The sequence below is a fragment of the Glycine soja genome, chromosome 15, assembly GCF_004193775.1.
Source record: "Glycine soja cultivar W05 chromosome 15, ASM419377v2, whole genome shotgun sequence".
Classification (NCBI taxonomy): Eukaryota; Viridiplantae; Streptophyta; class Magnoliopsida; order Fabales; family Fabaceae; genus Glycine; species Glycine soja.
The window spans coordinates 8,636,114-8,777,168 of NC_041016.1; the positions used below are offsets into that span (position 1 = coordinate 8,636,114).

Below are 141,055 nucleotides of genomic sequence, written 5' to 3' on the forward strand. Positions count from 1 at the left end.
CTCTCTTGTATAAATTGTATGTATTATTTATTTAAAATAATTATGCTGGAGCAAAATAAGATCATCATGAATCACAAAAATTGACGACAAAATATAGATAATTAATGTAATTATATATTGAGAACTTAGATTTAAAATCACTAAACAAGTTAAAATAATTTCACACCTCCTTTTTGACAAGATGTTTGACTGAACCTCCTAGAAAGAAAATGTAGTGAGTGGGGAAGAAAGACAAATGCCGCACTTATACAAATTACTAAACGAGTTGAAATAATTTCACTAACAATATTTTTTTACATATAAATTTTAAATGTAACTTTAGATATAGATTTAATAAAAATTTATATATGTAAAAAAATATTATTACATCAAAATTAATTATTATAAAATTTATTATGTAAACTTATATGTATATATTAAATATATATTAGAAATATTAGTGTTATATATATTAATATTAATTAATTTTTAACATAATTAATCTATTAATAGAATGTCGTGTTAATAATCTAAAAGTTTATAAATTTGAGAGTTACTGAATCATTAATTTTAAATTATTTTATAAAATATATTTTTAATAATAGCATATGAATTATGGATTCATCTTACGAAAGAAGAAATAAAAAAAATATTTTTTAAAATATGTTGGAGGTAGGAAGAATAGTCCCAAAGATTTTTAAGTTGAAGCCCATTGATGCATGTCCAAGACCAAAGAACGGGGTGTGCCATATATATATATATATATATATATATATATATATATATATATATATATATATATATATATATATATATATATATATATATATATATATATATATATATATATATATATATACTATTTTACAAATCCCTTGATTTCTTCCATGTATGGCTGAATCTGATAAATTAATAGGTGTGTGTTTGGTTGAATTTGAATATATTTTAAAAGTTTTATTAACTTTTTAAAATAAAAAATTAATTACTTTTAGAAATTAATCAATTACCAAATAAACGCAATGTCTTTTACCATTTGGTTAAATGATACTCCAACAAGAGTGTAACTTCATTTTCTTTTAAATTATAACCACATTTAATTTAAGGGTTCAACTTAAACCTATTACAATTATTATTGACTGGACTGCGTGTGCATGTTTACCTCCAACAAGATTTAGTTATAGTTAATTTTAAATAATACAGGGAACTTGTCTGTTTCAATTAAGTCATCTTCATCATTTTTTGTTAGATTAAATTTTAAATTACTAGAATCGGTTTATGAAATAAGGTTATGCCGTTTATAAAGAGAAGTCATTATATAAAAGAATTCTAGATTAAATATTATTAATCTTTGATTGTAAAATACCATTGATCTTAAGACTTGGAAGTTAAAGAATACTATATTATAATATGGATTAATTCTGAACATATGAAAGACCTTCACCTTTTTGTGGATGGTCAGATAAGAATCAAATGTTTTCTGCTTTGTCTAGTCAGATTTTCATTAATGGATTAATTGGTTTTTTAGCGTTTAGTCTCATGTTTCGACAAGATATTTTAGTATTAATAACAATTTTATTTTTATGTAGAAATAAAAAAATAAATATGGAGATATAATAACTCACACTTCTATTTCATTACTCAATTGAACTAAATTCTCTCAATCATTAAAAAGCATCTTTGCAGACAAATCAAGACATTATAATTCATACCAATATTATGATTTATGAATTCACGACAAGATATCAGACTTTACTTTCTGCTTTCAAACCCATTCCTGATCTGGCTTGCGTGGTATTGGTCACCGGAAGAAGCTTATTCAAAACTTTCTTGTTTTAATATTTGCATGAAATTGTCCACATGCTTGCTCGTTTTAAGTGCATTTTATTTGAGAAATTTATTTATTTATTTTATTAAAGAAAGTCTGAAGACTGAAAGTGAACAGAGAAATATATATCATGGCAGAACGAGAAGTTTTTGAGGGACGCATCCGGTTAAATTTATTTCATATATATAATTGAAACTCTTTTTACAAGTTTAGAAAGTTTGGAGTCCAGCACGATAAAGCAGTGTTTAATTTGGATTTTGTTTAGTTAAAAAAATGGTTTTTTTTTTTAATTTAAAATTTATTTTAAAGTTGAAGTTAAAAAAAATTATTTAAAATTTGAAACTATTATTTAACTTATTAAATTTATAAATTTTAAATTTTAAAAGTGTTTTTTAAATTAATTTTTCTTAAGTAGTTTATTTTTAGATTTTAAGGTTTGAAATAAATAAATAAATAAGAAGTAAAAATTAAGATTCTTAAGATTATATTTTTAAAAAAAAAATTTTAAAATTGCCTTTTAAAAGTTTTTTTAAAAATTTTTATTTACCTCAGCTTCTTTAAAAAGAAGGAAACTTACCAAGAATTGACTTGAATATAATTGGGTTTGTTACTCTTAATTAAAATCTCATGCTCAAAGTATTATTTATAAAAAAAGATGTTATTTAAAAAAGAAACATCACTAAAAATAATAATCAATCAAATTCTTTTACAATAATAAATATTTCACACTAATAACATAGTTATAAACAAAACTTAAAATAAAGTAAGAGTAAATACTACTAAAATTGTCATATAAAATAGATGTTTAACTTAGGTAGTAATTACTTTAAAAAATCATATTTAATATAATTTTTATTAATTAATAATTTAATTTTTTTCACCAATAGTTCATCAAATTTAAACTCATAAGTTAATTATAATACCGTCTAGTTATCCTCCACTAGTATGTTTCTAAAAAGTTATTATTACTCCCTACAAAATTGTTCTTAATTAGTTCTTATCAATTAAGAGTAAAGACCAAAATATCTTTTAAGCATTTTCACACGATCCATTCCCACCCTTCTACTCTTTCTTCCTTCTCTTTCTATATTCCTTTTATCATTTTCTCTTGTCTTTTCTTCATTTATTTCCTCTTTCCTTCTCTTCACACATGCATGTCTTTGTTATTGAGTTTTGTTTTTTTTTTTGCGCTTTTGTAAACTTAACAAAATCATGATGAGTTTTTTTTCCCATGTTTTTGGTAACACAACAAAATTAAGATTATGTTGTGTTGCAAATTCAAACCTCATGCAATGTAACAAAATTATGATTATGTTGTGTTGCACAAATTTTAACTCAATGAAATTACGATACCATTGAATAACAAAAGTTATTATATATCATGATTTCATTGGTTATAAATTACAAGTTATGCAACAAACAATTATTTATAAAATAATCAATTTTTTTTTGTTGGTTGTGCAACAAGTCAATGGATTGAAACACACACACACACATGAAGAGGTTCCAATGCTACATAGGTGGGGAAATATGGATGATAGAAGTCAAATTTTTTTTTTTACCAAACATCCTTTTTACATGTGGAGTTTGCCCTAATGACATTGGTATAAAGAATGATAATGATGAAAATGTGGGTGGTGATGACATTGATATGTATTCGCAACTTAGCTATCCCAACATTTCTAGATATTTCATAATTGACGCGGTATATTTCATATTTTTATAGGTCTATGTTTTGTTATTGAATACTTTTTTGGCTTGTTTTAGGTTTTTAAAGAGCGCAATGATTCATTTGCTATCCCCGTCTTATGACAATGTAGCTATTTTTAAGGGATAATTATTCATTGTCTCTTGTTGTGCCACAATGGAGAAGATACTACACATTCAAAGTCTCTTCATGGCAAAATCCTTACATGAAACACATTTAAGCTTTCAACTCAATATTATTTCAATCAACTAAAGTATCTCAATATGTAGTAGACTTCTCTAAGGATTAAAATAATTTTAAACATTCAATGTGTATTCAATTAATTTTATGGGTGTATCTCAATATGTGGTAGACATTTCGATGAAATTTCATTTATTACATAAGTTAATTTTATCTGTCAAATTATTAAATAAACAAAAAATAACACAATGAAAGTACGATTCTCTTACTTCCATGTACATTTTGCTTAGTGAAAAATTTACATAATGGAAGTATGATTCCATTGTGCACTATGCAACAAAATCATACTTATGTTATACATGTTGTATTTAGCCTCCCTTGTTGTGATTTTGTTGTGCATTTTTTTCATAAACCACAATGCACAATGAAAATAGAATCATGATTCCGTTGTTGTGCAACGGGGTGTGAAAAAATACAAGAAAATCATGATTTCGTTGTATATTATACAATGAAATCAAGATTCCATTGAACAACATTTTTTGCGCTCCTAATACAGCGAAATCATGATTTTATTGTATATTATGGGTGATGATAAATTTAAATTTTTAAAATAATGATAGAGGCTAATAACAATCGAGATTCCATTGAACAACATTTTTTTCACCCCTAATGCAACAAAATCAAGATTTCATTGTATATTATGGGTGGGGATAAATTTAAAATTTTTAAATAATGATAGAGGCCAATGGCAATCTAGTTGGGACCAATAGCATCCCTTTTTCGGGAATTGTTTGGGGCACCCAGCAGTTTTTTAAAATACCAAAAATGTCCTTATTGGTATTTTTGGTTACAAATAACATATTAGTTTTTTCATTTTTATAGTGCCTTTTTTTCGTAAAATCGCACTTCCTTAGTGCAACTTGCTTCCATTAGCATCATTTTGTAAGTGTTTGTTGTCGTAGGTGGTGCACATGCATTGTTTACATATGTATGGTGAAGTTTAGTGGATTTTCGTTGCCGGAGAAGAATAAATGCGTATTAAAAAAAAATTCAAAACATATGAATTGTCAATCTGTATGTTTTGATTTTTTTTAAAATTATAATTTTTTAATAATTTTTTATACGTTGTTTTATTTAAATTTTTTGATAATTAAACAAATTTGATATTTAATTGGATGTTGTATTTAGATGTTTATTATAGTAATTAATAGTTAAATAAATTTGATATTTAATTGAATAATGTATTTGGATGTTTATTACAGTGATTGAAAATTAAAAAATATGATATTTAATTGAATGATGTATATAGATGTTTATTACAACAATTCATAATTAAATAAATTTGGTATTTTTTTTACATATGTAAATTTTTATTAAACCTATGATTTTTATTTACAAGTTATATATGTAAACAAATTAATCATTAAATAAAAAATTAATTATCACAAAATTTATTATGTAAATATACATTAGAAAATTTAGTATTATATATAGCAACATTAATTATTTTATAACATAATTGGTCTATTAGCTCAGTTAGTTAGAGTGTTGTGCTAGTAACGCGAAGGTTACATGTTTGATTTCTGCTTGAACCATAAATTTTAAATTATATTTTTGAAAAAAAATAAAAAAAATCTTATGGGCCTCTTACGGATTGTATGCCCGAATTGCTAATTCGTAAGCCTCATACGGATTGGCAATTTGTATTGGGTCTAGAGATTGCCAATCCGTATTGAGCTTACGAAAGGATAAAACTGATATTTCCGATGTCATGCTAGGTGTACCAGCAAAACCACTGGGTGCCCTTAGCAGTTCCTCCCTTTTGCTCAGTTGTAGACAAGTTATATTTCCAACTCTGGGCCATTTCTTGGGCCTTTTCCATTTGGTGTTCGGCTTTTGGACCATTATTGTTTGGACCCAAAAATAATTTTGTAACTCAACTTTATAATAATTAGCAGAAAGACAGATTGGGTGCCTATAAGATGTAAGAATTGCACATTAATTCTTCGAATAAAAGTATATGATAATATAATAGGGCGTTTAAAAAATGGTGTCATTTCAGTTTAATTAGTAAACCTTCTGGTCTGAACCATAAGGAAAAAAAAAATCCCGTGTATTGATATTAAATATAAATAAACCTCACCATTTTATCTTCTTGGATAAGATCATTCCTGAAACACTTTTCACTTACTATGTTCTTATTTTTAATATCTTATTTTTATTGTTGATATCAAATTATAATAAAGAGTAGTTTAGAAAAATAATTTATTTTTAATTGGAATTTGTACAATTAAATAATGCTAATTATATTTTTAGTCATTAGTTGTTTTTGCATATATTCAAGACTGAAATAAGTATTTTTAATTGAATTTTTGGTATATAAGTACATTAAATATTGAAAAGAAATTTTTTACCTCAAATAATAATTATATCTAACACAAACATAATTGCTTCCTACATAAGATACCTTATAATCTAAACAAAAGAAGAATCTTTTAAAAAGAAATTCATTTTACGTAGAAAAAAGATAAAAAAATAATAATTTATCTATTTTAATAAATACCCAATAAAAAAGATAAACAATCTATTTTTTCTTATGAATTAAAATTGTTTTATATATTTTAATTTATTAAAAAATTAGAAGTTATTTTAAACTTATAAAAGTTTTAATACATTTTATCTGGATTTATTTTCCTCACTAAGTGCACACTTCATCTCTACTCTTCATTAATTCTTCAGAAAAACCCTGGAGATTTAGAAAAACCAGATCACCAGAGAGAGTGAGAGAGACATTAATCATTACTTCCTCCACTAATCCTCTCCTCTGTCCATATATAGCTTAACAATGCAGAAAGGAAAAGCAACAAGCCAACAACTAAGGAGAACAAACAAAGCCAGTGATCAAAGAAACCAAAAGGGAATATATAAAAGCAAAAGGAGACTATAAATTATAAAAGCAACACTTCAGCTATATTCCTTTTTTCTTCAACACTCTGCTATAGTTACTTCCCTTGTGATCATTCATAAACCATGCTACTGTCTCTGATGTGTTCACTTCTCACCCACACCATGTCCTTACTACTCATTCAACTAATTCTCTCATCATTTCTCACTCTCACAACATCACAATCCAGCCTCTGCAGAACATCATGCGGCGACATTCCCATCAAATATCCATTTGGCATCGACGATGGATGCGGAAGTCCATACTACAGACACATTTTACAATGTTCAAACTCAGGAAAACTCGAGCTCAGAACCCCATCAGGGCGATACCCAGTTCGCAACCTGAGCTACTCCGATCCACATGTCGTGGTCACTGATCCATTCATGTGGAGCTGCGAGGACGGCGAGAAGTTTCGCCCCACGAGGCCATTCAGCTTGGACACCGCCACACACTTCAAGCTCTCGCCGCAGAACGAGTACATGTTCTTCAACTGCAGCCAAGACAGCGTCATCATTCAACCAAAGCCTATGTTCTGCGAGCATTTCCCCGAACACTGTGATTCCTCGTGTGACAGTGCTAGCTATCTCTGCAGGCACTTGCCGGGTTGCTCCTTTGCACTCCCTCGGAGTACTTGTTGCTCTTACTATCCCAAAGCCACTGAGTCTCTGAGGTTGATGCTTAAGTATTGTGCTAGTTATGCTAGCGTTTATTGGAAGAACGTTGGTGCTCCTATGCCTTATGATCAAGTTCCCGAATATGGGATCAGAGTTGATTTTGATATCCCGGTTACCACGCGCTGCCTTCAGTGTCAGGATCCATTGAAAGGAGGTGGGACTTGTGGATTTGACACACAGAATCAGAGTTTCATTTGTCTCTGTAAGGATGGAAACTCCACTACTCATTGCAAAGGTACGTCCAAGTTCAATAAACTAATCATTGGTCTCTTGTGGAAGAGAAATTATTACATAGTGTTCAGGACTATCACTTCGATCCGAACTAATTTATACGTAATAGGTAGCTAAGTTTTTCATTTTATAGGAAAAAATTCATTAAATTTTGTTGTGTCACATGCCACATAAAGATTGTTCTGAAGTATGGTAGTCAAAGATATAAGTATATAACAATTTCTCCTTCAAGTGACACTTGTTTAAGAATCAGTCTCTAGTCTCTGTATGAAAAAAATATTAAGTTTTAGTCTTTATATACCCCCGTTAATATACATCAGGTTCTTGGTGTTAAATTGTTATTATGTTTTTTAGGTGTCTAAAAAATTTAGGTTTGAATCCTTATATGCTCTTATATGAACTAAAGTTTTGTTTTTTTGGTACAGAAACTAATTCCTAAATGAGTGTTACTTGTATGGATCAAATAATTAGTTTAACCTTTACATAGATGACTAATAAAAACGATGGCTTTGTCCTAGCCCCCAATAGTTTCAATTGGGTAGGTATGTAATGAGGCTAATATTTGTTTGACAGATTATGATATTGCAAGGCACAATAGGAGGGTCCATGTAATCGCAGGTGAGAGAATTAAAATAGCTTTTATATGGATGTTAAGTTTTTGAAGGGGATCATTAGGCTCATGTTTGGGGTTGTGTGTGTTGGAAATGTGGCTGCAGGGACAGTTACGGGCGTTTCGGTTGCGGGTGCATTTGGAATTGGAGCTGCTGTTTGGTACTTGAAGAAAGTGAGAGCTAAAGCACCAGTCACGTGTGGAGTTCAAAGCAACGAAAATAGGCTATTCTGAAGACGACCAAATGATGTGAACCATGCATACACATATTCCTTCTGTTACGTTTTTCTTTTATTGAGTTTATTTATTTGTACCACAATTATACCTAGTCATAGAGTTGTGTCCCAATTTTTCCGAGTTTGATATGGTCTTCTTTATTAATATCGGGTTGTATCTTATGTATAGTTTATAGTTTATTAAAAGGAATTAAAGTACTCTGCTGGAGAATCATATCTTTCACACTTTTTTTTTTTTACAACAATCCTTAAGAAACGAATCTGGCAACTGTAACATTTCTGCAAAGCAGTTATTGGTCTACTCTCTGATACATGCCTCCAAAGCGTGGCTTCGGGAATCAACCAAAACAAGAAAAATGAGAGAGAGAGAGAAAGATACAAACGCAAGACAAAACTAACATTAACATGCTTTACCAACAACACAAGTCAAGGGACCTGCATTAAGAGTTATTGCGGGCACCAAGGAAGCAGGTACAGCAGTAAAATATTGAGTAGGAGAATAATTTGGGTCACAACTACCATACCCAGATGGAACAAAATAAGCACCGTTTAAGAATGCATCCTTAGAAGACCTCCATTTCCAATTTTTCAATTTTCCCTTCATTTCCCTCTTGGTAACCTGTCACCCAAGAAACCAACTTAATATGCATTAATTCATGGGGTGGGGTGTTTCATGTGACTCTGATTATATTCATTTCCTTACCTGTTTTGTGGCAGGGTTATTCGGAGCGACATAGTAGTTTCCTTCACTTAAAATGGTTGGGTTAGAACTGCCACCTATGGCATACATCTTCCACCCATCATATTTGTTGTTCACCACATGTGCATAACCAAATCTTACCCTGCATGCTTACAAACAAGTTAACCTATACTCATTTTTTTCACGTATTATATGAAAATTCAATCTATAAAATAGACTCTCACCTTGGCATCCTTTCAATCAGACCACTAGCAAATCGGTTGAAGGCTATTGTTACTTTCATTTTTTTATCTGCTGTGTATTCGTCGCTGTGTCCTAGTAGCATAACCTGCAGCCAAGGGACAGTACCATTCACAAAAAAATGAGGCCATAGGATCATAGTGGTTGTTTAGTCAATAATACATAAAGAAAAATACTATTCCATATAATAATATTAATGAAAGGGATGATGGTACTACAAGGTAGTTAGTTAGGAGGAATTAAGAACTTATTTTGCTTACTTTGTCATGTTGGGTAAAGTAATTGTTAGAAATGGTAATGGAAGTTGAGGCATGAATAACATCAATCAAGCCATCAGCACAACGAGCCAAAAAGCAATGATCAATCCAAATATTTGAGGAGGCAAATATGCTAATGCCATCCCCATCAGAGCCTCGACGATGGCCAAGATGAGATGGGGTACTCCTTACAAGGCCAGCCTTGCTTGGTTTGCAATCATGAATGCTAATGCCATGTATGATAACATGGCTAACACCTTGTATTGTAATGCAAGGCCCATTTGCAATCTCCACTTTAGCACCTCTTCCATCAATGGTCTTGTAGCTATTCATGATAAGCTCATTATCGAGCCTAATAACCATATCTTTGGCAAAAATGATCCAAAGGGGCTGTGTTTGGATAACACCATAACGAAGTGTGCCTGGTTTTGGGCTTATGGGGTCATCAGAGGGATCTGTGACTTTATATATTGATCCATACTTGCCACCAATTGAATCTTTGCCAAAGCCAATTCCACAATTAGCCAAGGCTTGGCGATTTGATGCCCAATTTGATTTGGCACGCCAGCAAGAGTCTATCTTGTTTAGAACTGCACTTTCTGTTGAATATGCAAGGTGTAGTATGAAGCATGAAAGCAAGAGTAGTGTGGGAGAGGTGGCCATGCTTGTGAGGTTGAGGCTACATATGGAGTGAGTTCATTTAATAGTAGATGTTAGACTTAGATGAGGTTGTGCACACGATTTAGGGGCTTGACTTTTAATTTCTTTGGTTTTGTTAAATGAGCTAACAAAAACGTGGATGCACGAGCCTTACTAGTTTGACTTTGCTAATTACCATCTAAAACTTCACTCAAGCATACGAAAAATATATATACATAGCCAATGTCGTATATTTTTTAAATTTGAGTATACTAAATCAATTTATATATTATAGCACCATTTTTTAACTCTATAGTACCAAATTATATAGTCTTTGACTTTCACAAATATTATTCAATTTAGTATTTTAATAAGATTGGTAGTTTAATTCGATGATCACTAACATCATAAATCTATTTTTTGTAAAAATAAGTGTAAAACTAATTAGTTTAGTCTCTATATCTAATAATAATAATAATAATAAAATTTGGTTTTTCAATCGGGGACCAAACTGAGTGATGCACAAGCACAACAAAATAAGGGACTAAATTCAGTGATATGCACCAAAGGGAAATACCAAAAGGACTGACAGTGTGTAAAAGCACTTCAGCCTAGATATAATATTTTCTGAAACAATTCTATATTAAGAGACATGCCACTTCTTAATTTGCCAATAACAGAGATATGGGAATACTGCAGAAACAAAATTGTTAATAACAAAAATATATAAGCATTCCTAAATTACAAAAGCTAATAATCTTTAATTTTTTTAGAAACAAATCAAAGAAAATATGCAAAAAAGGAGAAGATTTTGCTAGTAATGACAGAGGATGTGGTTTTTCTGCCTTGATTTGATTCTCTAATTCTAATTTTGTATGATAGGGATCAGATCGCATAATCTTTGAGATAATTATCAAAGTTAGAAACTATATTAGGATTTAGGACCAAAAGGATCTAAAGCAAAGAATCGCGTTCAAATTAATAATTAAAAAAATATAATATCAAAAATTTATATAAAAATATATATAACTCAATTTTATAGGTTTTTACCATTCATAATACACTCAAAAGTTCAAATCAAATACAGTATAGTATATGATAATATTTAGGTCTAAGTTTCAACAATATATAATAATATCTGTTAACAATAACAAATACTTTAAAATAAATTGGCCAAGACAAATTCTTCTTTTGATAATTAAAATAACATTGCATTAAACATTTGTCATTAAACATTTGTCATTAAAGATAAGAAAATAATGGGATAGTATAAAATCTTAAAAATCCCAAATTTCATGTTTTGGTCTCCATATTTCTATCATGTTAATGCATTTTTATTATGAAAAAAAAAATTGAGGATGGGAGAGAATGTAAGACAATTTACTTTAAAAAAAAAACCTCATTTAGGTATTTGAAAATAAAGATGAACATGTGTTCTTATAGATACATTATGTAAAGGGATACATTCATCTTTATAACCATCTAAAAGTTAGATTCAACCATATTAAAATATTTGAAAAAAATAATTAGTGAAATTACTCCTTCATTTTTTACGATAGCATTCATCGGCAATGTTGTCATTTCATGCGCTGACATTGATATCAATTAGCCCCATTTTCTTATTATACTGGTATATTACCAAAATAGTTGAGTGCATTGAAAAAGTTTTAATTTATAGAAGTTATCCATGCATATTTGATATTGATTTTGTTTATCTGATGACAACTTATTGGTTGTGCATCTTAAATGCGTCAATTTAAGAAATGCATTAAGAAATACTTGCTTGAGGTAAAATTTGAAAAATAACATATAATCTATGGATTGTTTTTCTTTCATATATCCAATATGATGTACTCCTTTTTTTAGATGTTGATCAATATAATAATTTTGTTACAACACCTTTATTATATTCTATCAAATAGAATTTTTATAGGATTTTTCACACCCACACATACATAAATCACCTACAGTGCACATAGAAGCACAATGCATGTACAAATATAATTAATTAAGATAAATACCGCGAGTTTGCAGCGATTTGTAGGCTGTTTGATTGTCACAGAAAACCTTGTTGCCATAATTAGGGTGTGGTACATATATCTCAACCAAGAAAGCTCACAAGTATTTGTAGCCAGACATATATATATTGAATTAGTGGCTAGATATTAAATATAGAGAAAATAGGGCTATGAAACGATAATGTAAAACGGATCCAGGATTCAATGACTGGGGAGGGCCAAAATCAAATAAGTATATAAACATTAAAATTTCTACAAATAATTATATATTTTTTAAAATGATTTAATTAAAAACATATAATAGAGAATACATTTACATAGAAGATATTAAACATATTTTTTTTAAGGATCTTAAATTACAAATTAATAAAATCAATTTCATATGTAACCGATAACTTTAATAAATTTATAATAAATATTGGTATTTATGTTAACTATATCTTTCTTACGAAAATTGTTATCAAACATATTTAAAAAATACACTAAATTTCAATAAATTATGTTAGTCACTAAATTATATTTTTGATTTTTAAAAAGTTGGAACATTGAAGAAGAAAAATATATTTGTTGTTACAAAGGCTACAACTTTAATTTGGAAAGCTAATTATGATAAACCTTTAGTGCTACTTGATATATATATCTAATTTATTTTCTTAAGATTTACACAACACATGACTCTGGATCTGTGCACTAAGATCGAAAATACAGTGGAACTTCATAATAGTACGAATTAAGAACAATGATGAGACAAGAAAAATAAAATAAACTAAAAATTATAGGAAAATAATGATAAAAAGAGAGAATGTTTATGGATGTGTTTCAAAATTTAAACGGTCAATCTTATATATGGTGTTGTAAAGTTTGACTCATTGTCTGAGGTTAATAAAATATTTTTGATTACAAACTACAATTATCTATAAATTTTAAAATAATTGTAATAATAAAATATTATAAAAGAAAACCTATTTGAAAGAAAAATAAATAATATTCAAATATTTTATTCATAAAAAATTACAATTATTTCTATAATAAATATTACACAAATAATAGAATATTTTTTAAAAATAAAAATGATAGGTAATGCTTAAATAATATTATTTACATACTTAAATTCCCAAAAGTAAAATAGTTATCTAATATTTTTTTTAAGATTAATTAACATATATAAAAAAACTTAATTAAAAAAGTTAGGGGGGCAAAACCCCGAGTAGCAGCCGTAGCTCTAGTCATTCAATTACAAATTGTTTTCTTTCTACTCACATATAAAGTAAAAAAGTTGTTTGTATCTTAAAGTAAATTTAACTAATTTCATTCTTATTCTTAAAACATCTTTTATTTAATTATAATTTTATTTTTAAGAATTTTATTTTATATATGATATCAAGTTCTAATGAAAGATATTTTAGAAATAATTTTATTTTTTACTTAAAATTATTAAAATTAGATGATTTTAACTAATTTTATTAATTAGTATAAAAATAATTATTTTTTTCTTGACTCTATTTTAATTCAAAACTTTTATTTCAATTCATTTTGATTTCATTTCACTCCACTTAACATTCATATATTAATCAGATTTCTCCTAGCTTGATGCTAAGAAGAAACTTAATCGCCTATATATAAAGGAAACATTATTATTTATTTCATACAAACAACCAATTACAAGCTGTTCTTAAATAACAATCCGGTAGCAAAGGAAATATAGTACAGAACTACAAACTACAAACCAAGTCATCAATCAATGCAAAGAATAAATATAGTACCATCAAGTGTCAATGGCTGCTACTCCAGCCCTGAAATAAATTGATCCATAGAATAATGCTCGACCGTTTGCAAATTCTATGCATAGCTGCACATCCCAAAAACACAAGAACCTTTGGCGTTGCACTTGTTGCCACATTTGCCGCAATGCTTCTCGTTGGTCTTAGGGTTCACGCACTTGCCTTCGCAACATATCTTTCCGAAGCTGCATTTCTTTCCACACCTCCCACAGTTAAGTCTGTCTGTGGAAAAGTTTACACATTTGTTGCTGCAGCAATTAGGGCCTGCGCTGCCTTTAACAAGGCAAATTTTTGGGTTTTTGTCACATGTCAACGCTACCCTTTTCTGGGAAAGGAACCGGCTTGTTCCTCTTAGAGACTTTGGTTCTTCAGTTTGGGAAGATGTTGCTGACAGAGTAATGGCCAAAGCCATAATTAACAAGGCCACAAGGAAGAGGGTCTTCAAGGACTTCATTATATTTTAATTTTGTGTTTTTGAATCTCTGTTATAGCAGGAGATAGAAGAAGTTGAAGGAAGTAATTAATTAAAGGGGTGTGGATGTTTTGATTCAGAAGAATGCTCCAAGTATTTATAGAAGAGGAGGAGGTTCATGATATAGATTACGTGCATGAGCTAATAACGTAGGTGTTTTTTTGTTAGTTTTAATTAGTGGAGTGGTCTAAATCAACGGCCGGATTAAACTTGTCAAGAATTTCTTCAGTTGAAAATGGAGGAAGTGTCAAAGAACAATTGTGCTAATTAAACGATAGCTAAAACTAGTTTAGTTGTATTAAGTTGATGGTCTACTGAAGCCAGGTCGTATGTAAAGTCTTAAGAAAATGCAGTCTATGCAAACCAGAAAACCGTTACAGAACCACTATAGCTGTGCAGACATTTCAATCGCCTAGTTTGACCTTTGTTTTACATATGTATAAGTCCATGGATAGGATTTTACTTCATATTTATTCAAGCCACGTAAGTAAAAAATTAATTTGGATAACATAGTATTCTTATTTATACAAATTTAAGAAGTTAATTAGTTTACATACTACATTTGAACTTTTTTTATAGTGCATAGCTCACGTTATTTTCAAGGGAGGCTGGTAGCGTTTGTATAATATAACGTTCACTTGTTCAGAAAGGGTATAGCACGTCACGTGCAACTAATATTTAATGATTCCACTTAACATGTTGTTTATCAGTTAATTTTTTCTTCTGTTTCCCGAGGAAAGCCAAGTTTGCTATCGTTGTTTACTTTTCCATATTGTTATACTTTCCAAAATAAATGTTGGAAATTGGAAGGCGCTGTGAAAATTGATGATGTTCTTTTTTATTTTTGTTGCTAGGTAGGGTCTGAAAGATAAAAAGTTCTCATAGTAATTATGGAATTCTTAAAGGATATTCTTTAAATTATTACCACTTGTAATCATGTTTATGTGTGTCTACTTACACTCTTAAAAATGTTTTAAGGTAACGTATCTTACATGTATCTCACACGTGTTGAATATGGCTCTTATAGACTTTTTTCTTTACATGAGGCTCTGATACAATTAAAGAATAAGGTTCTGATACTGCGATCAAAATTTAGGCTTTTACTCTGACACGGGTAGAATATGGCTCTCATAAATGTAAAATACATTACCTTAAAACATTTCTCTATTGCCTATATTTCAAAACTTATGTTTCTCTGAAGTTTTCTAAGATTAGAAGTTTTTCATTCTGACACCTCGTAGCTCCTATATATAAAAGTTCGAGATTTTTTTTTTAAATAAGCCAAATTTTTTTTTATTTAAAACTAAGTAATAGCACAGGAAATGCTGACATAAATAACAATACAATGTGAATCTAACCAATGCTAAGAGATAGAGACCGAATCCCAACCCACTTCAGATAACAACGTGTTGGTAAATATTTGTGTTTTAATTTAAAATTTATAAATATATATTAATTATATTAATTCTATTTTATAAAGTAAAATATTTATTTTATATTTTTTTAAGATTCTGTTTTAATGAGTCAACTGTGGGTTGATTTTCAACGGTTATATTTTCAACGGTTATATTTTGTTGTTGCATAAGGGTCTATGTCTATATATATCTCTTTTCTCTTTTTAAAAAAAAGATCAGAACAATGTCTCGTTTCTTTCTCCCATAAAATTGTCTCCTTCTTTTCTTATAAAAAACTTATTGTTGTGAGAGCAAGAACATTGATGTTTAGAAGGTTCGGGGATTCTTTCGCTGCACACGATCGGAATCAACATGTTGTCGTATCTTGGAAGAGAAGCGCAATCAAATTTTTCTATAAGTGCAGTGGGGCGTTTTCTCTCTAAAGATAGCGTCTACGCGCTTCAACCCAAGCTATATCTTTCTTCTCCTAATTTATTTTTTCCTTATTCTTATTCTTATTGTATGATATAGTACATTATTAATTTATGTGGTGTCAATTAAAATCATCATCTTCTTATTTATTTTATTTCATTTTTATTTTATTTTCTAACACAAGGTTGTTATGATCACAAAAGTACAAAAGCCAATCCCATAGCCCAAGTTGCCTAACAGGCTAACTATATGAAATTGCCGCGAAAGCCGAAACACCATAGCACAACTGTGACAATATGCTATTTTGAAAGTGTGAAAACCCCAATCCCATCCCAAAATGGTAAAGCTGTTGTGACATAACTTGGATGATGTGATGACCACTATCCAACAATGTTGAGATGCACCTCTTGGTTTAAAAGAACAGAAACAGGGGAAAGCAGAGGTTTGTTTTGTCTCACTCAGCTTAAATGTGATCACATGTCTGGCAGCTACTAATAACATGCCTTAGGCTACAAATCCCATCTCTGATGCAATTTATCATCTACATTGAATAATAAATGTCAATGTGAGGGATCATTCATATATTATATATCATAGATATCACCCAAGGATTATAATATACTTCCCAATTAACGTATTATACTAGGTATCATGCATTAATATCCCAATGTGAGGGATCATGCATGTATTATATCCCATTATGTATACAATATATTAAAGAATATTTGTGTTGATAATTAATGAGATTTTTTGAATTTAGTAAGTGATTTTAAGTTCGAGTCTAATTTATTATATAATTAGACTAGATTGATTTAATTTATTATAAGTATATTTTAATTACAAATAAATACTATATATTAATAGAGTAAATTTTATAAACTATTATTTAATCATAAATGTTACAATAAATTTATTAAATTTAATAATAATTAACTTAAAAATTGTAAGAAAAAAGAAATTTTGTTTTTTCGAGTCTGTAATACTTTTATTTTAAGACCGTTAGTGTTAGTCTAAAGTTTTTTTTTTATCAATAAATATTTGTTAGTTTTTGTTAATAAGATGAATTAAATTTGGGATCTTATATTTCCATGTTAGTCTAAAGTTTAATAATTGTGTATTAGACTCTGTATGGTTATACCTATGGAAATAAGGTACAACAAACAAAAGCATAGTAGGTGATCTGATTAGGATGATATTGAGGAGAATAAAGTTACATGTTGTGGATCCCTAGCTTAAAATTTTCATCTTTCCCGTTGCACTAAGACCAACAAATCCATTTTCTTTGGTTTTTAGGCATAAAAATAATTTTTAGACAAAAAATCAATTTTCTTTGACACACAAAAAAGTTTCCTACCTATTTTTGTTAAACCAAACAACACAACATATTATTTTAATTATACTCTATTTCTCTCCTTTTAAATTATTTCTCTTTTGAGCATGGACGAATTCAAAGAATTTGTTTAGTGAAGACAAGAAAATAATATTTTTTTTAATCAAAGGCAATAAAATAAATATATTATATTTTTATAGAAGAAAAATATTATATATTCTTACAAAATATATAATTTTATGATAAAAATCCAAATTACTTAGATAAGCTTTTACAAATTATAATCAAGTCAAGATGTGTATTTTTCACCAACTTTATGTACTTGTTTAGTATTATAGGAGCAAAACATTAAAAATTAAAAACATAAAACACTAAAATTAACATCAATTCATTATTTCTTTTATCTTTTAGTTATAACTTTCTACATTCATTTAAATTTTTTTCTATAGGAATAAGGATAACATCTATTTTTTTAGGAAAATGTTTAGTAAACACACATTGTGCTATGATACACCTGGGGAGAAAAAAGAAAAAGAGAAAAAAAATATAAATTTAATAAATTTTATGATGTGATGTGAAAAAATAATAAAATATATTAATAAGATGTTTAAAATAAAAAATATTTATGTATCATTATTTTTTTTTATCCGAAAAAATATGGTGGGCCAATTGGCCCATAGTTTCTACTCTCTAACCTACATCGTCCCTGCTTCTAAGAGTCAGAAGCGAGTATTGGGGCCCATGGCAACGATTCCCAATATGGTTAATATACGCGGAAGATCGGTGGTGAGTGAGGCAAATGGCAGCATCGTCACCATCGCCGCCGCTGAAGGCGGTGCAGGACCGCGTCCAAGCAGCCGCCGAACGCTCTGGCCGTAATGTGCAAGAGATTCGTGTAGTGGCTGCGAGCAAGACGAAGTCAGTTTCTGCTCTCCGTGAGGTATACGACGCCGGCCTTAGATGCTTCGGCGAGAACTACGTTCAAGAACTCCTTCAAAAGGCACCACAGGTTAGTTAGTTCAAACTTCAAACTCGTTATTCATCTCTTGCTTTTTGGATCCATTCATCAATGCTTACATTTCCTTTCCCAATTGCAGCTTCCCGACGATATCCAGTGGCATCTCATCGGAAATTTGCAGAGCAACAAAGTCAAGCCTCTTATCGGTATCTATTGTTTACTTATTCTCTCAATTTCGTTCAATTAAAGAGTTTAAAAATACTTCTTTCATTTAGAAACACGAGCACACTTTTTCTAATTGGTGATTTTTGAGAATTTTGTTTTGTGAAGATGTGTTCTTATTTACAACATTATTAATTTGGGTTCACTGTTCAGGCGAGGTGAGAATTCTTATACGTTTTGTTTGATGATTCACAGCTGCTGTGCCCAACCTTGCTTGTGTGGAAACTGTGGATGATAAGAAGGTAATTTTATTTTTTTGTTTCTTCGTAATTTGTTTTGATTGAGAAGGTATATATATTTTTCATGTGTATGAGTACATATAAGGATGTAAACTATACGTAAGTTTTAAATCTTTTATGAGGGGAGAGGGAATGGAAAATCATAGAACTTCGAAATAGTTGTAATATGATGATGAGTTTCAGTTCAGACAAGATTTTCGGATTTCACTTGCAAGGTAAATTGTTTAACGTGTGTGATGTTGAAAGCAGTCTTTAGAATAGGATGCTCTAAATGGTAACTTTGCAAATGAGACTTACATTCTAGAAGTAATTTCAGGCGCTGCCATTTGGTCAATGAGTTTTTTGGGTTTGTGCAAGTAAAAATTATATTACATGTATTCTTAACCCTTAAGTTCAATTTTTTTCACATCAGCATTTCATGTTTGATATCAATTTCTGTAAAATTCTGTTCTATGAAGTAAAATTTGATGTTTTTTTACTTTTTTTCTGTTTTTGGCTGGCAGATAGCGAATTTTCTTGATCGTGCTGTAGCAAATGTTGGCAGGAAACCGTTAAAGGTTTTTGTTCAAGTGAATACAAGCGGAGAAACATGTAAGTTGCACTTGACTGATTTGCCAACCAAGCACTAATCACTATCTGCAGTATCTTTTAATAAAGTTGACTCGGTTGTGTTTGATTATCAATCCAATTTTTTAAACTAGGGTTCTATATAATAGATTAATGTGAAAATAGCTTCAAAATCACAAGAAAATATAGTTCCCAATTCTTTTATTGCAAATAGAAAATCATTGATTACAAGTCTTACAACATCTTAGATTTATACCTAAATATGTAACCTATATATATTAGAATGATTGCTTGACTTCTGGTTTACAATCTGATCCTTAGATCATTGCCTTTTGTTTCTGTTCCATTATAAAACACAGTTGTTGTTAATGTTTTCAGTTTATTATCAATCTCAAGAGTGGCATTTGACTGCTATTTTCTTGCAGCCAAATTTGGTGTTGAACCAGCTCTGTGTGTGGATCTTGTAAAACATATTACAAACTGCCCAAACCTTGAGTTCTCTGGCCTAATGACAATTGGCATGCTTGATTATTCATCCACCCCAGAAAATTTTGAGGTATATATGGACTAAACATTTTAGACATGATTTATTGATCTTTTCAGGACTTACCATTTAGTCTTCTAGATAATTCTCCAAACTAAACATTCTTTTGTACTCTCCAGACACTATCCAATTGCAGAAGTGAAGTTTGTAAAGCTCTTGGAATATCAGAAACGCAGTGTGAGCTGTCCATGGGCATGACTGGAGACTTTGAACAAGCTGTAAGGAATCATTTTTCCCCCTTGGAAAATACATGGCTTACAATGAAGGGATAAGTATTGTGATTTGTCATAATATTTTTTAACCAGCTAACTCTTATTTTGCAGATTGAGATGGGAAGTACAAATGTTAGGATTGGAACTGCCATATTTGGAGCCAGAGAATATCCACCGAAAGAAGAGTAGCTATCCTCATTTTGCAGTCTTGTTTGCGTCGGTATATTGGTGCTTGGATTCACATATCAAAGTCAGAGCAGCACGATCAAATTATTTAAGCTGGAAATAAGTATATTCATGAGCATGAATGATGGCAGTAGTCAATAAGCTCTGGGAAAGCTGTGTATTTGGAATAATCTGAGACTCAGTGTTGTAGACATTTTCTGTCAAACATAAAAACCAACCTATTTTACTGAAGCTGAACCAAGATATTTTGAAAGAGTGATATACAGCACAAAAAACAAAAAATTCTATGAAAGATAATGAATCTGACTCACATGTTTTCTATTGTTGAATTTGAATTCGTGCTCATCACGTTTGTACTAATATCGCTGTGGGTATTTTCGTAGGATTTGAGAAATGTTAAGAAAATATTTTCTAACCACTCTTTTGAATATGTTTTAGGTTAAAATTTATTAAAAATTGCAAAATATGGTTGGTCACACGTCTTAACAAACTTTTCTCTTGATTTTGTAGTTAGGAAATAATGTGTAGGAAAGTATATTCTTAACACTCTTATCATTTTATGTTTCACATAGGATGTGCTTATTTATCACTTTCGTTCTAAAACAATAATCATTGTCGTCATTTTATGTTGCACACATGGTGTCGTATGTACATTGTCTCAGGGAAATAAGTTATTTTCAATCTAACTCTTACAGTGTAAAGAAAAGCATTAGAGTCCTTTGGGCTTGGATTCACAATCTTTTGGGGCTACAGAAATCACAAATTTTAATAGTTTCATTTTACAAGAGTTATAAGATCAGAATTGATTTAATTTTGAAATAATAACTTTCCCAAGCAGCAGCACTATTAGGGGTTAGAGCAATGGGAATGAGTAGAGTGTATAAAGTATAAACCCTTTTTAGTTATCTACACAAAAGGTTTTTTTCCAATTGATAAGGTATAAATTCATAATTTACAGAAATATATTTAATTTTCACTGTCGATGTAAAAATATTATTGATAGATAATTTGTAAATACATCTGTAAAGTACTCAAGTGAATCTTAGGTGAGCTTAGCACTTAGCAGCATAAGGAATGGATCATGTTTTCATACAAACCAAAGCCGAATTTGCTGCTGAGTCGAAGTGGCCTAAAACGTTACGTGGTCTCACTACCACACCCATCTTCAGCTTCAGCAACCATCAATTCATTCAATGCCATTATCAACCACCATTCATCACAAGGTGCCCACCGTCAAGTTCTTGCCACCTATGCCTCCATGCTCAAAACCCATGTCCCTTCTGACGCCTACACTTTCCCCAGTCTTCTCAAAGCGTGCTCTTCTCTCAACCTCTTTTCCCTCGGTCTTTCCCTCCATCAACGCATCCTCGTTAGTGGGTTGTCCCTTGATGCCTACATTGCCTCTTCTTTGATCAATTTCTATGCCAAATTTGGGTTCGCCGATGTTGCTCGCAAAGTGTTTGACTTTATGCCTGAGAGGAATGTTGTACCTTGGACTTCCATTATTGGGTGCTACTCGCGGACTGGTCGTGTTCCCGAAGCCTTTTCTTTGTTTGATGAAATGCGTCGGCAGGGAATTCAACCCAGTAGCGTTACCATGTTGAGTTTGCTGTTTGGAGTTTCTGAGCTTGCTCACGTGCAGTGTTTGCATGGTAGTGCAATTTTGTATGGTTTTATGTCTGACATAAACTTGTCAAATTCCATGCTGAGTATGTATGGGAAGTGTCGGAACATTGAGTATTCTAGGAAATTGTTTGATTACATGGATCAAAGGGATCTGGTTTCATGGAATTCGTTGGTTTCAGCCTATGCCCAGATTGGGTATATATGTGAAGTTTTGTTGCTTCTCAAGACAATGAGGATACAAGGTTTTGAGCCTGACCCACAGACTTTTGGGTCTGTCTTGTCAGTGGCTGCATCAAGGGGTGAGTTGAAATTGGGAAGGTGCTTGCATGGGCAGATTTTAAGAACATGTTTTGACTTGGATGCACATGTTGAAACATCATTGATCGTGATGTACTTAAAAGGTGGGAACATTGACATTGCATTTAGAATGTTTGAAAGGAGTTTAGACAAGGATGTCGTTTTGTGGACAGCAATGATCTCAGGGCTTGTGCAGAATGGTTCTGCAGACAAAGCACTAGCTGTTTTCCGTCAGATGTTAAAATTTGGAGTGAAGTCATCTACTGCTACCATGGCCAGTGTGATCACAGCTTGTGCACAACTTGGGTCTTATAATTTGGGGACTTCGGTTCATGGTTATATGTTTAGGCATGAATTACCTATGGATATTGCTACTCAGAACTCTCTTGTTACCATGCATGCAAAGTGTGGTCACTTGGATCAGAGTTCCATTGTATTTGATAAGATGAACAAAAGGAATTTGGTTTCATGGAATGCTATGATTACTGGATATGCTCAAAATGGTTATGTTTGTAAGGCCTTGTTCCTTTTTAATGAAATGAGGTCTGATCATCAAACACCTGATTCAATAACCATTGTCTCCCTCCTCCAAGGGTGTGCATCTACTGGACAACTACACTTGGGAAAATGGATCCACAGCTTTGTGATAAGAAATGGCCTTAGACCTTGCATCTTGGTTGACACTTCTTTGGTAGACATGTACTGCAAATGTGGTGATTTGGATATTGCCCAAAGGTGTTTCAACCAGATGCCAAGTCATGATTTGGTCTCATGGAGTGCCATAATTGTGGGATATGGTTATCATGGCAAAGGGGAGACTGCATTGAGGTTTTATTCAAAGTTCCTGGAAAGTGGGATGAAACCGAACCATGTGATTTTCCTCTCAGTTCTATCTTCTTGTAGTCATAATGGACTTGTAGAGCAGGGCTTGAACATATACGAATCAATGACCAGAGATTTTGGGATTGCACCAAATCTTGAACACCATGCTTGTGTAGTGGATCTCCTCAGTCGTGCTGGGAGGGTAGAGGAGGCATATAACTTGTACAAGAAAAAGTTCTCAGATCCTGTACTTGATGTTTTAGGCATAATCCTTGATGCTTGTCGAGCAAATGGTAACAATGAACTTGGTGATACAATTGCCAATGATATCCTCATGCTGAAGCCTATGGATGCTGGAAATTTTGTACAACTAGCACACTGCTATGCTTCAATAAACAAGTGGGAAGAAGTGGGGGAGGCATGGACCCATATGAGATCTCTTGGTTTGAAAAAAATTCCTGGCTGGAGCTTTATTGACATACATGGGACCATCACTACATTTTTCACAGATCATAACTCACACCCCCAGTTTCAAGAAATAGTTTGTACACTAAAATTTTTGAGAAAGGAAATGATCAAAATGGAGGAATTAGACATTAACCTTGAAAACAGCCACATCATATCACAATAAAATATGCTGACATGCTAAATAGGAGTGTTTCCAAGCATGGCTGGCCCTCATGAAGTGTCCTGAGTTGTCGCAATGGTTTGGATTTCCGCCAGAGATTTTGACCCATCACTTTATTTTCTTTTGCTTGACATGGGATCAGATTTTATTCAAGTCTTATATACATTGGGCAGATGACTTGACATAAAGAAATACATTCATACAAGCATGCAAGGGGGGTTTTAGTGACATTTTTAACATGGAATAGTGGTTGAAATAGGCGACGATAAATATATGCAGCCTTACACCTCAGAAAGAGGCAGTTTTTTTATTTTTTATTTTATTGTTATTGAACCTATAGCCTCCAAATTCCAAACCAATAACCTTATTGTTGTATCAAGGTTCACTTTAGTATGGATTAATTCTTTACAAATTATTCTTTTCAATGAATCATTAGATAATATTATTATATTGATATTTATTTTAAAGTGTTTTTAACTTTCGAAAAAGTATTGAAACGGGTTTATTCAACTTTTTTTAAATACATAACTATAGTAACTTTTATTTAAAATGTATTGTTCAATAATAAAAAATTAAAAGTAGCGAAAAGCGACCTTATAAATTGTATTTAATATGAAAGTGATATTTTTTTTTGTGATCATAAGTGAAATAACCACCCTTTAATTAAATGACTTTGTTATAAAATCTGGTTATGCATTTTATTTTTCAAGTAGTACATGAAAAAAAATAAAAATTCTTTTATTCAAAATCTCCAAATAGTTCACCTCTTCTACCCATATTATTTTAATTATTAAAACAAAAAATGAAACAAGATTAATAAAGTGTATGATTGTGTCAAATAAGTTGGAAAATCTTTTTTTTTACAACTAAAGTAGACGAACTTTTGCCATCTACTTTAATTTTAAAAATATATTTTCGAGATATATGTATATAAAAATTAAAAATAAGAAATAAAAAGAATTATATATAGTTTCAAATATCACGTTCAAATTAAACTGCAAAAAAGTTAGTCGTATATATATATAAAGCTTGCTATGAAACAGAACTGCCATGAGCTCACACGCTCTTCAATCTTCATGGTATCAGTAAATAAGAAATTAGTATTATTATAGCTTTTAAGATAATTATTGTAAAATTCACCGATGATATTTGTGACTGTGCATCACCTGTTTTTTCATTGATTAATTAACAATAAAATGACTGAAAATAAGGGAAGAGGGTATATATGGAAGTATGTACTATAATATGGGACGTAAGAGAACACACGTAAATTAACAAAATGAGGGTGCAGTTCTTCCCCTAGGCTAGAGTGAGACAGATAAGCGAATCTTGAAGCAAAACCTTAACCAATTAATTAATTGTTGTTATTCTCATTGCAAGATCCTGTTCCGCATCCAGAAAACAATGAATAGGAGGCAGCAAAAGGTGTTCAAATTGCTCATATGGATTGTGGGAGTCTTTATTGTCGCTTACATTGCAGGACGACCCTTGTATTGGCATCTCAATGAGACCCTCAATGCCACCTCTTATCCTTGTCCTCCTTGTCACTGTGATTGCTCTCTTCAACCCCTTCTTACTCTCCCCGAAGGTATCTATCTCTTTCTAATTCACTTTTTTACCATTAAATTGCCTTATTCTTTTTAATCAGTTTGTGTTTAAGAATTGACATATAGAGAATTAAAAGTGATGATGTCTGATTCAGAATTATATATACACAAAATTTCCTCCAACAACTGTTGGCCATGTTGTGTTTTTAGAAAACATAAGATGTGTTTGATTACCCATTAGAGACGATCAATGTGAAGGAAAAAAAGAGAAGAAATTTGAGATAGTCTTTTAAACACACTTTTTTTATTGATTAAAACTTATTGAACATAACAAAATTTTGTGAGTCTCACTTTTTTATGGTCTCATTTATGATTTTTTAGTTTTCCATAAATTTTAACAAATAGTAATAAATATGTTGCTAGCACTCCTCAATTTAACATTAATATTAAAGAAAAACCGAACAGACGTCTAACCATGTGTTATTACACTCTTGTAAATTTCATCTAGGAAGATTCTTTTTTGGTTACCTTTACAATGTGAAAATTGAAACACCATGTGATCAAATTGTTATGCAAGTGTTGTTTCCTTCATCATTTAAATGCATTCTGAGTCTGGTAGATGGGTTATTTACTGTATATTCCGATAAACATTACTTGCAAGGCCTAGTAGTTTGATTAATAGATTGGCCAATCAAATAGTGTGATGAATTATTGAACTTTATTAAAACAGAATCTGTGGTCATGCAATGGAAAAAAAGGACAGTTGACAAGGTCTTTGTAGATGTTGTTTCTTGTGCTCTGACATCGATTTCTGATTGCTAACGTGGTCTGCTTGTTTATGCAGGATTGACCAACAATTCCATTATAGGTTAGTTCTTCTCCCCTTTAGTACACTAGAGAAATGTACAAGTTCATGATTATATATACTCTTTGGTTTAAGTATGCATATATCTAATCCTCTCCCACTTTTTGAATGATAGTTTTTAACATTAAAAGGGAAAATAACACATTGGAGGAAGTAGAAGTGAAAAAATAACACTTTCTTTCTTACCTGTCAGTTATTTTTGCTGATGTTGTTTTTTAATAACTAGGGGGAAAAAAGGAGAACAAGATATTGGTTCCTCACACCCAAGACTTAATAGCTAGTTTAGATCTAGTTTTAGATAAAATGATGAGAAATATTAGTCACTCTTTCTCCAGTGCTCTCTTTCTTATACTCTTTTTGTCATCAGTTGAAATTTATTAGAGATCACTAATTTCAATGAATTTTACTTCTAAACCAACAGAGAGAATCATTAAATGAAAAATGAAACTCTTTTGATGATTTCTAATAAATTTTAATCAATCGTACAAAGTGTTAAAGAATGTTGAGAGAGTGTGCTAGCATTTCTCTAAAATGATTTGAACCCAAGATATAAATCCACACATTTGTCATACCAAATCAAAACACTTGTTTAATGGCAAAAGGGCAAACAATAGTTCAAAACACAAATACCAACTAAGAGCCTAATGTTTACATATTAGTCTGACATAGGGGGAACTTATACATTTTTTGGAGGAATTAATGAATCCAAATTATGGTACCCTTGATCCTGGACAATTTGAGATTTTATTTAGCATTTGTATGTTGTAGATTGCATGAGACAGGACCCAGAGGTGAGTGAAGAGGTGGGGAAGAGTTTTACAGATCTTTTAGCCGAAGAAGTAAAGCAAAAGGAAGCTGAAGCTGAGGAAAAACAAAGAAGTGTGGACACAAAACTTTTAGAGGCTAAGAAATTAGCATCACAGTATCAAAAGGAGGCTGACAAGTGCAATTCAGGGATGGAGACATGTGAGCAGGCCAGGGAAAGAGCTGAGGCAGCACTTGAAAATCAGATGAAAGAAACTGCTTTGTGGGAGCTTAGGGCTCGCCAAAGAGGATGGAACAAAGATGCTTCAAAGAAAGCTCGAGCACGTTTTTCAGTAGGATAGAAGAGCCCCAGTAGTAGTTCCTTCATTCTTCTATTTTTTTATTATTTATTATTGTGTTTACTTGATATATTGTTTATTGAAAAATAAATACACAAGATTACTTTTGGTTTTACGTTAGACAATTAAGCCATCTAATTCTTAAGTTAGCACTCACAGACATTGATTAGCAGTGGTTAACACTTGACAATATATAATATAACAAACAATTTGCTTGTTGTCTTGTGTTTGAAGAAAGTTGCCCGGCATGTGTGTTCCGTTACGCGTTTTGTATGCATGCTTACTCACAATTCCTCTATAAAGACAAAGCAGCTTGAAAAAGTCATATTCCTCTTTAAAGACAAGCCATCAAGGCTTATGAAATGTTGCTCATTTTAAATTGGGCTCGTAAACATTTTAGTGTTAAGAAAGGAATATTTTTATCCAGAGTGACTAGGCACTGCACATGATTCCCCTATTTATGCTTAAAATGCATTTTTAGTTGGATGCAGGACGATTGAGACTTGATATCATAAGATTCTTCAGCAGTGTTTTTGGAAAAAAAAATGATAAAAGAGAAAGGAAGAGTGATTAATTAAAGATTTATGCGGAAAGAAAGTGGATTACTTTAGTCAGTAAATAAATCTCCATTTCTGGAAGGGCGTTAATGAATTATGATTCAAATTCATCATATTTAATTTAATCAAGTTATTTTTGTTTAGAAAAAACAAATTCAAACCAAACTAATTCAATTTAAAATTAAATTTATTTATTTTTATTCATGAGAAGAGGACAATGTTAGAAGATTTACACTGATATATCTTATTCAGCCAACTTAACAAAATTGAATTTATTTGATTCAGATCATTAGTTTTTATACTTTTAATACTTTTTTCACGTTAGATCCTCTAAAAGATGCAGAAAAAGCGCAAACAAATATGCATGAAACCAATTTAATTGATGTGATTTGAGTATCACATTTGAGTCAATCCGAACGGCCCCTACCCTGAACAGTTCGGAAGAAAAAAATACCCATACTAACGTGACATGGCACATAGGGTGAATTCCATGGCCCTAACATTAGGGATGAGGGTTCAGAAGACACCACACGACCCCAGTGTCATGGTTTGGCAAGCATGTCCCTAGCAAGACCTTCCCCTCTTGGACATTGATGGCCAAGGAGAGGGAAGGAAGAGAGCCTTATTTTCAATCTGCCATGAGAATTCCAACTATCCAAAATAAAATTTCCAGATTTCCCCTCTTTCTATATTATAAGTTGCTATTTCGTGTGATTATTGTTTTAAAATTGTGGTATACTGTATAAGCCCTCTCACTAAGCCAGATAAAATGGTCCTATCAGCTCATAACATCCAATCGGCAGCTACTTGCCCAATTTTTGTCTTGAAAATCTGTTTGTGTGGAGTATGCTGTATAGTAATCCCATCAAAATCTTTGTGTGGAGTATGCCGATCGAAGCTTTGTAGTAATCCCATTTGACGTCTGAAGTATATGTCTACGTAGGTTAGTGAGTAATCAGTATAGGCTAAAGAGAGGAGCTTCAAAGTCATGTGGGAGTGGCTAACAGTGCAGAAACTTCAAAGTGGTTAACAACTTCCTGGCTCAGCAAGCGCATAGCAGCTCCCTGAGAGAATTTCCTAGCAAACAAAAAGCACGGAACGGATGTGGAATTGGTATGACACCATTCTATCCGGTACTCAGTCTCATAATAAACATGGTTGATGCCCTGTTTAAAAAGAAAAAAAAAAAGTAATGAGACAGAACTAGTTGCATTAAAGCATGTAATAATCACTTCAACAAAACTTCACAAAAAAAAAATCACTAGCAAAAATATAAGCGACAAAATCTACCTTCAACCACAAAAGATAAAAGAGGACTCGGGAATTATTTCCCAAAAAGCAGTAAAATAGAGAGCAATCATTTTTCATTATTTTCATTTATGAGCCATTATTCAAGTCTTTAAACAAAACCATTATAGGTTTTCAACCCAGAAATCAGGGCACTTCAATCTTGTCATGAAAGGTGAGAGTTTGATTACAATATAAATTGTACCATGATATAGGATCAACCATGCCATCCAAAGCAAGCATTTCCAAGACTAATTTCAAGAAAGTTCTATTTACTTCAATAACAGTTTTCAACCATCCCAATTCCAATCCACAGTTTGTGGCAGAACAATGAAAGACGTTAGGATTTCATTAACTGAATCCTCCTTTTTGTCTTCCCCCCTCTCCAAAAGGGGGAAAAAATCTTGACCCTTCTCATTTATCCAACCCACAAATGGTTAAATCTATGCTCAAGTCAAGTATGAGGCATCAGAAGAAAACCTTTATTTCCTTTATCCTTTGAGGGCTAGCATTTGAATAGCCGAAAGTAATAGGATGCCAGCCTTTATTCTCCATTTTTGTTGTAGACTGGTTCCATAGGGTATAGGTCAGTGTTCTACGTTCAAGTTCACCTTCAAGGTCATGCATCTATAAAGAGAAGAGAAATGCATATTAAGATTACAAACAATATCCATGCAAATTAACCCTTAAAAAGTTACTGCTCATCAATGACAACATTTTATTGTCAATAAAGCAAAAGCACGAATAAATAGGATTGAAGAATCCCCCCAAAAAACATAGATTAATGATGGAATAAATGTCTCAGTATCTTACTGCAAGCAATGTCTGCACATAGTGTTCATCTGGAATACAATTGTGCTGCTTCTGAAGTTTCTGCACTTGCACCAAAACCATAGCAAGAAATTATCAGTATTGAAAAAGAAAAGAAAAGAAAGCTATATTATAAAATGAGTACTGAGTAGCATCACAATATTATCAGTTATCACTGTAAACAACATTAGGTTCTCATCATACTTCATAAATTATATTGTTGAAGATAAGAAAAAAGACACATTCAACAGTTGTTCGATGGGATTGAAGAGTAACCACCAGAACATACTTTGCAAATCAGATGTAAATAAAAGGAAAAATAATAGAGGGGAGCAAACAGGGATAATTTAAATAGCAATTTCCGATAATGCTTAAATAATCACTCGTCAAATTTCGAATCTCACATCTAGATCTTTAACAACTATTACTTAAAAAAATCAGTTGCTATTAGAAAAAGAGTAAACGGGAACCTACGAACTCCTAGTACTAATAATCAAATTTCCCAATGTGTTTTGAAATATATTTTTTCAGAAGAATTTCACTAACTAGTAAATTACAGACACGTCCTCACTCCATACCAAGGTTTTGAAGACCATACCAGTCATTGAACCAATAAAGGGAAGTCTCCCCAGTTTACTACTTTCAAAGCCAGTTTTCAGTATTGTGGTTCTTAGTTAATCTGGAAGCATGACCTGACTGCCAGTGATCCACTTTTCTGGTTCAACCCTTCAGACCAACTTGTCCAGTTTTCAGAATCAGAACTATGCTACTAGTATAAGACATACTCTACACGGCTATACACAGCAACTAATGATTGAGATAGAAAATTGACAAAGCTTGGACTAAATGTTTATTATGCATTACTCAGTCAGAACACATGCCCCAAGAACGCTGTTTTCCCAAATATATATGATTTTGAGTTCTCAATTCAAAGCCTTTTTCTAATGTTACATCAGTATTAAACCCATTATTGCTTGACCATGATTACCAAGATTCCATTAGACAGTTACAATTATTTGGAACTATAAACACAATCAACATAACTTAAACTACCTAGCCTGCCTTGAATTAAAATTTTCCACTCAAAAGCAAAGAACGTGCACCACTATTATGTATAACAGATTAGGATAACATCAGTAACAACATAAAAATAGAAAACTAAAATTAGAAGACTTACCAGATTCAGCTTTCCCTTGCTTGTATCAATTGGTGGACGTCTCTGTCAAGTGAGAAGAATATTAGACATGTTTTTATTAATTATTAACACATTACAGACTTACAGTTAGTATTTAGCACAGTCTTGTATAGTATTGTATGCTAAAGCATTCAATTTTGAATTCTATGACTACTTTCATATAAATACCAACCAACTTTAGTAAATCAAATCAATACAGGAGTATCAGAATCTGAAATTGTAGCTAAACTAACTTGTGATCGATTACATACCTTACAATATTTCTTAAAGACAGAAAAGATAACATCATCATCTACAATCACTTCTGCATGCTTACGAACAACAGTGATCCACTGGGAATTCAAAATAAATTCAAATTAAGACATAATTTCTAGAAACAAATGTTAAAATTTTTAAGAACTGGTAAGTTTCTGGTACTTTCTAACAATTAACAATTCAAAAATGGTTCCACTGTATCTAGTTATCTAGCTTTTACAGTGTGGCTAGCCAAATTGATGCTTCTCCTTCAAGCTAAAATTATGTGTTTACAAGAAAAAGGCTACATCTAACCAGTAGGTTCTAAGAGATTGCATAAGAAAACATTCTATTAAGCACCATTTGATCAACAGATTAAAATCAATGTATGATTGGAAAGAACAATATTGAGGTATGGCAAAAAAAAAAGAAAAATGACCTGTGACCCTTTACGCCATTTTTCCCTTGGTATTTTAGTTGACATTTTTGGGTTGTAGCGGCCCTCCTTTGCATCAAGAAAACTGCAATATAAGCAAACTAGTTTATTCCACCTTTAAAGCATATCCTTTTCACAAAACTGAAAAAGACAATGCAAGTCTAAACTGATTACAATTGAACATTCAACAAAGAATTAGTGCTAAGCACCTCAAGAACCAAAGCCTTCTTCTACCTGTCCACGAAACTCCTTGGAGAAACCATGAGATAATTGTACACGTAGGAAAAGTTGTACAGAGGAACACAGCTGCACATGGAAAACAGAAACTCAGATTCTTGCCATCGGCAAGTAATTTTGCACAAGCAAATACCAAGCCCCACCCCTCCCTTTCTTAAAAAAGGAATGACAAAAGACAACAATGGAACAGAAACAGAGAAAGAACAACTCCTAACAGAAACTTGAGCTAATACAACAAGACTTGAAAACACCAACCTATCCGAGAGAAGAACAAATCTTTGATTTGCATGGTCCTCTAAAGCTGCTGCTAGTAACAATCTTTCAGCCTGAATCATACTTGATTCTCCCCATAAAACCTGAAAAATGCAACACTGAATTCATATAAGCAAGAAATAAAACATGTTCAAATACAGAACAAACTGCAAAGCATAACAGTATTACAATTTTATGCTCAACCACATTTGCATGCACATATCATGCTAAAGGCTTAAATCCTAGCCAAAAAAGAAAGTATCTAAAAATAAAATTACCAGATTATTACAGAATAATACCATCACCCCAATGGCATTTATTATTACAAGTTACGTTTTGGGCGATTTGGCCTATATATATATAAAGGTTCATGGTGTCAATTTCAGCACCAAAAAAATTCGCCCTTGATGGAGAAGACGATATAAAAGCACATCCCCTTTCACCTATCTTGACGGGACACGAAGCAAAACCTTATTATAGAAGTAACATTTTTACTCTTTTCAACAATTTGAAAAAGGAAAGTAAGTTGATGAACAAGTTGGCATCGTTTTCTCAACAACAAAATCTCACCTGAATGCTGTTACTGATTTGTCGACCGTAGAAGAGTTGTGACCTGGTGGTTGACTCATCCAACACAAACCCCGGCGCCGAATGAACGTAAATAGAGAATCTCGAAACGTCACCGTTCTGCCAAAAATAGAAACCTTTGAGCTTAGATATTCATTATTATTCCCAAAACTTCCGATTAGCAGGATATCAGAGAAGGAGGATGCGAAACCTGGAAGAAAGCGTCCCAGAGGAAATCGAGAGGGAGGTTGCGGCGAACGAGGAACAAGAAAGCGATCTTGGGAGGGCCATCGAAGACGACGCGAGAAATTGAAATTGAAATTGGGGGTTTGGGAGAGTGGAATCTGAAGAGAGAAAAAATAACCAAAACGACGACGCATGAGAGGGAAGCGGAGAAGAGGATGAGCATTTTTTTACTTATTACAGCGTGGCGTCTCTTGGCGCCTCTCGCCATAGAAGCCATTGCTCCCTCCTAAGCTAACTGTTGTGGTAGTAGAAATTGTTATTATGCATAAGACGTTTAAGAAGAGCTTGAGCTTGAAACAGAAGAGTGTGCACATGCAGCTGCAGACAAGTAGTAACTCACTTGAATAATTAATTTGCCTCTCTCCATTTTCACGGAGACTAGCCTCGTCATTCTGGGTCCCACCGCACCACCCCGAATCAATATTTTGCACGTCAGCACGTGAACGCGCCACCGCCCCGCCGGCCTTCTTTTTGTGTAAACATTACCTAACGAATACTCAACGCCGTTTTCTTTTTCTTCACAATAAGAAAATCATTTTTTCTTCTTCTGCAAGCACTGTAAGTAAACCGTGCTGTATTTCCAATTTCGCCAAAGAAAAAAAAAGTTAAAATACATTTTTCTTCCTCTCCTAAATATAAAAATGTTATAATGATTTTTTATACCAATCATATGCACATATGATATTTTTTTAAATCGGTTACAAAATTATTCATGACATGTTACAAAAAGTTTAATATTTTTTTAATTATGATATTGGTAAGAAGAAGTTTCATCGTGATTAATTTTTATCGAGATAGTGAGAGCAGTAAAATATTTCTCACCTAATACGATTTATTTCAAGAATTAATTAGGATTTGAATCCTAGATGAATTGTTTAAGAGATAAAAGTTGTTGTAATAATTTGTTTAAAATTTAAGACAATTTTTTTCTCTAAAAATACTTGTTTTTGTATGTTTGATAAAACGATTACCGTAGTAGAAAAAGTATATTGAAAGGGTTTTATTGTAATTACCCCTTCCGTTATAAAACTATAGATGTTTTAATATTTTAGTTTTGTGAAAAAAATTCTTGATTTTATGAATTTAAGACTAAATTCATAATTTTTTTTAACTATACCTTGTTTATAATTATTAATGCATTGAAATTATTTTTTATGCCAAGGAGAAAGATTGAGAAGGACATGGAGAAAGAGAAAAACGATAACAAGGAAACCAGTGGGTGGTGATGGTGCATGGTGGAGAAAAACAGACACTAGAAGGAGAAAGGAGAAGAAGATATGGACCAAGGACCATCGAAAACTAATTTTCATAGATTTTACATAATGAAAACTAGTTTTGTAGAATTTATTTTTTATACATTACGGAAACTAATTTCTGTAAAGTAGTTTTTTTTTATTCGTTAAATTTTTCATAATGTAATCTTTTAATTCAAATATCACCTGATATCCCTTTTTTTCACACCTATAAAAACTTCCATAATTGTTTAAGACATGTTTTACTTTTTTTGAAGAGAAGACATGTTTTACTATGTTCCCATTTGACCCAAACGTCGTCTATATACTTAACCGAAACACTCCATGTGATGTGTGTGAGTTTTTATCAAAATTTGTTCTAAAAATGCCGCCTTCTTTTTTTCCTTTGTCTACAAAGTACAAACTAACGTTAAATTAACACAAAAATTCAAAATAATTTGCAATCTATTAACACAAGAAGCCCCTGAATGACTATGATTAGAGGGAATAGTCCACTTAAGAGTTACAGTTATCTAACGCCATTTAAATAAGGACAATTTCTTTTTAAGGGTACAAAATGAGGGGTAACAAACAAAATTTAAAGAAAATTGGGGAAGTATGAGTGTAATTTACTATAGAACAAAACTATATTATAGAAATTAATTTTGATCCATGAAGGTGAACGTGAAAGAGAAGATGTATTTTGAAAAATATTAAAAAGCTAAAAAGATCTAATTTAATTGATTAAGTATGGTGTATGAGTTGTTGTAAACCATAAATACATATGTCTTCGATATTAAAAAATAGGAGTGTGAAAGGAAAAAACAGAAATGGGTGCAAATAGCATGGGCTCCATTCAACATTCTACCGATCATAATAGTACAGCAACTAATGAGCCCAGCAAACATCAGACCAGACCCACCAACATGTTGCTTCAAGTAGAAAATTAAAAACTAAAAGCCAAGCAATGATTTCTTGAGCATTTATATAAACTGTTTTTAAACATAAATTTAATTTAGATAAATTAAATAATTAAATTAAATTTAGTGCAGATAAGTCTTCAAGTATAAACACGTGGAAAATAATAGGCCGGTAAAGAAAAACGTGGAAAATTATAGACTTTGAGTTAATTGACATTTTCAAACATATAAAATCCATTTTGAACCTTGACCCCAAAGCATAGAAAATCCCATTTGTACCTAAACAATTAAAATAAAAAATTGTTGATAAATTCTTATTCTTGTTGCCAGTTTTTTAGAGTATATGTAACACTCTACTCGTTGTAGTAGGTTGTTGAGTTTTGATCTGCTCGTTAAAATTACTACTTTCAGTTAGTCATATTCTAATCTAAACCAACTTGACACTTCCGTTCTGACTGAAACTAAAAGAAGAATGAGTAAAGAACAGAAGGTATATTGCCACTTTCCTAATGTTGATCACGTCGCATATATAGTTTGTTTTTGCAAGTAACCAAGTAAGCAACCATTACTAATAACTAATGTGTGTGGTATTTTGACACCCCAAAGGGAACTAACCAATGGAAAGAGATTACTGAAGTGGGAAAGCTATAAAACAGGGAAAGGGTCAGAAAAATGGCCAAGTCCTCGATATTTCACGACCCCTTCCCTTGCCTTCAGTTTTGGTTTAGAACCTTAACATGTATAAAAAATCAAGCCACCACCCAGTTCTTAATTTCATATCCAACCCAAAAACCTTCATTCCATTGTTAGTCTAATACCATGGCCTCCTTACAAATCTCATCTATATGTCTATCTTCTTTTTCCTTAAAGAGAAAACATTTTCCTATCAATGCCTCAAAATCCAGACGAATGCCTTTATTAGTTCCAAAAATATCAACCAAAAATTCGTTTCATGAAACCAACAATTCCATAGACACAAACCCGCTTGAAGTGAATGTCACACCAAAAATATTGCATGATGAAGATATACATAATCTCAATATTCTCCACACCAAGACAAAAATCTATACAATTTTAGAGTTGGTAACGGACAGGGTCGAAATGCACCACAACGTTGGGGAACAACGTGACAATTGGAACACCCTTCTGTTGAACTCCATCAACATGATCACTCTCACTGCCGCAACAATGTCTGGTCTTGCTGCCACGTGTCCAGGTTCAGGTGCACCACTGTTGGCTCTTAAACTATCATCCACGCTCTTGTTTTGTGCTGCCACAGGGTTACTAGTAGTGATGAACAAGATCCAACCATCACAACTAGCTGAGGAACAACGAAACGCAACGAGATTGTTTAAGTGCCTGAAGACCAAAATAGAAACTACCATTGCTCTTCGGAATCCTACAGAGGAAGATGTGAATGATGTGATAGAGAAGGTTTTGGCTGTTGATAGAGCTTACCCACTTCCCCTCTTGGGAGGAGCCATGCTTGAGAAATTCCCTGAAAAATTTGAGCCTGTTGTTTGGTGGCCTAATAAGACTTCACAACCCCATGAAGGAAAACCAAAGAGTGAGAAAATCGAAGAAGAGTTAGTGAATGGATGGAGTGAAGAGCTAGAAATGGAACTGAGGGAGGTTGTTGAAGTGACAAAAAGAGAAGATTTTGAGGACTATGAGAGGTTAGGAAACATGGTGTTGAGGATCAACAAGAGTTTGGCCATTCTAGGATCTTTGCTTATGGGCATTGCAACAATTGGTTCTGTGTTTGTGGACAATATTAGGTCGTGCTCATGGGCATATTTGGTGACCCTTTTGGCTGGGTCACTGGCTGCTGTGGTGAATTCCTTTGAGCATGGTGGGCAAGTGGGTATGGTGTTTGAAATGTATAGATACTGTGGAGGATTCTTGCGTCTATTGGAAGAGACGGTTGAGGCAACACTCGAAGAGAAGGATGTGGAGAAAAGAGAAAATGGAGAGGTGTTTGAGAACAAGGTGGCAATGCAATTGGGAAGAAGTGGTTTGCAGCTGAGAAAGCTTGCCTCTAAGTCTGCTTCCTGCCGTAGGGAAGGCATTGACATGGATGAATTTGCAAGCAAGCTCTTCTAGTCAAATTACGTGTTGGAATGGGGAACAGCAAGGGTATTTAGAATTCATAGTTTTCTTATAAGTAGAAACTAGACATGGCATTCTCACGGGGCGGGGGCGGGGAGTACTCCCCCACTTCCTGTCCCGAACCTTACCCTCCTTCGAGTCTCTGATTTTTTAATGGAGCTATTTTTTACCCTGTTCCAATTCTGCAAGACCCAGTTTTACATTAAAAAATGTCAAAAATTATTAAAGAAATACAATTATTTTATTTTATCTCAATTTTTCAACAATAATAAATTTAAGGTTTAATTCTAAGTTTAAAACATGACTAAAAATACAAAAATAAATCAATAATAATAGTAATAAAATCACATAAGCATAAAAACATTCAAAAAATATCTAAGTACACATTAATGTTATACTATTACACAATAAAACTAGCACAACATTACAAGTGTTCATACAATAAATTAACATCATTATACTAAATCAAGTTTTCATACTTCCATCCAAATGCAATGAAACATTTTCAACATCAAATCTAAACAATGAAACATGTAAATATGTGTTTAGAAAATATAAAAAGTCATGAATTGATATAATAAAATTTTCATATCGTTGGCGTTGTTGTGTCTGCATCGTCAATTATTGAGCAAAATTCCATCTTTGATTTTAAGGAACCTAATGACACAATTATACAATCATTAAAATAAATTAATTGCTTAGAAGAAAAATTTACAAGTAAAATTAAATTTATTACTTTCAATCTCATTATGCAATCAATCTTGAGAGCACATAAATGCCTAACAATGTCTTCATTTAATTTGCTACGATGTGGAGTCAAAAACTGTCCACCAAGGTTAAATGCAGGCTCTGAAGCAACCGTCGAGATAAGAATAGCTAGAAAGTCTTTAGCAATCCTTTGCAAAGTAAGATACTTGACTCCAATATTTTTCCAATATCCCAACATGTTAAAGTTACTAATATTTGATTGATTAAACAATACAAGCTCCTTCAAGTATAAATCCAATTCAGATTTAACACAATCATCAGAAGAAGTTTCTTGAACATATTTTAAAAAGTCAGAACTCCAATCAACCTTTCCACCATTACTATCCAAACTAGACACTATTAAAGATGAAGTGAAAATAGAAGTAGTCCTCTTTTTCCTAGATTGATATTTAGAAACCAAATCTTCTAATAATTTTGTCACCTTATTCAATTAATTTTTGCTTTCACTTCCATACATGAGAGGGAAAAAATAATTTAGCAACTTCATTTTCAACCTAGGGTCCAAAATAACCCCTATTGTCATCACCCCATTGATCATGCCCCAATGCTTCTTAAACTTGGGAATCATACTGTCAGCCATACCTTGAATGGTGCTATTAGAAGAAAAAATCCATTCATTCAAAGTCAATCGAATTTCACACATTTTTGAAAAATAAACATTTGAAGTTGGATATTGTGTACCCGAAGATAACTCAGTAACTTTATAAAAGATTTCCAACTTCTCACAAATTTCAGTTGCCATTTTCCAATCATCATCACTTGGCAATGACTTATATTGAGGCTCTCCTTGAGTCAAACGCTTGAAAACTTCAAGATATGTCAATGCAGAAACAAGCATTAAATAAGTTGAATTTCATCTAGTTCTGCAATCCATCCTAAGTTTCTTTGAATAAGGAATTTCCAATTGTTCACAAGCCTCAATAAATTTTTCTTCCCTCTTAGGATGGATTGTAGAACTAGATGAAATTCAACTTATTTAATGCTTGTTTCTGCATTGACACTATCCCTAATCTTCTCAATGGAATCATGGATAATTGACATTCCATCCTTCACAATCAAGTTTAAAATATGGGCACAACACTGCATATGGAAGTAAGTCCCTTCCAAAATAAATGAACTACATCCAAACTTGCTAAGAATTTTAGGAATCATTGCATCATTAGTACTACAATTATCAACAGTTATTGTAGATACCTTTCTATCTAGATTCCATTCAAAAAAATGTTCAATTATAATCTCTGCAAGAACTTCAACACTATGCGGTGCAGGAACATAAATAAACCTAAAATAAAATAATTATTCATCTTAAAACCAAGTTCTATGAATACATGTTACTATAACTATACATATTACCAATTATATAAAATTAAAATCATAAAACTTTCAAGTGAATGCTTATTTACCTCATAAGCCGACTTTGCAAATTCCAATTGTTATCAATGAAATGGGTTGTAATAGTCATATAGCCTTTGTTTTGATTCGATGCAGTCCACATGTCCGTTGATATAGCTATGCGACTTGAATTTTTTTGAATTAACTTCATAGTTTTGGCCCTTTCACTCTCATAGAACTTTAGTATATCCAGCTTCAATGTATTACGGGATATTACTTTGAACAAAGGTTGGACAACATTAGAAAACCTTCGAAACCCAATGTGATTAATCATAGCAAGAGGGTATTCATGCAATGCAATCATCTTTGTCAATTCCATCCTAGCAGCATCTTGATTAAAGGTATAGTTTTCACTTAAAATAGATTTGACTCTATCTCTTACTGAAGATGATGATTGTTGAAGAGTTTTTAGTATTGATTGCTTTGGACCCCTCACTGTTCAAAGCTTACAGGTTCTAATGTGGTCGTGCAAATGCTTCATACCTGATCTTGTATCACCACCAAGTTTCTTTTCACAATATTTACATATAACTTTCCATTTTCCCTCTATTTTCTTTCTTTTGAAGTGGGTCCAAGCAGCTGAAGTTAATCCTCTTTTATTTGGACTTCTTTCAACTTCTTCTATATTTGGAGAATTTTCTGCTTCTTCCATCGGATTGCTTTGTGCATCATTAGCAATTTGTTGTGTTTCTAATGGAGCAATACTATTAACGGATGGATCAATAGGCATATCCATTTTCTGTACAACAAACAAGTAACAAAATTTACAAATATGAGTCATGTAAAATTGTAAATGCACAAATCTGACTCTTATTGCTAGATTACAAATTTTAAACTTAATGAATCAACCAAACCAAAACATCACAATAAGCTAGTAGCTGAACAAAGAATTGAAAATACAACAAAAATAAATAAATAAATAAAACAGAGGAAGAACATACAATAGAGAAAGAACAATTCGAAGTTGCGAAATCCAAAAATGCACGGTGCGACTCGAAGAAGAAAAATGTGCAACGAAAGCTTCCACGAGTTCACGGCTGAAACGAACAGGGAAGAAGGAACAATGAAACGAATGGCGAAGAAGGAACGGTGAAACGAACGGTAAAGAAACAAAGAAGTGAAGAGGATGAAGACAGTGCGAAACGGTCAAACGAACGGTGAAGAAGTGAAGAAGGAACGAAGGTGAAACAGTAAAGAAGGAACAAAGGTGAAGAAGGAAATTAAGGAACGAAATCTGAATGTTTTATGCGGCGTTTTAAGGTTTAGGTAATGCTTATGTCTTTGTGACTTGTGAGATATTATTTATATATATGATAATTTTATTTTGTATTTTTTTTACTAGTAAAATACTATATTAACCTTTATATTTATGTTATAAATATTATAATTTTTGAGGATATATAAGTAAAATTCTATATATGTGGGGATATGAGGACCCTGCGGGGTAAAAAACATAGTCCTCGTCTCGCTGCGGGAGGGTTTTTCATCCTCATCCCCGCGAGAAATTTTTCTTCAATCGTAGGGCTCCAAATGGGAGAGTCCCCGCGGGGATTCTCGAGTTGCGGGAAGAATTGGCATACCTAATAGAAACATAGTTTAGCTTGAAACACTAACTTTGTTCGATAGACTTGACCATTATTTGTCTACAGTACATTTCATTTAATTTTTATATATTGTCTCATAGTATGATATTGTGATGTTCTTTATTTAAGATCAGGGGATCTTGGCCCATGTGTGCATTTATCTTATTACAAAAATGTGAAAATTTATACTAAAACTTATGCAGAAGTTACGTGCACTGACCAGTTTGGACACAGCACGAGAACGCAAGTCAGAACCATGGCAGTGTACAGAAAAAGATAAAAGCATAAATGATGAAAATTTTATTTATGCGAGGCATGTGAAAAAAGTCATTAGACTATACACAAATATGTATTGGCTGAATAGCAAAAAAAAGTTACAACTTCACAAAAATTTCTCTCAAAACAAAATTTAAACTATCACGCAAAAGAATCGTAGCAGTTATCATGGTAAAATGAGTCAGCTTGATTGAAGCCGCATGGGATCCCCTCAAGAACATCTAACTAAAGCTTCTAATTCTTTGACAGCGTGGTCAACAGCATAGACGATCATCTTCTTTATCTGTTTCATCAAAAGATAAACCCTCCATAAATAAACATATTATAAGGTTGGCCAACATTAAATTCTCATTTTCAATTTGATTAGTTTGAAGCTAACATCTAAAGGAAGAGAAGAAAACAAAAAAAAAAGGAAACATGTTGGAAGAAAATTAATCACCTCGAGTTTGTCTTCTCTAGCCTTGTGATTCTTGGGAAGACGACGGAATTCTTCAGTTAAATGCAGGCACATATGAACATTTTCTGGGGACACGAAGTCTGCAGCTACTTTTGTGCATGACTGCAAGGTTTACAATGTGGAGCTTTAAGAGTTGCAGAAACAATTATAGAAGTTGACAATATGAGGCAATCCAGTGTGTCAAGAGATGTTTTACCTTAAGATTCCTGACTTGGTGTGGACATCCAGCAGGAATAAATACTGCCTCCCCAAGTTTCTGCTCAAAAGTCCAAGGTTCTACACCTGAAAAGTTAAGATTCATGTAAATAACTAAATGCATGCATTGATCAAACACTTTACAAGTCTTTGTACTAACCAAACTCCTCCTTCAACTTCTTCTTGTGTTCCAAAGTCAAGTAAAAACTTTGGTCATGAATTGGATGGACAACCTAACCAACATAGGAATCAATGAGCCTCAAGCATAAATGATAAGGATAAGAAGAAATGTAGACTAATTAAATATAACAGTACCTGTTCAACTGGAGAACAATAAGTATGCCTAAATTCTTTAGAGTGTTTCCTTAGATATGCTTCTAACATATCAGTATCCTCTCTCCGAAAGATATCCCAAAGAGCACCACCTGTTTCTGTTGTTTCTCTGGAGATTGTGGGCATATCATTTGGAAAGATTTTTCCATTGATGTCAACGGGACACTTGTTATCCTCCTGTTCTCTGTGGTCTTTCCAGGGTCCTTCATTCAGGCATTCATCAACCCTTTCTCGGGCACAGTGCTCTTTCTCATCTTGGGCAATGTGTGCTTTTTTCAGTTTTGAAATAACACAGTTCTGTTCATCAGTTAACGTTACCTCAGCCGTGTGAGTCAAAATATTCACCTGTGAAAATTATTGAACAAGAATTAGAAGAAATTTCCATTTGATACTTGACATACAGAGGAAATTTCTAAACAAGAAAGTATATTGTGTTGTAGAGGAGCATAATATTTGCATTTTGCATAATCCAAATTTCCACCAAAAGTTCAAATTAAATTAATAAGAAATTCATCCTTTCTCTACAAACTGAATATGATCACTGTTTCATCTTACAGAATGGTTACACATTAAGAAACTGAAACTTTTAAGTTCTATCCATATGAAAACAACCTTTTAAACTAGGTAAAGCATTATGAAAAGTAAAGCTATGAACCATAGGAATGCTTATTTTCTACATAATACAAGAAGCACAATTAGAAAGATTTTTGAAGAAGCACATGTGCAACATGAAGAAAACTAGGATACTGATTTCAATGTACAAATGGAATGTAAGTTATGAGTTTGAAGAACTAGGCTTGGATAGAAAATAAGGTTATAATGTTGCATACAGCATCAGACATATCACAGTGAAGTTTTGTTACTGAATCTCCCCTGCCAAGCTCTTCTTTAATGCCATATGCAATATATGTTTTTGGACCCAAGTCTGGCTTTAGGACATGGGGTGGCAACTTTACAGCAAGGTTGAGGATTCCAGCTCGAGGGTCACTATACTCTTGAAATGGCAAGCAACGGATAAATTCATCATAATGGCGAGGCAAAAGATCTTCAAACTTATGAGAGGGGGGCCAATCTTTTAGCTTCAGCATCTCTGGCCAGAGATTTCTATATGTTCTTCCTTGTGTGTAACCCTTAAAGAACGTACGAGTGTTGATTTCTACCTGTAAAGGTTTAGAAGGGTGAATGTTAGTCCACATTCTTGTATTATACATGCATTGAAAACATTGTAAAATGTTGCACTTTAATATTAAGAAGGAATTGACAAATGAAGCTTATGATATGTGGATTCCAAAGAATAAAAAAAGAACATGATTAATGGAAATCAATAGCTATTGTCCATTTGGATATAAGAGAAATATCACATCAGTACATCACCTCATATGCCTTGTACCTGCACAATTTAAGTTATTAGGAAATGATATTGTGGGGAAATGATGGTATTAAAGAACTAAAAAGGGACAATAGTAGCAAACCTCGCAACTAGCCAAGCAATCAATGGCCGTCACTTCTAACATATTTGAGCTGATCCCTGGAACCACATTTTCACATAGTGCTCGCCATGTGACCATTGGCTCCCAACTCAGACCTGTCCCCTGGTTAAGAACATCACGAACTATAATTGGTTCACCTTTAGTCCAATGTTTTTGGAAGAGAAACAGTCCTTCATTTATGAGGTCACTTGACAATGGACAGTATAAGTTATTATCATTTGTGCCATCTCTAAAAGCTGCTCTTATCATAGAATTGCAACTTGATGTTGCTTCTTTCTGAAGAGTTGCTTGTTCAGTTTTGCAATAAGTTTTTAGCATGTTACGAGCTTTGGCTTCTAAGTCTGATATCCATCCATTTGGAAACAAGCGCTTCAGCTCCAACACAGAGCCACCACAGCCCCCCATTTCTTTTGGAGCACATCTAATACTTCCATCACTGTTAGCACTCCATTTGGTAAATATCTCTCTATGACCTTTTGAAGTCCTTAAATCACAAGACACTGGTAAAGGATCACCACCATGCATATAATCATAGCCTCTATTCACATATTGAAACTTCAGTTCAGACCGGGGTGATATACTTCCATTGCGTATTTCTTTGCAACAGTTAAGGCAGATTTCAATGGAACACTTGGGGCAGCTTCGATAAAGGTCAGTAAATGAAGTAGCACAATGGTCACTGCTCCAAAAACAAAAACAAAAATTATAAAAAAAACTTACAAAATATGGAAGGAATCAAGCTAGCTAGTATAATAGGCAAAGGAATGATGTGATACCAATAGATACGTTCATTTTCACAAGGAATTTGTGATATCTCAATTTCAGATCTTGATTTTCCTGGCAAGAGGGATTATTGTTATTAATGCCTTCAAAGTTAAATAAAAACTTCAAAGCTGAAGCTTAATACCTTGTATTTTAGCTTCAATCTCTAGCTCTTGACTTTGTTCTTCACAAACTCGTTGTATAAACGGAAGGAGCAGGTTAATAGTGTATTGAAGATACTGAACCTTTTCATCATCTCTGATGCACTTGTTTGACGTCTGAACATAAATATAAAGTTAGATGGCAAAATAAAGAATTAAGAAGTATACTTATAACTCTACTGTGTAACATTTTCATTTTATAGAAGGAATTTATTTAAGGGTATTTGCCGGACAGCACACAACTAAACCTTAATCATTCCTCTTGAACTCAAGCAAACATTGCAATTGCAATTCTTTTGGCAAAAGGGACACTCTTGTGCAATATCTTCTATTGACAAATTGGAATACCTATGTGCAAAACAAGAAATAGTTATATTTTTGCAAGGGTATCTCATAAATTTCATGAAGAAATACACACTCTTCCAATGATTATTTAGATGTAAACTAGTTTACCATTTCCTGATGCACCACATACAATACATTTTCCGACATTTAGTACAAGGTACATATGCTGCTCTTTCCTTTTTCATGCACTGATGACATCTTCTGGAAGCCGTATCCTGTTAACACAAGTAAACATTAATTAAACTTTGATACAAGGCCCAACCTACCAAAAATATTATGATGAAGTGCGGAACTTTTTCATTATAAGGAGTAAGCATTAAGAAAAACAATCACCTTTACATCATCCATTTTTCTAGCTTTGCTTCTGGAGTATGTCTTCGAGGGAACATAAACTTTATCATCTTCCAAATTGTTAATTAAGATAGCGTCTTCAAGTATTCTTTTCTTCTTCAATGCAGTAAGACACTTATTTGCCTCTAGTCCTTTCCTAAATGGAAGTTCAGTAGTCCTCTTTGAACAAACCAAAATATCTTCTTCCCCCATTGACTTAGATTTTATAATGTCAAGTTTGTGAGTATCTTGAACCTTTCTCTTCTTTGAAGATTCAAAATCTCTTGGGCGTCTTGGGATTTTGTATTTAAGGTTATCAGTACATTGGTTTGACCGTTCTCCTAGCACAACAGAAAGTTATATTCCTAGTGCAGTACTGTTCTTTACACAGGTCATAGTGTCTTTTTCTCTTGATTTTGGACTCGTATAAGCATATAGATAATTTTGTTTCTTTCGAATTCCAAAGGAATTTGAGTGCCTTAAGAACTCCAACTTATGGTCAGTCTGATGATTTGACTTTCCTTGTCATGGAAATGCAATTTTGATTCTTACTGCAGAATGTGCACAAAGTAAAATCAGGTAATTGCAAACACCCCATTGTAACATAGATTAATTGATAAATATATCACTCATTCAACCATCAACATGCCAATTTTTTCGATTCTATAGTTTCTAGAGTCCGAGTAACATATACTGCCAGTATAAAATATCAATTCAAAACCTGTACACACTGATACTACAATCATAAACCGCATTCATAGGAATTTGAGCATCAAAAGTAACCTACCCTTAATATAAAGCAAATTTCTGAAAAATTAAAATATTATTGAGTATCGATGTTGATAATGTTTTATTGGTAAATCATTGAGATGATGTGGTACGTGCTAATATTTTAATCAGTTGAAGAAAGAGAATCAGCATGGTTGGTAATATGAATATTCATCGTATTTTATATACAGTTGCTAGAAGTTACAACCTTTCAAATCAAGCCCGTAATATAAAATAAAAAATAAAGAAAAAGAAAACTTTCAAATCAAGCCAAAACAAAACAGTTACAATGAGTTGACTCGAGTCAACTCAACACGTAACCAAAAATAGTTAAAAATAAACAAACGAACAAAGTGAGATTTCAACTGCATTCACGAAAAGATGGCAGAACGAAGTGCAGATAAACAAGGTTAACTTCTTCTTCACGTGTCTTCATTCTTGAATGTCACGGGACAAATAAAAAGTAATTAACAATGATGAAAAACAAAAGATTTCAGAATTAAGCATACAAACAAAGAAATCAGAAACAAAGAAAGCCAACCTGATTGATTGTCATGAACGAAAATCCAATCCCAGAGAATGTTGCACCTTGAAAATAAAATCCAATATTTTGCATTAAAGATTTTTGGGTGATGAGAACTGTGCTAACAAACAGCAATGGAGAATCTAGAGATGATATATAGATAGAGAAAGTGGCAGAAAGAAGGAGAGAATTTGATAGCAGATAAAAAAAAAAAAAGTAGTAGCAGGTAACTCATCCAAACAGAACATGAAGAAGAAGAAGAAAAAAACAAAATTCATTCTTCACCGATTGCGTTTGTTTACCTATTTAAGAAGAAAGAGGCAATCTAATTGTAATTTAATGATAACTATATCAAAAAGAGAAAAATCTTCTCTAATCAGATTCAATTTATAATGTATAACGTAATCGTCGCAATTTTAAAATTCTAAAAGATTCTGATATACTCCAATATTGTTTTAATATTTTATATCTTCTGATTTGTAAGTTTCTCCATTATTCTTTTATGGATATGAAACGTCCACTATTAAACTTGCATGTTTTAAAATTATGTTAAAGATTTTATATTTATCTCTCTCATAATATGATTTTTTTACCAATCTCATAATAAGATATTAAATCAAGAAAAAACTATTTATTACTATATATATATATATATATATATATATATATATATATATATATATGAGATGTAAAAAACAATATATACAAGCAATAATTAGTTAATTATCATGAAATAATAACATTTATGTAAAACTTTATTATTTTCTCGAGTACTGTATATTCAAAATTTAAGACCTCTAATTAAATTAAGAAAATCCCATATGCTAATGATAATCATTTGTTGTTGTATGTGGATACATGCAGGTGCAACAAAGATTAAATCCAAGAATTAAAGGCAGCATTTGGATAGGAGATTTGATCCAAATACTTAGGACTAACAAATAATATTTTAGAGATGTATATTTACCAACACCTAAGAAGATTTTCCTTTCTCAAAAGAATTACCTACAAAAGGTCTTATCACACTTAAATTGAAAGATATAAGAAGATTTAGTTTGAAAGTGATTTTTTTAGTTCTTATAATTTATATTTAAATTCTCTTTTAGTTCATGTAATGTGATCTTTTTAGTTCCTCTGGTTTTATGATTCTTACTTTTTTAGCTCTTATAATTTTCAAATTACAGGTACTAGAATTAAAATGTAAATTATAGGGACTAACAAAGTAAAAATAATGAAATTATATGAACTAAAAAGATCACCTTCAAGACTAAGGGACTAAAATAGAATTTAAATGTAAACTATATGGACTAAACATATAAGAACTATAAAACTATAGGAATCAAATGAGTAATTTAACCAAGATTATAAGTCAATTTTTACCCCACTTCCTATAATTTATAAATTATCATTGAGTATGAATCATAACAGCTGTTGTACAAAAATTGTGTAATTTTATTCATAAATTACTAAAATGGGTAAATTTTTAAAAAATTAAAGAAATGAATAGATCGTATTTTAAAAGATGATTTCACTTTTCTACTTATTTTTCTTTTTTAAAAACATTGTGGCCGTAAAAAAATCATCACAAATTACTTGGGTACAAGTTGCTTCACAATAGGAAATAGACACATGTTCAAAATGTGACAGCTAAAGAAGTAATTTGTGATAATTTTTAGCCGTCATATTTTTTATTTTTCTTTAAAAACTAAAATTATCTTTTGAAATACGATTTCTTCATGTTGAAATTGTCTTTCAAAGCACGATTTATCCATTTTGGTAATTCATGGGAAAAAAATTGTACGGATACAAAAATCGAATCATAACAATGAAGTGAAGAAAATGAAAATGTCTTGAATACCGATTGACATGAAATAACAAGGAAGAAGACGAAAATGTCTAATAAAATTCTCTTCTCCTTTATTATTTTTGTAAATACCTATTTTCTCATTTCTTTTTTTAACTACTAGTTATTATTTTTGTGCTGACAGGAAAGAGAGGGAATTGCCAATACACTCACATTTACTCAGTATCAGAAACCAAAATTTCATATTATGCATACAAATGAAGAAAAGGATAGGAAAAGAAAGAAAGCCAACCTGATGATGATGAACAAAATCCCTAAGATTGTTTTAGCTTGAAAATGAAATTCAATATTTTATATTCATTGTTGATATTAAAGATTCGGTGATGAGAAGGAATGACACTGTAAATGTTCTAGCATACAGCAATGGAGAGTCAAGAAATTTGAGAGTTTTATGTGACTACATTTAAATAGAAGGTGGTGCAAAAATAAGAGATTTGATGGCAGAAAACAATAGTAGTCGTATATAAGAAAAGCAATTATCTCATATAAAGAGAGCATGAAAAGAAAACAACTCATTCAACAGATTAAATTCTAATATAATATTGGTTGATATCTTATTTTATGTTTTCTGATTTGAAATTTTCTTAATTATTATGAATTCATAACTGGATTTTCTATAAACATGTTAATAAGGATTGAATTCTCTAACCGTACATATAGAAAATATTTTGTTAGAAGAGATAACTCAATCTGATAATCTTTACTCTTGATGATTAGTCTTATAATTTTCTATTGTTAAGATTTAAAAAGAAAAAATATGATTATTTATGAAATCTCTCCAAGATCTTATATTTATCTCTCTATTAATAAGATATGAGATGCGAATATGATACACATAAAAATTTTACATGATTTTTTATCTATCTTTTTCTGCACACAATTTAGTCTTTATATTTAGATCTTCTCATTTTAATCTTCATAGGCACATTATTTTACCCATTTTACATCTTAATCATATACTTTTTATTATGTTTTAGTCTCTATAATTTGAGAGACAGTAGGACCTAAATAAAAGAATAAAAGGACAGTTTTGATTTAAATCAACCTCTATTTTAATTTATCAAACACTGGCAAAACGTATTTCTTTTTCAAAAAAAATAAATTGGTAGATATATAATTTCTATTTACAAATTCACGGTTGAAATATTCATGCATGCTGGTGTTCAGAAATCGGGATTCCATATGTCCTCACAAAGGAACTTGCTAGGAATCAGCAGGCCACGGTCTACCTTCCAGACATTAGGTGCACCAAAGCTTGGTTTTCATAGAAGGAGCCAACATCCCAATCCTCAGTTGCAGATGAAAGTGTCATTAAGGCAACTACAATTGATCTCATGCTTGGCCTAAGTTGAGGGTTCTCATGTGTACATGCTTTGGCAAGCTGAGACACCTGCAAGTGGAAAAAAATAAAAAGTACAAAAACCATTAGTTATCAACTTCCCATTTGATTCACTAGTCCTCTTTACCTTTGCATTTAATAAGACAAGGAATTAGCTTACACTATACAACAAACAACAAAACAACAACAAAGTCTTATTTTACTATGTGAGATAAGTTACATGGATCACAGGACATCATTCCACTCAATTAAAAACCAAAATTTTGGGATTAGCTTACACTATCATTGTAAAAATTTACACTCATTTTCAAAGAAAGATTTACAAAAATCAACTATTTTATCATATATAATAATCTATAATTAAATGATAATGTAAAATATCAATGTACTGTCAATGCATTTTAATTAAATTGGTTACCTTAAATACCGAGTCAAGAGGGTAGTTGTCACCAAGTGTAGGGTCAATAAGTTGACGAAGATCTACTTTTGGATCTGACAGACCAAGAACTTCTTCAAACTGCATTTCATAAGGCAAGCTAAACTTGAGTAAAGAACTAATAATTGATGATTTACAACTATTGTTGAGCTAAGAGGGGCCAAGAAAAACAACCAAGGCAACTAGTCCTTTTGATTCATTCTCAGGTTCGTTTGTCCTGACAATAGCTTCCTTGCCTGATATGAGTTCATAAAGAACAACTCCAAAAGCATATACATCTATTTTGGAGGACACATCACCATATTGTGCATATCTACACAAAAATGATTCACTTGGTCAAAATGGTCTCGCTGTTCTTGAACCTCAAGTGAATAAAACTAAACATTTACTAACACAACCAAAGGATAACGCGATCATACATTTAGTATATATTTATTATATGCATAATATGTTAGAAATCAGTCCAAAAATTGGAGATCCAAAGTAATACAGAGAAGTTTCGTAATGGTTAAAATTTTTGTGCTTTAAAATATGTAGATCAACCTAGAAAATAAGTAACAATAATAGCATGTAAAGTTAGTGAAGTTAAAATGCTCTACAAATTGAAGTTTCCTTTCCTATAGTATATTTTCAAATTCAGATGCACATGAAAAATATGAAATGAAAGAAGCAGAACATAACTGTAGATGCTACTGATACAAAGCTTGAAACTTAGTAGAAAAGGAAAGGATAAGTAGTTCCTTACTCTGGAGGCATATAACCAAATGTACCCACAAGACGCGTATGTAATGAAGAACTACCATATTCGGTCAATTTTGTGAGACCAAAATCTGCAACCTGTGGCAAAAAGTTGGACTCAGCATGACAGCATTCAACTTTTATGGATGAAAAATATGGAAATGCATTTACAAACCTTTGCACGAAAGTTTTTGTCTATCAAAATGTTTGCTGATTTAATATCTCTATGGATGTAGACAGGAACAGTGTGCTCATGGATGTATTCCAATCCTCTTGCTGCATCAAGGGCAATTTGAACTCGAGCTGCCCATGTTAACGGATCCCTCCCTAGAAAGCAACTATATTTAGAGCCTTGAAATCAAAATGGTGCCATCATTCTAAGATCAAGTATCTGTAAATAAATTTAGTAAAAAGAACCTGAGCCTCGCAAATGTTGACTTAAATTGCCGTTCTCAATGTACTCATAAACCAAAAATAAGGAGCCCTCAACACAATATCCTATTAACCTCACCTGCATAGAATATGTTTGCAAGGAATCATGTATTGTGGAAATAAGTAATGAAATCTATTGAAAAATAAGCACTTAATAGGTAAGTTGTTAGTTACATAACTAGCATAGGATCCTAGGCACAGGATGATTAGTTGAGAATCCTTAACAATAGTTTATAAACACTAGACCACCCTTTATGAAAATTTTACTGGCTATTACCAAAGTCCTATGGAATCTACAATATTGAATAGTTGAAGTTTACCAAAAGGGGAAAAGAAATAGAACAGCATTCAAATGAACACTAGACCACCCTTTATATTTAACCAAATTTCCTACCACATGTTTCTGCATAGTATAACTGCTCTTTTTGTAAGCTTCAAAATTTGAATAATATCAGCGTAGGAAAAATGTCATACCAAGTTCAAGTGATGGACGTGTGTAAGAACATTTAATTCTGCAAGGAATTCATTTGATGCTTGCATATCCATCTTTTTAATTGCAGCTTTCTGCAAAAAGCAAAAAGTCAAGTGGAGGTAATAACTTGAACTTTCCATTTATTGCAACAGATCAGTTTTAGACCTGTGTGATCAGACTTTGATGAAATAGGATCCAATACAAGCTATAAGTATGTTTTAAGCTTAAAGCAAATATTATGTAGTGTGCATACGCATAATGTTTCCACAAGTTTCTTCTTGGCTTCAAATAAGATCAATTAACTTGGGACGAGGTTGGTGTGTGCATATGCATAATGTCTAAAGTGTACACTAATAATTGGGAATAAATTACTCGTGTTTGATGATAATGATACTACACATTTATTTCTTATCCTCATTTTGAAAGTGAGTATAAACATCATGACAAACCTCATTCCGGAGCTCAGCATAGTAAACAGATCCAAAGCCACCTCGACCAATTATATTAGCCGCACTAAAGCCATCAGTAGCCTTGTCTAGCTCCTCATATGGGAACTCCACTGACTTGTCCACTGTAATCCCTGTCAACCTTGGAGAGGCTACAACAGAAGATTCAGATGCCTTGTCCAAGCTGCTTCCACAACCTAAATCCATGTAACAGATGAGACTCATAGTTTCACATCTTATTTTTAAAAAGAAAATCTGAATTAAATCTAGACTTAACATTACAAGTAGTAAATAAGTAAGTTCAATTTTAATTAACCGGCTTTATAAAAGATTTTGATATTATAAACTAATTAGAAATCACCCTACATACAATTTTAGAGAAATTATTACCAAAGTCACCAATCTAACTATACATGGTAATCAATGATTGGATGATAGTGTATCAATAAGTAGTCAAACCGAATGCCACTCAACATTCAAACACCAAAATATGGAAACAAGGTAAGGCAAAGAGAGCTGCTACTAAACCATGTATCCCTGGCAGAACAGTTTGCAGCTAATCATGCATGATAGTTTATATTTGATAATCATATGAAAGGAATGTTTTAGAATCATTTATATCCACACTTCAAAAAAAAATAAAAGAAATAGCATTAAAACAGAAAGACATACCAATACCATGATGGAGTTGGAGTGGACTACACTGATCTTCAGATGCTCCTGGGACTGGGAGAAGGGATACCTCAGCCACTTTCCTTCTTCTGCGTAGTCCAACATATAGAAGAAGTGCCAAAATTAAGACCCCAACAGCTCCTCCAACAGCTATGCCAGCAATGGCTCCACTAGATATTCCTATTTAAATTTATACAACAATGTCAGCATCTCATAGCAATATAACTCACCATGATTTATGAAGCAGAAGTTTGCACAATGTCCACATCACCTGATCTGCAAAAGGGTGAAGGAAACAGGTACAGGTTCTGGAGTTAGACAGTTCAAGAGAAATTATTTTAAAGAGTAAATATCAAAGCTCAAATCAAATTGGCCAACATAGGATGTAAACTTAATATAAAATTGAGCTTACCTCAACTGCATTGGTGGAAAGTTTCCATTTTCATCTGCAAAATAGGATTTAAAATATAAAACATCAGAAAGAAAAATTGTAACAGATAGCAACTCTAATCAAATATGAGAATGGCTGAATTCATTAATTTAGTGTCTTCTTCTTGCAAATGCATTTGTCTCAAATTTGTAATGTCAAGTGATCAGTGGCCACGCATGTAATTTGTAATATTTCCTAAAAAGATTATATGATACATCACTTTTCTACGGGAACTATTATTCTTTACACAGGAGTCTTACATGTTGAGTCTTTGTGCTTGGACCATTTGTGTATAGTAAATGAAAATGGAAATACATAATTCTAACACAACAATTTTTTTGTCAAATATTACTATTTACTCCCATTCTTTTTTATATTTTTTTTTCAAGCATCATTGTTCCTAACAGCACCACTAGGAGGGAATGGCTCCCTTATCCAAATACTAATCTCTCTAGTTTTTTTGTTTAATGATTACCTACTTTTATCATTTCAGGCCGTTTAGATACTCTATTACACTTATTTGGGGATAACCCAATTTGATACAAATTATGGCATCCTCTTACTTTGATGTTTTTTGGAGCTTAACTTACCGTTCATTTTTTTTTCGTTACTTATATCTAAATAAAATGATAAGTATACAGATTCTTGTAAATCTTATTTAAATTTTATAACATATACTATTTTACATTAAATGTTATTTATGAAAAACTTTTTAACTTGCAAGTTAAGAGAAATAATATTATTTTGAAGTCATAAAAAATTATCCCAAACATGACTTATGTAACCTGAGAATAAAGTAGGTGTAGCGGAGATGAGGATGTTGCGGTGGATGTGTGGTAAGACTCGACATGATAAAATTAGAAACGAAGCTATTAGAGAGAGGGTTGGAGTAGCGCCTATTGTAGAGAAGATGGTGGAAAATAGACTTAGGTGGTTTGGGCATGTAGAGAGAAGACCGGTAGACTCTGTAGTGAGGAGAGGAGAGTAGACCAGATGGAGAGAAGACAAACAATTCGAGGCAGAGGAAGACCCAAAAAGACTATAAGAGAGGTTATCAAAAAAGATCTCGAACTTTAGGTTATTGGTCATAATTAATAACGAAGTTGGCCCACAAAAGATATAGGCGTTCTTCTAATTTAGAATTTTATCTCGGACAATTGATCGTGGATTGTTCTAAAGAAACGGTAATACTAGAATTATACACAGTCACAAAACCAACTAATAAATAATTATAAGAAAGTGACAAATTTTATTGCAAGGCTAACCTGTAAATTATCTTCAAAATAAATAATTCTCAGAGTTTTACCGTATCTGTCTAATAATGGTTATTGGTTATGTATTGATCAACAAAATAGTCATAAGAAAGTGATAATATACGAACAAAGTGTGATCTGTATTATTTTGTTTTATAGCCGGATGACTAATCGTCTTTAATAAAATAAAATTTCCGCATTTTTTTATTTCTCTGGTTAAAAGCTGTCAAGAATGATGTTTCCAAATATAGATGGAATATACCGAATCTATTCTTATAACCTGTTATTTTTCTTTGCAAACACTTCACTATTCCTTTCCTCCTCAAGAAAATAAAAAAAATAAAAAAATCATTATTCAACAAGTGTATGAGATGGAACCATGAACAAGTGTTGAGTGTTTGACCGGGTTCTTGTTCTTGATTAATGAGCAAAATGTGATTACTGATTAGAATGATTTGTACATTTGTTTAAGAGTTCATACGGTGCCCTCTCTCGCTAACGGGCATAATGAGAGAACGAATCATGGGTCAAATTAGAGTCACACAGTAACTAACTGAAAATGACCTTTACGGTTTTACCATATGCACACCTGAATTGATTTACGTCGATTATGATGTGCAAGTTTTAGAATTTAGATAATTGAAAAATAATTAACACCTAACATTTTTTTTATCAGCAAAATGAAGTTTCATTAAATAGGATAAGGGTGCAAGGAGTGCCCCCAACCCTTACAAATCATCCCACCAGATTTCCTACAAATTTTAGCATAAAATTTTACAAACGAGCATTGTAAACAAACCAGAAGACAACCAGGGCTGGCCCTAGGGTCATCCAGAGGTGCAATGTGCACTGGTCTTCAACTAAAAGGATAAAAAAAATTTAAATAAAAATTATAGTTTTATAATATTTTTTTCTATATTATTATATACTATTTTTATAAATAAATTACAGTTATTATTTATTTTATGTGTCTTTTTTTATTCAAATTAAGATGTGACATGTTATTAAAAAATGTCATTTTTTAATTAATTTTTCTAACATTTTATAATCATAAATTCATATTGATTGAATTTTTAACTCTTTAATATATACAAACAAAAATTAAAATTATAAAGAAAATAAAACTAAAATTAGTATTTTCATAAATAACAAAATATACTTAGACTCTAATATGAAATGATATCTTACTTGATATTTATAGAATCAGGTAACGATTCAATAATTGGTAGACTGATAAATTTAAAAATAATTATTAGAATAAACTTTAATATCATCTTAGAATTTATTTTTGAATTTAAATGAACTCTAAAAACTAACTTATATGATGAGTTTTATTTTTCATTTATATACATTATTTTAACTACATCTCTACTTCAATCATTAACATATTAAAACATTTATTGTTTTACTGATGAGAAATGTTAAAAAATATATTCTCATGCACATTTTTTAAATACACATTTTGTATTATTGATTAAAATTTATTAAATATTACAAATTTTTGTGAGTATTACTTCATATTTAATGTTTCCTCTTAATTTTTTAATTTTTTGTTAAATTTTAAACAAGAATGAAGTGTGCATTGAACTCAATAAATAAATGTACCCGAGATGACCGCATAAGATGAACTTGTGAAAAAAAAAATAATTCCATCATTGTATAATATATTATTAAAAAGGATAAGAGTTTAAGTATAATTAAACTTTAGATTGATCTCGTAACTGTACCTAAACTTATAAGATATCTCCATAAAAACCTTATGATTAAAAAAATGTGTATATAAAAAAAGTGTTGTTAATTAATACACTCTATTTCATTAGTTGCATAATAATGCATATAGCTGTTACTAACCTTTAGCCGGCACAAACACGAGTCCATTCCCAGCACCGAAATCCGCCGTGGGGTTGTACCTCAGCAGCAGCTCCGCCGGCACGCCGGCTTCGGCCGCAACCCGCTGTAAGCTGTCACCGACCCGAAGCGGGTACGTCATGAACAGCCCATAATCCTTGGACACGTGTCGGTTTCCGCAGGAACAGTTAACGGTGACGTTGATGTTCACGTTGTCGGGTATCTGATTCGGCGGGTAACTGTTGACCCTGCCAACCCAATCCTCCGTCGTGAGGTTCGAGAAATCAACCTCGGCAACTATCTTGTACGTGTTTCCGTGTTGGATCGCGTACGAGAAAGTGTGCCCCAAAAACGCACCGTTCAAGCAGTCACACGAAAAGGGCACGTTGATCCGTGTTTGGCTAAGAATCACGTTTGGGTTCTTAACACTTGGGTTGTATTTTAGAATCTCCGATGTTGGCCTTCCGAAGAGGTTGCTAATGTAAGTGAGGTTTGTGCCGTTCCCTAAGTAATAGGAAGCTAAAGCAAGGTTGCAGCCAGTAACGCAACTACCTTTGACTCTTGTAATCGAAATCAATAACTGAATTAAGAGAAGGAAGAAAACATGGGGTGGTTTTGATTTTGTAGTTGGGTGTGTGGTCATTTTGTTGTGTATAAGAGGATAGAGGAAAATTATTGCTGCGAGGTTGTTATTGATTAGAGCTCATTAAGAGGTTTAGGAGTTTGGTTTATTTTAGGTGCAACTTCTCATGAATTTGTTTTATTATATGTACGTAGCACCAATATTATTGACGTTTAAGTTGTCATCTACACTATGTTGAACGAGTCTTCTCTTGTTAAATATTCCTTCTAGCTAGTTATTGTTAATGGTGTTATTATTTTTCCAAGTTTTTTATTGGGATGGTTGTGAGGCTCAATTTAAAATTTGGAGATTACGTGAAGAATGTGACTTCCAATTAAGCTTCGGCTGAAAAGGGGATGGAGAGCGACTCCAAATGGGGGAATCGTAGATTTTTTTAGGTTATAATTATGTGAAATAAAAGTTAAGGAATTACGTCACTTTTTTGTTTTATAATAAAATTGTACAAGCTTTTATTTTATATTGAAGAAATATTTGTTTTTATTGTATTTTTTCATCTTTTTTACGGGAAAACTTGTTTGGTGTATTGTAAGACATTAGTTGTGGACATTTTTGTCAACGTGGATTTGAATCCTGACTCTCTATACTTTAGAAGACTAATTTCTTTTACTAAATTCAACCTTCATTCGTCGTTTTTGATTTATTGTATTTATTGATCAGCAGAAACCAGAAAGTATTTGTTTGAAAATTAATAGATGTAGTACAAATACTTAATTATATTTCTGTTGAATAAATTTGTTTGAAAATTAAGTCTCGATCGGAGAATAAAAAAATGAAGGGCTAATATAAAGATCTAAAGTTCTAAATTTGGCACACGTTTAAATTATATCCTTGAAGCTTTCGGAACATCTCTCTCATATACGATGATGGTTTGTTAGTTTATTTTCTTTGTTATGTATGCCTGTTACTAAAATTAGCGGAAAAAGGCATTATCAAGTTGTTAACTAAAAAGGTAAGAAATATAAAATTATAGGGACAAAATGATTAATTTAACCAAAAAAAAGGGTTAAATTATTCATTTGATTTTTATAGTTTTATTATTTTTACCTTTTTAGTCCGTATATTTTGAAAGTGATTTTTTAAATTTTTATAGTTTACATTTTAATTCTGTTTTAGTCTTAAAGTAATCTTTTTAATCTTTATAATTTTATATTTTTTTTTTAAGTCTCTATAGTTTTCAAATCACATGAGAGAAATAAGATTAAAATGTAAATTATAGAGACTAAAAAGAACATTTTTAAACTACGGAACTAAAAGAAAATTAAAATATAAATTATAAAGATTAAAAAAACTACTTTTAAACTATAAGGACTAAGATAAGAATCATGAAACAAAACTATAGAAACTATAATTTAACCTAAAAAAATAACAATACTTTAGTTTATGTTGGTTTATAAATTAACAAATTGGTAGGATTTTACAATTTTAAAAAGCAGTAATAAATTGGTATATTTTTTTAAAATTAACAAATTGGTAGATTGCTAAAGTTAAAAAAATAGTTAACAAATTCACAGTTTTTAAAAATTAAAAAAATTGTACAGTTTTAGTTGACAATTTTGGTAAATTCTTAAAATTTAAATTAATGGACATTTAATTAAGACTTTCGTTAATTAATTTTAAAATTCAAAAACTTAGAAATTTTAATTCTTAAAATTTAAATAAAAATAAATTTTATCCGTTTAGATAACTTTTAGGAGCCCACTTAGCATAAACAAAGGCTAACGGTAACAGAAATGAAAAATATCAGCATAATTCAAAAAAAATAAAATCCTAAACTTTAGGACTCTCCAAATCAGTAAACTCGTTCATTCTTCTAACTTTACGTTCATATGAGATTCTTCAAAATATAATTAGTCACGATGTGTATAGAAATAGAGTAACATAATCATACAACGATCCTAAATTCCAAAAAAAAAATAGTAAAGAAATAAAAAAAATTGAATAGTTATGAATCAATAACTTTTAAATACATAGATCCTATAAGTCAAAACAAGATGTGAAGTCCGACAAATTGCTAATAATATGCTACAGAAAAGATGAATTTCACTTCACAATCCTCAATTGTTCTAATAATCTCGAGATATTGATGTATTATCCTGAGACTAATAAACAGGAAATGATCAAGTGGTGATAAAAAATGACAAACATAAGAGTGAGGAAAAAGAAAGAAAAAAAACAATAAAGAAAAGAATAACAGAGAAATTTTAAGAGATATGAGAAGAAAATTAAAAAAAATTAAAACTATCAAATTATGTGTATTAATTAATAGTTAATATAGGCATGTCTAAGAATAAGAAAATAAAGAAACAATATAAACAAAACTATATTTTAGAAAAACAAAATATATAATTTTAAAATCTTTTTAAAAGCAACTTTTAAATCAAGTTTCAAAGCTGTCTTTTAAAAAAAATTTGATTTCAATCTTAGATATTATTTGTTACCTATTTTAAATAAATGTGTGCAGGTCAGTAATTGTGGAAAGGTTAAAGGTTTGTAACAAATAATAGGTATTTTTTAAATAAATGTGTGCAGGTAAGTAATTGTTAAAGAAGAAAAAAGAAAAATAGTGCGTACTTAGTTAAAGAAAAATAGAAAAGAAAAGCAATACAAAAGATATCATATTACCCAAAATGGTTTTAATAGTAATAATCCAAGTTAAGTATGAACTTCACGACCTTAAATAGTAGATATTTAGGTTAAAAACTTACTCCGCGCAAGTGAAATCGCAAATAAAATAAAAGATGCATCTTGAATCAAACAACATCAACTTACCAGAAGAAAAATAGTAGCAAAAATGAAAATGTAAATAAAATATTTATTACTAAAACAACCAAGCATACCCCTTAATGAAGGGGAAAAAATGCAAATAACCAAAATGAAAGATAAATGAAGAAGCTAGCATAAAGAAAAATTAACTTACCAAATAATTCTCACATATAACTCGCATCATAACCATTTCTTACATGCACAATATAGGCAAGCATTATAAAATCAGTTTACATACATGACCTTTCTTTAATATGTAAAATGACAAATTAAACAGTAAAAATAATGGATAAAAAGAAAAAATAATTCCTTCGGAATGAGAATTCAACTTTCAACCATCAAGCTGATTATGGTTTGGTTAATTCCATCTCCTATCATCATCAGGTACTGCTTGTTTTGGGGAATAGAAACATACTCTTCATACACTCCAATCACCACGTGAATCAAGAAATATCCATTTACACCCCAGGTATCGGTGTTATTTAGAGCCGCAGCCACTGCATCATCGAAAGTTGTGTAGTTTCCAGAACCACCTGGGTTCACCACCGCCATTTGGCTCACAGCAACATTGTCCAGAGCCGACTGAAGAAGTTTTCTCCCTCTTATTCTGACAATCTCGTACAGCTTCTGTTCCCACACCATGTAATCATTTCTTTCCGTCTTTGCAACTATATAGATGAAAGATTCGACAGTAATTATTGGATGGTTATAAGTTATAATGTTAATTGATTTTAGTTTTAGTTGACGGGATAAAATTAACACATAAATTAAAATTTGTTCAAAATTTTATATTTTTCCTTTTTTCACATGACTTGTTTTATTTTTTATTTAATCATGAAAGATTATTAAGTGTGTTTTTTAAGGATAAAATGATTTAGAAAAATAAAGATCGAGAAGTTGTCATCAAAAGTGTTATTTTCTTTATCTATCTTCATAAATTTTGGATTGAAATTTTGTTTAGATTAATTATAATCATATTCAATCAATTATAAGAAATTTAAATAAAGCAAGAATGATTATTAGAAAAATAATTTCAGATGTATGTTTTTTGGAGTACAGTGAGATATTTTGAGATGGCATTTGGAAGAATAATATTTTTAAACGTGGTTTTTTGACAAAGAAAGAGAAGGGAGGATATTTTGAAAAAATTAAATAGAACTTTGTTAGATAGGAAAATAACAATTGATTCTCTTGTATTCTGAATGCTGGGCTTTTAAGGATGTGAAAAAAATGTTGAACAAAAATAGAGAGCGAAACACGTACGTATATATGTGTTTGTCGAGACGTGCCATTTTGGATGAACTGAAGAAGAAGGAGAAAATTGTTTCATAAAAATCTATTATAGTATAAGATACTAGAGAAAAAAAAATATAAATATCATAAAATTTATGCTTGATAAGATAAAAAATATTGATGAAATATTTAAAATAAATAAATATTTATGTATCATTCCTCGAATTCAAAATGGTGAGTTCCATCTTTGACGTAAAAGTTCTTAACATTCCACGTAAGCTCAAAGATATTTTCTTTACGTGGATTGAAGCGTGTAGATATTTTTGGCTTTGGAGAGACTATTGTATTCACACGTTTTTTGTCCTCACAAAAACTAAGGCCTTTCTTCAATTTACAACACAAATACTGTTAGTGTTAAGCTATGGAATCCTGTGCAACTCTTCCACTTTCTCAGCTTCCTTATGTCTACCCTTCAACACTTAGCAGCAACAAAGCTTATCCTTTTTGGCCTTGCAAGCGAAGGAGCTCATCACAACCAACACGCTTACACTGCAGCAAGATGTTTGTACCTGGTAATTGGTTCAGTTAGTTTTTTATATCAGAAAATATTAATTGTTAATTTTGTTAGTTTTTATTAAGAGGGAATCAAACTCGAATTGGTTTGGTTATCCTTTTTTTGTCTTTACTTCCTTTTTAACCTCTCAATCAATTTTATATTCCGAATTGGTTTGGTTACTTAATTAATACTTTGTGGTTCTTCCTCTTCCCCACTATGTATTTCATTGCATGTATAGTGTATACAACTTAGCAATTACGTAACGTAATATATATGTACTGTGTTGTGTTATACTGGGATGTAGGATTTGGAGAAGCATCACCAGAAGCAAAGGCTGCTCAAAACCTCCACAATTTCTTCACCTTCGTTGCAGTGAAGATTGTTGCTGCTCAACTTGAGGTTCCTTTTTCTTTTTCCACTCTAATGGCCTTTCTTGCCATTTGTTTTTATAATCATGTGCTCGCTTGTATTCATTCAAATTACGGCCATTCGTTCAAAATAGAGAACTCCCAAGATCTTTTTGAACAACAATTCACTGATCATTATTCTTCTTCTTTATTTTTAACTGAAATTTTCGTACAATTTTACACTATTCACGCCGCTCACCCTTTGAACCTTCCTTATTATTATTGTGTGAATTTGGTTGTGATTTTTACTAATAATTCATAGTCCTTTTTTTTTCTTTTGATAAACAGAAACAAGGTTTAATATATATATTTTTAATCTTTACAAATATAGCAAATTTTTGTTCAGTCTCTAAAAAAATTTCGTTGATTTTAATCTTTATAAATTTTAAAAATCTTGAAAGTAAATTATATTACCGTTTACTAATTAATGACAATATGTATATAAACATGTCACCTCATATGTTATTCATTAAATCACTCAAACCGTGAGGTACCATAAAAAAATGGATGTCTTTGCTTGAGATCCTAAGATATATATCTACACTTTTTATAATGTGTTTAGATAACACCAGGAATAAATTCTACTTTTCATAATCAAGTGGTAACATAAAAAAAAGCATAAACAATTATTTATTGTTTTGGCTTTATTATTAAAAAAAAGTAATTAATTATTTCTCATTATGAATCTAATTCAAAATACACTCTTATTAGTGAACTAACAAGTTTCCTGAAAATAAAGGGATTTGTTTAAGATCTCATTTCTCAGTCATCACGAACTTACCCATCATCATGCAATCACCAATTTCAATTCATAGAGTTATAAATTATTATTTTTTTTAAAAAAAAGTCATCTTAACATAGTATTTGGTCGAGGAAAGGAATTTTATGAATTTTCCTTTTCTAACTAAAAAGCTTGGAACGAGTAAAATGAGGACCAAAATCTCCCCCCTTTTTCATTTTTCTCACTCTTCTAACATTGGTGATATTTAGAGAGATTTAAACCTCCAACATTGTCAATGTGATTCAAGGCTTAACAATAATAATAATGTCATTGGATTTTATTTGATACACGGTTGTTCAAGTAACTTATGTTAACGGTATAAAACAATTTTTTTTCTAATTTAATATCCTTTTTAATTAGTGAATGCTTTTGTTTTCTCTCTAACAACATCATCTGTCAAATAATTATTTCCTTGAGCAGAGCTACAATCATGAAGCATATGAGGAGCTGATGGAATTCTTGAGTAGACACTCGTTGAATGATGGTGACAAGTTCTGTGCCAGCATGTTCAGAGAATCATCAAGACATAAGAATTTGGGTAACGACTATTATCAACTACCCAACACCCAATCGGTATCTAATTATTAATTAAGTTTAAATATTTTTTTTCAAGTAATTTAGTATTTTTTATTTTTTTTTTTTGTAAAAAAAATCGTTTTAATCTTTATCAATTGTGTTTATTTTATTTTTTGATACTAAAGTGTTAATACTTTAAATAATAATAAATATTATTTAAATCACTTTAAAGAAAAAAAAACAAATATATTTATAAAGATTAAAAGAAAACAAAAATTACAAGAATAAAAAAAAGTTAAATTATAAAGATGAAAAAAATATTTTAAACCTATTAATTATTAATATCTCACTTACAACTTTTTTGTGTGTGATCATTGAATGAACGAAATCTCGCGAACTGATGATGTGGGGATCTGGCATGTACATCAATAGCCCTACGCATAATGGAGGTAAGTAGATTATTTTTTATTATTTGATTTTCCATCACCTGTTAAACTAGTTCAGATTAAGTACATGACCATGTATTATTATAGGTTCGATCAGCATACTGCAAAAATGATTTTGAATGGGACAACATGAAGCGTCTAGCTTTTAAGGTTTGTAATTATTACGTTTTCTTGTATATATTCAGGATGTTGATCCTACTGAAATTTATTCAATTTCCTACATAATTCAACAAATGTTTATAATTCTGCCCGTATTGTCTTGTAGATGGTCACTGAATCTAACACGAGGCTCATGACGGAATATGTCTTAGAAACCAGTCATGTTGAAACCGAGAAGTGAATAGTCCTTCATTCCCTCTGATCGAACAGGAGCTAGGGCAATGTACTTACTTATATGTACAGGAAAGAACTTGTCTACATGGTTTTCGACCAATTTTATACTCCAGTATTAACATGGTTATGATTAAAAAAAAAACAGTTAGATCATAAAATGGTTGGGACAAGTTCTTGTTACAAATTGATGATGAACAGAATATATTGTTATGCCCTCCATGATATTTTTGGGATACTTGGAGCACCAGAATTATAGTGGTGCTGTTTCAAGGCTTTGAAGACAGCTTTGACCAATTTGTGCGTAATCAATTTTCCTTTACACCTGAAAGTGAAAACATTGTCCAACGATGAAACAAGCAACAAGCATTACCTTCAATCCTCAATGTTCAAGGAACAATTTCCTATTTGATAATTTACAGTTTCAGAAGCAGTAGCACCTTCTTCACTAAGAATAAGATAGTGTTTGTTGTCAGTCTTGTAAGTACAAATATTACATTACATTGTACAGCTTAAGGTTTACCAAGCATGGACTATTGATTATAACCTTCCTCCTATGCACCTCCTATTTATAGGGCATTCTTGGATAGTGACACAATCAGTTGCTTTCTGTTCTATGGACAGAAATCATCAACAATTAAAGATATATGCTTCCTCTGTTTTAGACTTGGATGCATTTGTCCTGTACTCCTATTGTTATGACTAAACCTTCCATTACGATCCAACCAAGCAGACTTCACAATCACTTATCACTCTATGGCTGCAAGTGATAGCAAAGAGGTCGAGACAAAGAAAGGCAGGGCTTAGTAGTAACAAGGTTGTCCGCTGCCAAGGAGCTTTGTTTCCAAACCACATGCACATATGATATTTTTGAAAACACGTTGAGGTTTATCTTCTATCAGATTTGAATTGACACTAAGCAGTATCTGTTGCATCAACCCAGCGATGGAGATCACTTGAGGTATGAATTTCACCATTGTTGAAGTATGATTGGGCGTATTCTTCTATGTGATCCAACCTGTAATTAGGTGTCATCAGCAGCATATACTTCAAATTTGATCAACTGAAGAGAAATTTAAAATTGATCTGGTCCATTCATACAGATATTAATAACAAGTAAACCACAAAAGCATGAAATGACAAGTACAGCTATTGCTCCTTTCATTGGTAAGACTTCCTAACTTCACTACCAGAACCAAAATGGTAAGAGGAACTCTTCATCTAAGCAAATAAGATTTGTCTGAACGACCAAAAGGGCACAGAGTAAATTGACACCATAAATATAACTGTGAATATACTTTGGTATGAACAGAACAACATTCAGAGGACAATTACAGATTACCTATACACGTAGTTCACCATGATCCCTCCACTTTGAGAAAGACCTTTATCTGAACGATCTGCCATCCAGTTTATTCTTTCAACCATCTGTTCCATATTGAGAAGCAAAATTATTGGCTTCAGAATGAAAATACCATTACCAATAACAATGAAGTTTATCGGCTGTAAATTATGGTTGCAAGACATACCGCTCCATTTTGCAAGTGAAAATTTGCTACAGAGTCCAAAGCCTTTCCTCTTTTCTTCTCTTGCAGAAGGTACCTGTGATACCAAAAGAATCCCAAAAGTTTTCTGATTACTTTACCATGACTTATAAATTATACACATAGCAAGCTGCCTAGCTCAATACAATCCTTCAGAGTCATTTCTAACATGGCTCTTTTTTTTTTTTATTCACATAATTTGTTTCAAATATTGCAATACCTGGCACATAAACGCATCAAAGGGGATTTTAATGCTGACAGAAGTTCTGGTGAATGGATCCACTTATAGGATGTAGAAGTAAGCAAGTTGAACATCACATCCATTCCATTTTCTCCTGCAGCGATATCCCTGCATCTCGTATTGATATTAGTCACCTGATAGTATCCTCATAGACAAACTAGGGAAGCAAATAGAAATTACTATTCACATTATTTGTCACCACATTATTCTTTATCATGACAACCAAGGATCATAAAAAGGATAACGTTTGGTGACTATTGATTGAGTTGGAATTGGGCATATTTTCATCATATAAAATCCTTAGAATCAAGGTTACAAATCATAAATCAAATTGTGGATCATTAAGCTAATTTTTTAGTCATAAATCACACCGAAACATAAAATTGAAAGACACTACAAAAAATAGGTGAAAAAATATCATATAAAGAATATATAGTGTTCAATGTAATAATTTTCAACTAGGAATTGTAAAAAAAAAAAAAAAAAAAACATAAGTCTCACAAAACAAAATCATAATTGAGCCTTGCCATCAACTTATATAGAAACTAGTAAATTAAAAAAAAAACTACAATACATAAATAACCAAGTGAACACATAGGTCATAATTCTTGTGAGTTACTAAATGCTAGTTCATCATAAGTGCACTAACTCACGTTGTAGAAATTGGAGATAATTACATTTTACATATAATTTATTTGTCAAAAATAATACAATTATCTCAAGTAACATCCTTCTTGCCTTTGAAGCCATATAAAATGACTGTATGAAGCTTCTGTTTCAGAAGAACAAAAAACAGAGCAACGATATAGCCAAATAAGAAGTATATGGTGTGAGTGATGATTGTGTAAAGCATCATTTCTTAAAAAAAAAAAAAAACAAAGCAATGAAACAGCAGTGTTTAGAGTGAGTGACAGTGCATAGGGTACATTTAGTTGGACTCCTTCAGTTTCTTTTCAATTAACAATTTAAGTTAATATAAGTTTTCAATTTCTTTGATAAAAATGGAAAAGAAAAGCAAAAAAGAGGAAAAAAACTGAATCAATGAATGTTGCACTTCATATCAATCATAATGGAATCGTACCAGTTCACGTATGCATCACATGATTCAAAGTCATTTGTGAATTGTGATTCATAGCATGATGCAAATTGTGAACTTGTCGAAGCATACCATATTTAATCATGCAATCTGAGTCTTGAATCATGCATTTCTAAACTTAACAACTATGCATAATGCATAAAATTTCTAAAAAATATTTCAATACATAGGGAACCAATTGGGCACACAATTAAAGGAGAAAAAAAAATGTAATGCAGCTATTAGGATAGTTCACTTGATGATGATATGAAATTGCGATATAAAAGTAACTGGTGGTGTTGCCAAAAAATTTCCAAGAATACTATAACATAAAATATAAAGAAGATAACAGTAAGTATTTTACTTAGGTAAACTCATAAGTGCTTCTTCCTCCTCGGGTTTAAGTATATTCTCATAGAAAGTGGAACTGGATCCCTCTGCTTGTGGTTGTGACAAATTATCTCCCTCAGCAAGCAGTCTTTGAGATGCTAACTTGGATAAAAGCCATGAAATGAATCCCGGGATGGGACTGAGGGTTGCAAAGGTCTACAGCCAAAAATTGATCACCAATGTGAGATGTGAGTGGACACAAGTAAAATTTAATACATAAGATATAGCAGTATCCTAGGAAATATGACATTTATCAAGAAATTTTCATACCGTCAGTGTCCAATAATAACTGTGATAAAGCATATTACTTTTAGATTGTTCTAGAATGAGGAAGGAAAATATATCAATTTGAGAGAATAGTCTGTTTGGCAAATTTTCCATGTGCCTATAGTTCTATAACAATCTTTGGAGAATAATGATTCCAGAAATCTGCATCTTTGAGAGGAGGGGAAAAGTTTAAAACATGGCAATTTAAAGAATGAAACCATAAGGTTGTACTAATATACTTGGAAAATCTCCCCATCAAACGTGAAGTGTAAAGGGAAGGCAACACATTTTGTTGTGGACAATACCATTCATATCAAAACCACAGAAGTAAAAAGTATGAAACAGAGGTTAAAAAGAAAAACTTAAGATAGAATTATGTTAATTAAATGTTGTGCATTCACAAATTCCATGAATCTCCACATAGTAATTGATAAAATACTTACAGAAATATGTGGCATCTCTCTTTTCACCTGTGTTACAACCCGTTTGATGAGAAATTTTCCCAAGTTGATCCCCGCTAAGCCAGGCTGCAAATTATGCCCAATCAAAAATAAATGAATAAATAAATAAAAATAAACTACCTCCGTCATTATTATTCTTCAGGGAGTCAGGAGGGGGAGAAGCTGACCATAGTATATAAACAGAAAAGCAAACAGATCTAAGGGGCTAACATAAAAACCGAACAGAGAAGAAATGAGGAAAATTAAGCAAATAATAGCAATAAAATCCACTCAGCGAAAAAGCCCAACAATAAACAGCTCACTTTTCACTAAAAATGATCATGCTGAACTTCACCATGATATAATTATAGAATTAACAATTTTTTGATAATATAGTCAAATCTCCACTAGCTGCAACTTTTCATTACTTTTTTTATACACAGAAATACCTGAGTTGATGATATGGAGTAGAACAAGGCACATGTTGCCTCACTTTCAGGTATAGGAGGATTATCCCACAAAACTTCCTGTGAAAAAAGAAATATTGATTAAAAGAAGTTACTGAAAAAGGGTTTGTTTCAGTTGAGTTCAAACAAAATTAACCTGTATAGTCTGAGCAATATCCTTCAGTAGTGCAACTTCAATGAAAATTAGGGGTTCACCTGAGGAAAACATAAAACAAGATCACATAACATAGTCTAATACACTTGAAACTTTAATAATCTTTTAGAAACTAGACAGAAATTATGTGCATTGATTGAGTTAAAGCACTCAGAAGTCAGCACCCTTGATACTTATAAGAATTTATAAGAATAAAAACATTTTGCATTTACAAGAATAATAATAATAATAATAATAAAGAATTAAACTATTTCCTATGATTCTAACTTTCCAATGATACATTAACTCCTTTAATTCCCAATGACAAATTAATCACAAAATGCATTTTCAAATAACATACTTGAGAACAGGTATATAACTACAATATATTAAACCACTGAAATACATTGGGTCACATAGGATCAAATCAATCAATTTGTGTCCAAAGCGTAGACTATAGAAAGTAGTAACGCAAAATTTAATTTTTCAAGCTACTTGGTATGAGAATAATGAAATTCCATTGCACTACCTATGTAATACAATCAACTAGAAAGCAAATTGTTGTTACTAACTTTCTGACCTGATACAGACTCATAATATTGACTAAAGGTGGAAACAATGACCACTAGGATGTTGATTAAAGCACCAATATAAATTATAAAACTGTGAAAAGTAGAGAATTATCTTTCAGTAACCAAGTGTTAGAAGAACTGCTAACCAGGAATAGCGGGATGTAAATATCCAAAACAACGACGGCCAATTCCCAGTCTTCTCTTAAGATCTAGAAGGTTGCTAATAGGGTGCACAGCCTACACAAGATATCAAAGATTATGCATACAGTGGAAGACCAGAGCTACATTGAATGACAATTCAAGAAAAAGGAGAAAAGTACTTCATAAGCAACAATTTTCTCCAGCAAAGAAGCAGGATCATCCCATGTAATCTGGTGAAGCTCTAAGGCAGCAGGACTAAGCCATGTAATAAATTTTTCCATTAAATAAGAATCCAATGCTCTCAGCGATGCAATATTCTCCTCTCTGTGTAATGGAATGATTGAATTATCATACTCAAAATTTCAGGAAAGCAGGTTGAACCCTTATTCTTGTCTTATCTTTCTTTCATTCTTTTCCCCAATAATGTTATGAACTGTAGGTATCTAAAATTCATACTTTCATAAATTTATTTTATGTTAAAGTCCTCATAGCAAAAATCCTTGTGCAGACCATTGAAGACAATCAGTATCTGAGTTATCTAACATAGAATTCACTAAAATTTAAAGAGGAAACAAGGAACTAAGATTTCTTTTATTTGCTCCTTCTGTCATTGTAACATAAGGAAATAGACATAGAAAAATTGTTCAATATAAATTCTTAAAGAATCTGCCATAAACTTACGCAAGAATAGATAGGATATCTTCTCGAAGAATGGATAAGGTCCTCAACCCTCCAGGATGAGTGTTGAGACGCTCAAAGAGAACTTCATAAACCGGCTGGAGGGCATGTCTCAAATTCCTCTCAATGCGATAGAAAGAAGAAAACAAACCTTCGTCTTCAGAGCCACTAACTTGAGCTTTGTCTGCCAACCCAGTCATTTTTTTCACACCACAGTTTTGAAATCAACAATGCAAAGAGTTACACACACACACATGCATGCATGCATGATGCACCCATACACACACATACGCCTTGTAATAACTCACCAGCAGGATGTTCAAGTCCAAGGTACTGCTTTATCAGTTCACGCACTTGTGACCTATTGAGATCATATTCTCTAGCAAGGACAAGGAGCAACTTGCGACGGTTTTCATGAGAAAGGTTTAAATAACCCTACATTATTACCAGCTTATGGAAATGAAATTAGCAGTGATAACAGCAAAATCGGAAAAAGAAAGTTTCATTGCCATTAAGGTTGTATTTGGATAAACTTTTCCCTAAACACTAATAGAATAAAAAAATAAGAAGGAAAGATGAAGTGAGCTTCTCTATAAGCTAATATCAACTTATGCACTGTTTATGGAGAAGTTTGATGAAAGAAATTATATAAAAGTTAAGTACACGAGTTGATTTTTAACTTAGGGGAGAAGCTCATTCATTTAACCTTCTTGTTTACTTCTCCTATTAATACGTATGGAGAAATTTATCCAAACAGAATCTAAATCTAAAACTAGATTACCTCCGAGAAGTTATTAAGCACGTCATCTAGAACTTCTGTTTTGCTCATTGATATGGCAGAGTGCATTGAAGCGCGGACACGCTTAAACTCTCTATGAATAAGTCAAAACAACACACAAATAAAAGAAGAAAAAACTGAGCATAAAGAAAAATTAAGCATGCAAAATCCAATTCCAAGTATGCGAAACAAAAAATAAATAAATAATTAAAAATTAGGAACCTCTCGGAGTTGCCGGAGTCATTTGGCGCTGAATTTCCATCACCTGGCGATCCGTTTTGGCGGGAATTCTGCTGCTGCATTTGACTCGTCGCGTTCTGTTGCGCACTCATCACAAACGAAGGAACAATAAGCCAACAAGGATCAAATTAAAAGCGAATTCACGCACAAAATGGAATCGATTTGCTAGAAAAAATAAATCAAAAACAAAATGTTCGAATCAAAACTGCACCAAAAAATGAGGCGAAATTCAAAGGTCTGGAGAGAATTGGGAGATTACTCACTGTTAGAGGAATAGGAGAGAGAGAAAGGCTTGTACGATCGTTGGGCTTCATTCTGGCGCGCATCAAAATGGACAAAGCTTTTTTGTTCATTTTTTTACATATATATTTCCGTACTTATTTGCTGAAAGAATGTGTGTTCGGATATCAAAATCAATAAACTGGTATCAGTCAAACAACTTTGCTTTCTGCTTTTGGATCGTGCGTTACATCGTTGTTTGGCAACAACCTCCACTATTTATGTTTCCATGTTCTTATTCCGAGGTCCGAGCGAGCGAACGTTGCTTGCAAGCCACATAAATATTTGTTTATTTGTATATTTTGGGTCAACGTCTCATGTGGTTTGAATGCAGTTACAGGTTCTGGCCCAATTCAAGTTTTGGGCTCTATTGGACTCTTTCTTTATGGGCCAGCTTAATTGGACTTTAATCCAATAGGAAAATTGGCAAATTGTAGCTAGAATTACTGTATGCGCCAAAATCTTCCTCTTAGACTTTAGATTACTAATTAATTAGAATAATCTTGTATAGTTGATCCTAATACTAAGTGATAACTATATGGGATTGGTTTGCTCAATTGCTTGGGCTATATGGGACTGTGGAAATCAATGGATGTTCAAGGGGCAAAAACAGCAAATTTCATGTGCTTAATAAGGCCATGACTCATTGTTTCCGTCGTGAAACTCCTAGAGAAATTGAACCTGCTATGCACAGATGGCACCCTCCCCAAAAATTTGTTCCTGCTCTCTACGACCCAAAAATTGTTGTAGGCTTTGTTTTTGGATGGAGTCTACAGTTCAAAGAAGAGTTATGATGTTTATGCAAGTATAACGGGGTGAAATTATGATGAATCGAAGATGGAGTAACCCTCAGGTGAACCCTGATGTTTGTCGAAGAAGAGTTATGATGTTTTTACATGCCAAGAATCAAAAGAAAGTTACTGAAAACATTGAAGCAATGTTACTGATTACAACATTAATGGTCACCTATGGAGGTGTGCAAAAACAGCTCTAAAATCAACCTTAACATATCTTAATGTGGTGTGCAACCAATAGTCCTAGTTGCGGTTGTACATGATCACTGGATCATAATCTATTCGTTGGTTACTACTTACTACTACCAGTGTCATGGTTTCATTATTTGTAGGATGGGTTGCCTATCTAATAAAGCGTGTGAACCATCAGTTCATTCAATTATTCACAACTGGTTATTGTTGTCTAAAAGAAATTTATATTAAAAAATTTAAAATTCTATTTACAATTTATTATGTCACAAGTTAAATTAAATAATTTTGTTTTTTTTAAATAATTTTATATTGATTATTATTGTTATTTTCAAAAATCTTAATTATGAGCAAATTATTAATGAGTTTTACAATAAAAAATTACAATAAAGACAATATTTTAATAATTATGATGGTGTAAGTTTTCTTGTTTGTCCTAAGCACAAAAAATCTTAGGAATGATCCTTCATATTTGATCTCCTTGTAAAGGAGAACGTATCTCATTTTTCTCCTTTAATATATTACAGTTTTATCTTTAAAAAAATTGATGGAAATAAGTGACTTATGAGTTATGACACTATCATATGTTTATTTTTCTATTTAAGCAAGCTTGTATGTTGTTTTGTAATGAACAATTCTCTGCAAATGATGTTCTTCCATCTTAATAAATGATTAAAGCAAAATTTCCAAAAGAGATAAAACAAAAACACCGAACACGACCAGGAAACAAGGAACTTGGGAAGCATTACCGCTAGAAAAATTTAAAAGTCCAAAACAAATGTTGTTGGTAATCCTTTTTTATGTCCAAAACTCTCTCTTTTTCTTTCCTTGGACATATTTTGTCGTTAGTTGTTAACTCGATTTAAATTAATTGAATTTAAAATTAAGAATTTCAGACATAAAGGACTTTTTGAGCTATTTAAAACTTGCAAGTTGCAATATGAATCTTTCTCTAAAAATAAAGTATCAGCATTTTCTTTTGTGAAAAAAAAAAGAGAGAGAGAGATGGGCTAAGCTCTACAAACTCAATAAACCATCACCAAACAATAAATTGACTAGAGCAGGGGAGGGGTTATAGATAACAAGTTAAAAATTAAAATAAAAAAAATAAAAGAATATTAGTGACTTTTAGCATTATCCTTAGGGTGTTCATCGGACTAACTCGATAAGGTCGACTATTGAAAACAAACCAATTAAATTGAATCATATTAATTCAGTTAATCGATTTCTTTTATTTCGAATCCTAATTATTAATCAAATTAATTATCTGTTGTTAGATTTGTAGTTTTTTAACTAAAACTAATTAGATGGCTCAATTATCTTTTAACTTTCAAGTTAATACATTTTAGACTTTTATATTTAACTTTTATTGTTTTCTTTTTTATTCATTTTGATTTTATTTAGTAAATAAGGATTTTCTACGGCAGAAAACCAACCCAATTAAATATTTTATTATATTTGATCTTGATTGTGAAAATTAAAATATTAAATATAGTAAATAATGAAAACAAAATTTTATTTGATAAACTAATTAACTAAATATAAAGTTATTGATTTTATTTCATAAAAGAGTTCTTAAAATATTGTCACAAAATGGGGGGGGGGGGGGGGGACTTAAAAATTATAATATAATAAAAGATTTTTATTTCTGGCGTATAAACCTTTTTTGGCATTTTTTTTTTACTTTACTGTTACAAAAAAGTTGCATCGCATTTATTCCTTGATTTATTCTTTTACTTGGAATGATTTCTTTCAAGTAAGGAAGAGTCTTTCCACTTTTATATCAACCATTTGTTTTTATCTTCATTTTAGTTGCTATTTTTTCTAGTTAAAAATGATCATTAATTAAAAATACAAACATAAAAATTTAAAATTAATAACTGCATATATAAACTTTCTTACATTGTGATATATATAAAATATTGTCATATGATTATGAATTATTAATTATACAACAAGATTAATATCTAACTTTGAGGGACATTCGTAATCTTTGAGACATGATTAAAAAATTATTTTAAAATGTTAAATTAATTAGTTAAATAATGCAAATCGGTATTAATTACCAACCATTAGAAATTACTCTTTAATCTTTAATATATTAATTATAATCAATAATTATATTTTAATATCAATTTGCACTTGCACAATATAGAAACGTTTAATTTAATGAAAAAATTCGTGTTCAATCCCATCATTGTGAAAATCATTTAGACCAGGGACACTCACACTATCATGAATCAGATTAATCTTTGGCTTAATAAATTAAGAAATAACATAGAAAAGAAAAACTAATTAATCATCATTATATTGTATTGGACTTTTGTTTAGAATATGTAATGGGTTGGACTATTTAATTTATGTTCAATGAGAAGTACTGCCTTAATTTGCTAAGTTACTTAATTATTGTCTTACTGGACCGTTAATACAAATATTTACTATGAATGAATTAACGATGATGACAATTTTGTCTTCTAATTTAAAAATATAATAAACAAACTAGAGAAGGGGGAAAATCATGCAAAAATTATCGAGGGAAGAGAGAATAAAGAGAAAACGTTATTTATTCTCACGCAACGCAAGTTCCTCGGTCACAGAACTATGCTAGCTAGCATGTGCATTACTGTAAATATGTATACATCTTTACTTATAATCTAAGAAAATGACAAATGGATGTGGATAGGTCACAAGTAGCTAGCCAGCCGGGAGCAGATTCTTTGCTTTTGTTTTCATCATATTGAGATTAAAAATGGAATACTTGAAACAAAAAAGCACCATCAATTCCAATTTCTTTTTTTAAAAATAAAATCTATAAACACCCTAATGCTAGCTAGTCAAGAGAAATAGTACATGTGATAGAAAAAATAAAGAGAAATGATGAACATTAATAGAATATTTCTCACGTTGGAGTGTAGATAATAATATTAGTCTTTTAGTTTGTGAAGTCGTTAATGGCGTATCATTCAATACTCTTATCTGGTCTACCTAGTGTTCACTTTCCTGCAAAGATGCCAAAGCGATATGTCATGACTCATGTCTTGGTCTTTGCTCTCAAATATTTTTTAGGTTGCTGCTATTAATACAAGACAGATACACGAAGATGCGTTGACCTCTAGCTCCTCCTCGCGTGTATGTTGCTTGCGCTGTAATCTGTGATTGAAATTTGAATCCAAAGGTTTGGACTTATATCCTGATTTAAGCAAATTAATTGCAACGTTCCAATGCCCTCTCACCGGCATTTTACAGCCTGATAGTCTTTTTGTAAAATATTACATGGACAATTTAGACATTCAATTAATGTCACAACTCATAAAATGATGTATGCACGTTAATAAATGCGAGCAGCGTTAGAAATCATCATTAATATCTTATTTAAAGGAAACTGGGTTTAATATCACTCAAGAACTTGTTGGTGATAATTAAGTTATTTAATCATGTTAATTAAAATTTAACGTTTGATATATATACTTTTTAAAGTTAGTATGAGGCACGTTATATATATCCTGCTTTAAAAAAATGATGTATGCACGTCAATAAATGCATGCAAAGTTAGAAATCATCATGCATGATTCAAAAGTCGAAATAAGTTCAACCATGATTTTCATCAACGCGCTAACTACTACAGCGTTACTCTCAAATCAAAACATGTCTCAGTTTATATATTATGTCTCTCGCAAGGACAAATGTTTGGAATTAATTTTTCTACAGAAATAATAAGGGCATTGAAAACATATAGCATAGTACTTATTACCCCTTGCTTTGTTAACAAGAAGAAGAGAGAAACCTTGAAATTCCTGGTTAAAAGAAAATAAAAATTGAATTCTTTTATTATAATAGTATACAAAAAGTTTTTACTTTTTAGCATATAGGTACTAACTAGTAGTATGAAAAGTTTAGTTTAGAAACTTTTTTAGTATCTATGCCAATAGTTTGATATTCTATGCTCGTATTTGATGTACTGGTTAACATAAAAATTATACTAATAGTATATCGATCTTATATTTCTTCTTTTGTATACTAAAATATGTCTATAACTATAATGCATCATATTATAAATAATAATTAAAAATTAAAAAATACCTACAGAGACTAATTATTAGTATATAATATTTTTTATAATGTTTAATGCAAATTAAATTTGCTATGGGGGATTAAGTTACTTTAGAAGTCATTTTTGGTAAAAGTTGTTTATTCAACAACTCTTTGTATATGTTAAAAAGTTAATAAACAATTGAATATTTTAAGAATATCTTAATGGATCTTGTAGGTTAAAATTCAAATAAACGAGACATTTGTAGTTACATAATTTTATAGGTAATTTTATTATTTACATTTCATTATATTTTAAAATGCATATTCATATGTCAAATTAATTTTATTTGATAAAGTACCAAATACTTTAAACAACCAAAGTATTTTTTATACTACAAATTATTAACACAAAAAATGCTTTAAAAAACTGAGTCAAAAAACTAATTTAAACATTATGTTACCCAAACCATATTTCGTTTTAAAATTTGTATCTGAAAACTAAAATTTAAAGTTCCCTCGATCATATTTTTTTGTGAATCCTCGAACAATCCTTTAAATATATAGTTTAGATCAAGAAAGTAAAGTTCAAAGTTTTTTTTTAAAGAACTATAGCTAGTTGAGAAAGTCAAGATTAAAGAAAAAGGAAAATTTTACAAAAAAAAAGGAAATAATAATATAAAGTTTAAAAATATAAAAAATAATAAATGTCACATAAAAGTAAAATATATCCTTTTAAAAATATATTATAAGAAGAAAGTAAAGTAATAAATATCTTTATATTCAAGAGTCAAAACTTAAATTTATAACGTAAGGTTTATTATTAATGATCATTAATATCCTCCCATGACTAACGTATGAGTTAAAATCTCAATTAATAATGCAGATATCCCAATTCAAATGTATACTTATTTTGAAATTATATTTTATGTATAGTTAGTGGAGTGTTTTTTTTTATATGAAGTTAAAAAGTGGTGTAGTTTATAATCCTAGTCTTTTTTACAGCAGTTTATAATATTAGATAAGAAGCAAAATAATCCAAAAAAAAGTTGTAAATGAAAAGTAGGTATAACCATTATAATTAAAATGAAACAATAATTTGAAAATTTTAAACTATAGAAAGTAAATGTTAATTATATCCCTGGAAAAATATATTATAAGAAAAGAGTATATATATATAAATATATATCCTCATGTTCAAGACTATTGACTTAAACTTATAATACAAGACTTATTATTAATGATCATTTAATATCCTCCCATGACTGACCTATGGTTTTAAATCTAACTTAATATTGTAGATATCCAAATGCAAACGGAATGATAATTTAAATTAACAATTAAATTTTTATAGTTAATTTTTTTATCCATAAGATGAAAGATAATGTTAACAAATGTATAATAAGTCACAAATCATGATTAATCATTTGAGCTAGGTTCTTTGACTATAGTTAACCTTTATATGCATTATAAATTAATCCATTATTTTCACCTGACCAATTAATCCATTTTCATCAAAACAAGATATCACAATTGATTATACTATTACACAAGATTAATTATTAACTAATTAGATGGTAGCCTGCTCAATTTGATCAGTAATTCAAATATTTGAAACTCTAACATTTTAAATTTTATATAGTATAAACAGGCTCTAACAAATGAGACTTTGCCACTCAGGACGCTCGACTGCTGCGGGCTGCCTATATGCTTACATCAAATGATTAAAAATCTGATACTATTTATCATCATCATTCCCTTAAATTTCATATTACGTGCCGATCGGAATTATTTACATTCTGATCTTACATTAATACACATCCAAATCTTTTACATTTTTTTCCAACGCAAACATATATACTTATTTACGGTTGATTTTCAAGTTTTAACCACACACGATTGCGATTTTATTGCACACACGCATTCTTTAATTATAAATAATAATTAATCTCCCATCATTTATCCAAATTACAATTGGATCTTCTTCATATCCCTTTAGGGCACGTGAGAGGGATGTGACTCGAAGAAGGAGGAAAAAATAAACTACACAAAAGTGGCATGAAGAGAGGAGAAACTCGGAAAGCTGAAATGACAGTTTGGAGGGTAAAAGCCCGAAAGGTGTAGAATGAGAATGTGGAAACCGAAGCCAGAAAATCCAAAACCCCAGAGGGGGGAAAAAGGCATGGGACCCACCTTGACTGCACCCATTTCACATTATTATTTTTTCGCTTTTCCATATTATTATTACGTACTATTTTTTTATACTAAGACTATTAATATATTTTATTATTAAAAAAAGTTTAATTAATCCAGGACGGACTTCAAGGTTAAAAAATCATATACAGAAAGCTTATCTTAAGGCTTAAAGAATATATCCAAATTATTCATTACTAAGATTTTTACTTCTAACCATCACATCCTTTAATATATGAATTTGTTTATTATCAACTCCATCAGAAAGTATATTATTTTGTTCTCTTATTTTCTTATTTTCGCCGACACACACAAACTCACACACTCAATGCTCTTGTGCTGCTTTTGCTTATGATATTCTCTCTCTTCATTACATTCACCAAGCTTCGAATCTCCAATATCTGTCCCTTTCTTTAATGGCCTTGCCTTGTACAACCAGTCGCGATCTGAAACTCAACTACTACGGTACTGCTGCTTCTACTTCTACCCCCATTCTCCTCTTCTTTTTCTTCTTTTCAATCTCTTTCGTCTCCATGATACTCTGCATGTGCCTCTCCGCACCTGAACCACGCTTCTGACTGCAATGGCTCGTGCCCGTTTCCCTCTTTCAATCCTTCTCTCTCTGGTCTTCGTTGCTCTTCCTCTTTCCCTCGCCAACACTGACCCTTCTGATGGTAATATATCATTATTGTTATTTCCTTTTCTTTCTCTGTTTGTTTTTTTTTTTTTTTTTGAGTGATCATTATACGGTTGATTGATGTGGTCGGTGTTGAATGACTTAATGTGTTTGGTTTTGGGATAAAGTTTGGATTTTGTGTTGTGGGCATTGGGTTTTGGGGGTTTGATTTTGTTTTGTAAGCTCTGGGTGAATAGGGAGTGTTGTAATGCAAATGATGAAGTTTTGGGTGGGTGCTTTTTCATTCAAAAGATGTTTTTTTGTGGCTCTCTGTTTGTAGTTTTTATTGTTTTTTTGTTCTGTTGCAGTTCAAGCTCTTGAGGTCATGTACAATGCGTTGAATAGTCCAACTCAGCTAACGGGTTGGAAAATCGGTGGTGGTGATCCATGTGGAGAGTCATGGAAAGGGGTAACGTGTGAGGGATCAGCCGTTGTTTCCATGTAAGAGATTCACGTTATATTGCACATTTCTGATTTTTTTTATTTGTTTGTTTGTTTGTTTTTTAAAGTGTGTTTGTGATCATTGTTTTAAATTGTGGTTGCGGTTTTGTTGCAATGGGAAATTGCAGACGAATGTGGCTGACTCGCTATGTGGTCGCCGCGAGTTTAAAAGCCTTGATGTTGTGGCTAAAATCGCGGTTGCTGAAAGTTTTTTAAAACCTTGTTTGTGGTTGAGAACACTAACTGATCTCTCTGTTTGTGATGCTGGATAGTAAACTCTCAGGTTTAGGACTCGATGGGACTCTGGGGTACCTGCTTTCGGACCTTATGTCACTCAGAGAGCTGTGAGATAATTTTGCTCTGTTATTTGTGCTACACTACACATAATCTTTACTGTTTTAATATATGCTGGTGAACTGGTTATTGGCTTTTTAATTCTTATTTTTGTGTTTTTGTAGTGACTTAAGTGATAACAAGATCCATGATACAATTCCCTACCAGTTGCCACCGAATCTTACGAGCCTGTAATGTTTGCCTACATTTACACGCTCATTTCACTTCTTGATCATTTTCACTTTGCTACTTTATTTGAAATGTTATTTTTTTTTTCTGTTGCTAAACTGTGTCATTGCCTTTCAATTGGGACAATCAGGAATTTTGCAAGAAATAATTTATCTGGAAATCTTCCTTATTCCATTTCTGCCATGGTTTCACTCAATTATTTGTAAGTTTTTTTTGAATGCACACATTTTTATTTCATAATATTCAATTTGATAATACATTGGAGCCACTTACTGTGTTTCCATGTGGTTTTTAGGAATTTAAGCAATAATGCACTCTCCATGACAGTTGGCGATATTTTTGCTAGTCTTCAAGATCTTGGTACCCTGTAAGATATCTTACATAGTTTCTTCATTCCATTTTCCCCTCATTTATTTCATTTTCTTAGTATTCTGACTAAGAAACGTATGCTTGCTGTACTGATTTGTGGCCATGGTTAAACAATTTCAATGCTTTTCTTTTTTCAAAAGATATGAACAAACATTTTTCCTTGGCTGAATCAGAGGGACTTTTACCTTTTAGGCTTAAGCTATTATTGTTTTTGAGTTTTTGATTGGATTCAGACCATATTCATATATTGACTTAATACTTGAACTGCATGGTGATTCTTTTATTAATCATATATCAGGATTCAAATTCATTTACCATATTAACATAGAGTTTATGCTCCAACGGAAATCCCTTCCCCAATGAAAGGAATAGTTTCATACTGAAACCTTTTATTGTCATTGGTTTTTTGGATCATTAATATTAGTTTTATCATGGATTTTATTTGATGATTGGTTGCATGCATTTTCAATGATGCAGGGATCTATCTTTCAATAACTTTTCTGGGGATCTTCCTCCTTCATTTGTTGCATTGGCCAATCTTTCTTCTCTGTAAGTTGGATGGTATTTTAATTGATAAACTGGTACCAATTTTCATTAAATGTTAATTTAATGCTTATCGAAATTCTTTTGTAGTTTCTTGCAGAAGAACCAGTTGACTGGGTCTCTTGGTGTTCTCGTTGGTTTGCCTTTGGATACTTTGTAAGTTTTTCTCCCTTTGGTCCTTAAATTATCTGCATGTCAGTTTCTAATGTTGCTTTATAATTTTCCAGAAATGTTGCAAACAATAATTTCAGTGGATGGATACCCCATGAGCTTAGTTCCATCCGTAATTTCATGTAAGTATTTATGGATTGTTGTTTGAAATGCCTATCCGTTTTCTAATGCATAATAACTTCAGCAATGTGGTTAATGTGACTCTTTAAATGTTAACTAGATATGATGGAAATTCATTTGAGAACAGTCCTGCTCCTCTTCCGCCAGCATTTACTTCACCTCCTCCCAATGGACCTCATGGTCGTCATCATTCTGGATCTGGTTCACATAATAAAACACAAGTTTCTGATAATGAAAAATCTGATGGCCATAAGGGTTTGACAGTGGGGGCTGTCGTAGGCATTGTTTTAGGTTCAGTGCTGGTGGCTGCCATTGTGCTCCTTGCTCTTGTTTTCTGTATCCGAAAGCAAAAGGGGAAAAAGGGTGCAAGAAATTTTAGTGGGAGCCTTCCTCGTGGAGTTATTAACGGTGATTTCCCTTTCTCTCATTTTGTTTCCATATATATATATGTGTGTGTGTGTGTGTGTGTGTGTGTGTGTCTATATATATATATAATGATTATGTAATTTGGTTTCTTTGTCAAAATGTAGTTTAAAATGGTATGTGCATTAATTTGCTCCAATATTTGTTGAATGTTGATATTTGGAGGCACTAAAGGTGGCAGCTATAAAGCAAGGTGTTTATAAGGCCATTTTGAGAAATTGGGATTTGCAGCTTTGTATTTGGTGTAAATCCCATGAATAGAGCATTTGCTCCATTATAGTTTTATAGCATTTTTGGTTTAACGTCAGCTAAGTGTAGATCCACATCAAGACCAATACATTACATTGTAGCTTCTGTGTAAACTTGAGATTTGAAGTGAATACACTGAAAAATGCACATATCAAACGTGCAAGCAAACACCCACTTAATAACATATCTGTTTTGTATTAAAAATGGTATAGTGGCATTTTTCTTTATTCTCTTACAAAATTCATTTGCATTACCCTTTGAATCTGTTTCTGTAAATGCTCCTTCACTTCAAAATTTCTACTATTTATTTACTGGTTTGTGCTGAAGGATGGCATATATGCATCCTAACCAGTTCACCTTTTCTATTGGGTTTGTGCTTGCAGTAACTCCTCAGATGCAAGAGCAGAGGGTAAAAAGTGCTGCTGTTGTTACAGATCTCAAGCCTCGTCCTGCAGAAAATGTGACAGTTGAGAGGGTAGCTGTAAAAAGTGGATCTGTAAAGCAGATGAAGTCCCCTATAACTTCCACATTATACACAGTTGCTTCTCTCCAAAGTGCAACAAATAGCTTTAGTCAAGAATTTATTATTGGTGAAGGTTCTCTTGGCCGAGTTTACAAGGCTGATTTCCCAAATGGGAAGGTAACCTTTTAGTATTGCATTTGTTATCAACCTTCCTACTGCATTTTTGGAATTTATTCTTGTTATGTTTGGAAGAAAAATACCTATTAAATTACAAGCTAGATCTTCAATTGGTTGAACCAGTGAATAGATGAATGTGATGATGATTTATAGACTTTTTTCTTCATCAGTAATTTGGTTTTGCTGCATTTTAAATAATGCTTCTTTTTTCCTCTTCTGTTGTTTTTAACCTTTAATTTGGTTCTAATTTTTAATTTTTTTATTCTTATATTTGTAACATATATTTTGTACAATCACAACTCAGAAAATATATGGCTTCTTAGTACCTCTATTCACTAAGGCTGTTTGTTTGGCACTCACAGCATTTGTACAATGATCCAGCTACACTCTGTCTATCTCTTAGTTTTCTTTTTTTATTATGGCATTTTTTTTTTTATTTTCTTATAAATTTGAACTTGGAGAAAATTATTTTTATCCCTATAAAGTAAAAGTTATGGACACTATAATATGCTAATGGTTCCGATATTTGCTTTTGTTTAGGTAATGGCTATTAAGAAGATCGACAACTCAGCTCTGTCATTACAGGAGGAAGACAATTTTCTTGAAGCTGTTTCTAATATGTCACGCTTGCGGCACCCAAGCATTGTGACATTGGCTGGATATTGTGCAGAGCATGGCCAACGACTTCTAGTTTATGAGTATATAGCAAATGGAAATCTGCATGACATGCTCCATTTTGCTGAAGATAGCAGCAAGGCATTGTCTTGGAATGCCCGTGTACGCATAGCACTTGGCACAGCCCGGGCTTTAGAGTATGTTACATTCACATATCTGACATATTAAGTCTCTCCTTGGCATGGCCTTGACTGGCTACTCCACCCCCCTGCTTTTCCCTCAAGTATATTTGTTTTAGCCTTGTAGAGTGAGTTAGCATGTCACATTCAGGCTAATTTCTCAAGTTATGCTTTGTCTATCAGGTACCTGCATGAAGTGTGCTTGCCTTCTGTTGTACATAGAAATTTCAAATCTGCAAATATATTACTCGATGAGGAGCTCAATCCTCACCTGTCTGACTGCGGTTTAGCTGCTTTGACACCAAACACTGAGCGACAGGTTGGTAAAGATGCCTTTGTTTCCTTCATGCATAGCTGAACATGGTTTTTGTATCTATTATTTCTCACTACATTGATTACAATCATCGAGTTTCAACAGGTATCAACTCAGATGGTCGGTTCATTCGGTTATAGTGCTCCTGAGTTTGCATTATCAGGAGTATACACTGTAAAAAGTGATGTTTACAGCTTTGGGGTGGTTATGCTGGAACTATTGACTGGTCGGAAGCCACTTGACAGGTGAGCCTATCGTACATGATGTAAAGTAATCATGTCCATCACTTTAATGTTTACCCTTCATTATTATCTTTCTTTTCTGTATGGCTTCTTACATTCATTTGTAATTTTTGCAAGTTTAGTTTGCGGGTTCGATCGGAGCAGTCACTTGTGAGGTGGGCTACACCCCAACTCCATGATATAGATGCCTTGGCCAAAATGGTTGATCCTACTTTGAACGGCATGTATCCTGCAAAGTCACTGTCACGCTTTGCTGATATCATTGCCCTCTGTGTTCAGGTAAAACTTTGTAATGATGAAATGAACAACAGATGGCTAGCAACTTGTCTTAGTACCTTTTCCATTTACTGCACTCACGCATTTATTTCTGCACTATACTTTAGTCTTTATAATAGGGCAAATGCTAACTGGTACCAAAGGGCATTAGTCTAGCGTTATATAATATGACAAAAGGTACTGCTCTAGTTTAAGTATTGCTATATGAAACCAAGTGTTGGGCGGTAAAATGCCAACAAAATAATAAAATTCATATGGTAGAGATGAGAATGTTGAATTGGATGAGTTGACATATTAGATAGACAAAGTTAGTAATGAATGCATTAAAGAGAAAGTTGAGGTAGCATCTACTGTAGAAAGAGTGGTAGAATCTTGCCTTATGAGGTATGGACATGCATGAAAAAGTCCAACAAGCCCCACTAAGAAGACTAGATCAGATGGAGGGTAGTCCTATTACTAGAGGTAAAGGGAAATGTGGAAATATTAGACAAGAGTAAGAATGAATGCAATAGAGGAAAAGTTGAGGTAGCATTTATTGTGAAAAAAAAAAAAACAGAAGAATGTCTTAGGTTGTATGGGCACGTGTGGAGTAGAGGTTTCACTAAGAAGACTAGATCAGATGGAGGAAGTCCTATTATTAGAGGTAAATGAAAACCGAGAAAACTTATTGGCAAAACTATTAAGGATACAAGTTGAATGGATTGTTTATAGACACTAATCACAAGAGAACATCACGGCTTGATTGTTTGGTTTGTGTAGCTCATTCCACCAAGTGGGGCAAAAGGCTTGATTGTTGTCACTTGTCATTGTAAAGTCTTTATTTATTTTATAAAAAAAATAGTAGTACAAGTCATTCGACACTTGTTTTTTCAAGTAATTAAATGCATTCAATAGGGTTTATTTAGTCCACCTTAACAACGGGACCCTTGTAATTGTTGATCAATATGATGCACGTAAACTTATTTGGTGGTGTTGCCATTATCATAATTCTTCAAAAAATGTTAGTAATGATTTTGATTTTGCGCACAGCCGGAACCCGAATTTCGACCTCCGATGTCTGAGGTGGTGCAAGCATTGGTTCGGTTAGTGCAAAGAGCAAGTGTGGTTAAAAGACGACCCAGTGAAGAATCTGGTTTTGGTCACAAGACCCCAGACCATGAGGCCATGGACATGCCATTTTAAATGTTAGTGCCTTTAAGTGATCTTTTACAATTTTGTGCAGTAGCCCGGCTAAAAAAATTACTACTACAGAACACAGGAAGGAAGGAGTAGAAAAAGTTTGTGAAAATGTATCATCAATCAAACAAATTACGTGTTGGAATTTTTCACACACCATTTAATACTCTGGAAAATAAGCTGTATATTTTAATTAACTTGCAATGCTGTAATATAATGTAATTTAATTGAAAGCCCATTATTGTTTCTAGCTTTGATGCAACGTAATAGGTTTATAAAAAATAAAATTTTACGAAGGAACTTTATGAGTTCTAGGCATTGTTGGCATGCACTGAAGAAATTCTAACTACCGACACAATCGACATAAAGGCCTCGGAAAAGGGAGTGGATGCTATTTGTAATGAGTTGGATTATTATGACGGTGCGTGCATTTGGACGGGTCCTACTTTTGTTGCTCCCTAATTCTATTCCATTCCCACCATATCAATGGAGACACGCATTTGGCGTTTTTCAATTCATTTTTTAGCACTTTGTTGTTTTCTTCACCATGACCTTGGAATTATTTTCAATTTACTGATAAGTCCTTTTCCTTTTTAGTTAGACCATGTTTGGGAACCCTTGGGACGTTCACACGGTCCAAAATATGAAATGGAGAATTTAAAAATTTGTGTAAAAAGTGAGTTTGGTTGGTTTGAACTGATAATCACTCGTGATTTATTGGGCTCAGTGCAACAATTTAGAGAGATTCTTTGGTGAATATGTGTTAATCTAGATCACAACAAGCAGCCTAGCTGGATGATCGGCTTTCTAGATAAATTTTAACGCAGTTTTTGAGGTCAGGATGTTGCTAATAAGCATAAGAATTACTGTTAAATACAATATAGTAAATTATACTCCACTTTCCTCAAATAGAGCAGCCCAAATGTAAAATATACTTAAATTAATTCTTTAACCATGATTACCTTATGTTAAAAACAAATCACTCAGAACTACCCATGTCAACAAGATATATCTATTTTTCAGTAATTTATTACTTAAAAGATTTATAATTAAGTGTGTTTGACTTAAAGGAATTATAAAATAGATATTTTCTTAAAAAGTTTCCTAAAAAATGTGAGTGAGGACAACACTAAAAAGTCTCGTGTTGATTTGGTTCGTAAAGACAACCAACAATCCTAAAAGTGGTAGGTCATTACAAGTGGTATTAAAGTCGATTGTCGATATCTCAGAAAAGATTATATAAGGATGACTTTGATCGATAAAGGATTCTTACCAATAAAAAGTTGAGTGAAATGTAGTAGAGTGTTAACCATCGATATGTTGACACTTAAAGGCATTACGGTCTTCATGATTATATATATATATAGTTGTAAATTCATTAGAATTGAGGCTTTGTGGAGGGATGTAGTTAAGTTTTTTCTTTGATTTTAGTCCAGTTAAAAAAATTCTGTTTATTCTAAAAAAAAATGAGATTTTTTTTTTTATCTATACCCTAGGTATTTTCCATTGCAGGTAGGAGAGATTTTTCTTTTGGTCCATACTATTATATGACACTCATTAATGGCTTATGTGTTTAGCGGATGTGAAGTGGTCATGCCAAATAACACATCCTAATGTCTATGATACAATATCGACATATGAAACCTTTAAAATTTATTCTAGATCCTTAAAATAAATGTTATTTATCTACCTTATAAATTGTAGGGACCAAAAATAATAATTTTAGATTTTAGAGGGATTAAAACCAAAGAAAATAGTTTATAGAAAATAAAATCAATAATTTTAAATTTTAAAGGGATGGGAAATAAAGAAAATTATAGGACCAAAATCAGAACATACTAATCATAGGGACTAGAAATATATTTAAATTAAAAAATAATAAAATTTGCTAATTGCATTCCTAATGAAAATTGGAATTAAAAATCATGAGAAGATAGTGTCACTATCTTTAAATGCAATATAATATGTGAGGCCATTTTTCCATTTTGCACAATGATAATTTTATAATAAATATATAAAAAATCATTAAATTAAATTATTTTTCAGTATAATATTTGATATCTTGTATTAAGTATCTATATCTATACTTAATTTAAATTTTTGAAGTTTTTGTTCTTTTATCATTTTGTTAGGATGATTAAAATTAGAGTAAATTACATTAATAACATTTGAGGTTTCCTCAAATTACATTAACACTTTCTATCAACTCAAGTTTAGACGTATTGAAAGGGAGTATCTCAGGTACTTAAATATTACAATGAGTTTATGATATATATATATATATATATATATATATATATATATATATTACACGAGTTTTTCATAGCTTGAGTATAGACTTCATTATTTGTGTATTTGTTTCCTACACTTAAAAGGAGGTTATAGATTGTAATGACTAAATTAATGTGATAATTCAAATTAAGCAAATTAAATTGGCCTATATTAGTTTGATTTATTTCACTTTAAACGTGAATCACGCCAATTATAATCAGTTTGATTTTCACGTTTATACTTTTTTCAACTTGATCGATCCTGATCACCCTTTCATTTTTTTTTTTAAATAACTTTGAATTCATACGTTTTATACATTACTATGTAGACTCTTCTTCTACTTTTGTCTTTTCCCCCATTTATTTTGACCTCTTTTTATGTAGTTTTTTCAAGTATCTTTGGTTATGTTCATTATTTATCTTTTTTTTTTTTTATATAACAAAAGTTTTGGTGAATTGGGTCCCAAGGGCTCTTCAAGGTCAAGACAGACCTCAAGCTCACGTTACAGGTTACCCACCAACAAAGTTTTCGCATTAATAATAAAAATTGAATCCTGGTTCTTTTTGAATGAGTTCATTTGTTGACTCATTATCTATCTTTTTATCATCTTTTAGATAAAGAAATTAATCACATGTATAAGATTATAATTTTAATATATATTTTAATGAAAAATAATATCAACTTAGAATTGATCTAATTATTGTCTAAAATTATTGAAGAATAAAGAAGCATCTCAGTTTGAACTTTGAAATATTATAAAATGTAAAACTTAACATGAAAAAGAAGATGATATATGAGGATAAAAACTAAAAAATATGATAAATTTTTTTGTCACAACCCAAAATTTGGAGTTTATGACTAGTAAGAGTTAGAAACATTACCCTACCGAAGCCTATCATATACCCTTCATTTTTATTCAATTCAAAATATGTTTCATAAATATAAACACAGTTTGTTAAGTGTCAATCTCATTATACAAGACAATTTCAAGTTTGAGGATTCTAGAAACTTTAACAATATTACATTTAGTTTATAGGAAGCATATCAAGTAAAAGATGATAGTGTGCCATAAGCAAATTTCAACTGTATAATTTAAATGGATGATTAAGATTAAAACTAATTAAAACAATTTTGATAATTTGTACATGGATGTAAGATTAAAATTTATTCGTCTTACCTCTCAAGTTCTCATTAGATATGTCTCCTATTTATAATACACTTTTTAAATTTTACTACAATCATGACAAATCATCCCACCAGGAAGCTAAACTTAAGAATGCTAACTTTAGTCATTATTTGAAATGTTATAAATTACTAAAAGGCGATCTTTTCAACTTAATGATAAAGTATCCAAAATGATACTTCGGACCAAAAATATTAATGTGACTTGGGATGCTTTGCTTAATTTTGATGCCTTCTCCCTCCTTTTTTATTAAAAAAAGAATAAAGTTGATATAGGAAATAAAAAAAAAAAAAACTAAATTTGTTTCGCTCCATTCTTTTTTCAAATGATGGAATGGAATATTTGCTCCATTATTTTAAATTACCCAAAGAATGAGACAGTATTTTTAATCCATTCTATTCCAATTCTCTACTACCAATCCAAATCCATTATGCTCTATTATATTCTAATATATTTTGTTCCATTCTCTATTACCAATCCAAACATAACCTAAAAAAACAATTTTTTTGCTAAGAAATTCAAGAGATAATTATTAATAATTTTAAACATATTTTCTCATTAATATAGATGTTTTTACTGTTGTATTAAAGATCAACACAATATAGATGTTATTACTTGTCATCGTATAACGGATAGGAAAATATGATAAGAGAAGCCCAACTAAGGTCTAGGTGATTGCACTGCACACATTGGAGTGATGAACAACCACAGGGCCCCAAAACTATAGTCTTGGTCCTGCAGACTGCATTGTGATTTGTGACTAAGCACCAACAAGTAAGGAAGCAGCCAAGAGGGTAAACGGCGCCATAACTTTTTAACAGCCACACCCTCCCTCGGTGCTGCCTAATCCAATTCAACTATTGAAAGCCAAAGACAAACTATATTGGTTAAAATCATGAATGAAGAACACTAGGTCAGGAATGATGTACAGGTTTATCAGATCCTACGCATGTGAAAGAATTGAAAAATGAGATTCAACCAATGGAAAACATGATAAAAAATAATCACATGAACACCAAATTTTGACAATCAAGTTCCCAAGTTCCAACTTCAACATGGGCAAAATGGCATAACTCGCCTAACTCTTGTAATTACAACCGAAACCTGGTACCAAAGATATTCTCATTGCATCTCTTTATGTTGTTACAGAAATGTTCCTATTTCTGAGTAAATGAAGTTAAGCACAATAAGAAGTTAAAGCCTCAACGATTTATTGGGGTATGCATGCGCTCAACAATTTTGGTCACAGCAGCTCGGGACATCACCAGTGTATCATGCAGCAAAATGCTGTAGACATTCAAGCCCTACAAAAGATGTGTTAAACAAAGGAAATTTCAACACTATTTGTGGTTTATGCACATGAAAATCGCCACATAATGATTGTTATGAAATATGGCAAAGGCCGTGGAGGAAGAAAATGATTTGATGGAAAAATATGAAATTGTATTAATTGAATGAAAAGTGTATACAAATGAGAGCTTATATACTAAGAAGCTAACTAATTTGTAAGTAATTAACTAACTAATCAATCTCTAACTAACAAACTCAATTGATATATCTCTAATAGCTCCCTGCAAGTTGGAAGCTGTCTACTTAGCACTTCCAGCTTGGGATGAATTGTTCAAGAAAACTGATTAATAATCCCCAATTTGGGACAATCTTCACTAAATTAGGCAACAAAGCTTAACCACTTAGCAGGAGCAAAACCCTAATGCTTAACCACATAACAAAAGCAAACCAATGCTTAACCAACACGAGCAGAAGCTAAACATGAGGTTTAACTACTCAAGATAGAAGCAAAACAAGATTTTAGTGCTTAATTAATCATCCATGGTAGAAGACTACAAGCTTACACCAATGCTTAGCCACCATGGACAAGATTACATCAAAGTAAACTCCAATAAAACAGAACAACTCAAATGTCTTCAAAAAGGATAGTTCACAAACACTTAATGAGCATAATTTCAACTCACCAAATCAAATAGCTTCAATAAAAGCCATAATGGGACAAATCAAATCATTATCAATAACAAGAAAGAAAGAAACTAGGGCAAAAATAAGCATAGTAGCTAAAGAAGACAATGAGTGTGAAAGGATCCTTTCATGTAATTTTAGTATTTATCTATCTCCTAATAAATATTAGATAGGTTCCACCAATTTATTGTCTATATGGAGGGAGATATACACAATTTGAACATGACCATGTGATGTTAAAATTTGAGATGAGAGGAATCATTCCTTGTTTGATATTGAGGAGAAATTGATGGAAACTCTCCTTAAGATGATTAAGTAGTGTGAGAAGAAGACCAATATAAGCTTTAGTGAGAAAAATGGATCAAATGGAAGATGATCTAAGACAGCAATGGGAGAAAACCATAAAAAAAAATTGTTCTAATGGTTTAACTAAAAATTTGGTTTTTTTTATGGAGCCTAATGGTTCTTGAATCTAGGCAAGACCAAATTCAATATCATAAGCTAGTTTATGAGATGAGGATTGTCCAAGTCCTTATAAACTCTATTTTAGTCATATCTATAGTCGATGTGGGATCTCAACACAATTGCTCACACCCAAGATTGGGCGTCTAGAGTGTGAAGATTGCACTGCAAAAGCTGTGAGCCAGTTTTTTTGTTTTTGTTTTTTTTTTTAAACAATTGAAGTTGAAGTTGACCCAATATCAAATCTATAATAGGCTTTGATATCATTCATCTTGAATTTAGGCTAGGCTTAACTTAATCCTAAATGTTAGCATCTGCTCATGAAGTGAGGATTACCCAAACCCTTATAGCTCTCAACTTTAGTCATATCTATGGTCAATGTGAAATTTCAACAGTGGCTATTGATTATTAATCCATGTACCTGATCCCACCAAGTATAAGGCTTGGTAAATGTTTTGTGGCTCTAAGAAGCATAACATAAATTTCAAATGAAATTTACAATGTAAAGCTCCATCTGAACTATGATAGAAGCAACATGAATAAAATTGAAACTTACAATTGAGGGAAGTACGTTAACATAGTGTAGATTTTGCGTAGATAATTTTAACTTTTCATCTATAGTGCCATCTACAAGCAGCAGTTTCTTGGTATCCTCCATTTGATTGTAATAATTCACAATGTTCTTGGTTTTATGTGTGGGAACCTCCAGATCCTCAAACACAAGAAGCTGTATAAACAAAATTACCCAGAGATTAGTGTACATTAGCATGAAGAAACTCTTATTTTAAACATATAATGCAAGAACAAACCAATAAATAAGAATTACAAACAGTACACACAAGATAATTATGGGATGATAAAAAAACTTATGTGAAAAGAGCTAAAAGAATACACAATCTAGTATATACAACAAGAATCGTGACAAAGGCATTTTGGTAATGTAAACTACAGCATGATGAGGATAGGGATACATGCCCAAAAGAATCATGCAACTCACAAACTCACATTAAGAAACCAGTAAAGGACACAACAGCCAACATATATAGTAGCATTGCCCTTTTGTGATTTGAATTATTTTCTAGTTTCCTGTAACACTTCTCTATACAGTTTTACTGTATTATGTAGTCACATGACTAGCTTGCCACCTTTTAACGACCAGACTCTATGGTGCCAAGTTTAGAGGGGGCATGTATTTTGAGCAATGCTTAGTAAAGTACAGTTAACATAGTTGATCACAAGGGACTTTGCACTCAGATGCCATGTGTTAACTCTAGAACCCTGACCCTTTTGTTCCCACTTCATTTCCCCCTACACCCAACCACAATTCTGTGATGATATTGCAGTCTATTTTTTGTCTCTACACATGAGGTATTCATTTGAAAGAACATCCTGCAGTTGATTACTTTTAAAATAAATGAAAAATGTTAACATTAAATGATATAATTCAAAAGTCAAAGAGAGAATAAAATCAATATGATTGTCAATCAGGAAGGCTGAGGCTGAGAACATTCATAAGAAATATTAAATGATTACTTTTAAAATAAATGAAATATGTTAACATTAAATGATATAATTCAAAAGTCAAAGAGAGAATAAAATCAATATGATTGTCAATCAGGAAGGCTGAGGCTGAGAACATTCATAAGAAATATTAAATGCAAACCTACTACACAATGCACTTCACTCAACTATACCTTTAACAAAAGAAACCCTTAAAAAGTAATAATAATATCCTGTATCTTGGAGTTAGGCTGCTAAATCGTTAAATAAACAATATACTTGCAAATTTTAAAACCAAAATCTTCCAGAAGTGAAAACTGAAAAATTACACTATATTAAGCATTAGCAAGAATGTACAGTCATGCAACAGATAGAATAATGTAGATAAGATGCCACTTTTTATTTTTTGATGGTGAGTGGGGACACAGGTGGGGGAGGAGACTTGCCTTTCCTTCTGCTGCACGAGCTGACAAAGCAATCTTCAGCCCTAGACGCCGAACCTTCTTATTGACTTTGAAAGCATGGCTTCGGGGCTTAGGGCCATGCATGGTGGCACCACCCCTGAACTATCACCATTCACTAAGGTTGTTAACTTCAACTACTAAAAATGGACAATAAGAACAGAAAAAAATGTGAAGAAAGAAGGAATAAAGATGGACTAGCAAGTAATGAGCAGAATGCTTCACTACCTGAGGCCCACGCAATGAACCATGCCTTGCTCTACCAGTTCCCTTTTGATTCCAAGGCTTTCTCCCAGTCCCACTGACCTCACTGATAGTTTTTGTTGAGTGAGTCCCCTGTCGACCAAATCAATTAGGAAAAATACATAACATTCTCATGGAAAGTTTTCATAGCTAACATTAGATCTGGTATATACATTATATATCCAATACTGTTTACAACTAATAAATGAAAAGGCATCAGTGGAAACATTTCAAACTTAAAAAAAATAAATTGAATAGACATGCCAAATTGTAGTTTTGTCCCATACCCAAATGCTTGTCCCCCATCCCAATCTCCTATTCAACTCCACCCCCATAATCAATTTCCATGCAAACCTAAGTGAAAAAAGGGGGAAATGATTGTGTATTTCCATCATTTAACAACAGAATACATCCCACAATTGTTAAGCCAATATAGAAAAACAATTGCCATCTTGCCTAAGAAATACAGCATTTCCACTGGATTGCACATGTCCAATGACAGTGAGAAACATTCATTAGGTTCCAAAACATTATGCAGTCACTACCTGTTGTCGTTTTGCAAGCTGCCACCTAACAACACGATGAATAATGTCCTTCCGAATAGGTAAATCAAAAACATCTCCAGGAAAAACCATATAGCCCTTGTCTTCATTATGAAAGTTGGTAACTGGAATTAAAAGATCCTGGCAAAGCCCTACATCATAAACTGGATCAATGACACTCTTGGATCTTATTGAGACAGCAATCAGCACATGCCGTTATCAAGACTAGACAGTTTGTCATGAAAGATGATAGGTAGTGAAGAAAACAAGAAATAATCAAAGATACAGTCAAAGTTTTGATTAGTAATAAGGAGAATCCTAACCAGTGACGCTACGGTACATAGTTTTTATGGAAGAGTGATACTTACGCACCTCCATCTAGATTTCCTGCAACCCCAAAATGATTTCCAACAATAAAAAGATTGTGGCCCTAGATGCAGTTAAGAACTAGAGAAAGCAATTGCTAACTTACATAAAATTACATGATTTTAGTGGAGGACACAAAAGTTAAACACTAGCCCCAAATTCCTTTAAATTCAGAGCAGAAGCAGATCATTAAGGGTGCATGTTTACAAAGCTTTAAAAATGTCAAGGAACAGTTACATAATGCATGCTTTGTATCTAATTTTAATTTTAAGCGTAAACATGCCCATAGATAAAAGCATACAGTAAGTTCTGAGTCTTCTGACATGTAACATACATAGAAATGCATTCAGTCAATTGCAGACGATCATTGGAGAAAATTATGCATCTTCAACCTACCATCAGAAGACTGCCAAGAAGTATTAAACAAGAACCCTAAACCCTAAAGGAGAATAAAAACATTGACATGGAAGATATTAGTCTAGATCATACAAAATGGACAACAAAAAAATTATCTCATATCTCAATAATCTAAACCACATTGGAATTCACGCCAGGCAGGCAGTTGATTAATCTCCTTTCAGAAATAAAAATCAAAATCAGCAAAATGAAGCACTGGTATATTAATGTACAAAATGCCACAAAGTATCCTTCATACCTATAGTACGCTCAGATGTTGCCAGAGTCTTTTTGGACAATAAATCAGATGGAAATGCACTATCATCAGCTCCAGGAGTTAAAATAGAAGTAGAAAACTGTCGGACCATAGACCTGACCTAGATTTAAAAACACTATACCACATTATTAAAGAATAATCAGTAAACAACCAGCATAAGAGAGAACTTTATTGATTAATCATTCATCCTGAAAGAAGTTACAAATATAGAAGAAAAAACAAATGCAATAGCAATGTACCAAAGAACGATCTGCAGGCAACATTCTCTCCCCAGATAAACTGCTGCATACATCTGTGTACAAAAAAAATAATCGTATATATAAATATTCACAAAAGCTAAAACAAATTTCGAATAGACGGCAAATGACAACTCTCTACAGTTAACAAACTACATGAAGATCTTACCACGAGGTTTATAAATAGAGGCAAACCCAGCACTAGGTGAATCAAAGTAACATCGTCCTAGTGAATGCAATGACCAAGAAGAACAACGTAGGATTCTTTTGGAAATCAACGCTGCCATAACTGACCCAACAATCTATACTGGATTGCACCTTCCATTCGAAATCCAGAGCAGAGGCAACGGTAAAAGTGAAACTAAAATTAGTTTAAGTGCTCAAAATAAAGCAGAGAAGGAAGTTAGACACTTCATCAAACACATTGGACGCGACTTAAATTCGCGGAACCAACTGCCGCATAACACATCTAACACTATTTTCACCACGAATAGGTCCCTCAAAACGGTGTGAAAATTGAAACAAGTATCAAACACAATCTGATGCTACTTCAACCACTGAGCATAGAAAGAAGATGTGAGGAAAAAAGAAAAAAAGAGTTACCAGAGACAGAACGCAGAGGTAAACTAATGCTGATAGAGGATTTAGTTCCTTGCTGCCCCAAATTTTGCTCTGAATAAGAATCTGAACTCTGTCCTGTTCATGACTGCGTCTCCGTCTATGCCTCCATGGAAGCTGCTCCCGAGCTCGTTACCGTTTACAAAGGGTGGCTCTGGTTAATGGGCCTCTCTGGGCTTTTAGGTTAGAAACGGGGTTCAAATTAGATTTTTAAGCCCAACTTTATTTTCTTTATATTTTTGGGAAAATATCTTGTACTTGGATTAGTCTCCCAACTTCAACTTTAATCAATTTAATCATATACCAAAAAGGTAATAATGTTTGTTCCTCCATATGGTAAAAACCTTATGTGATGAGGTATAAAAATCACTATTTTTCTAAAGTATGGGGACTAATATCATTTTTTATTGAAAGTATAAGATCTAAAAATATATTTTTTCCATTTTTTGTTACACTTGGCATTCTTTATTTGCTATTTTCAGCTTGGGAAAACATTAGACCTGTTAATCAAATTTCTATAGATTTATGTTTTGACTCTTATGTGTCAAATGCCTTTTTTTTCCTTAAATTTATTCTCTTCTAAACAATTCTGTTTGAGATATAGTGAGTTAAATGTAGTTACCTCAATGAAAATTAAATCTTGGTTCATCACCGTTTAGAGAACTAGCTTCTTCTGCTAGGCCAAAATCCCATTAGTACAAAACATCTGTTACAGTAAGATCATTTTTTTTTTCAATTTAGCATCTAAAAGTTCACGTTTTCTTAATTTTGGTCTTTGAGAGATTTTTTTTTGTTTATTTTTAGACTTTATAAATTTACGTGTTTTTTAAATTTTGGACCCTAAAAGCTAATTTACAACTACTAAAAAATTAAAATATTAAAGGAATTAAAATTAAAAAATTATTAACTTATAAAAACTAAAAATAAACAAAAAAAAACTTACAAAAACCAAAATGTAAAAAACTCAAATTTATAGTGACTAAAAGTTGAACAAAAAATGCAAACTTAGAACTAGATTTATATTTCAGCTTTTTTTTTTCATTCATCGTTTGCTAAATAAATAGTCCCTTTCTACAACTATCAGTGGTGTACAAAAATCTACTTTTAAGAGTATGTTTGGTTTAAAGAAATGAAATAGTGTGAAAGTAAAAAAAAAAAAAAGAAATGAAAGATTCAAATTAAGATAGAATGTAGAAGTGAGACCAACACCAATTTTTAAAATATTAAATTGACCGGTTTCAAAGGGGGTAAAAATGTGGATGTACTTCCTACCGTAAAAAATAAAAATAAATAGGAGGTGCATGTAATATGTACGAGCCTTGAAACTGAATTCATATATGACTAGTTGAACAAAGCGTCAAGGGAAAACGGTTCCTATCACATTTAAATCTAAGCACACGTCCAAACTATCTAATGATTGCTAAATTCACAAATAGTTCGCTCTCCACAATTTTTTTTCTTTTGACAATTTTCTTTTGATAGAAGCAAGCTTCTAGTAGATAAAACCATTTCCTTTCACAAACATTTTCAGTTAAGAAAAATTATTAAAATATAACTTAACTGTCAAGGCAACCGGTACTACTGCTCAAGACCAAAAAATTGGGCGACATTCTCGGGAACACAGAGAAACAAGTGTTACTTTGAACTCTAAAACAAGACTAGTTGGTGAACTGGTAAGATAGATATCCAAACATAATTGTCAATAAAATTGGGCAAATTTGGGATGTTAAGTGTAACTTCAAATTGAAATCTTCAGTTATGCCCAGAAAAACTATGCTAGCTTGATCTTCTTTCAAGGTCCCTCACTGTCATTTAGAGCTAATTTGCAATAGTTTCAACTAAACAACTATCCTCCATTGTCATCAGCTAATGATCATCTTGTTTAAAAACTCAGCTTGCTCGGGAAAATACTCCATCAGTTCATCCTTTGTCACCCAGACATGATCCTCACATTTTCCGATGTTGAATTTGTTTTTGGCAATAACTTGAGACTTGAAGAAGAATCTCTGGCAGAAGATTTCAGCAAAGAGAAAGAATAAGCAAGTATAATCAATTTTCACATGAAGAGGCAAGGATAACATATTGAAAGATGTCAGCCTTCAATTAATAGACCAGAAGTACCACAATGTTCGTATAAAATATACCTTAAAAGATGTGGATCTAGACTGGTCTTCTGTAGGCTGAACAACCATATGGGCCATTGGAGCATTTCCAACAAAATATGTGTTAGAAAGATCTCCTAAGACTGATTTCAATGCAGATTCTGCACACTGCAAAATTTCAAAAGTTAACATGGAAAAGAAGGAAAGAAATAAGAGGAAAGCCATATAATAATGTTACAACTTAACCTTGCGCATGGTGTCCTCAGATTCATAAACTTTCTCAGGAAAATGCCACACAGGCTTCCCGCTTGGAGCACCATATGCATTACCATAGAGGAGAAGGTAGAGTCTTCTATCAAGAGCTCTTTGTAATGACCTACGTAGACAAGTAGTAACAAGTAAGTATATGCAATCACGCAGCAAATATGTCTGAAAGCAAATTCGTTTCTTTAAAATAATGAAAAATAACAGGGATAAGCCTAGGTAAGTTTCTCTATCTCCTCAAAGCATTTAAGTTATATTTAGTTTTGACTCTGTTACCTAAGTCACAGAATGAGCATTGGTCCTTGCCCTAGCACAAGCGTATTTCTCAGTTTGAACTAATAACAGCTGCTGTATAACATTACTAGGAAGGCTTTCATAAAGACTAAAGATGAGTACAACCTAAATATCCAAATGCAAGCTTGCATAAACATTATATAATCATCAATTTGTCAAAGCTAAATTCATTCAATCACCAAATAAGGCAGGCAAGGAAATAAAAATGGAATCTAAATTCTAAATAGCCCTTGCTAATTAATATACTACAATCATACGTAACTAAACACCATGCTACAGAAAATAGACATTTGTCTACTTCCAAGGAAGATGAGGTGAAGATAAGAGCTAAGTTGATATTTCATATGAGAAATCCCAAGTATTGGTATGATGGCCTCTCTTGCATAGCATTCATTTTCCTTCACATATTCCAGAAATTGAAACAAAGCATTTTCTTACTGTAAATTAAAATGTGGTCAGTCTACTCAAATTGGTGCATACCTTCGATCATTGTTTTTGTCAGCTTCAGTGACTCTTGGTGCTGGCACATAGTCAATCTGATAATCACCTTTACCCCTGGAAGTAATATATTTTTCATGAGAATATATGATAAGAAGGGACCATCTGTATTGCCAGCTGTGATAACTCTTAAGCATATCAATGCATGCATTAGGAAAAAGAGAATGAAAGAGGGGGAAAAAATATGAAACATTTTTGTCATTGCATCATAATTACAGTCAGTGAGTCAAATATAGCAAAATAAGTTAAATAATTATTGGTGGTATCACTAACTTTATAGGGATTGTTGAGATCCTACATCAACTAACGATATGGCCAGTGTAGTCATTATAAGGCTTGGGCAATCCTCGCCTAACAAGCTAGTTTTGTGACATTGAGTTAGACCCTAAGCCTAAATTTTAAAATGGTGTTTGAGTCTATCCTAGATCTGTTATTGGGTTACACCCATATTTGTCCGTGCTTTAGGTGTCTATTAATAGGTGTGACGGAGAGGGTATTGTTATTAGGGCACCCACATTTATCCACAACGCTCCAAATGTTCAGTCCTAAGCATGAAGAATATATTGAGATCCTAAATCAACTAGAGATATTGTCAATATAGTCATCATAAAACTTGGGCAGTCCTCATCTTACAAGCCAAAATTGTGGGGTTGAGTTATGTCCTTAGCCCAAATTTAAGCATACTAATACTAGAACATAATACTAATTAAACAAGGAAACAATCCTAACTTGAGATAATAAGGAAATCTGGAAATCAGACCTAAGAGATAATATAAATACTCAAAGATATAATAAAGATATTCTTGAATACTTTTCATTTAATCTAACAATTAGTTTTTGACTTCTGTTTAGCTATCTATTGGCTTTTTAATTCCCCTGTTATGCATAATAGTTTTGATATTTCGCTGGTCTTGAGGAAGGAGGGAATGAATTTTTCAGTTAAATTAGTTTGTAGGTCCCCATACTATTACAAAATTTTTAATTAGGTCCTTATACTTTATTTTTTTTAATTGAGTCCCTATATTAATTTTCAATTTGTAATTATGTCCCTATGTTAATTTTCCGTGAAGAATCTGTTAGACTTGACGGAATATTCATCATACACACACACACACACACATAGATGTCATGTGTTATTCCATATCAGCCCAAATGGTGTTACTGTTACAGATGGAATTTTTAAATTTTTTTATCTGCCTGCCTCAACACCCCTTGTTTTTCATTCCCAACCATTCATTATCTCCCAAACCGTAACTCAACCCTAAAATGTGGATTTCGTATCTCCCAGACCGTAACCCCAACCATGTTGTGTGATTAATTCTTAATTTGTTTGTAATGTTATTCGCACCTCCTTAATCACCTTTGTAGCAGTTTGTGGTTTAGGGTTCGCACCTCTGTAATCTACTCAGGTGTATTGGTTTAAGGTTCGCATCTACGTGTGTGTATATGATGGAATATTCCATCAAGTCTTACAGATTCCTCACAAGTTAGCATAGGGACCTGATTACAAATTTAAAATTAATATAGGGACCCAATTAAAAAAAAATAAAGTATAGGGGTCTAATTAAACTTTTTGTAATAATATGGGGACCTACAGGCTAATTTAACCGAATTTTTTTACAGTACAGCTAATTAGCAATATACTCAATTTTCACTTCCATTTTCTATTGAATATATAGATAAATGCCTCCCTTGCATCCATTTGAGAGAATTCACATAAAATAGAACTTTAACAGAAAAAACAATTTTCAACTCTCATGAAACTTACAAATATATTTTTTGTATATACTATTAAAGTGCCATCTAATGATCTCTCTCTTTCAAATTAAGTTTAAATAACCAAAAAATTAAAACTATAGACATAGTCTTGTCACTTGTGAACTTATACCTAGCATCAGATTTGTCTAGAAATTCATCAGGATATCTGCGTTGATATTGTTGTCGCCATCGAAACCTAACCATACAAACCCCAGAAAAAATATAAAAAAAGATAAAGTTAGTATAACAATCACTGCTAAAACAGGTTCTTCAAGTTTACTAAGCAAAGTAGCAAACCACAACAAAGCCATTCGACAAAGAAATATTAATAGCAAATCCTCATGTTTCAAGCCTTAACCTCATTTTTCCGTCTTTAAAATTAGAAGAGGAAGAAAGTGAAAATAGCATTGCATTAAATATTACTTTCTTTTTACTTCATATAGTTTGAGCAAACAAGAATTCACTGAAGACATAAGAGTATAAGACAGTGAACAAGAATACAAGTTTTTTTTTTCCATATTTTCAATTAGATAATATGAGGAGCTGGAAAATGGGATGTTCAGCACTAGAATTTATCTAAACATACTTCACCCTGAACCTAGTTTACAAATCACCAAATTCACAAAAGTGAGTATAATTTCAAGACTTCAGCTTGACATGACATCATTTCCTTCTCTACAGTCCTCCAGCAGCAGCACACCTTTTATCTTGAAAAGTGGATTAATATCTTCTATGACAGTATGACTACATATCCAAGACTAAATAAAGGCCAAATACCCAATTCATTTTATCTTGGGTGTATTTTTTTTTTATCCAAGCAGAGCATAATAACAAAGTCAATGAAAGCAGAGAGAAAGTTACGAGAATTCTTGAAATGCATAAACTACAGGGTCAATTTTGGGAATGACCACTGGCAGTCTCTCAAAGAGCACAGAAGCAACAAGGTTCTCAGAGCTTGCGCTGAACCCTCGCCTTGTCAAGAGAGGTCGAAGTTGAACCAGTGACATCTTCATCCTGGATGTAAGCAGAACCATTAGATGCACAAAAAGAATCAAAACAAATAAATGAACAAATGGAGAGGGAAAATATTTTCTATTTGCAATTTCATTATTCTTGTTTCCTGTAGATGCCTTAGCAGCTGGTTACCAATGCAGTCAACATGAAAACAACATTTCTCAGCTGCTACTGCTATTCACAACAAAATAACACATGGTTTATGGTTTTAAAAAAACTGACATCTTTAACTCCTGTCACATATCAGTGCTAAAATTTCAAAACAAAATCTCAGCAAAGACAGTACTAACAAGTAACAACATGAGCTTGAAATTGAAAATAGAAATACATATCTAAGAAAGCAATCAATAACTTAAATTATCCCAAACGCAACATAAATTGAAAAGTTTCCAACGCAAATATTGAATTCGATGCAACAGCGTGTCACTTATCTAATGGCGTTGGGGGTTTCCTTTGGATCAGAATCTATAATTTAGAGAAAGAGCGATACAAAGCAGAGATAAAAGAAAGAAATAGCAATGCCCAAATAGAGAAAGAAAAGAGCTTTCTTACGTTAAGCAAGCGTATCACCCGGCAATATCATTCCATTCGGAACAATATGAGGTAGCTGTTGCAGCAATGGGAACTGGAGAAGTGAAGAAGGGTTTTGGAAGTAGGGGAGAGAGGGAGCAAAAGCAAAAGCATCAAAGCTAAACGATGCCGTTTACAAGTCACTTAATATATATTTTTTAGAAAATAACATTTAATTATTTTAAAATTCAATATATATATATATATATATATATATATATAATTATTTTATTATTGTTTAAAATTTATTTTCACATTTTAATTTTATATAAATAATTTGTAAACAATCATATAAAAATCTATTTATATAAATATATATATATATATATATATATATATATATATATATATATATATATATATATATAAAGAGAGAATTTGTCTCATTATTTTATTTTTAATTATTTTTTAAAATTTAAGTATATATTTAAACAACTAACAAGTGAGTAGAGTTAATCTCGTAGATTAAAACTATTTTACTTAATATTTTAATTAAAAATATATTGTAAAATTTTTTAACGAATATTATTTAACAGTCTTAAACAGAATGGGCTGAGTTATATATTTCAAAAATAACCTAGAGGAAATAAGCAGTAGGACCATAAAAGAATATCAACAATATGATTCTCTTGTAAAGGCAGAAAATAGAGTTAAATTGTGATTTTAAAAAAAAAAATATCACAAACCTTCTGGTAAAATTAGACATTGTCTTATAAAGTACTCAGAAGATGATTTTAATAAAGCGATTTTATCAAAGCTTTTGAAGAACTGTTTTCTGAAGAACTCACAATTCAATGATAATTAATAAAATTAGATAAAAAGAGATGTAACACAACAATTTAGATTGGTTCATCATAATTAGTGAGATTATATCTAATTTTTAGTATTACATCAAATTTTACTATCTTTTAGATACACGTATTCTTTTTACTCAAAGCAAATAATCTAAGTATTTTTTCTTACTACAAAGTCATTTTTGGTTTCAAAGCAAAATATTTGTTAAAGGTAGGATGATGCACATGTGACTATTATCATCTTATAGACCAGACGTGTATACAAATGAAGTTTCCTATCACTATGCACATGATTTATAAGATATTTTAAGAGCATAAGAAAACTTAGAAAAACTTGTACAAGGAATTTGAATACTTGTTAGTGTTGATCATTATTCGGGTCTCTAACTTTAACATTTCAAAACTTTTTCTATTTATAGATTTAATGAGGAAGACTTGTTTTCCTGAACAACTTTCTTCTTCCATCTGCATATCGTCTTTTAATGAGGTATTTGTTAAAACATTAAACGTATGTCATCAGTTTATCAAAATATATTGATAAAACATTCCGCTTATCTTTCTTGATAAACACTCAAACTCTTGCATCAGTGGTCAAATTGTCTTTTGTGTAGTCAAATACAATGTAATTTGCTTTTGACACATTTTTAATAGAATAAGTAATTTTATCATTTGAATTCTCTCATTTTCTTCGACATATCTTATAAAAAATAAGGAACATTCTCTGCAAAAAAATCAATTGAGCAGAGCATTAATCATGATCATAAATACTATATACTTAGCGTTTGTTGGCTATTATTGTTTGATGGATCAAAGCAGATACGCAACATTGCTTCCATCTGCATGCGATAAGATGGAATCTTTAAAATTTAATATTTATTTGTATTTTGAGGATCCTGATTGGGGTTTGGAGAAAAAGAACAACGGCTTATGAATTAAGCTATTCACAAAAATTCATTATACACTCAAATCAATTGCTAAAAATGTTTAACAAATAAATTATAAAATAATTTATAATCTAGATAAAGTCTTAAATAATAAAATATTCTAAAATAATATTACATGACCACTAATATTCTTCACAAACAATATATTAAACAGAATAGAATATTTCAAAAACAAATTTAAAAAAAAAATAAATATATATATATATATATATATATATATATATATATATATATATATATATATATTGATAATGTAAACTTTTAATATGATTATTGAATCACATTATTATGTATTCAATTACTTTCAAAGAAAGGGAAGCATATTTATAGAATAAAAAAATAGGTAGCGCGGAAACAATATTGATACCTTGCATGGAAGTAATAATAATAAAAAAAGCACTGACGCATCAAAAGCTTTAAATTTATGGAATTTTATTTATTCATAACTCCTTGAACTAGATGATCCACACAAAGGACCGTCTCTTTAAGCTAGCAGGATACACCTGCGTACTATAAATATAGTATATAGCAATCTAGGATTTCTTAGAATGCTTATATGAGCACTAGAAAGCATATTAATTAATAATTGCTTAAGGTTTTAATAAGTGACAGCACGAGCTTATGAATCTATTATCAGCCCACAAAGGATGGATACTTTTCTAGAGCATTGGATGGGAGAGATCCATGGGAAATGGATTGCCCAGAACATTATCCATGTAATAGTGTGGATGGCTTGGATCCATCACCACAAACTGCATGTCCTCTGAAGGCTTCCAGTGCCGTTTCCTTTGATTAATAAACCAGTTGTTGATTTGCTTCTGATCCAGACCTGTCGACTCTGCAAGGGCCAGCTTCTGTGACTCCTGTTATTCAATTAAAAATACCATGTAAATTATGAAAGCTGTTCTCATTTTTTTAAGGGATCTATAAGTATTTATATTATTAAAACTAAAAGTACAAACAGCACAATTTAATTAGTCAAAATTCACGAGTCTCTTTAATTTGATAATGGTAACATTGAGTAAAACACAAATGAATTTCCACAAATAAGTGTTGAAAAGAGTATTAAAGAGGATACTTTATTACAAAAAGTAATGTTTAATTATTAATTTAGTCTCTACTTGTTTGCTTTTTATTATTTTGATTTTACATGTAAAAATCGTTAGTTTAAGTCCTAAACAAGCATATTCATTTCACTTCAAGTTTGATCTTTGACACATAATTTTTTATTAAGTTTTACTTACCTTCTAATCAAACTCAAGATTAGTCAGAGTCATCTCTTTCCCGTGATGAAATGAGGATTAAGACTAAAAAAATTATATGTTGGAGTAAAACTGCCAGAAAATGTCTATTGTGGAAGAGATTTTCCAGCAATTTAACAACCGCCGAAAACATTTTGTAGTGATCAACGTCAGAAGACCAAATCGCATTAAATTTGCTCATTCAAGGACTAAAGCTTACAATTTTAACTATAGGGTCAAAACAGAAAAAGTGTGGACAAGTATTGAAACCAAATTAATAATTAATAATTAAACCTAAAAGTAATCACTCCTTTAATTAGCTATTTATCAAATCATTAGGAAAGGACTGAGTAATAGATTCAACATACGGATGGGTAAGGCCATTTGTAATGTCTGCTCCACCATTCAAGTAATTGTTGCCTTGCTTCTTTAGGTAGCTTTCCTTTCTTCCTCTTCTTCATGAATTCTTGCTTCAGACTGCCCAGGTATCCGCTGTACTTGCGCAAAAGCTGACCCTTTAATTCCCTGTCCTCTGCCTGGGGATCTATCATGTTGTGTAGATCAACATCCTCTTCAGATGATCCATTCCTCTCAGCACCCTCGTTGCAAGCTGATCATCATATGAATCAACTCAATTATGATAAGATTAGATACTAATAGGATAGTATACATATCTTAGAAAAGAAAACGCTTGATTCAATATAGTAAGTTTTATCATTAATATCTCATTATAAGTAAAAAAGAAGCATATATCAACATAAACATGTTGTGATATGATTGACAAATAATTATACTACTTTAAACATGTATTAAAAAATGACATCTATTAAAAAAGGTAAGCTACTCAATAGGATTTGAATGCATTGGGCTGGAGATACTTAAGTTCAACCAAAATAAAACAAATTCCAAGCAGTAAATAACAATCCAGTCAATTCTTAAATCAATATAAAAATCCGAGTCTCTAAATTATTGTTAAAGAGAAATCTTGGTAGCACCAAGATGGATGGTTAATTTAATATTATATCATATAATATAATCTTAATATTTAGCAAATAAAATATAATATAACCTACTAAGAGGAATATTGTAGGAGAATTTAAAATGATTTAAGGAAAGAATAACTACAAGTACAACTTGCAATCATTAGAAAATAATTGATTTCACCCATGAAAGTTTGCACTTGAATTGGTGCATAGGATAAAGAGCCGCGCGCCAATGTAAAACATTATTCCATGGATCAAAACTCAGATAATGGACGCTCCCTTTTTCTTCAGACCAGACAAAGTTAGGGACGAAAAAGTATACTCCTCGTGAATGTATACTTCTCTAATATGTAACTTATGAAGTACTTTTTACCAACAAAATAAATAAACAAATTATGAAGCGCTACTTTATCAATATACATGCATAGACCCTAGTCAAGCCTATATAGAGCTTATTCCTATGCAGAAATTAAAACCAGGGGGAGACAAAAGTTGTAACGAAGAAAAGATCGAGGTGTAAGAATAGCTTATACACACAAAATCAAAGGCTTCCAGAACTCTCATGATCATTATTTATCAAGTAGAAAATGCATTGCCATTTTGTGGTATAAAAATATAGACTACAATTAAAATATCAAGGAGCAAACAACATTAATAGAGTGATTTCCATATTAAACATATGCATAATAAATAAGTAGAGAGAAAAAAATACTAAGGGAGATTTTTTTCTGGGTATAATATACCAAGGGAGATATCCACCACCCTGAACAGTCTTTTTGGGCAGAACGACGCATTACACAAAAGATATACAAGGAGACTTCCATAATTGAAAAACCAACACATAAAGGGAACAAGAACATAAAGATCTTGATCGACACTATTAAATTAGTTTTCTCAACTCGAATTGAATCTTGTAAACAATTTGCATCAATAAGTGGAAGGTAGAAAACAGTGATTCACTAAAACTTGGTCAGGATTATGTCCAGAGCAACAGGAAATAAGATTTTAATCATTTTCATTCATAGTCATCAACAGCAGTAAAGTTTGACTAATATTTATGACTGTCATTCAATTGTAGATTTCAATGAACAATCAGTATTGTGTTGATATAACAGTGTGTGCATCCATTTCCAGTTTAAGACGTGCAAAGAAATTAGTACCGCAACAGTATGGTCATAATTCTAAGAACAAGTGTGCCAAATGCATCTGCACTTGTAGAGACAAGAACCTTTCTGAAAAAAAGCAATTAATATGCATAGTCACACTTTTGAAATTACACAAATATTTTTTAAGAAAACAAATAGGGCGACACAACTGAAAATTTTGAATTCATCATTGTTGCTAAGGACCAACAATCCTAACAGCGCTTAAACTCTTTAAGACTAACCAAACCCTTTAAGAAAAAGCCCAATGGCTTGATACGAATTAAAAGATGCACAGAGACACTCCTTGGTGTGTTCAATTTCTACTTTTAATTAGGAATTTGGGACAGGGAGGATCAAAATTCCACTTACCACCGATCAATCGTAAAAGGTTTCCCTTACTACAAGGACCTATTACCATAATAAATAATAACCGCATCATTTGGAATTTCGATACAGAGAGAAAACAAATGTAAAAGACAGGAAAATAAAGAGAAAAATATTTTTTTTTCTCTAGTTTGAATGGGGAAAAAATAGAGAGAAAAGTAAGAAATTGTAATCATGTTGAGTAACATTTAAAGCCTATTAACAACATACCAAAACATAAAGTAAATAGCCACTTTAATCCTTTAACTTCCCATCAACTTTAGATTAGTTCTAATAAAAAAAAAGTCAATATAGAGTAAATAGCCACCTTAAGTCCATAAACTATCAAAAAGTCATTCAGCTAAGCATTTCATAGTTTTAGGAGTTAAAAAAGGGGATTTTCTACATTCAAGGACTAATTTGAAGTTAACTGAAAGTTATAGGACTAAAATGGCTGTTATCCCAAAATTTAATTAGGATAAGGGTATTTGTCATTCGATTAATTTTCTCTCTTCTACCCCGTTTTCTCTACTGATGGTAGAAAATCTTTTCCACGAGTTCCACTCTCAATCTATTTTATCCAATATGTTTTCTCACCATTCTCAACAGTGAAAAACATCTCGCCAAAGAGTTCTTTCAAGTTATCTTTTCCATTGCAAATGATACCAAGTTGAATTGAGTTGAATCAATGATTTAGCAAATTCATTTACTGACCCATACATTAAAATGACAACGAAGAGAAAAATTCAGATCAAACTTGTTACCCTTCATTTTCTTATTATCCAAGATAAAATAAAAATTAAGAAATAAAATTAATAACTATTTATTTTATATTAAAATTGTTGCCAACCATTATGATTTAAGAATCAAGACTAAAAAATGAAAATGTCAGAAAATATAATTTCCTTAATACTCCTAGTGCAAATACATCTCCCCCTCCCTACCAAAAAATACAAATATATATTCCCATAATTTTCACGAAAAGCCTAAAATTAACCATTGCCCTAAGAAAACAAAATGGATATTAAAATTTTCAACCTCATCCACTGTTATAGATGTCTATATAATAGTATTTAAAACTTAGGTAGAGGCACGGGTATAATTAAAAGGAATAAAAGGCTTCCGCTAGTGTGTGTGTGTGTATATATATATATATATATATATATATATATATATATATATATATATATATATAATTGCAAGAATTATTGTAGTATGTTTTTTGCTAGTTTTAGAAATTCACTCTGGAAAATTTAAAAATTCAGCACTTATCCCCAAAGAACTTCAGCTCTTTTCTGCCCACTTTTTCGTCTGCATATTATTACATTTCCAATGAGAGTATCTAGCCAACTCCCAACCCCGCAATTACCACTCCTGGGCACCACTGCAGAAGAAACCCTAATTCCTAGGTTATTTACCAGACCTAAATTTACCAGCAAGCTGCCTTCGACACTTCCATCCATCTTTCTGTTCATTTCAAGTATAATAATCTTTAACAATATAAAGGAAGCAAAACCAGCCAAACCTTAGAATCCCGGTAAAGTTCAAATATTGGCGAAATAGATAGACAAGAATGTGACTAAAGTCTTATATTTCCCCCCCAAAAAAAAAACAGCTGGATATATGTCAATATCATGCATACACGAAATGACGAATTAGAAAGATACCAAAACAGTTCATTCAATGCACTAACACCGAGAAGAGGAAGCAGGTATGTACCATACCACCATCTACACTTTGACAGACAAAGCCACGCTTTGAACAAGGTCACCCATTGCTAGTATTTGAAACGCTCACATTCAAAGACTAGCTACCAGAATAATAAAATATATCGTTCAAAAGAGAGCGTATAGCCCAATGATTCATATAGATTTTTAAAGTTGAAAAGAAAAAGTGGTGCTTCATCAACTTTCAGCACCTTTCAATCCTAACAAAATCACACTTCCTTGAAATATAGGCATGCATGGCTAGTCAATTACTCAAACATCAAATACCAAGCATTTAACGTTGGTAAAAAAAATAATAAAGCTTTGACAGTTTCTTAGTTATTGTTTTCCAATTAGATTGGAAGTTTCATTTTGGTGATCCGGCATAATATTCCTTTAATGGAACTTTAATCCTCACAAGAAGAATAGCACGAATATAACACCCAAAAAATTGTTAGTTAAACCTTTATATTTTTAAATATGCAGAATATTTTGAGAAGATAGAGAGAGGAAGAGGGTCATCACCAAAGTCGGTGGAAGAAATTGTAAGATTTTTGAACTGGCACTCAATCCTTTGAAGGAAGAGCATGGCTTCCTTTAAGGGTTTGGAGAGTTCTTGCTCATACTTGGTGAGCATCTCACAGTAAGCCTCCATGAACTGATCCAAAGCTGGATCTTCACCTATGCAGCTTGATCCAGCTGCTGCTGCTGCATCACCAGCCATTGTCGCTGCAGAAGCACATGCTTCTTCTAACCTTGCCACCACTTCCGGTGGGGCTCCAACCTGCAAAGGAACGTGTGAAAACTAAAAACCATGTATCACCAAAAAAAAAACATGATATAATAATTTCCATGAAGCAAATAACTGTCTATATCACTTTTGCTTTAAAGGGTGGGTTCTTTTATTTGACTTCTTTGCCATATCAACATAGTGTTATTAGTAGAAAGAAACAAGGAAAAAAAAAAAAAAAACAAGTCCACAGTTTCACAGTACACATGCCACACAACTCAGATCCGAACTTGCCAAAGAAAGCTAGTGTGCAGAAACTAATTAATATAATTATGCATCGATCGTTTTCAACCACTGAGTCAAAATTTGTCTACCTCTTTTACACATAGAGGGGGTGTTGGGGGTGTGCATATACACATCACACAAGAGCAGTTAAAGTTAAGCTTTTTCTTTTTCTTTTCTAACCTTCTGACAATTGACGTAAGCTGCCAAGAGACGGTGATAGTGAGGATGAGCCATGATCTTGGCCTTGACAGCAGAAGAGGAAGAGGAGGAGGAGCTTCCATTGTTGTTGTTGTTGCGGTGATGGTGGTCACTCTCCATGAAATAGTACCCTAACCCAGTGTTAGTGCTGGTTTTGTTGTTATCATCATCAGTGTTGTTGTTGTTGTGGAGCATGATAGAAGGAGTTCCAGAACTGTTACTGCAGTTGGGAATGAAGAGACAGTTTGTGTTTTCATTATTATTAGTATTATTACTAGGATTACTAGGATTTGTTGCATGATGGGAAGTTACCAAAGGCATCATCGTCATTGGGCATAGCCCACCACTGTTTTCTCCAAAAGCCAACAAATAAGAAGTGTCATTAGAGCAACTACTACCCTCCATGGCTTTTGCTTGTCAACAACATACACACTCACTGTCTTATCCTTTTTGCCTACTACTACCACCACCTTCTGTAGCTCACTACAGTTGTAGAACACACTCACTAGCTAGCCTTAATTACAACAAACCAAAAAAACAAAAAAACACTTCTCTATTTTATTTTATGAAGTCTGAATGAAGATGTTTGTCTTCCAGGGCTCTCCCGGGTTTTATGGTAAAAGAGTATCAGGCTTTTTACAGAAAATCCTAAATAGTGATAGTGGTGGCTATAGTCAGTTACATGAAGTAAGTACTAATAGAGGGTTTGGTTTTCCCACTTGGCTTATCTGGCAAAGCCTGCAGAGGGTTTTTCTTTCCTTTGGAAAAATTAATCTTTCTTTCCATGCCACTGTTGCCAGCATTAATGAATAAATGATTCTAGTGGTTACACGGTTACACCTCTGGTGTGAGTGAGAAGACACAGCAGAGCGCACGCGGGGCACACCGAGAAAACGATGAGTTACTACTAGTAGCGATGAAGAGAAGGGGGCGAGGTTTCACTGCTACAAACAAAAGCTTTTACCTTCCCAATGAAAACTCTCCCTCTCTTTTCCTGCACTGCCACTGATACGCTGCCATTCCTGGCATAAAACAAAACACAATAGAGAGAGAGAAGGAACGATCAAATCGAGGAAGAAAAACAAGTTACCCACTACTGGCCATCAATGGAGAAAGATGAGATGGTTTATGTTTATGTTTATGTTTATGGGGCACGGAATCAAAATCAACCCTTCCTTCTCTCTCTCTCTACACTTTGATGGCAATCCCTCCACTCATTTAATATTCTCACCCTATTTGTCCTCGATCTTCTCACCACAGTGATTAAAAAATTCTCTAGTCCCACAAACAAGTACCAACATTTAACAGAACATTAGGGATTTAATTTATCAAACCTAATTTGTTCTTCTTGTTAGCTCCAAAATAGATGTATTTAGTGTTTTAACATTAGCGTTAGTTACTATTAATACTAAAGTCTAAACATGAATATTTACTATATGATGATGCTTACTTCTCTCTCTTCCTATGGTAGTATATAGTATACTAGTATGATCTAATTTAATACGATACAGTATAATTAACCATGGAAAAAGCGCGTCTGCAGGTGAGTAAATAAAGCTGGTAAAGTTTGTGGGACAGTCCGAATGTCTCTTCCTCTCAGCAACCCCTTTTTTCTCGATCTATTTCCAGCACCATAGTTCATCTCTATATCCCATATGATATCCCTCGTCCCTAATATAATAATTAATAAAGGCCTAGCGTAGCATCACTTCCCGTAAAATACCGTAGTGAAAGCACCTCCATCAGGTTACGTACACATTGTCGCTTCCCATTGTCCCCCTCTCCCGGTTATACTCTTCATTTCATTTTTTTTCTTGAGTACACTTCAATTTGAAATATAATGTTTTCTGTTATAAAAAGTACTACAACTATAAGAATTGATTTTCTAAGAGCCAGTAAGGTATGATGTCATTTTAATAACAAATTATTAATTATTAACTATTATATATTTAATTTTTCTATTACTGTTTCTTATAAATACTTTTACTTTTAACCTAAAAATAAATATTAATAAGTGTTTTAAGAATATTAGTTAAGAAATTTAAAGTAAAAATATTTTTATTGAGAGATATAATTTTTTATCTTGATTTACACAATAAATATTTTTTTATTTTTTTTAATTAATATCTTAAAAATACTAATTAAAGAAATCCTTAACTTAAATATGATAACAGCTCGATAATGATATTAAATTGTGTCAGATTATAAATGTTTAATACCGTAACTTATGTGAGCTAGGTGTATACGAGTATGTTATCATTATCGAGCAAATTGTGTTGATTGATTGATACTTGAACGTACGCTTAGTTCTTGAAAGTTCTAATAATAAATTAATACTACTATTTGAGCTAGCAATAGCTTCATATGAGTGATAATAATGATATCACAATTAAATTGCATGTGCAGGGCAGGGAGCTACTAACTTTACTGTACTGGGCAGGTCTAGGAATCTCCACAGACACAGTCGATCTCGCCGTGAATGAATGACCACTTCAGGCTGCTCCGCTGCTCAGATTTCTGTCTCTCTACCTATTTTTGCATCTTTATTCTTATTGTACCCACTAGCCACACTTCAAATCTCTCAAGTTTCTAGCCAAATAATTATACTATTTTTTATAAGCATATACTATTATTTTATAAATAGTCAAGGATCGAGTACACTTAATTCAACAGGGTATGTAAACTTTTACCATCATATTAGATTCTTACTCAAAAAAAATTATGAGTATAAAATTGCAAAACAAATAAGGAAAGTTATTATCATAAAAGATTCCCAATTGTAATTATTTTTTAACAGTAAATAATTATTTTCCTTAATTTCCTGTTGACATTTTTAGAGTAAATTTTCAATGATTATAATTTTATCTTACATATTATCTAATATACTATTGTAATTATGTCATATTTAAGGACCTAAAAAATTACATGACAAATCAAAATTACATGTTGCTGATATATATTTAACAAAAAATCAAGGAGAATTACAAGTTAAGTCTCTCTATTAATAAAAAATTAATAATACTAATAATTAATATTAACAATAAAAAAATATTATATTTTTCATTTTTCTTTTTGCCTGTATCTTTGTTTCTTTTTCTTCAACTAAAATTACACCAATGTCATTGCCTCCCTTCTTTTTGAAAAACAACAATTACACAATGTAGTCACACGAATAGAATATATATATATATATATACGTAAAATTTTTTGCATTTGTCTTACTTTGTTTAATTGTTGAGGGCGACTTACATTATTGTTGTGTCAGTTTGCGACTGGCTATGCTAGCCTGCATTTTTGCCATAATTAAATATTATTCTTTTAACAAAAAAAGTTCAAGCTTAACGTTTTTAATAAATGAGTTAGATCAAGTCATAATTAAGTTCTTAACAGGTCTTTTTCACGTATTTCCACTATTATACTGGGTGTAAGCTGATAATAATCAATCCGTGAATTTGATAAACCCAACTATATTTTAGCGAGTTAAGTTAGATCACAAAAAAAAAGGATTTATTTTAGCTTTACCCAAGTATAATTGGGTTAGATGTCGACTTAATGGGTTTCAAACTTGATGAATTGACTCAATCCAATAGACATTTTATCTTACATATTATTCTAATTCTATCCGTATGCTATGTGTGTTATAACTCGAAGAAAGGATAGAAGCAAAATATAATTGTGACAAATGGCCTTAACCAATTCTTAATTGGATGCCTATATTCAAAAAGGAACGTGTACAACATAACACATAGCCTAATACCAACAAAATGTTAAGTATAACAATAAAATTAATCTCTACAACAATATGAGACTCACCTGACTATGGTTGATAATTTTAGTTAATTTTTAACATTTTTTTATTAGCTAAAAAAGTTGTCAAACCTTTTACTTCTATAAAATACTTTTTATACTAAATATATATTTAAACTTCTAAAAGCATTATATACATATATTAAATGATAAAAATTGTTAAATTTTTCTATCAAATGTAAAATAAATAAATTTTAATGACTATATTTTTTAAACAATATATGATACTAATTACCTATATGCATTTTTTAAGGAAAAATGATTACATGCTCCAATATCATCATATATTTTTATTTTATTTTACAACACTTAATAAAACTCGATTATCTTATAATTAAAATTTGCTCAAAACTAGGATAATCCCGATTTTCAAGTGATATTCAATTGTTTATTTAATATCAACTTACAATGGTTAAGTATAACAATAATATAAGTAGCTAATCAATGATTTATATTCCAACGCATTTATGATTTGTTATGTATGTACGCATAATATAAGTATAGTTAATTTATTTTTTTAACAATATTTGAGATTAATTATTTTATTTTATAAAATGATGAGTTACTTATTTTAGAGAACTTAGATGTTCTTTCTTTTAGAAGGAAAACGTCAAAATTTAAATAAAACTCACTTTTCTGTCTATTGTTCTCTCTTTTTTTTATAGGGTAAATTTTAATTTAATTTTTTATAATTTTAATGTCGCTCTATCTAAATTTGAGACATTAATCTCCCTGACATTACTTAATTCAATATATAATGAGTCGATCAGTCAAATTAACAAATGATACAATAATTACACACTTGAGCTCATGTTCATCCATCATGAAATCTCCCCGATTTTTACGTTGTTTTTCCTGTTGAAAAAGAACTTAATGATAAGTAATGGAGACAGGCAAAGTGTGTCCATGAAAATGAAGGGAGAGGAAGAGAGTCCCCCGGAGGGGAAGGGGGGAACCCAACTGTGTGAAGTGTGAACGCTTTCACGAAGGTTTAAGTTGAGGGTAGAGTCAAGTAATTTTAGAGTAATAATCATATATAACTATCGTTTATTTTAAATATTTTATTAATATTTTTTATCACATTATAAATTTTATCATACTTATATTATTATACTATTTTACCTTGCTTCACCGTTCACAGTTCAGACACATGAGTGATGACTATGATCCCCCTTGGCTTGACGAACAATCCAATCAGTGGGTCCTAAATCTCCCTGCACTAGATTTCGTACAGGATGGATAATGAATATTTTTCTTCATTTATTAACGTCATTTTTACTATTTAAATATTACAATTAATATCACACAACACTAGATTTAATTATTTTCATTTTTTATACATATACTAGTATATTTTAGAAAAATAAATAGATAGTTTTTAATATTGGACAAAAAATATCGAATAATAAATTAATAGCTAATAGTACAAAAAAAAATTGTTAATAACCAACAACTTTGTTTTTAATAATAATAATAATAAGATGTACATTTTACATTTTATTCCTGTTGTTTTTACAGAGCTACTATATAATAGCTTATATAAAAAAAAAAGATGTAAAAACTTGTGTTAATAAGAAAGATTTTACATGCTGACAAATTGGGGGAGATGAATGATGAAGTTCCCATCTCTAGCATATATGTCTAGACGTACACGACAGGCAGAAGAGAAAAAGGAAGCAGATAGAAGAGTATTGGTCAAAAATAAATAGATGGTCCATTTAGGGTTTGGCACATGGGACCTTAGGGGCATTGGTTGGTTACTGGTTAGGGTTTAGGGTTGTGAGTGAGTACATGTGGGAAGAGTACGCGAATCGGTCACAAGGCGTAATATGAAAAAGCGACACAAAGTTGAGAGACGTCACTGCTGCGAGTTGTGATAGTGGGGGCATAGCCTTAGAGCAGGGACAGCAACCCTAGGATAGGTTTCCTTTTATTTTTTTATTTTTCTCCATTCTCATACTTTAAGTCACGTCCATCCACAGTTTCACGATTGACATATAACAAATAATGTTTTCTTTTAAACTTGATTTAATTAAGTACAAAATGAATAACAAGCCACTAGGTCGAAAATAAGAAAAAAAAACAAGGGTGGAATAAAACAATTTTTCATTTATTTATTAAGTAAGTGATCAGATTCGGAACTACAAAAATGGTTATTAGGGCAAAACAGTTTTCAGGTGATAAGTAAAATTAACAATAATTAGTTCCTACTATTAACAATACAATCGTTTATAATTTAGTATAATAAAGACTAAAATATCCATGGAAGTAAAAATAATTATTTTTTTATGAAAAAAAACACGTACAAATAATAAAGTTTTCTTAGAACTTCATGTTGAACCAAGAATAAGTACGCTGAAATGGATCATAATAATTGACTTCGTTTTTTCCTAAAAATGAAGAATGAGTTATTTGACATATTATATTTCGACAATTCAATTGTAATTTTAGAGTAACATAATTTAGTGAGGCAAGATAAAATAACATTAACTTTTTTTAGTCTAACTCTAAAGACAACAATTTTAGAGTAATATAATATTTTTTAAAGAATAATGTAATATTTATAACAAGTTGAATGCAATATTTAAATCCAAGCAAAAGTATTGTGTGAACCAATATTTGGTATAAAAGTTTATTAAAATCAAAATATGCAGTGTTTATATGTAAATTCAACTTTTAACTAAAGTCTTCATGAATTAGATTGTTGAAACGTGAATTAATTGAACCAGTGCTAAAAATTTCATTTTTTTCATTATAAGTTGATTAAATTCAAAAAAAAAAAAGGTGCCTAGACATGTAAAAAAGGGGATTGAATTAGTGTATTGGGATTGACCCATTTAGAACTATACAATAATAATAATTAAAAAAATAAGCCTAAGTATTTGTATGAACGGGGTTATGGTGTGATATTGTAAGTATATCACCTTACACTTTCATGTGATATCACGTGTTAGTTTTGTAAATGTCACATAACTCTTTCATGTAATGTTACATGACAAAATGTTTTGTGTCATTTTCATTCTTTAAAAATTTTTGAAATTTTCTTTTTAGTTCCTTTAAGATTTTCACCTTTTGGTTTTAGCCCCTAAAAAATTATAATTCTTCAATTTTAGTCCCTAAAAATATAAATTTTAATTTTTAGTCCTTAATTTTATTTTGTCTTACTTTAGCCTTTTTTAAAAAAAATCTTCAATCTCTTCTTCGTTCACTTTCATATCATCAATGTCATCACAGAGTATATTGTTTAAATCACTATTAATTAGTAAATAATGACAAAGGTGAAATTAAAGATCATGTGATCCAAACATTAGTCACCCTCTTGGATACATCCAAAATATCTTAAACTTGCCTAACCCATACTCTACCTAAACTGCCCTAAAAATGAAAGCGGATAAATTAAGGCTAGTTTTTAATTCCTAGTTTAAAAGAAAATACATTAGTTTAAAATAAACTCTATGTTTAGTTTTAGTTTTTTTCTCTATGTTTTAAAATAAATTCATTTTAAAAGTTTCTAATCCTATTAACCTTAGTTTAACGGTGTATTTATGTGATGGTAACAACAGTGATTGTGGCAATGACACTAGCAGTGGCAACGATGGTGCCATTGAAGGTAGTGGTAATTAGTGGTGGTGGTGTGGTGATAGTGACGATGTCGATGATGATGGTAATAGCAAAGTCAGTGCTAGTTGTGTTAGTGTTAGTAATGATGTGAATGGTTGTGGTGATAGTAACAATATCGGTGATTATGATGCTATTGATGTCAACAATGATAGTGATGGTAGGGGTGATAATGCAGATTGATAGGATGGTGGCAGTGGTGTCAATGGTGATGTTAATGGTGTCAGTAGTGATGATGATAACAACAATGACAACGAGAAGAGTTACTGTCAAATATTGGAATAATATATTTTTTAAACTAAAAACCTAATTCACAAATTCTTTTTTCTTGATTTTGAAAATGAATGTTAAAGTATTTTGAAATTGAGTTCAAATTCATTTCAACTTTTGTTTTTCAAATGATTTTTGTTTTGAAAATTACATTTAAAAATCAAAATTTGCAACCACCACAATGAGAACCTTAGAGAGTAGATATTCTAAAAAATTACTAAAGTAAGACAAAAAAACAATTAAGGACTAAGAACTAGAATTTAAAATTTTAGAAAATAAAATTAAAAATTAAAATTTTATAGGAATTAAAATTGAATGGAAAAACAAATTAAAAATTTTCTAAGAACTAACAATGACACAAAATATTATCATATGATACATTACAAGACTAATATTGATACTTTTTGGTGATGTCATATAATAACTTCATGTGATGACGTGTGATACAATATGAGGTTGTTATATGACACCGAGGGCATGATTATCATAGTGTGATGACATATATTTTTATTGGATACATCAAATAATTAATGAATTCAATTTAACACTATAGGCTAAAAATGTTACAAAAAATTAATAAGAGAGCAAAACTTGTCAATTTTTTAATAAAGACAAAATTAAAATTTGAAACTTTAGAGATTAAAATTTTATTTAACCTTTTAATTTATTTTAGACAAAGGCGTTATCAACGAAAACAAATGTTTAGTATTTTTTATTTTTAAACTAAATGATATTTTTCTTGGTGAATCTTTATCTTTCCATATAAGATCTAGACAAATAATAAGTATATAGAATTGGGGATTGATACACACGTTAATTAAGATTTTTTATTCCCTAACAAGACCTGGTGACAGAAACTTGTGAAGATATTTTGAAGTTTTATCAAAGAGTTAAAAAAAATTATTTTTTTACTACAAAAGTCAAGAATCTTAATTGTGATGGTTATAAAAAAATTGTAATACATATAATATTTTATTTTAATCCATAAGAATAAAAATAGATGAGTGAATCTAGAATAACTTACATACGTTACGTTGTTATATACATAGCTATGAAACATGTTAATTTTTTGCAACAATTTATAAAATGTAAAACGAGAAGTAGAAAGTGAAGAAAGATAAATATATGATAAAATTAATTATAAAAGTTATTGTATGTATATTATTACTGTTATATATATTAGCTGCACACGCTTTGTTACTTTGTTCATTCACACAACCCTTTCCCGTTCCATTGTCTCTCCGTGCTTGGTGGCTTCATTGGCTTCTGCTTTGGCCAACAGCCAGAGTTCGCAGCATTTTCTTAATTTCATTGTTTGTCTTCCCTTCTACGATGGGTTATGTTAGCTTTTATTCTTAGGTTCAAAGAAGGCCACAGAATGAGTTGAAGTTTTACGATGTCAACCTTTCATGATCTCTTCATTTTCTTTGCTTAAATGCGAAGAGACTTTTCTATGCAGTCCATTTCATTGTGTCTTTCTTTTCTTTCTTCTTTATTTTCTTCTGTCATCTAAACAAAGTGAAGTCGTCACACTCCATTCCTTTTCTTCTCTCATTTTCATTTAAAAAAAAAACAAAGATAGGACTAATATGTTACTTACGTAAGAAGGTGTGCATCATTATTAATGCATAAAGAAGGAAAAGGAGACGGTAATTTTAGTTGCTTTGTCATATTTTTTTATGAAATTAATTTTATTGTTCTACTATATTTCAAATGAACGTTAAATTAATACAAACACACTAAAACTTGCGTCATGTTTATTAGAAAATCTCGTGTAATTATTATATATGGGGCCCGTGAGTGACAGGGTTAAATTACTCTGCTTTGCACCACAAGGAAAATGACATTTACTAAACTTTTCTTTATAGGCAAATCAATCAACAACTATTACATAGTATATACTTTTGAACGTAACAGCCAAAAGATGGTTACTAACACTGTCATAAGAGGCTTTAAGGAGACAGGCAGCTTTTATGGGTGGTGTTAACTCAGAGCTATAGTATAAATATATATGACAATAGCTAGACATCAACATCGAAGCATAATTTGGTGATATTATTTGATTGATATTACCATCCCAAAGTTATCATTAGTGTTTACTTTTTATCCTAGTAAGTAGATGTCATTGGCTTTCCTTTCCACTTTGTAAACGGTCGTGGTTGATTGAAAAAAGTGAACGTTTATATTCAAGCTCAGATAAAATTAACTTGTTACTTGTGGCAAATGGAATTAGAGATCGTAAAAGGACCAATAACAATACGAAAGGCGTCCTGTTTAAGCATGTTGAGTCGCTATTCCAAATAGGGGCGTGTCTAATTCTTTTTTCATTTCTACTTTTTTGCTGCATGATCTCCAAATTAAAAGAAGATGGTTCTAACCCGTTTTCATCTTTTGCATTTTTTAGTTATTTTTCTACCTTTAGGTGATTGTACAACCCCCCTAAAAAAAAGAATAAAAAACCTCCGGTACTTGAATGTATGTTATGTACTTTCATTTGAAGGTTTCATTTCATATTCAAATGTCCTATCCTATATAATTTATATTAAACAAAAGTGTACGTGGAGGGTTTAAAAAATTATATGCGCCAAACAATTGCCTTTTTCCTCGTTTAGACATAACATATACTGTTGATTAACAACATAATTTATCTAAGATTAGTTTGATAGGAGAATAAATTAGGAGAAAGGAATGGTGGGTCAGGCCACCTTTGCAAATGCACATTATCTGTACACCACACAAGATGAGGAGAGAAGCCCCCACATGTTAGTACCTTCCTCCACCCATGTTGGACTATCTTCATATAGTTAATTTAATTTCACTCGATCAGATGGCACCTTTTTTTTATATACAATGATCTTTTGAACTTAAGACATCATGTATATTACTTCAAAAAATCCACCACTAGGCCAATCCTAGTGATTCTCAGGTGGCACCTTACTACTAGTTGAAAAGTTGGTGGGTTACATAATTGATGTTTCTCTTCACTGGTGTTTGGCTCACAATTTTCCAACATAAAATCAAATCTTGCCTTTTCTCATGAGCATATCTCGCTTTTCCGTCAAATGGAATGGCTCTAATAATAATAGTGTGCCTTTTGGGACTTCTTCTCTTCGAGATCTTTTGAGCTTGTAAGACTATTTTTTTTCTTAATTCTCCGATTTGTCAGGAAAAAAAATTCTGACTAAAAATTATTTATTAAAAATTGAACTGAAATTTAAATAATTTAACCTTAATTTTAATTCATTAATTATTTGTGTCCAATTTCTTGGTTTTTGAGATTGTAAGACTAGATAGTGGTTATTAGACATTGTTCCCGAGACATGCATATTGAGCTTTGTTCTGATTGAAATGTTAATTCTGTGTCTAGTTGGAATGAAAGAACACGCTGAGATTTTATTGCCAATATTGGAATCAGAATTGTGGGTGAGCTTGTGGATGGTTTTCGTAATTATTTCCATATAGAATAATCCTTTGTTGGTGTATGGCTGCAACATTTTTATTTTTCCAGTTTTAAACATTTTATTCTCTTGTGTCTGGTTCGCGTCATGTCATGCCTCTGGGAATGAAATTGGAGAATTCTGTGAAGGAGCAACAATACATAGCACTCACTAGTTAATATTTGGGGCCCAAGCATTATCAATGGACCAAGATTGAAGTGGGCTACTGCCGCTAGCGATGGTGTTAGTTGGTAATTCTGAATGCTTAGTGAGGAAAATGTATGTGTATTATTAGACTAAAAAATTAACTGGATTGTCAATTATTAATAATCAATAATATGATAAATCAGATAACATAGGATTGATTGATTGAATCTTTAGCTTGTACTAGAAAACAGTTTTTTATTAATGTAAATACAAATAAATAAATGAAAAAATAGAAATATTTTAAATTTAGGGAAGGAATTTAGTAGTATAAATTATTAAGATTTAACACAGGAAAATCTGAAAACAAAAATATTACAATTAACTAAAGTTAAGATTTGAGGAAAATATAAAAAAAATTGCCTTTAAAAAAAGATTTGAGGAAAAAAAGTGTAATAAAAAATCTCAAAAAAATAAAATTTGAAAAAATTAATAAGTTTAAGATTTCAAAAATTTAGAAATAAATGATATGTTACGAAACCACCCGTCACAAAAAAGGTGTAACATAAAATCTCACATTGAAAAATAAGAATTCCAATTTATAGCACGAGTTGATTGTATATTGATAGACATAGTTTAATACAAGTATAATTTTTTAGTCTAAATTACATTTGCATATTTGATAAATTTTTTTACATTACTTTTATCCTGTTAACGTCGATAACTAAAATTAATTTAAATGTGAATAAACAAAATTATCCTAACATCTTTGTTATACTCATCTCCTGTATTTTTTTTTTAAAATTGCATCTGATATCCCTCCCTTTATTTACATTACTTTTAGCCTCCTTATTAACTAACGTGAATTGAAACATGTGAGAAGACAAAATTTTCCTAATACCTTTGTTAAATACTCAATAACAAAACAATTTTTTCTTTAATATTTGACTCTTACTTCATTGTTGCTAACACTTGAAGAAGATTTGCTAACACTTGAAAAAGATGTAACTCTTAATTGAGACATTATATCAAATACCTAGCCATCAAAATAAATATTTCAAAGAAAGGAGTTAAAAACACAAATACAGGAGCAAAACACTAAAATTTAAAGTAAATGACCATATTCAATCAGTAAACATTGCTAGAAATACATCCAATAAAAACACAACAACCAAATGACCCAACATGCACAAAAAAAGTTGAATTAAAAAAAGAAGAAGAAAGAGGAAATGTATTAACACATGCATATCAATAAGGTGAATTCACGTCCAACAAAAAACTAGGTTCAAGTCCAATTAGAGAAAAAAGAAAAAGAAGGAAGAGTGTTAAAATATGTTCAGGTTGAAAACAATGTCATGTCTTTTATGAAGTTAAAGAGAAAGAATATGAAAATATTTTATGCATAAATTTTCATTAAAAATCATGTGACCAACATGTGTGTGTCGGATACAATTTGAAAAAAAAAAAACACATGAGGTGCAAGTATAATTTACTCAGTTTTTTTTAGGATTATTTTTTTATTCAATAGATAGTTGTTTTGAACATTTTAATAATAGAATCAAAATAATAGTTAATTGTGATTTTATATCCCAATTATTTTGAAAAATCAAGTAAAATATAAAATTATACTAATTCTCAGTATGAAAGAATTAAAATTAAAATAATTCTAAATTCAACGGCCATATATCCTATTGAACACTAAAGAGTCTAATTCTCCTTATGTACAGTTTTCTTTAGGGTTTCTTTGGAATCATATAAGGGGAAAATGAGAATATATGAGTAAATAAAAATATATCTATATATGATACTTAATGATGAGGTTTCTTCCCTTTCCTTTCAGCAAAAATGAGAAGAAGAAAAAATGAAATTTTTTCATTCGTTATTGCTTTTCCTAAACTCTGTAGATTCCTATCATTAAAAAAATATATATGCCCTTTCTTTACTGGTGGCTAAAATATATGTTCTTTCGCTTCCCCTTATTCAAGGGGTATGCTCACCGAGCCCAAGCAAATGTATGCTGCAGCTTTGTAATTGGTAGCACATATTCAAAAACTGACGTGTGACTTACGGCTATCCTGCATTTCAGTGAAGTGTTCAATATATTATCAAGTTCAGTCACTAGGCCCAGCCAGAAAGAGGACACACAACACAATCATCATAACATGAAATAGGTCCAAAGCTAAGCCATCCAACTGGTCCTAAAGCAAATACTTGGTAAACTTTGAGCAACAAAAGAAAATGTCCCCCCAACATTAGGGGGGTTTCCTATCTGTTTTTGTAAATAACAGTACCTCACGTCTAGAAGCCCCTAATAAAACTGGATCCCTTCCATGCAGCATTTAGCCAGCAATGACTAATCGCATGAAGCAGCAATTTGCTAAAATTTCTGTATGACAACTGAATTTGCCAGTCCTGCCTGCTCTATAGTCTGAGTTTCATCAGCTAGAATCTTTGGGGGGAAACCCATCAACTGAAGTTGATAATTCTGCCGACCCCCAGGTCTAGATGCATCAATGAAGGCACGAATGTCGCTGATTGTGTGGTGGTAATTAAAATGTGATATCAAGCGGGTTCCGTCAGCCAACCTGAGTTGTATTGAGGTTGATGGCAATGATTGATCAACTACCAGGCCAGCAGAAGGAGTTGGTGCTGTGTTGGGAGGTGTTGAGGCAGCAGGAGGGTCAGGAGCCATTGATGTAGAGCTGCTTCCAAGAGTTCTTCCCACTCCCTGAAATGCAACATGCTGCTTTTCGGGTTCCTGTACGCACAAAAAAATGCACTTATAATTTACACATTGGACATGTATGATTTCAGATATAAGTAATTATGCATAAATGATCTGGATTGCATTTCAAAATCCAAAGCATCAAAAGCTCCAAAACTAATAAACGATGCTACCTAAGACCTTGTTTAGATATACTTCTTCATAAGCACTTACAGGAGAAGAAAATAAGAAGATAAAATGTATTGAGCTTCTCCATAAGCTTAAATCAACTTATGCACGTTAAATTTTAGCTTATGCAAGAAGCTCAATCCATTTTTCCTTCATTTTTCTTTTTCTATATGTGCTTATACAAAAGTTTGTCCAAACAAGGTCTAAGTTCATCCTGCTTTAATTGTAAAATTGAACAGAGACAAACCAAATAACTCAAACAGAAAACTCACACGATAGTTCTCATTCCTCCGTATGAGATTAACATTAACAGATGACCTCCTATCTTCAGGCTCAAGCTCTTTGGGACACTCAGATTTTTTTATGCTCTGCATTAAAAAAATAGAAAATATCATTAAGCACAATGGAATCATTTTACATATTGAATAAGAAAGTAATAATAGCCCAAACACATTTCTGGGGAAGCATTCTTACATGGTCTCGAAAATAGATTATGAAACCAACTCACAAAACACTTATATAACAAAATATGCTGGATTGCAGAAAGGATTTAAATAAAAAGTGAAGTTATAAGTGAAAGTTAAGATGCTCCATTATTTTCTGAACAACATTTACCAAATGCAAAATCTCTATCTTCTAATATCAGAGCATTTGCCTTTTCAGGAAGGCAACCTCATTACTTCCAAATTATTTTACCCTCAAATCCACTAATGGAATCAGAATCTTAATACCATCACCTCTAAAAATGAGGCATTTTCAGGATCGTCCAAACTCCTCAATGGTCCATCATTTACAGTGAAACCATTACTCCAGAAAACAATGTTATGAACAACAGCCTCAGGTTGCTGATTATTAGTAGATCGTGTAGTTTCCCCCGAGAGTAACCTGCCAGTTCCAGTAAAGCTAGTTGACCTTGGAGGCTCCTGAAGCTGATCAAGAGGCCTTTCAACAGCCCCAAGTTGCCTAGCTTGATTGAAAATTTCATCCACATCATTTCCCTTTGAAGGATCCTGGACAAGCATTCCACTGGAGATATAATGTGCAATGGTTAAATACTCAGTAGAAAAGAATCAAACTATAAAACTAACTGGACATAGACGTGTGCATCCATAAATCATTAGAAAAATTAGAAACACCAGAAATTTTAATATCAAAATGTCAAACACTTTCAATCAAGGTAGTCAAAAGTGATATTTCACTGAGTATAAGGTGCTTGAGGTTCTAGAAAAGTAGAGCATAGAAGTGAAGCATATGGCTGCGTATGGAAATTCTGAAGAGGATGAAGTGGAGTGGTTTGGAATTGGATGAAGGGAAAGGTACAACTCTATTTTTTGAAATTTTTAAAGAGGTAATGTTGGGGAGCCCCTTTCCTTTTTTGGAAGTAAAAAACCTGAGTGGAGTAGATTACAAACTTATCTTCTAGAATTGCTCTTATAAGTTATAATAACCTACTAGTAGCAAAAAGGTTAAGGTGTTGGGTTAAAATTGTATATGACTATTTAAAATATTAGTGTTCCATTGAAAATCCTCTAAATTGGAGAGTACGGAAATTTCAAGAGTTTGACTGGCAAGGAATAGTTTGTGTCCCATCCTTAAGCATTCCACCACATTAACTTAAAAAGTAAAAACTCTTTAAAATGGGTTGAGTATCGTTTTTTCATTCTGCTCCATCCATCTAAACACAGCTTAAAAGTGAATATTTTACATACTAAATAAAAATATCATAACAAAATTTAGATATATAGTTACCCCTATCTAAAATTTACTCAAGTCGTTATGCACTTCAAAGCCTATCAAAATACAGAAGCATTGCTATTAAACCTAAGAAGAAAAAACAGAGTGCTTATTGGGGTTTCAAAAGCCCAACACCTATACCAGAAAAGAAAAAAAAGAAACAACCCAAATTTAAGCAAAATAGCTTCAAAGTAAAAGTTCAAAACCTCTCATAAAAAGCATGATTTTATTGTTTTTAATGCCTCAAGATAAGTTTTCAAATGCTTTCAATCCTTCAACCCAAAAATGAGTTTGACAAAAATCTAAAAGCACATTGCATAAGTATGAAATCTAAACACTAATTTCTGTTTGAGAAAGCTTTTTTCTGTAATATCAAGCAGAATGCCAATAAATGTGGCAGGAAAATACGCCCACCAATCAACCCAGGCAAGAACAACCGGGAAGAAAAGGTAGTCAATCAACACACAAAAAAAATCACAGTCTACAATAATAAGAAGATAAAGAAAACAATAACAACACCAAAACATATAATTTAGAAGACAAAATGAAACATACCAGCACGAATTGTAACTCTCATTTCAAATATACATAAACCATGCTAGAATTTTATATAATTGAGGGGAAAAAACTGTTCCAAAAATCAAACTTAGCTCTTTGAGCGGTGGTACGCCTGCACCAGCATTATTTAAGTCAACTTCAATAATCCATACAGTAACAATCGGAAAGGCAATATATTATACAACACATTTATGCATACAAATTGATATGAAGAAGTTGAAAACTAGAAGTTGCTAAAACGTGGAGTTCACGACATCGATAAAGCGTGTTTTAGTTTTGTTTCGAATTTTGTGGTTTTGCATGAGGATTGGGCTGGATTAGTGTTGAAGCATCACATAGAATGTAAGAATTGAATTGGATTGGGGGAAAGAAGAGAACCTCTTTTCGCCGCCGGTGTAGTACTCCTGAGGGCCATCGGAGTCGCTGTCGGAATCGGCGGAGGGACGGTTCAGATCGGAGAGGGTGCGAATTCTGCCGGCTCGGCTGCTCGACGCCTTCTTGTTGTCCCGTGACGCCATGTCGAATAAGATTTCACAAAACGCAACACAGAGAGAGAGAGAGAGAGAGAGAGAGAGAGAGAAGGCACACTACTCACTATAATACTATGTGGTGTCGCTTTAAGAATAAGGCGTTTGGATCCTCTCATGCAGCAATCCTGACTTTACATTTATATCCAACGGTTAACTTAAAATCAAGTCACTAAATGATTAAAATTCATTATTATAATTAATTTGAACCTTGGGATTAATCTAACGGGTCACAAATTAAAATCTCAATTCTAATTTTCAACTTAAATTTAAGAAATATAAAACATATTTAAGCCTATTAATTATATATATAAATAACTTATACATGAAATATTTGATATTTTAAATTATTATTTTTATAAAGAAAGATTAAAATAATATTAAAATAGAAAACCAATCCAATTTGAACAGAGTATTTTAGATTGGATTGAATTTTAATTTAAAATTAAATATATTGGATGAACACATAAGAAAACTATGAGATCAAATATTTTGCCCACAGAAAAGAAAGGATTTGATCGAATATTTTTTATCCCATTCTTCCAAATGTTCAAAACCAATCCATAAATATTCTTAATAAAATAATGAAAAAAAAATATTTTTAATTTCTTTACTTTCAATCAAATATGGTTAAGGCTCCTATATTTTCACATTGATCTGTTTTTTTTTTAATATAGATGATTTTATTAAATAAAAAAGTCTGAAGCCTGATATCCTGGAGTAATTGGGAAGGAACTTCCACAATCCAATAAATGAGTCAAACTGTCAGCAACACTATTAGCTAATCTAGGTGAATAACAAACTATTTTCCGGCGTAGTGAAAGTTGAGTTTAGTTCTAAAACTTTAAAAAGAAAAATATTATACATTACAAATAAACTACTGCATGAAACGCACGAATGCTTACTTGGACCAATGTGCTTTTTTAAAATAAACAATAATTAAAAGAAATTTGAAAACATGAGAATATGTTTTCTCATATATAACCGTTCGTGTGATTTCACGAAATACTATTTCATACGAAATAGTAATTTCCATTTAAAATTTATGTACATTTACTTTTTCCAAACTTTAAAAAACAATAAATTCTTAGAATTGAGAGATTAAGTTCATACAATTTTTAAGTTTGAGAACCAAATTTATTGATAGAAAAATATAGAAACTTTAACCACGTTTCATCAAAAGAATAGAACTAAAGAAAAATTTGTCTTAAAAATTTAATTTTAATTATTATTTTAGTCCTTGAAATTAGAAAGTATGTTTTTTTAGTCCCTAAAATTTAAAATTATTTGTATTAATCCTTGAAATTTTCAAATTGTGTTTTTTAATCCTTTGTTAAGACGATGTTAAGTATATTAATGACGTGACAAACAAAATTCTAATAAGCTATTTCCATGCATTTTAAGTGAAGTGAGGTGGATTATTGATATTTTTCAAAAGTAACAATGTTAGACATCTCTCAGTGTGTGATTGATGTAATTGGTTGATTTCAACGGCGTTTGCGTGGGTTTAAACAATGCTTCTGTGCATTTGGACAATGTGAGAATCGAACAACGTTTGTGTGGTATAATGCATCAATCGAATATTCTGTTTTGGAGGTTCAACGATATTTCACAAGTTGTCCCTATCTTGACGTATTTGGACAACATTGATGCAGATGTGTTAGCATGTTAATTAATTTACGGTTGTTGATTTGGGGTTGTGGTTGTTAATTTATGAATTAGGTTTGTGCCTTAGGGTATAGGAATTTTATTTCCTAAATTGAATTTTTGAAAGTGTGCTTTGCAATTTTCCAAATTTTGGGTTGTATTAAAATTGGGGTTTCTGAAGTGGTTATGTCAAGATAAAGATTTTTTTTAGACCCTAATTCTTCATTTGCTTGGTTAATACAACATGGTTGAATGAACATTCATTGTTGTACTCCATCGTAAAGGGAAATTTAAGTATGGACCTTCCTTGCACTATGATGATCGTGAAGTCATAACATATCATAGTCAAGACATAGATGAATGGTGTTTCTTTGATGTTGTGGGATTGTTGAAGGGTGATGTTTTTGATGGGTCAATGAAATTATGGTGGAAAGCAGAGCATGCTAGCTTTGAAGGCAACCTGGAACCATTTTTGGATAACAATGATGCCATGGAGTTGACCACTTATGCAATTCAAAATAAATGTGAAATGGCTATTTATGTTGAACACCCAGTCACAACACTTGATTATACTCATGAGATGTGCTTTGAAGATGGACAACGTTAGGGTGTGAATGAAGAGGTTGCAGGATATTATAATGAAGAAGCTGTTGAAACTGTTGAAGATGAAGTTGATTGTAATGTTGATGAGGGTGATCATGTGGGTAGAAGTGAGCCAAATTCTGAACCTGGTATGAACCATGGGCAACCTAGTGTGAATGTTGGTGAGTCAAAGTATGCCAAAAATATTTGTCAGCTGACGTAAGCTGGAGTTATTTTTTGACTAACGTTGGTTGAATTTATTTTTTAGTCGATGTTGGCTAGGTTTTTTTATCAACGTCGGCTAGGGTTTGTTTGACAAACACCGACTACGATCTTTTCAAACGACATTGACCAAGACTATTTTTAGTCAACCTCGGCCTAAAAAATTTTAGCAGGCGTTGAAAAAAAAATCTATCCAATATCGGCTAAAAAATAGTTTGGTCAATGTCGACCAATAGAACCTACTTGATATCGGCCGGAAAACATCATTGATCAATGTTAGCTGAAAAATCCCTAATCGAAGTTGGTTAAAAAATAATCATGACCAATGTTGGACAAAAAACCTTACCCAACATTGACTATAAAATAGCCTTGGCTGATATTGACTAAAAAATAGCTCTGACCGATGTCGACCGAAAAAACTCTAGTGGATGTCAACTGTAAAAATCTAGTCGATGTCGACTAAAAATAGTCATGCCCGATGTCGGTCAAAAATACCTAGCTGATGTTAGCAAAAAAACCCTAACCAAATAACTTTGACTGATGTCAACTAGAAAATCCTAGTCGATGTCAGCAAAAAAATTCCTAACTGACACATGCTATGAAAATCTAGTTGACATTAGCCAAAACATCCTAGCTAACATCGGCTGAAAAATAACCTTAGTCAATATTGACTAAAAAATAGATTTAACTGATGTTGTTGACTGGAAAAACTTAGCTGACATCAGCTGAAAATTCCTAACATGTGTCTACTCAAAAGTTAGTCATGACCAATGTCAACAGAAAAAAATCTAACTAACGTCGACCAAAAAAATCATTGATCAACATCAACTAAAAAAATCTAGATGATAACAACTAAAAAAATTCTTGGTCGACGTTAGCAAAAAATTCCCATGACTAAGTGAGAAGATAACCTTAACCATCATCTAAAAAAAACCTTAGTCGATATCAACAAAAAATAACTTTGATTCACATCATAAAAAAAATTATGACCCAAAAAACTGCAACCAACATAAGTGAAAAATAACTTACGAAATCCCACTCTTTTAGACTTTTAGTCAATCAAAATAATTCAAAAAAATAATAAAAATTAAATCTCCTTTCAAATATTCTATCCAAAAAGTTATTTTTATCAAAAATTATTTTAAATTCCTTAAAAAATTAAATTTCTCTACTGAATTATTTCATCCGAACACACTATGAAATTTAAAATTCCTTATCTAAACACAAGATTAATTTAATTGAAATACACTACAATCTAATTCTTTCAACAATAACAATACATAACAGTTAGAATTTAATATCTCTATTTTGTTAGTATAAAAAAGTTATATTATTAATCAATAAAGAACTATCATTATTACGACTTTCAAAATAATTATTATATTTTGAAATTAAATAATTGTATAGAAACCCTTTACTATATTAATTAATGCATATACAGGACAGTAAAAAATTTGCACTGTCAAACTCGGTAAGAGGGGATATAAGAGTTAGTTAAGTAGTGCACATAAATTGTATTAAATTTTCTAATATTCTAATTGGATTTCTAGAGTTAATAAAAAAAAAAAGAGGTGTTAGTCGCTTGAAATCCTATTCCTGCGGCGGAAAGAGCCTGCGAACTTCCTGTTTGCGGCAGCACTATGCAGCGCCTCCTGTCGACTCGTGGCGCATTCTATATATTCTTGCAAAGGTGGAAGCTGTGCTTTTTCGCCTTCTTTAGGAACTTGCCCTCGAATTATCTGTCCATCCATTAATACATGCTTATAAATTAAAAAAAACACTAGTACTATTTTAAGTTGTGCATCACTTTATATAATTAAAATTCCTAATAAATAAATATTTTTAATATATAAATTATATTTTAACCTTACAGTGAACAATTTAAATTGTAAGATAAAATTATTGTTAAATATTAATAATTCCTTTATAGATGAACATAAGAAAAGAGGGTAAGTTAAAAAAGAAAAACTGTTAAGAAGATCAATTATGCAGATAAAGATAAGAAAAACGATAGTTTAAAATAGTTGAGAGAAAAAAAAATTGACTAATTATGAAAGTAACGTGAAATGCACATTAAAAGAGAGATAAAACAAGAACTTTAAAATGTCAAATTAAAAGCATGAAGAAAGTGAGAACACTAGCCTCTAAATTGTGTATTCTAAATTTCTTATTTGTAATGAATATTGAGAGTAGATATCCCTGAACACTAAGACTGGAAATTGAAAAATAAAAAATAATTTTACCTTTGACGCCCACGATCGTTCGGCTTGCTGACAAACATCTCTAATATCTCTTCCAGACATACTGAAATAATTAATAGGAACCGATGAACATAAAAGGACTGATAAAAAATAGAGCAAAACATCTTTTAAGGCAGTGCAAAACAATTTAGAAGTGACTGTAACATAATCGGAGCATGTTGAGGTTTGGAAAAGCCTAATGAATGGTTACATAATTTCAATTATTAAAGAATGTGTCATGGTGAAAGTCAAAATAAGAGGTCAATACATCTATATACTTCCCTCATGTTCTACCTTCTTCCTTTCACTACCCACCAATTTGTAACCGATAACTAAGATGCGGAACTCAAAAGTTAGCCCAACTTACTCTTCTGTAACTCTTGCAAGTTCATCTAGTTCGGGTTTGGACAGGTGCTTTGCATATTTGGATGCGATTTCTTGACGATTCTGATGATCAGGTAAGCCAAAGGCGATCATACTATCAAACCGACTACAAGCAGAAGGAGAAAAAACAGTTAGGATGAGATTCCTGTATGATTGACCGTAAAGTTTGCAAGCTATAAAGCAATTTGCATTCAAGCTCACCTGATTAATGCAGGATCAAGGTCTTCCTTTCTATTTGTGGCAGCAATGACAACTACTTTCTTATCCTGCTCAAAGCCATCTATCTGCAAATTTTGATCCATCCGTCGTCAGTCATATTACATAAAAAAGTAAACTCTCAACATGTTTGATTTAGTTTGGGTGAGTTATTGATAAATAACAGATTTATTCTAGATTTAAGAGTTATCAAGCTTTACTGTCATAATATGAAAGTAAGTTCACCCATTACTTGGATCCAGTAAAAATAAAATATCAATATTATAAAAAAACTAATCCAAACAACCACCAATACTTGACCCACTAGATGGTATCGGTTACTAAAGCAATCAACACTACGGAGCTCTCTCTTAAAAATCAAATCATAAACTAATCTTGAAGAATACATATGATGCTAAATTAGAACTCACAAGCTGAAAATAAGTCTTCATAAGCTCTTCACTATAAAATAAAACTTCTAAAACTCTAGCACACAGTAATTTTCTATAGACAAAAGGTATATAACAAGCCATTCTGTGTATCTTAAAGCAGTAACCAACAAGATTAACCTGTCGCAATAAGACTGACAATATTCTACGTGTAGCTTCATGCATTTCATTGTCACGAGCAGCAGCAAAAGAATCAATCTGTATCCCACAAAAGAAAGAACACAAACAATATGTAAGTTTTATGGAAAACCAATAAGAGGCACATAGAAACTCCTTATCAACATTTCTCATTTTGTTACCTCATCCAGAAATATAATAGCACCATTAGGAAGAGTGTTCGCCAGTGAAAACACTTTCCCCAAAAGACGTTCACTTTTACCGTAGAACTCAGACATTATTGCCTCAAGTGGAACATATAGCAAAGGGACACCCTGCCAAATCAAGTTCATCAGTTTCAGATCACTGCATATTTGAGTGCAATATACAAAATTCTACTTGATTTACCCAACATAATGTATACTATATTGCAGAATAATGCAAGAATCAATTAATTATATTAAACCAAACTCAAAACCATAAGCGTTGTTATTCAAGCTAGCATACAAAGATACAGAATTGCCATTTATGAGGCCATATTAAATTTACACCAGAGCTCACAAGAGTTTAACACACAGAAAATCACAATCTGAAAGCACACAGAACAGCCACACAAACTAAACTATGTAGAACGAAAATATATACACACAGAATAAGGATATATAGTAATACTATTATACTAATCACCAATTAATCAATATATGAAGCAATTTTCCCCGAAAAACACAAGACCCTACTTCCTGGCAAGTGACAGGTAAACATCCAATTAATTTACATGCAAGTGGAACATATCCAGTGTACCCCACTTTATATCATACATAACGTCCTTGAATGTTGCTTCAAGAATAGCTATAATGTGTGTTTTTTTTTTCATTGGTAGAGGATAATGCAGGATACTCAGATACCAATTCAAAAATAAAGCAAAGGGGAAAACTAAAACATTTAAAAGCCACATACCGCTTGATTGGCAATAACACGAGCACAGGAAGTTTTCCCTGTACCTGAAACCATAAAATTGTACCATTCAAACATCACATATAATGTGAATAATGAAAATAAAGGTTTGTACTGTTGGCGCCTAGTAACTTCATATTAAATTGAAATTCCAATTTCAAAGAATCAGTTCAACAGAAGTCTCTTGTTAAAACAGTGGCTATGAAATAACAGTAGCTCAAACTTTGGAGATCATAGGTATATTTGATATGCCAAAAGTGCACATAAAGGAAATGATTGTTAGAATATATGAAAATATCTCAAAAGTATCTTAGATTATCCTTCAGGATTAGTTTTTTTATTTCCCATTATCTCTTAGGATTGGTTGTCATATTTTCTTATGATTTATTATCCAAATTAATTAGGATTACAGAGTGCAGAGTGTAGACACATTTTCTCCACACATTTCCATATTCTATTGAGTGTGGTGGTGTGCTACAGTCAGTTTCCAGCCACTCTCAACAACATCTGACTTGCAAAGCCCTGCTCATTTTTTTTTAATCAGCAAAAGTAATGTATATATATTATAGGATGAGTACCAGTGGTACTAGAATTACAAGGTGATATGAAATAGTCTAGTGGTTCCACTGGTCAGGCTATTTTCAGACTGATGTGGTCCACCCTATTCAAAATGAATACAGCAACAGTACCCCACAGCTAGTGAGCCCTCCTAATCTTAGTACCCCACAGCTAGTGAGCCCTCCTAATCTACAGAAAAACCTATTGTTAGGTTGGTAGACCAATAGTTAAAGTGCATTGTAAAGTCTTTCTCCGATGCTTGAAGCCAAGTCCATAGCAAAAACAGTGCATCATCCATCAGCTTAGTAGCGTTGAATGATTTATTCGAGAAGATGATCTTATTCCTATGCTGCCAAATTGTCCACATTAGAGCTACCCACCAACACTTCCACCTATTGTTTCGTTTCCCACCATTCATCCCGATTTGGTGCTGCAAAAAGTGGTGCCTAGGGATTATGGAAAAGGCCCCCAATATTCCAGTCCACGATAAGGATTCCCACCATAAAGCTAGAGATTTGTTGCAGTTGAAAAATAAATGGGCTGCATCCTCCAGCTGATTTCTGCAAAAAGGGCATATGTTGTCATTTATCTCTATTTGCCTCCTTCCCAGGTTAGACTTAGTCAGCAATCGATCTTTGATTAGACTCCAAGCAAAGATTGTAGCTTTGGCTGGGATTTTTAGTTTCCATAGGTTCTGAAGCGCTTCATCCAGATTTGCCTCCACTGAACATTCTTGTAGCAGGTTATAGGCACTCCTAGTAGAGTAAAATCCATTAGGCTCAGCTTTCCACATCCAGCAATCTGCTGTATGTCGCTGGATTGCAATCTGAGAGATGTCTTCCATAAAACCTACAGCGGATGCGATTTCATTATCAAACAAAGGCCTTCTCCAAGAAAGGTTCCATTCCCATGCTGAATCATTGAAACTTCCCACCTGCTGGATGAGTTTATGTTGCTGGAGAGATATCCGATACAGCCTTGGGTATTTCAGCTTTAGAGCTTCACCATGTCCAGACCAGGAATCCTCCCAGAATTTAATTTTATCCCCACACCCCACCCTCCAAGTTGTACCATCTTGGAGGATAGTATTCAGCTGTTGGTCATGTGTCACCTCCATTAAATCTTGCCACCAAACTGACTTGTTCCCTCTAATACCTTCCACCATTGATCTCCATCCACCATACTTGGAATCCAATATCTTGGACCATAACTTGTTGCTTTGCTGAAGCATCTCCCACCTCCATTTTCCAAGTAATGCCTTGTTGAAAGCCCTTATGTCTTTTATACCCAAACCCCCTTTTTCTTTTGGAAGGCAAACTGTTTTCCATTTCACCCATGGTATCTTTCGATGCTCCAATCCACCTCCCCATAAGAAACTACGCTGGATTCGGATCAGCTTATCCGCTACTTTTCCGGGCAACCTGAAAAAAGAGAAAAAATAGATAGGGATAGAGGATAATGTAGATTGTATAAGGGTCACTCTCCCCCCAAATGATAAGTGTCTTTGTTTCCATCTAGCTAATTTTCTCTCACACTTCCTAATGACTAGATCCCACAGCTCGCCACGCCTTGGGTTTGCTTCAATGGGAATACCCAAATATGTGAAAGGCAGCGAAAAAATTCTGCAGTTCAAAAATTCAGCAGCTTCTCTACTCCACTGGTCAGATTTACCCACTACACCAAAATAGCTTTTTGCAAAATTTATTTTAAGACCAGAAGCTAGTTCAAATCCCCTCAAGATCGTTTTGATGACCCTGACATTTTGCATGGTAGGCTCCCCGAAAAATACTGTATCATCAACATATTGAAGAATGCTTACTGGTACGCTGTCTTTGTCAACCAAAAATTCAGAGAAAAGCTCTTACTTACTGCTTGTCTCATTAGACCGGTTAGACCTTCCGCTACAATGTTAAATAGCAAAGGTGCTAACGGGTCACCCTGTCTAAGACCTCTATGAGGGATAAATTCAGAAGTGGGGCTCCCGTTTACCAGTACCGAAATCGAGGCAGATTTGAGGCAACCTTGGATCCAGCATATCCATTTATTGCAGAACCCCATTCTGGACATCATATAAGTTAGAAAGTCCCAGGAGACCGCGTCATAAGCTCTCTCAAAATCCACTTTAAACACCAGACATGGCTTTTGCCCCCTTCTTGCTTCCTCCACCACTTCATTTGCAATGATAACACTATGCAGCAGCTGTCTGCCATCTATGACAGATTGTCTTTCATCGATGATGGATGACAAGACTTTCTTCAGCCTATTTGATAGGAGCTTAGCCACAATCTTGTATATGCATCCGATAAGCGAAATAGGTCTGAAATCATTGAGGGTTTGAGGGTCAGGCACCTTAGGTAGTAAGGTGATGAAGGATGCATTGCTTCCCTTTGGGAAAATCCTAGTTGTGTGGAATTCATCAAGCAAAGCCCTGCTCATATACCCAATCTGCACTTGGTTCATCGTCTTTGGGTCTCGTGCACCCTTGTTTGAGGTTTCTATGGCGGTTTGGCACTATTCCTCTCTCCTCTTGTTGACCCATGAACTCCTCTGCACAAACCTGCCCTCTTCGGTATGAATCATACTTTATGGGAACAAAGAAATTGGCTTAGCTTTGCGGCTTTGCCAAAGATATGAGCCTGGCACCACAGCTTTCCCAGAAGTATCAGCTGGCCCCATGACAGTAGTAGAGATTCTACATTTTAGTTTTTCGTAAATGGTTTATTTTTAACAAGTTTAAAGCTCAGTAAGCTTTAACAGTAGAAATGAAAATATCTTGCCATATTTTAGAATAACTTAGATTATCATTTAGGAATAATTTCCCTCTTTTCCATTATTTCTTATGATTGATTATCATATATTTCCTTATCTTGTGATTTGTTTCCCTAATTAGTTAGGATAATGATTAGTATAACAAACAGCTAGTGATATAGATTTTAAGAACACACATCAATACATTGTAATACATTTCATTAAGTAAAGTCTATTTTCTCTCAACCTCCTCCCCTTCTATACCTAAAACCTCATAATTTCATCAATAACTACACATTGTATTTATGTCCAACCCATGTACAAAGAGATATATAAATAGTAAGATGATAATTAAATTAACTGAAAAATTAAAGTTTCCTAATTGTACCCCACTTCATAACAATTAAAGAAGCCAGGTGGTCATTTTAAAGCTAGACTAATAATATTTTCAAGAGACATGTTATTGAATGAAATCCTAATATTTTTTAATCTATTACATATGATTGGTATAAAAGTTGCAAAATCTTCAACATGATCAGACAAGTGTGCCATTTATGCAATAATTAGTGCCCTTTTCAATAATGGAAAATGTTCTTTAAATAAATTAAGGAAAAACATTGTTCCTTCAATGTAGATGTTTCACATTCTTGTTTGAAAGGAAAGAATTTGTTCTTAACACCAAGTTATCAACAGTTGGTGGTTTTTTTCCAAGTTCAAACTTGGAGAAAATGGTTTTCCATTCACCAAAAAAAAAAAAAACAAAAAATAGTTTTCCTTTCGAGAAATAATCCTTCCTGGACAGAATTTCTCCCTTTCAATTTATATTTCTTGTGAAAAAGTTAAGGTTTTTTTACAATAGAATGAAAAAAACAGAAAATAGAAAATTTATTCCAAACTAAGCCTAAATGCATCACATTATTATACACAAAACGTATAAAAGAGCCTAAATGACACACCTGGTGGACCTTCAAATAGCACAGCTCGAGGTCTGTTTGACTCAAACTTATGACGAGTCCCTCGAGCAATATCATCATATACTTCAGGACTATGCAAAGCCAATAGTATCGTATCTTCTACCACTCTACAAAATACAACAAAAATAAAGATTTAAGTAAATTTACTTTCATGCATAATGATAAATGAAAGCTGTATACACGTGTTAACAGATGATACTAGGTGTTATAACTTGGAAGTATATATTATACAAAAGGGAAAAGCAATTAAAAAATATAGTGTTAAAATGCTCTAATGAGATATAGAGACCACACAAAACATATATGGATAACCAAATTGGTTGGAATGACTGACAAACCTCTCATTCCCTTCAAATACTAGAATCTAATCACGTCAAGGATCATATCAAGCAATATATGAACGCCAACTTGCTACTGAGGTGTCAAAACATAAAATTGAAAATCTTGAGAAAGAAACAATATTTGCTTTCAAAATTAGATAGAGCATTCAGCTAGTAAGAAAATACAAGCCAGATTTCCAGATTTACATACCGTTTTTGATGTTCATAACCAGCAATGTTGTCCCATGATATCTCACCATCATTTGATATACCTACGGGTTCATCAAGTCCATAAATTCTCACTCCCATACCCTCAAGATCAGAAATAGATTTATCTACAGATGGCACCTTTTCAGTCTCTTCCCTCGGTTTTCTTTCCAGGGTGTTTCTTTGTCCCAACTTGTTACCAGCTAATTGTAAAACAGAGACAAAAGCATCAAGCTCTTCAGGACTCAAGTCCCCTTGCTTAATGAATTCAATTTCCTGTAATATTGAGATTTTTCTGCTGAGCAATGACCATTTTTTTCAATGCACAAAAGAACAACAATGTGGAGATCAAATTAAGAAAATTAAAAAAAAATTAAAGACTTACAGCTTTATCTGAACCAATGAGAGAATGAAATATGAGTATACATAGATCTCTATCATCTGCAATTATATCTGTTGAAGACAGATTGTTCCCTTGAATATGTTTTAGTTTTGATGGATGAGTAAGGGTAAGTTGCCAAGCAACGGTGCTGTGGACAGGTTACAAGAAACACCGAGGATTTTAACTAAATTGAGTGCATCACTATGTAAAGGATAAAAACTCAATGTACCATAAGCCATAAACATGCCAGCTAAGTGCTAATCTTCCCTAAATTACGGAAATTGAGAATGAAGTACCTGTCCCAAGCTCGTAATAACATGTCTGAACCACCACCATGGCCTTCAGCTTTTGTTCCAAGATGTGCAGTAAGATTTGCGATAAGTTGTGAAACTTCACAATTAGGAGGAATTTGAAACTTAATACTGACCTATAATTGTAATTCCAGCATCAGATATAGTTTGACTTTCAATGTGAGTGAAGAAAAAGAGAGGTTGAAGTTGAACCTTTTGGCCTTTAACGGAAACAGTGAAGCGAGGATAAGAGCCATATCGAATTCCTCTACTTCTAAGCAACTCCTCAATTCGCTCACGTTCCTTCTTAGCACTTTCTTGGACATCAACAGCACCATTATCCGCATATGCAGCTTCCACGAATCCCGTCCCAAATATACCAGCTAAGACAACCGGAAGCAACGAATAATCCTCGCGCAAAACTCTGGAACTCGAAACAGAGGAAGAGGTAGACCAA

The 141,055-nt window shown here is 31.9% G+C and overlaps 18 protein-coding genes across 20 annotated transcripts in view; 7 read left to right on the top strand and 11 right to left on the bottom strand.

Moving 5' to 3' along the window:
• Positions 1-6,577: 6,577 nt before the first annotated feature.
• On the top strand, positions 6,578-8,601 carry LOC114387228 (LEAF RUST 10 DISEASE-RESISTANCE LOCUS RECEPTOR-LIKE PROTEIN KINASE-like 2.7). Its single transcript, XM_028347371.1, has 3 exons — positions 6,578-7,548; positions 8,118-8,162; positions 8,261-8,601. The coding sequence occupies exons 1-3, from the start codon at positions 6,723-6,725 to the stop codon at positions 8,386-8,388; spliced, it is 999 nt and encodes a 332-aa protein (XP_028203172.1). The 5' UTR covers positions 6,578-6,722; the 3' UTR covers positions 8,389-8,601.
• LOC114387227 (probable pectate lyase 16) lies at positions 8,595-10,250 on the bottom strand. Its single transcript, XM_028347370.1, has 4 exons — positions 9,591-10,250; positions 9,315-9,418; positions 9,094-9,232; positions 8,595-9,009 (listed from the first exon to the last, which is right to left on the bottom strand). Exons 1-4 carry the CDS (start codon positions 10,248-10,250, stop codon positions 8,791-8,793), a joined length of 1,122 nt encoding a protein of 373 aa, XP_028203171.1. The 3' UTR covers positions 8,595-8,790.
• Positions 10,251-13,862: 3,612 nt separating this feature from the next.
• LOC114386382 (stigma-specific STIG1-like protein 1) lies at positions 13,863-14,559 on the bottom strand. Its single transcript, XM_028346387.1, has one exon. It carries the CDS (start codon positions 14,477-14,479, stop codon positions 14,084-14,086), a length of 396 nt encoding a protein of 131 aa, XP_028202188.1. The 5' UTR covers positions 14,480-14,559; the 3' UTR covers positions 13,863-14,083.
• Positions 14,560-18,412: 3,853 nt separating this feature from the next.
• Positions 18,413-20,910, top strand: LOC114385696 (pyridoxal phosphate homeostasis protein-like). Its single transcript, XM_028345731.1, has 7 exons — positions 18,413-18,662; positions 18,751-18,817; positions 19,029-19,075; positions 19,576-19,663; positions 20,065-20,195; positions 20,303-20,401; positions 20,507-20,910. The coding sequence occupies exons 1-7, from the start codon at positions 18,453-18,455 to the stop codon at positions 20,582-20,584; spliced, it is 720 nt and encodes a 239-aa protein (XP_028201532.1). The 5' UTR covers positions 18,413-18,452; the 3' UTR covers positions 20,585-20,910.
• Positions 20,911-21,053: 143 nt separating this feature from the next.
• Positions 21,054-24,347, top strand: LOC114385695 (pentatricopeptide repeat-containing protein At4g04370-like). The gene has a single exon (XM_028345730.1). It carries the CDS (start codon positions 21,663-21,665, stop codon positions 23,955-23,957), a length of 2,295 nt encoding a protein of 764 aa, XP_028201531.1. The 5' UTR covers positions 21,054-21,662; the 3' UTR covers positions 23,958-24,347.
• A 902-nt stretch (positions 24,348-25,249) lies between these two features.
• Positions 25,250-27,636, top strand: LOC114386495. The gene is made up of 3 exons (XM_028346513.1): positions 25,250-25,542; positions 26,346-26,369; positions 27,135-27,636. Exons 1-3 carry the CDS (start codon positions 25,359-25,361, stop codon positions 27,470-27,472), a joined length of 546 nt encoding a protein of 181 aa, XP_028202314.1. The 5' UTR covers positions 25,250-25,358; the 3' UTR covers positions 27,473-27,636.
• A 749-nt stretch (positions 27,637-28,385) lies between these two features.
• On the bottom strand, positions 28,386-33,754 carry LOC114386372 (glycosyltransferase BC10-like). The gene is made up of 10 exons (XM_028346374.1): positions 33,256-33,754; positions 33,048-33,164; positions 32,481-32,581; positions 32,223-32,294; positions 31,992-32,073; positions 31,570-31,650; positions 31,301-31,342; positions 30,127-30,186; positions 29,794-29,940; positions 28,386-29,192 (listed from the first exon to the last, which is right to left on the bottom strand). The coding sequence occupies exons 1-10, from the start codon at positions 33,505-33,507 to the stop codon at positions 29,013-29,015; spliced, it is 1,134 nt and encodes a 377-aa protein (XP_028202175.1). The 5' UTR covers positions 33,508-33,754; the 3' UTR covers positions 28,386-29,012.
• A 2,391-nt stretch (positions 33,755-36,145) lies between these two features.
• LOC114387778 (probable F-box protein At4g22030) lies at positions 36,146-37,800 on the top strand. The gene has a single exon (XM_028347977.1). The coding sequence runs from the start codon at positions 36,262-36,264 to the stop codon at positions 37,543-37,545; it is 1,284 nt and encodes a 427-aa protein (XP_028203778.1). The 5' UTR covers positions 36,146-36,261; the 3' UTR covers positions 37,546-37,800.
• A 3,820-nt stretch (positions 37,801-41,620) lies between these two features.
• On the bottom strand, positions 41,621-46,241 carry LOC114388143 (lysine-specific demethylase JMJ25-like). The gene is made up of 14 exons (XM_028348470.1): positions 46,196-46,241; positions 45,641-45,984; positions 45,422-45,528; positions 45,217-45,316; positions 44,953-45,085; positions 44,822-44,882; positions 44,270-44,724; positions 44,028-44,215; positions 43,386-43,715; positions 42,538-42,900; positions 42,383-42,455; positions 42,224-42,309; positions 42,010-42,129; positions 41,621-41,853 (listed from the first exon to the last, which is right to left on the bottom strand). The coding sequence occupies exons 1-14, from the start codon at positions 46,239-46,241 to the stop codon at positions 41,782-41,784; spliced, it is 2,478 nt and encodes an 825-aa protein (XP_028204271.1). The 3' UTR covers positions 41,621-41,781.
• Positions 46,242-49,832: 3,591 nt separating this feature from the next.
• LOC114386961 (chitin elicitor receptor kinase 1-like) lies at positions 49,833-57,707 on the bottom strand. The gene is made up of 12 exons (XM_028347045.1): positions 56,868-57,707; positions 53,746-53,779; positions 53,605-53,609; positions 53,334-53,513; positions 52,665-52,858; positions 52,218-52,307; positions 51,729-51,822; positions 51,487-51,638; positions 51,319-51,410; positions 50,748-50,886; positions 50,556-50,654; positions 49,833-50,188 (listed from the first exon to the last, which is right to left on the bottom strand). The coding sequence occupies exons 1-12, from the start codon at positions 57,505-57,507 to the stop codon at positions 50,024-50,026; spliced, it is 1,884 nt and encodes a 627-aa protein (XP_028202846.1). The 5' UTR covers positions 57,508-57,707; the 3' UTR covers positions 49,833-50,023.
• Positions 57,708-61,859: 4,152 nt separating this feature from the next.
• On the top strand, positions 61,860-64,825 carry LOC114387836 (chaperonin-like RBCX protein 1, chloroplastic). Its single transcript, XM_028348044.1, has 6 exons — positions 61,860-62,075; positions 62,364-62,458; positions 63,668-63,785; positions 64,196-64,212; positions 64,297-64,359; positions 64,475-64,825. Exons 1-6 carry the CDS (start codon positions 61,925-61,927, stop codon positions 64,547-64,549), a joined length of 519 nt encoding a protein of 172 aa, XP_028203845.1. The 5' UTR covers positions 61,860-61,924; the 3' UTR covers positions 64,550-64,825.
• Positions 64,826-64,913: 88 nt separating this feature from the next.
• Positions 64,914-72,035, bottom strand: LOC114387835 (malonyl-CoA decarboxylase, mitochondrial-like). The gene is made up of 15 exons (XM_028348043.1): positions 71,769-72,035; positions 71,488-71,582; positions 71,269-71,359; positions 70,796-70,922; positions 70,491-70,671; positions 69,989-70,133; positions 69,815-69,905; positions 69,100-69,158; positions 68,946-69,023; positions 68,500-68,583; positions 67,764-67,945; positions 66,304-66,432; positions 66,069-66,141; positions 65,882-65,967; positions 64,914-65,557 (listed from the first exon to the last, which is right to left on the bottom strand). The coding sequence occupies exons 1-15, from the start codon at positions 71,856-71,858 to the stop codon at positions 65,455-65,457; spliced, it is 1,614 nt and encodes a 537-aa protein (XP_028203844.1). The 5' UTR covers positions 71,859-72,035; the 3' UTR covers positions 64,914-65,454.
• Positions 72,036-79,282: 7,247 nt separating this feature from the next.
• Positions 79,283-86,194, top strand: LOC114388483 (protein STRUBBELIG-RECEPTOR FAMILY 8-like). Its single transcript, XM_028348990.1, has 16 exons — positions 79,283-79,663; positions 79,974-80,106; positions 80,379-80,450; positions 80,565-80,630; positions 80,759-80,830; positions 80,924-80,995; positions 81,475-81,546; positions 81,631-81,696; positions 81,768-81,833; positions 81,932-82,239; positions 82,887-83,143; positions 83,684-83,955; positions 84,121-84,256; positions 84,356-84,495; positions 84,615-84,771; positions 85,798-86,194. Exons 1-16 carry the CDS (start codon positions 79,573-79,575, stop codon positions 85,948-85,950), a joined length of 2,133 nt encoding a protein of 710 aa, XP_028204791.1. The 5' UTR covers positions 79,283-79,572; the 3' UTR covers positions 85,951-86,194.
• Positions 86,195-90,350: 4,156 nt separating this feature from the next.
• Positions 90,351-96,634, bottom strand: LOC114388674 (50S ribosomal protein L4-like). Of its 2 annotated transcripts, XM_028349287.1 has the most exons (10): positions 96,459-96,634; positions 96,025-96,173; positions 95,859-95,911; positions 95,602-95,719; positions 94,953-94,967; positions 94,584-94,732; positions 94,024-94,131; positions 93,781-93,900; positions 92,391-92,561; positions 90,351-90,702 (listed from the first exon to the last, which is right to left on the bottom strand). In XM_028349287.1, exons 2-10 carry the CDS (start codon positions 96,140-96,142, stop codon positions 90,601-90,603), a joined length of 954 nt encoding a protein of 317 aa, XP_028205088.1. In that variant the 5' UTR covers positions 96,143-96,173; positions 96,459-96,634; the 3' UTR covers positions 90,351-90,600. The 2 variants fall into 2 exon arrangements, with proteins under 2 accessions (XP_028205088.1, XP_028205089.1); XM_028349288.1 differs by lacking the exon at positions 94,953-94,967 and having other exon boundaries at positions 96,459-96,632.
• A 1,426-nt stretch (positions 96,635-98,060) lies between these two features.
• Positions 98,061-103,082, bottom strand: LOC114386505 (39S ribosomal protein L46, mitochondrial-like). The gene is made up of 7 exons (XM_028346520.1): positions 102,956-103,082; positions 102,251-102,403; positions 101,520-101,585; positions 99,614-99,688; positions 98,822-98,951; positions 98,618-98,743; positions 98,061-98,479 (listed from the first exon to the last, which is right to left on the bottom strand). The coding sequence occupies exons 2-7, from the start codon at positions 102,400-102,402 to the stop codon at positions 98,336-98,338; spliced, it is 693 nt and encodes a 230-aa protein (XP_028202321.1). The 5' UTR covers position 102,403; positions 102,956-103,082; the 3' UTR covers positions 98,061-98,335.
• Positions 103,083-105,120: 2,038 nt separating this feature from the next.
• LOC114387239 (homeobox protein SBH1-like) lies at positions 105,121-112,685 on the bottom strand. 2 transcript variants are annotated; one of them, XM_028347379.1, is made up of 5 exons: positions 111,675-111,776; positions 111,345-111,582; positions 110,675-110,933; positions 106,321-106,562; positions 105,121-105,574 (listed from the first exon to the last, which is right to left on the bottom strand). In XM_028347379.1, exons 2-5 carry the CDS (start codon positions 111,555-111,557, stop codon positions 105,371-105,373), a joined length of 918 nt encoding a protein of 305 aa, XP_028203180.1. In that variant the 5' UTR covers positions 111,558-111,582; positions 111,675-111,776; the 3' UTR covers positions 105,121-105,370. The 2 variants fall into 2 exon arrangements, with proteins under 2 accessions (XP_028203180.1, XP_028203179.1); XM_028347378.1 differs by having other exon boundaries at positions 111,345-112,685.
• Positions 112,686-124,682: 11,997 nt separating this feature from the next.
• Positions 124,683-128,429, bottom strand: LOC114388469 (plant UBX domain-containing protein 4-like). Its single transcript, XM_028348969.1, has 4 exons — positions 128,202-128,429; positions 126,269-126,557; positions 125,804-125,899; positions 124,683-125,396 (listed from the first exon to the last, which is right to left on the bottom strand). Exons 1-4 carry the CDS (start codon positions 128,339-128,341, stop codon positions 125,016-125,018), a joined length of 906 nt encoding a protein of 301 aa, XP_028204770.1. The 5' UTR covers positions 128,342-128,429; the 3' UTR covers positions 124,683-125,015.
• A 3,765-nt stretch (positions 128,430-132,194) lies between these two features.
• LOC114388223 (cell division control protein 48) overlaps positions 132,195-141,055 on the bottom strand; it is a 9,198-nt gene continuing 337 nt past the window's right edge. The window contains exons 2-13 of the mRNA XM_028348594.1: positions 140,812-141,055; positions 140,605-140,735; positions 140,312-140,456; positions 139,931-140,202; positions 139,382-139,506; positions 135,123-135,166; positions 134,369-134,500; positions 134,190-134,267; positions 133,627-133,709; positions 133,409-133,531; positions 133,045-133,105; positions 132,195-132,540 (exon numbers count right to left, since the gene is read on the bottom strand). The exon at positions 140,812-141,055 is cut by the window's right edge and continues 13 nt beyond it. Coding sequence (XP_028204395.1) covers positions 132,376-132,540; positions 133,045-133,105; positions 133,409-133,531; positions 133,627-133,709; positions 134,190-134,267; positions 134,369-134,500; positions 135,123-135,166; positions 139,382-139,506; positions 139,931-140,202; positions 140,312-140,456; positions 140,605-140,735; positions 140,812-141,055 — 1,603 coding nt within the window. The 3' untranslated portion in view covers positions 132,195-132,375. The remainder of the gene's footprint in view (positions 132,541-133,044; positions 133,106-133,408; positions 133,532-133,626; positions 133,710-134,189; positions 134,268-134,368; positions 134,501-135,122; positions 135,167-139,381; positions 139,507-139,930; positions 140,203-140,311; positions 140,457-140,604; positions 140,736-140,811) is intronic.

What these genes read in the sequence shown, in the direction of transcription:
- LOC114387228 (XM_028347371.1), top strand. Translation starts at nt 6,723, where the DNA reads ATGCTACTGTCTCTGATGTGTTCACTTCTCACCCACACCATGTCCTTA. An exon ending in CTCCACTACTCATTGCAAAG is followed by an intron (nt 7,549 to 8,117) that starts GTACGTCCAAGT and finishes TTTGTTTGACAG; the next exon opens with ATTATGATATTGCAAGGCAC. An exon ending in GAGGGTCCATGTAATCGCAG is followed by an intron (nt 8,163 to 8,260) that starts GTGAGAGAATTA and finishes ATGTGGCTGCAG; the next exon opens with GGACAGTTACGGGCGTTTCG.
- LOC114387227 (XM_028347370.1), bottom strand. Translation starts at nt 10,250, where the DNA reads ATGGCCACCTCTCCCACACTACTCTTGCTTTCATGCTTCATACTACAC. An exon ending in ACTTTACCCAACATGACAAA is followed by an intron (nt 9,419 to 9,590) that starts GTAAGCAAAATA and finishes CCTTGGCTGCAG; the next exon opens with GTTATGCTACTAGGACACAG. An exon ending in CTGATTGAAAGGATGCCAAG is followed by an intron (nt 9,233 to 9,314) that starts GTGAGAGTCTAT and finishes GTAAGCATGCAG; the next exon opens with GGTAAGATTTGGTTATGCAC.
- LOC114386382 (XM_028346387.1), bottom strand. Translation starts at nt 14,479, where the DNA reads ATGAAGTCCTTGAAGACCCTCTTCCTTGTGGCCTTGTTAATTATGGCT.
- LOC114385696 (XM_028345731.1), top strand. Translation starts at nt 18,453, where the DNA reads ATGGCAGCATCGTCACCATCGCCGCCGCTGAAGGCGGTGCAGGACCGC. An exon ending in CAAAGTCAAGCCTCTTATCG is followed by an intron (nt 18,818 to 19,028) that starts GTATCTATTGTT and finishes GATGATTCACAG; the next exon opens with CTGCTGTGCCCAACCTTGCT. An exon ending in CCACCCCAGAAAATTTTGAG is followed by an intron (nt 20,196 to 20,302) that starts GTATATATGGAC and finishes TGTACTCTCCAG; the next exon opens with ACACTATCCAATTGCAGAAG.
- LOC114385695 (XM_028345730.1), top strand. Translation starts at nt 21,663, where the DNA reads ATGTTTTCATACAAACCAAAGCCGAATTTGCTGCTGAGTCGAAGTGGC.
- LOC114386495 (XM_028346513.1), top strand. Translation starts at nt 25,359, where the DNA reads ATGAATAGGAGGCAGCAAAAGGTGTTCAAATTGCTCATATGGATTGTG. An exon ending in CCTTCTTACTCTCCCCGAAG is followed by an intron (nt 25,543 to 26,345) that starts GTATCTATCTCT and finishes TTGTTTATGCAG; the next exon opens with GATTGACCAACAATTCCATT. An exon ending in GACCAACAATTCCATTATAG is followed by an intron (nt 26,370 to 27,134) that starts GTTAGTTCTTCT and finishes TGTATGTTGTAG; the next exon opens with ATTGCATGAGACAGGACCCA.
- LOC114386372 (XM_028346374.1), bottom strand. Translation starts at nt 33,507, where the DNA reads ATGGCTTCTATGGCGAGAGGCGCCAAGAGACGCCACGCTGTAATAAGT. An exon ending in TCTGGGACGCTTTCTTCCAG is followed by an intron (nt 33,165 to 33,255) that starts GTTTCGCATCCT and finishes TATTTTTGGCAG; the next exon opens with AACGGTGACGTTTCGAGATT. An exon ending in GCAAGGGAAAGCTGAATCTG is followed by an intron (nt 30,187 to 31,300) that starts GTAAGTCTTCTA and finishes GTGCAAGTGCAG; the next exon opens with AAACTTCAGAAGCAGCACAA.
- LOC114387778 (XM_028347977.1), top strand. Translation starts at nt 36,262, where the DNA reads ATGGCCTCCTTACAAATCTCATCTATATGTCTATCTTCTTTTTCCTTA.
- LOC114388143 (XM_028348470.1), bottom strand. Translation starts at nt 46,241, where the DNA reads ATGGGGTGTTTGCAATTACCTGATTTTACTTTGTGCACATTCTGCA. An exon ending in TACTTTGTGCACATTCTGCA is followed by an intron (nt 45,985 to 46,195) that starts GTAAGAATCAAA and finishes CTGTTGTGCTAG; the next exon opens with GAGAACGGTCAAACCAATGT. An exon ending in ATTGTTCTCCAGTTGAACAG is followed by an intron (nt 42,456 to 42,537) that starts GTACTGTTATAT and finishes TATGTTGGTTAG; the next exon opens with GTTGTCCATCCAATTCATGA.
- LOC114386961 (XM_028347045.1), bottom strand. Translation starts at nt 57,507, where the DNA reads ATGACCACACACCCAACTACAAAATCAAAACCACCCCATGTTTTCTTC. An exon ending in TCAACATTTGCGAGGCTCAG is followed by an intron (nt 51,639 to 51,728) that starts GTTCTTTTTACT and finishes GTTGCTTTCTAG; the next exon opens with GGAGGGATCCGTTAACATGG. An exon ending in ACAAAAACTTTCGTGCAAAG is followed by an intron (nt 51,411 to 51,486) that starts GTTTGTAAATGC and finishes TTTTTGCCACAG; the next exon opens with GTTGCAGATTTTGGTCTCAC.
- LOC114387836 (XM_028348044.1), top strand. Translation starts at nt 61,925, where the DNA reads ATGGAATCCTGTGCAACTCTTCCACTTTCTCAGCTTCCTTATGTCTAC. An exon ending in TTGTTGCTGCTCAACTTGAG is followed by an intron (nt 62,459 to 63,667) that starts GTTCCTTTTTCT and finishes TTCCTTGAGCAG; the next exon opens with AGCTACAATCATGAAGCATA. An exon ending in TGAAGCGTCTAGCTTTTAAG is followed by an intron (nt 64,360 to 64,474) that starts GTTTGTAATTAT and finishes ATTGTCTTGTAG; the next exon opens with ATGGTCACTGAATCTAACAC.
- LOC114387835 (XM_028348043.1), bottom strand. Translation starts at nt 71,858, where the DNA reads ATGAACAAAAAAGCTTTGTCCATTTTGATGCGCGCCAGAATGAAGCCC. An exon ending in GACTCCGGCAACTCCGAGAG is followed by an intron (nt 71,360 to 71,487) that starts GTTCCTAATTTT and finishes ACTTATTCATAG; the next exon opens with AGAGTTTAAGCGTGTCCGCG. An exon ending in TTTACATCCCGCTATTCCTG is followed by an intron (nt 69,159 to 69,814) that starts GTTAGCAGTTCT and finishes TGTTTTCCTCAG; the next exon opens with GTGAACCCCTAATTTTCATT.
- LOC114388483 (XM_028348990.1), top strand. Translation starts at nt 79,573, where the DNA reads ATGGCTCGTGCCCGTTTCCCTCTTTCAATCCTTCTCTCTCTGGTCTTC. An exon ending in TTGGCCAATCTTTCTTCTCT is followed by an intron (nt 81,547 to 81,630) that starts GTAAGTTGGATG and finishes ATTCTTTTGTAG; the next exon opens with TTTCTTGCAGAAGAACCAGT. An exon ending in GGTTTGCCTTTGGATACTTT is followed by an intron (nt 81,697 to 81,767) that starts GTAAGTTTTTCT and finishes ATAATTTTCCAG; the next exon opens with AAATGTTGCAAACAATAATT.
- LOC114388674 (XM_028349287.1), bottom strand. Translation starts at nt 96,142, where the DNA reads ATGGCAGCGTTGATTTCCAAAAGAATCCTACGTTGTTCTTCTTGGTCA. An exon ending in CTCTATTTATAAACCTCGTG is followed by an intron (nt 95,912 to 96,024) that starts GTAAGATCTTCA and finishes TTTTGTACACAG; the next exon opens with ATGTATGCAGCAGTTTATCT. An exon ending in GTTCATTGCGTGGGCCTCAG is followed by an intron (nt 93,901 to 94,023) that starts GTAGTGAAGCAT and finishes GAATGGTGATAG; the next exon opens with TTCAGGGGTGGTGCCACCAT.
- LOC114386505 (XM_028346520.1), bottom strand. Translation starts at nt 102,402, where the DNA reads ATGAAGATGTCACTGGTTCAACTTCGACCTCTCTTGACAAGGCGAGGG. An exon ending in TATGCATTTCAAGAATTCTC is followed by an intron (nt 101,586 to 102,250) that starts GTAACTTTCTCT and finishes TTGTATGGTTAG; the next exon opens with GTTTCGATGGCGACAACAAT. An exon ending in GACAAAAACAATGATCGAAG is followed by an intron (nt 98,952 to 99,613) that starts GTATGCACCAAT and finishes TTGTCTACGTAG; the next exon opens with GTCATTACAAAGAGCTCTTG.
- LOC114387239 (XM_028347378.1), bottom strand. Translation starts at nt 111,767, where the DNA reads ATGGAGGGTAGTAGTTGCTCTAATGACACTTCTTATTTGTTGGCTTTT. An exon ending in CTTACGTCAATTGTCAGAAG is followed by an intron (nt 110,934 to 111,344) that starts GTTAGAAAAGAA and finishes GTTCCTTTGCAG; the next exon opens with GTTGGAGCCCCACCGGAAGT. An exon ending in AATTTCTTCCACCGACTTTG is followed by an intron (nt 106,563 to 110,674) that starts GTGATGACCCTC and finishes TATGATGATCAG; the next exon opens with CTTGCAACGAGGGTGCTGAG.
- LOC114388469 (XM_028348969.1), bottom strand. Translation starts at nt 128,341, where the DNA reads ATGGCGTCACGGGACAACAAGAAGGCGTCGAGCAGCCGAGCCGGCAGA. An exon ending in TACACCGGCGGCGAAAAGAG is followed by an intron (nt 126,558 to 128,201) that starts GTTCTCTTCTTT and finishes TTATATCTCCAG; the next exon opens with TGGAATGCTTGTCCAGGATC. An exon ending in AAAATGCCTCATTTTTAGAG is followed by an intron (nt 125,900 to 126,268) that starts GTGATGGTATTA and finishes TTTTTAATGCAG; the next exon opens with AGCATAAAAAAATCTGAGTG.